Here is a 144,179-nt window from a genome sequence, read left to right as displayed (position 1 = left end):
TTATCAAAAGAGACAAGAAGATCACTATTCATCATGAAAAACTCCGAGAAGGAGAAATGGCAGTCATGAATATTTATGCAGCAAACACAGGCTCACCCAACTACATAAAACAAATATCAACTGATAAGAAAAATCAAATAAAAACTTACACAGTTGTACTGAGGGATATTAATATTCCACTCTCACAAATGGATACATCAACTAGACAACAAATCTACAAAGAAATATTAGAATTAAACCAAGTCTTTGAATAAATATATCTGGTAGATGTCTACAGAGTGTTTCACCCCAAAACATCAGAATGCACATACTTCTGAGCTGCACATGCAATGCTCTCCAAATGAATCAAATATTATCAGACAAAACATGTTCAAGTAAATTCAAAGGAAATGAAATCATCCCATGCATACTGTCTGATCATAACACAATTAAACTGGAAATCAATGATAAAGGAAACCACAAAAACTACAAGTGGAAATTAAACAATACCACTCTGAACAGTGAGTCACAGAGGAAATTAAATATGAAATTTGAAAGTATATAGGAGTAAGTGATGATGCCAACACAACATACAGAAAATTATGAGATGCAATCAAGGCAGTCCTACAAAGGAAATTTATAGAGACGATGAACTTACAGATCAGGTAAACAGAATGAATTCAAATAAACAACCTAACATTGAAACTCAGACATCTAGAAAAGAAAAACAAATCAAAACTAAAGTTAGCACAAGGGTAAATTATGAATAGAAAAGCAGAAATTAATGCAATACAGAAAACAATGCAAAGAATCAATGAATCAGTAAGTTTGTGCTCTGAAGGAATAAATAAAATTAATAAACCATTAGAGAACCTCATCAAAAAGAAGAAAGAAAAAACACAAATTTGAGAAATTACGAATGAAAGTGGAAAAATCACAACTGATCCTACAGGAATCCAGGAAAGCAACACGTACCATGAAAAACTGTATTCTAATATGATGGAAAACACAGAAGAAATGGACAGATGTCATAGATACATTAGAATTGCTAAAACTAAAAATCAAGAAGATACAAAAATTCTAGATGTGCCAATATCAGTCATTGAAGTTGAAAATGTAATTATACATTTATCAACAAAGAAAAGCCCAGGTCCCTAATGAATTCTACAACCCCTGAAAGGAGAAAAAAAATTGTACCTATTTAATTCTAGGGATGAAAGAATAAACCCTTATGTAGCCTGGAGGACCTATTTGCGGTAAACACCTTATGATTAAAAATAACAAAGTCTACCCTAAAGGTCAAATTATACTGGAAAAGATATAAAAATCAGATTTAAAAATCTCCAAGAATTGCCCAGCATTTATGCATAGTTTAGGAGATGGGGAGAAAGCTACCAGATAGCATTCTTACATGCATATTAAATCTTGCATAGTTTTGCCTTGACAAACAGAAAGCTCAGGGAGAGGAAAGGAATCATCTCCAGGGAGTGAATTTCTGCAAGAAGGACCACACATTAAAGGAAAAACTCAAGAGATATTTCCCCTAAGACCTTCACTCTCCTGGAACAAGGGGTGAGGAAGAATATTTCCTCTCTTCATATGTATCAGAGGTCTCCCAGTGAAAATATCATGGCTCTTCCTTCAGGCACTTTTACTGTTTCTTCAAGGATAAAGAATCTATTCTTACTCATAATTTCAGAAAACGTTTGTCATATTGTGGAGCTGAGAGAGTTGAGAATAAAGATCCACTATAATATCCCATATGAAGAAAAGAAGGTAAAACCCCATGAAGATTTTATTGTGAAAACAATAAAGATGTTTAGAGACAGATTTAAAACCAAACTGTAGGTTACATGATTCCAAAGAGGCATTCTGTCATTTTTTTTCTGGCTCCAACTCAAAAAAAATCATTAGAAACAAAACCTCCACCACCCATGTCTCATTGGCAGGTGTCTGAACTTCATTCAGTAGCCAATGACATTCACTGGCATCCTCATCTTCAACCATCCCATCCTCATCACCTTCACTCTGATGGGCATACCTGGCTTAGTATCACAGCCCTGTGGCTGTCAGTTCCTTTCTCCTTTACCTTTTGGCTACCCTCATTGGCAGTGGTGCTGTGCTCTTCCTGGTAATCACAGAGCTCAGACTCCACACACCCATGTGCCTGCTCTTTCGCTCTGCTGATGGGGGCTGACCTTATATCCACTCTAGCTCTGATATCCAAGCTCCTGTGCCCTCTTGGTTCAATGATTGAGACATGACTACCAAAGCCTGTTGCACAGAGATGTTTTCACCCATGGAGCATCTGTGATATGATCAGCTCTACTTGTTGTGATGGCCTTTGATCACTTTGTGGCTGTGTGTGAGCTACAACACAATACTGAACCATTCTCCAGTTGAGTGTCTGGGGCTGATGCCTGTAAACAAGGCTGTGATTCTTATGCTGCCCATGCCTCTTTTTGCTTCAACAGTTGACTTTCTGCCACATGGTCATTCCTCACACACACTTGTACCACACAATTGTGGTGAAAATAACCTGTAACCACACCAGTCCCAATCATATGTATGGACTCTTTGTGATTTGCTTGGGGTGTGCTCACTGGGTTCTCTTACGCCCTCATCCTTCAGGCTGTAATGAGTCTTAAATCTAAAGATGCCACCTTCAAGGCTTTCGGCACCTGCTCAGCCTACCTCTTTGTCACCCTCATCACTTATGTGCTTACACTCTTTTCTTCTGTTACACACCACGTTGGTCACATATTCTACCTCATACTTACATCCTCCTTGCCAATCTCTACTTTATCCTACTCTCAGTGTTCTTCCTGTCATCTATGGTTTAAAGATGAAGGAAATATGAGGCAAGGTAATAAAATGCCTGTGCAGAGGAAATGTATAGACTATGAGTCCCAGCAATAATCCTGGGATAGAATGAACACTGAGGACAACTGACAGTGCACTGACCCAACAACCCAGCTAGCTGGATTGCAGAAATAGTGGGCCACAGAAAGTGGTTTCCTGACTCTGTCTCCCTTCCTTTATTCATTCCTTTCTGGCTTTCTCCTTTCTGCATATAGGATTGTACTTTGAACTATGAATTACATTAGAGCACTCTTAAAATGTCCCTTTCTGTGTGTGTCTAACAGGGATGTGCTGATGCCACAGAGACCCTGGTACCTTCCCAGCTGTGTTCATATTCATCAAACACACAAAATTGCAGTGTAAATAACAAGTACTCTCAATGATTTGACTTCATCTGAGTCTTCTGCAAAGCTGAAGCCAAGATGGAAAAAAACATGTAGATTTGTTTCAGAAAAATATTTGGATGAAAGAAAATCAAGATGCATTGTAGGTTAGGGCATCCTACATGCCAGTCACTCATCTTCATCAACAGTATACTATTGACAGTGTAATTCATAGGTGGAATTTTAAGCACTCTGATTCTCTGTGGAATATACTAATATACAGAACAGAGCTTCAAAACAACTGTGAATAAATATTTGTTCCATGTGAATGTTATTGGTGATTCAATATTCTAGTTGAAATAGAAATAAATGCATTTGAAAAGTCAGTGACCACATACCAGGTGCACAGAGCTTTACATCTACTGATCTACTTGTGAAATCATATGTGGCATATCAGAGAAAATCAGAATCTATATTTTAAGTCTGAAATGATCCAAGGGCATTCTTAAAGATTCATATAGCTCCTGCATGGACTAAGTTTAAGCAGACATGCAGTAGGAACAACACCATTAACAATAACTGCATTGTTTTAAACTACTTAATTTTGGGGGATTTGATGCATCAACTCTGCATTATAATGCACATGCACAACATTATAGTCATTTGATGATATGTTGACAATCTACACATTATATTTTAATGGGTACTTTTAATGTTGTGCATTTTAATAACCAGGCAAAACTGCTGCATGCAATAGAAAAGTAAAGGCTAAGCTGGTAACTCAGTGGAAGAGTTCTTGACTACATGTGTGGGAACCCTGTATTTCAAACCCAGCAACACAGAAGAAAAAAGAAAAAGAAACATAAAAATTGCAAATACTTGGCAGGCATTGTAGTGTACCCCTGTAGTCCCAGCACTTGGGAGCAGAAGCAAGAGCATCACTGCGATTTTGAGGTCAGCCTGGGCTACAGACTGAGCTCAAGAACAACCTGAACTGCATAGTAAGACCTTGTCTCAAATGTCAAAACAGACAGAAAACAAACAAACAAATGATTACGTATGCTTTTTTGTTTAATAACTATTTGGGCATATTTATTCTTCAGGAATAGTTTGCCCAAAATAACAAAATGAGCATGCAGTTTTCTTAAACAACAAAAACTGGACCTGCCATATAGCTCAGTGGCACAAACTCCTGTCTGGCAATAACAAGGTCCTAAGTTCAATTCCTGATTTAAAAAAAAAAAAAGCTACAACAAATCTCTGTCCATCAAAAGGTGATTGCTTAAATATCTGTTAACAAACTTACCATGAAAAACTATAAAGCTTTTCAAAAATAAGATCCTCATGCTGCTATAGAACCGTCACTAAGAGACATTATTAAACAAACAAAAAATTAAAATAATGGATTTCCATGTATATAAATTGAAAACTGTTTTTCTACCAATGTTGTTTATTTTCACTATACATCTTGTTCCACAGAATACACATAAAAAATAATGATCTTATGTCAAGGGTGCGTTGTTTTTCTTAAGTTCTCACTTAGCAATTTGCTAAAAATTAATATAGTCAATCTTCAATTTTTAGTGATCCCCAAGCTATAATATCGACCAAAAAGTTAATGTCTCAGTTTTTAGAATTTCAGAGTAACTAAAGAAGTTGTATGTTAGTGGACAAGAGGTCACAATGCTTTCTGTTCCTGGAAAATAACATATGACATATAGAATAACAAATGGCATATCATGTACAGACACAAATATATTCAACAAAATTATTTTACTATTAATATATTTAAGCAAATGGAAGACAATTCAAATTAAATAAGACAGAGGAAACTCAATTCAGATTCAAATACTTGTTCATTTGTCATTCTCCAAATATTGCTTAAACTTTCTATGATCAAACTTTGTGTATTCAAAAAAGAGTTTAGTTGAAATGAGATTGCTTATGAGATAGGTCTGCTGCGTTATGACTGATATTGACATTGCACAGTTAACATCAAAACCCTCCAAATTTTGATGAGGTTTTCTTCCACTGCAGGTAGTGGTACTTGCAGGACCTCCGGGACTCCTCCCCATTCTCATGATAGCAACCATTTAAATGAACTTTACTACATTCAATATCTACCCTCCGCCTGGTCATATTTTTTTAAAACAACAAATTTTAGCTAAAACTATAAAATACTGGATAGCTTTGCAGAAACGAAAGGAAGATCTTTATGTTCCATTACTTGCTTTACCACACTTGCCAGCTCTATAAAATATACAGTTCTTCAATAACAGCAACAACAAATGAATAACAAATTAATAATAAGGATAGCCTTGTTTTGTTCTGTGTGAAAAATAAGACTCTGAAAAGTAAAGGATGAGAACGCTATACATCTGTAGATCATCTGTTTGTAAGAGATTTTTTTAGTTATCTTTAGTTATGTAGAATAGTGGGTTTCATTCAGAAATACTGGTACAATACAGGTGCATAGCATACTATAATCATCCTGTCTCCCATTGCTCTCCCGACTAGTGACCATAACCTTACATAACACTCTTCTATTAATCTTTAAAATACCTTTTGGGGCCAGGGATACAGTTCAGTATCACAAGCCTCTGCTTCTGGTTGTGAGTTCAGTTCCCTGTACATCTCCCAAAATAAAAATAAAATAAAATATGTTTTAAAGAATATCTTTTGAACCAAAAGTTGTGGCACATGCCTGTAATCCCAGCACTTGGGAGGATGAGGTAAGAGGATCATTGCAAGTTTCAGGCCAGCCTGAGCTACAAAGTGAGCTCAATGCCAGCCTGCACTGCAAAGCAAAATCCTGTCTCAAAAAAAGAAAAAACAAAAACAAAAACAATATTCTCTGAGATTATCTGAACTAGCTGTAATTGTGGAAATTAATTTTTCTTAATAAATATTAGTGTTGATTTGGTGTTAAAAGTTGGAAATTTTAAGAAAAATAATCCTGTGTAATGAGTCAAAGGGATAGATCTTTTATTAATCCCAAAAGAAGTCCTGGTCTTGTGTTCAGTCACATAGGATGTTACATTAACAATCTTTTTTTTTTTTTTTTTGAAACAAGGTTTTGCTATGCAGCCCAGGCTGGTTTTAAACTTGTGGAAATTCTCCTGTCTTAGCCTTCTGAGTGCTAGGATTACAGGGGTGTACCACCACAACCCTACACTAACAATCTTTACATAAACTATTTCATGATCACTTATGGTAAAAAAAATAATAATAATATGTAGCTGTGACCCTGAACAAAAACATTCTTATACTTACTTCTTGACAAGAGAGTCTTATGTGGTCCAAAGGAACAGGACAAGTGGTAAGGAGAAAGAGAAGGGGAAATAAAAATGAAGATGTGCCATGTATAGGAACCTAGTAACCCCAGTTAATGTAAACTGTAGACGCCATAGCATGAGTTGTGACAATATCAACAAATATGAAAAAGGGAATAGGGGACCTGAAGGAGGAAGGGTGAGGGGAAGAGAATAAAAATAAACATGCTGTAATATGTGCATGAAAACATTCCCCAAGATGACTGTAAACTACATGAACTGCAAACATGTACAAATAAAATAAAAATTTTTCAAAACAAACTCAAACCGGAAAGCCTTGTCAGATGCTAGAATTAAGACCAGCACAAGTGATGACTCCAGTTTTTATAAGTACGAATATAGTTGATATGCATGTGAGATTTCTAAACCTAAAAGCTTACCAGTTTTCTCTCTTCCCTCTGAAGCTTCTCTGGAAAATGGAGATGCTTTCCCATACATAGTCTTTGGGCTTATAAGGAAACAGGGAATCCTGATTTCCATTGATAACGCTTCAGCAGTGGAGGTAATAAGTAACTCCAAATTAAATTTTTAAATTTCCCTGTATTATCTCAGCCTCCACAACAATCTTCTCCACCTTTCATCTTAACCCTTGAATGCACAAATACAAATAGAAATACAGTACAAATACAAATACAAATGCACACCCATAACCACATGCACCTAGGCCTTGCCTCAGCAAAATCAGTAGTATTCTACCACTTCCTGGTGGTATTTTTTTGCTCTTACATTCTTCCTTCTTTCCATATGGGAATATTCTACCCCATCTTACATAAGGTCACTGTGTGATATTCAAGATACTTTTTGGTATCTTATCATGTATAATTTGCCTAACCAGATGTAGTGAACAGGTACCATTATTTTATTTCACAGAAGATAACTACCTTGTTTTGAAATTATTGAGCCCAAAAAGTTCTTATGTGTTAGCTTTTCTGTCCAAAAAATAAACATAGTTGGTATCTAACCTATCAGCATCACATACTTCTAGTGTGAGACAAATTTCCCCCAAACTGTACACACTCAACATTTCTTCATCATATTCACAGTTGCTGGATTATCAAACAAGTTTCTGACCATGGGAAACAGTTATGAGTGTCTTCACCCAGAAACTGTATTTGGTCACTTTCTCCCGAAATTCCTTGGTTTTTACTCCATAAATAATAGGATTGAGCATTGGAGGTACAAGAAAGTAGAGGTTTCCAAGAATCGTGTGGACATGGGGTGGAATTGTTCTGCCAAAGCGATGAGTAAGAAAAGAAAAAAGTGAGGGCGTGTAAGAGATCAACATGACACAGATATGTGTGGTGCAGGTATTGACTGCTTTGTGGTGAGCTTCTTTGGAAGAGAGGCGCATTATAGCCTGGATGATTAGCACATAGGATGAAGCAATAGCTGAGATGTCTAGCACAACAACCAGCAAAGCCACCACCAGGCCATACATGCGGTTGACAGTGGTGTCCACACACACCACCTTCACCACTGCCATGTGTTCACAATAGGTGGTCTGAATGGCACGATTGGCATGAAAGGGCTTGTGCTGGAGGAGGATGGGCATGGGGAGAATAAAAAGCATGGCTCTCACCAAACTCCCCAGGCCAATGAGCCCAATGCGGCTATTGGAAAGGATGGTGGTGTAGTGCAAGGGCTTGCATATGGCCACATAGCGGTCAAAGGCCATGGTGGTCAGGACAGATGACTGCATAGCAGAAATGGAATGAATGAAGAACAACTGGGTCAGGCAACCTTCATAGGTAATCTTACTCTGACCAAACCAGAAGAGGCACAGCACCTTAGGAATGGTGGTTGTGGACATGCCCAGGTCTGTGAGGGCCAGCAAGCAAAGCAGCAGGAACATGGGCTTATGCAGGGAGCGCTCTGTGGAGATGGTGAAGAGGATGGTGCAGTTTCCCAGCACAGTGATGAAGTAAATGGAGGAGAAGGGGATCGAGATCCATCTGTGTTTGTCTTCCATTCCTGGGATTCCTTGGAGGATGAAGAATGATGGATGGCCAGTGGCATTGCAAGTGGTCATGGTGGTACCTAGTGAAGTACCTGAGGGGAGCAGAAAAAAGTATCTGAGCTTCAATTTAAAATGTCAAGAGTTTCAAGCTGGAAAACAGGGGTTGGAACATTAATATAAACAAAAATGATTCTGAAGTCGTAACTGTGTTATATAGTACAGCAATATGATGCAACATGAATTGTAATAATGCAGTATAACACCATCAGTATCTATGAGCATATATTTGATAATAAAATGATATCCTACATTTGTGTGTAAAGTACCCTCCACTATAAAACCTAACTTGAAGTATGCAAAATGAAAATGGTCAGAAATACAAAGGGATATTGATTAAGATAGCTTCAAAGTGTATAATAAAATCTTACATCCAAAAGTTGCACATTTTTAGCAGATATAGTATCTGAGAGAGAGCAAATATTTCCTGATGAGAGCTTTGCCATGGTGATGAAGAGTGAAGTAAGCAGTTTGGTCCTTCAAAGCTGCAGCTCAGAGAACAGCCTGCTAGAATGTGAATCTGAAACCCACCCTCACAGAGAACACTCACCTGAAAGTTGGGCGTGGAGAGGACACTTGGCCCACACACCTGCTTTGGATGTGGTCAGGTGAGTGGATACATATGTGTGCAGGTGTATTTCAGCAAGCATCTGTATGCATGAGCACACTCATGGTCCTGCATCTTTTTGCTCCTCACTGTCAGGCACTCAGGATCCATCAAGTGGCAATTTAAGAAACGAAAGAAATGTCTCTCAGGGTTTCGACATTTTGCTTCTCTGTACCACATACATGAGTTACTGCTAACATTATGTGTACAATTGACCCTGGAGGTTGCCTAGACTCCCAGGAGATGAGGCTAAGCAATCTTAGAGATTCTGAGACTGTTCAGTCTTTGCTAATTTTGGAGGATCTTGGGGAAAGGCAGGGTAAATTTAAAGCTGATTCAGGGATTCAGTACAAATAAAGAAACTGTACATAGGAGATAGAGATAGAGAGAGAGAGCGACAGATAGAGACAGAAGAGAGAGAGAGAAAGACAGAGAGAGAGAGAGGGAAAGAGATAGATAGAGAGAGAGAGAGAGAGAGAGAGAGAGAGAGAGAGAGAGAGAGAGAGAAACAGCAGAGATGGAAAAAGACAGTGAAAAAAAGACTGAAGAGTATGTCACCCTTAAAATAGGAGGCGATCCTGACATTTGGGACAACACAATGGATTTGCCAGAAACTCTACTAAGTAAAATAAGCAGGCACAGAAAGAAAACCCTGTGGTATTACCTATATATGGAATCTAAAATAAAAATACCACAGTGCAGACCAAAGGTTAATAATAGTGTACAGCACCCAACATTTTTTTAGACTGGGTAAATTGGACCTTCTGTTGACCCAGAAGTGGAACAATGGGTAGACTCTGTGAGACGATAGAAATGTGGGCTTGTTTCACAAGCATCATCATCAGACTATGTGTGAATCTTATCACACTCTTACTTCTGGGGTGATCATGCCCAAGACAGAATCAGAGTTCCTACTGCTGTTCATGAGCATCCTAAAAATAATAATGATAATGGCAATGATGATGATGATGATTCATTATGATAATGATAATGATAATGATAATGATAATGATAATGATAATGATAATGATAATGATAGCTGTCCCTAGCCTCAATCTATCTTTCCCTTCCCAACCTTCATTCCCAGGTCCATAGCTTTGTCTTTCAGTGCTCTCTGAGGTCTCATCTGCAGTCCTTCACTCTTCTCACAGTCTCTTTCATTCCAGGTGCCCCACACCCCTCTCTATTTCCATTTGTGGGCAGATAGTTTTTTACATAAGTTTATAGGAAGCAAATGTATTCAAAAATTGTGAAGCACTTTACCAAGGCCACTGCAAAATGCAGAAGAGCAACTGAAATCATAAACAACAAAAAGCTAAATAGAAATAAGACTTCTGAGAGTCAGATTTGATCTAATTCCTGATGTATGAATTCTTCCTATAGCCAGGCACAGTAGAAAGACATTAGTGAGTGTTTGGTCAGAGGGAAGCAAGAGCAGAGGAGAGTGAATGGCAAATTAGATGGCTTATGAAAATAATACATTCATGAAAATGTTCATAAGCAGAAAGCGCAGACACTATTGAGTATAGGCACAACTTACAACACTTATGTAGCTTTCCTCTGCAGAAAGTCATGAATCTAACAATGATCAGAACACTTGAATTCTTTCATGTCTTTCTTCTTGGTTTCCAGACGGTCCTGACAATAATCCTTCCTCCTAGTCCTCCTCTCTCACTGAATCTGCAATTACCCCAAATCTTACATTACAATGACTTCTATCATGTTTGAAATGGAGTGGGCATATAATAAGTGATAAATAAAACAAAACAAATATTTACATTAGTAAACAAATAAATACATTTAAAAATAAGCTAAAAATGTATCTGACTTCATCAGCTTTTACTGTTTTTTTTTTCTGTATATATACAAGTCCAAAACCCAGCTATGTGCATAGGCTATTTCTACTTAAATGAATTTATAAAATTCTGTGCAAATAAAAATAAATATCAATGACTCACGTTGGCAGACTCTAGATAACATTATAATTAAATGCAATAGGAGGATAGTCCCTAAAGATAAACCTATGACAAAGGAATATTTTTTTTCTTTTATAGAAAAAAGGTAAAACAAAATTTCATGACAAGATTATAGGAGAATAATAATATTTAATACATGGCACATTGTCTTTAAAGTAGTTATTCAGAGTACAAGATATGGGCATAAAAATCCTCTAATTAATGTTAATGAAAATTTGAAAAAAGAGTATTTTACCTTCCAAAAATGATAAATTACAAAACTATTAAACATTAAACAATGAAGCTATGGTTCATGATTAGGCAGATTATTTAAAAGACATTGCATGAATACAAATGCCCAAACAAGACATTATAATAGCCAGTGCTGATTTAATTTCATCTTGTTTTGAAGTCCTGCCATACTTTTGTTCTTTGGTTCTATCATGTAATATCTTATTGGATTTTATTAGATGTGGTAGTATAAACAAATTTTTATGGACAATGAGATAATATAGTAACAACTGTTCATTTTCTGTTATTTGGTTCTGAATGCCCTGTAATATTTTCATTCTCTTCAATGGTTTTATATTATTTTGTTATGTTTGATTCTATTGTACACGAAGATATGCTCAAGGAAAGAGACATCACGGTAGCTACTGTTATATCAGGTTGTCTTGTGATGAAATACTGTGTTCCTTAAATTGTTCTGTTCTTATCTGCTTTGTTATGTCCTCTTTTATCTTAATCTCTTTAAAATAAAACTTTAAAAAATAAAAATGCTCATTTATATCTGCATATGTTATATTAAAAACATAATATTACAAAATTCAAAAATTGTATAGATAATATTATGTAAAATAAATGCATATATATTTCTCATAGCAAATATATTTTCATATCAAATCTAACTAATTTGTATTTAATCTATTTTGCTGAAACAAAATTTATAAAATTAGAGCATACTCCAGTACAATAGAATTAACATTTAGAAGTAACATATTAACAAAACCATAAAGTCTTTTATTTTCAGATATATTCAGAGTAATTTAATCTACTCTATTTTTGTTTGCAAAATATAAAAAATTTAAACAAGAAAATTATTGCCCAATAAGGACTGAATTAAAAATTATTTGTTATCTTAATATCTAAAGATTTTAAGTGCGTATAGATGGCTAACTGTAAAAAAGCACTCATTAAGAAAAATTCTAGGGGCTCCTGCACCTCACCATAGGTGTGCACAGGAAGGGCTGGGCAGATCTGGGGCACCTGCATCCACCTCTCCGTGTGTCTAGAGGACTGTGGAATATCTCATCAAGCAGGCGAGCATCACAGGTACCAGAGGCCCCGCGGCCTGTGGTAAGTCCTCAGTGCACTCTGCCCAAAGCCCAGACTGTTCGGGAACCTCCAGGCTTCCGGGTGCAGTGAGGTGGATACGTGGGTTTGAGGTATCTACATCCGCCTCCCCATTCCAGCTGCGCTTGGAGAACTGTGGAGCTTCCAGCAAGTAGGCGGGCGCACACTATCGCCGGAGCCCAGCCTATTTGGGACTCCTGCACCTCACCATCTGTGTGCAGAGGAATTGATGGGCGGATCTAGGGCACCTGCATCCGCCTCCACGTGTGTCTGGAGGACTGTGGCTATCTCAGCAAGCAGGGGAGCATCACAGCTTCCAGAGGCCCCGTGGCCTGTGGTAAGTCCTCAGTGCACGCTGCACAAAGCCCAGACTGTTAGGGACCCTCCAGGCTTCTGGGTGCAGTGAAGTGGATAAGTGGATTTGAGGCATCTACATCCACCTCCGCATTCCATCTGCGCTTGGAGAACTGTGGAGCAGTTCCAATAAGCAGGTGGGCGCACAGTGTCCCTGAAGCCCAGCTTATCTGGAAATACAGAGTTCTAAACAGGCAGAAGAGGGCCACTGGTCCTACAGACACAGTGGCTTGGGGTAACTGGGTGCCAGAGTCTCAGAAGCTGCAAACATAGAAGCGGATTTCCAACAGACCCTGAGGAAGCTTTCAAATAGCACTTGAAACACAGAAATATAGGAATATGACAAAACAAAAGACCAAATTACAACCTCAAACCTCCAACCCATCTCAAAAAACCCTAGGAGCCATTCACCTCAAACATTCACTTCAAACATTGGACATAATAGCTACTGAAATTAACAAGCAACTCCAGGAAGCTTTAAAGGAATTCAAACTCAAAATAATCTCCCAGGTAAAAGCAGAAATGATGAAAGAAATGAAAGAGATTCTGAATATATCTAAAGAAAACACAGTGAAAAAATTGGAGGAACTAAATAAAAAGATAGGATCCCTAGATGAGTGATATAAGAAACAAACAGAATACATAATGCAGATGCACAGAGATATACAGGAAAAAAAAAAACTCCACTGAAAGTTGTAAAAACCACCTCAATGAAAGTGAAGATAGAATTTCAGACATTGAAGACAGGATTGCAGCTAGTGAACAGGTAAGGAAAGATCTTTTAAAAATAACAAGGAATCAGACAATAACAATTCAAAAACTGCAATATGATGCAAAGAAAAATAACATAAGAATGATAGGGATTAATGAAAAAGAAGGAGACAACATAAAGGATGTCAAGAGGATATTTAGAGAAGTCATAGCTGAAAATTTCCCAAGCATGAGATCACAAACTGACATCAGGATCAGTGAAGCATATAGAACTCCAAATAGTCATAACCAAAATAAAACTACACCAGACACATAATAATCACCATCCCAGAAATCCAACACAAGAATAGATTATTAAAAGCTATCAGAGAGAAAAGACAGATCACTTATAAAGGAAAACCTATCAGCATCACAGCAGACTTCTCAGCACAAACAACAAAGTCAAGGATAGCATGGAGTGAAGTATTCCAGTTCCTAAAGCAAAATGATTTCCAACCTAGACTGATGTATCCTGGAAAACTATCATTCAAAATTGATAGTGAAATATGATACTTCCATGACAAACAACAGCTGAAGAACTTCATGACCACCAAACAATCCCTGCAAAAAATATTGAAAGTTTAGATACACAAAGGAAAAAAAAAAACCACTAAGCAAAGCAGATAATTAAACAGAACAGAAAGATAAAGATGCAACAGCAGAGAGATAACATGTCAACAATAAACCAGCATTTAACATTAATAACCATTAATGTAAATGGTCTCAATGCACCAATCAAAAGAAACAGACTAGCACAATGGATCAAGAAACAAAATCCAACCATATGCTGTTTACGGGAAACCCATCTAACCCAGAAGGAAACTCACAGACTGCAAGTCAAAGGATGGAAAACAATACTTCATGCAGGAGGAATCAAAAAAAAAAAAAAGCAGGAGGGGCCATTCTTTTTGCAGACAACGTGAACTTTAAACCAACAATGACCATAAAGGACAAAGAAGGTCACTACATACTCATTAGGGGAAAACTCCAAGAGGAAGAGATAAATATCTTAAATATACATGCAACAAACTCTAGAGCACCCAGTTATATAAAACAACTATTAACAGAAATGAAAACTCAAATTATCAGTAACACAATTGTAACAGGAGATGTTAATACGCCATTGAAACGAAGGAACAGATCAACCAGACAGAAAATGAGCAAAGAAATAACAGAACTGAATCACACCTGCGAACAAAAGCATTTGATAGACATATACAGAATGTTCCACGCAACAACATCAGAATACACATTCTTCTCAGCAGTACATGGGTCATTCTCTAAAATATACCATATATTAGCTCACAGAACATATTTAAACAAATGCAAAAGAGTTGAAATCATCCCTTGCATGTTCTCGGATCATAGCACTATGAAATTAGAAATTAATGATAAAAGATACTGCAAAAAGCCCACAAACACATGGAAACTGATTAACACACTCTTGAGTAATCAGTGGGTCACAGAATAAATTAAAGAAGAAATTAAACAATACCTACAAGAAAATGAAAATGCAGATACAACTTACCGAAATTTTTGGGATGCAATGAAAGCCAGCCTCAGAGGAAAATTTATTGCACTGAGTTCCCACATCAGGAAAACAGAATGAATACAAATAAATAACTTGATGCTACACCTCAAACAGCTAGAAAAAGAAGAGCAAGTCAAGCCCAAAGCCAAAAGAAGAGAGCAAATTATAAAAATCAGACCAGAAATCAATGCAATAGAGACTAAGAAAAGAATCCAAAAAATCAACCAGTCAAAGAGTTGGTTCTTTGAAAGAATAAATAAAATCGATAAGCCCTTAGCCAACCTTATTTTAAAAAGGGAAGAAAAAGCTCAAATTCATGCAATAAGAAATGAAAAAGTTGAAATCACTACAGACCCAATAGAAATACAGAAGATTATCAACACCTATTTCAAAAACCTCTACTCTCAAAAGTTTGATAACACAGAAGAAATAGACAGATTCTTAGAAACATATGAAGTACCAAAGCTAGATCAAGAGGATGTAAAACTGTTGAATAACCCAATCTCTGTTAATGAAATTGAAAATGTAATTAAGTCCTTACCTACAAAGAAGAGCCCAGGCCCAGATAGATTCACTACAGAACTATACAAGAAATACAAAGAAGACCTAATGCTGACACTCCTCAAACTATTCAATGAAATTGAAAGGGAAGCAATCCTTCTTAATTCATTCCTGGAAGCAAATATTACTCTAGTACCAAAACCTGAGAGAGACCCAACTAAAAAAGAGAACTATAGACCGATATCCCTAATGAACACAAATGCAAAAATCCTCAATAAAATATTGGCAAATAGGATGCAGCAAGTCATCAAGAATATTATACTCCATGACCAAGTGGGATTCATCCCAGGAATGCAGGGATGGTTCAACATATGTAAATCAATAAATATAATCCACCATATCAATAAAGCCAAAAGTAAGAATCACATGATCATTTCTATAGATGCAGAAAAAGCCTTCGATAAGGTCCAACATTCATTCATGATAAGAACTTTACAGAAAATTGGAATAGATTATCTTTACCTCAATACAATAAAGGCCATTTATGACAAACCAACACCCAGCATCATACTAAATAGCCAAAAATAGAAAGCCTTTACTTAAAAATCAGCCACAAGACAAGGATGTACTTTATCATCACTCCTATTTAATATATTACTGGAAGTACTAGCCAGAGCAATTAGACAAGAGAGAGAAATAAAAGGGGTACAGATAGGAAAAGAAGAAGTTAAAGTATCATTTGCAGATGACATAATACTCTACATAGAAGACCCCATAAACTCCATTAAAAGACTCTTAGATATAACAAATAAATTCAGTAATGTAGCTGGATACAAAATCAATACTCAGAAATCAATAGCATTCCTATACACTAACAACAAAATCACAGAGAGGAAAATAAGTGAAACCACACTCTTCACATTAGCAAGAAAAAACATGAAATATTTAGGAATTACTCTTATGAAAGAAGTGAAAGACCTATACAGGAAAAATTATAATACACTGAAAAAAGAAATTGAAGATGATCTCAGAAAATGGAAAGACATCCCTTGCTCATGGATAGGAAGAACAAACATTGTGAAAATGGCCAGTCTCCCAAAATTGTTATGCAGACTCAATGCAATCCCAATAAAAATATCATCAACATACCTTATAAATCTAGAGAAATCACTCCTAAAATTCATCTGGAACCAGAAGCGACCTAGAATAGCAAAGGAAATTCTAAGCAGCAAAGGCAAGGCAGGAGGCATCACAATCCCTGACTTCAAGTTATACTTCAAAGCAACAGTAGTAAAATCAACACGGTATTGGAATCAAAACAGAGCCAAAGATATATGAAATAGATTAGAAGATATAACCACAACTACAAACACACTCAACCACCTTATCTTTGATAAAGGAGCCAAGCAGGTTCACTCAAAGAACGACAGTCTCTTTAATAAATGGTGCTGGAAAAACTGGCTCTCCATTCACCGAAAACTAAAGCTAGACCCATGTCTATGACCATGTACGAAATTAAAATCTAAATGGGTCAAAGATATGAATATTAAAACATAAACACTAAATCTATTGGATGACAAATTGGGTAGAAACATTGAAGACATAGGAGTAGGTAGAGAATTCATGAGCAGGACTCAAACCGCATGGGAAATACTTCCAAGAGTCAATAACTGGGACCACTTCTTATTAAAAAGTTTCTGCGTGTCAAAAGAAATCTGTAGCATAGTGAAAAGAAAACCCACAAACGGGGAAAAGATTTTACTGAACTCTCTCAGACAAGGGACTCTTGTCTAAAACTTAAAGAATTAAAAAAAAACTTAGACCCCCAAAATTCAAATATCCAATCCAAAAATGGGCATCTGAGATAAATACGCACTTCTCAGATGAAGAAATACAAATGGCAAATAAATACATGAAAAAATGTTCATCATCATTGGTCATTAGAGAAATGCAAATTAAAACCACACTGAGACACCATCTCACTCCTGAAAGAATGGCCAGGATCAAGAAAACCAACAACAACGAATGCTGGAGAGGCTTTGGGGAAAAAGGAACTCTCCTACACTGTTGGTGGGAGTGTAGACTGGTTCAACCTTTGTGGAGGTCAGTCTGGAGATTTTTCAAAAAGTGGGATTGGAAGTCCCATTTATTCCAGCTATTGCACTTCTAGGCATATTCTCAGAAGAACTGAAAGCATCATACCACAGTGATATATGTGCACCTATGTTTATAGCAGCACAATTTGTAATTGCCAGATCTTGGAAACAACCCAGGTGTCCATCAACTGAGGAATGGATAAAAAAGTTGTGATATTTCTATACAATGGAGTATAACTCAGCTATAAAAAAATATCACATTGAGATATTTATTAATAAATGGGTGCAGCTTGAGACCAGACTCATAAGTGAAATAAATAAATCTCGCATGTATGAATATCAAATAGTTTCCCGAATGTAAGTAATGATTCAAATATATAAAAGTATGTGGTAATCATGATTCCCCATTATGTGGCCTTGAAGTCTAATAAAGTTTTCACTTATTAATTGGAAAGGCTTTTTTGGGGCTGCTTGATATGGAAATATTTGAAGCTATTGTTTATGAAGTGATATTCAAATATTTCAAGGAAAAAGACAGACACTATGGTAACTACTATTAAATCTGGTTATTTGGTGGTGAAGCACTAGGTTGCTGAAACAGTCATGCTTTTACCTGTATTGTTATGTTGTTATTTCCTCTTTTATCTCAATCTCTCCCTTATTCAGTAAAAAAAAAAAAGAAACTTTAGTTATTTTTTATGGTTTTTTAATTAAGGGAAAAATTAACAGGATACATAATAGTAACATTTTTTGATTTCCTATTAACTTGTTTTGAAGTCCTGTAATACTCCCACTATCTTGTTTTGACTGATTAGACTCTGTTCCATTCTGTATGATAGTATCAAGTTTGGGGTTATAGGCAACTACTTTGAAGGCAATAAGATTCACTAAGATGCCCATTCTGGTTTGACTATTGTCTCCTTTGGAAGTCCTGTAATGTTTACAAGGTTTAAGTTTTATTGGTCTTGTTCTCTACTGTTTTGTTCAACTTTATAATACCTAATGAGATAGACAATTATTTTTAAGGAAACAAGAGACATTATGGTAACCATCGTTGATAACCTTGTACTCTGTTGTTACATTGACTGAAGGCTTTGTTTTGCCATATTTGACTTTATTCTCTTCCAAAAAAATTAATAAGAACTAAAGTGTAGTAAAACCCAAAACGTGTAAATTGTTGTAAAAAGGAGAGTGAAAGAAAGTGCTGTAAGGGATACAACTGCTAGTGTGTTTAGGGGTGTTAAATAGATGACCATATTAATGTTTTTGGTTGGATCATTGAACACAACTGTTTGCAGTCTCTCTGTTTGAATGTTCACTTTGTATGCTTTGATACTGTGACTTGAGCAACTATCTCTAAGATGATAATGTGTAATCTATTAACTGGTGATTTCTTACTTTTTTTTTTTTTTGTAGTTCTGTATTACTTGTACCCTTACACTGCTTTGTTTTGTTTTGTTTTTTACTCTTTTTCCTTTTAAATAAAATTTTTTAAAAATCCAAAAAAAAAAAAAGAAAAAGAAAAATTCTAATAGCCATTTCTCAGAGGGGGTGAAATGATTACTTTAAAATTAGTAACATTATTTAACTTTAGATCTTCAGTAGTAGATTGTAAAGCAATTGTGAAAATATTCTATTCCACAAGTAGAGTATACAGATTTCTTTCAAATATACAGAATTAATTTTTTTTTATTTTTGTATTTGCATCTTGGCCTGAGTCTTACAAGAGGCAAAAAATGTTTTATTATAAGGAAACACATTTCTTGACCACAATGTGACTTTTTAATAATTATAAAAAAAGAAAAGCATAAAAACAATGATGTAGAAATTCAAAACAAGATAATACAAAAATTAACAATGGTTAATATATTGTATATGGCTATCTTCAAAGTAATAGTTCCTCAGATTATGAGATAGAGGTATGTAAAATGAACAATACAAGCAGAAACTGTTCTTTTCAATGAGCTAATACAAATTAGCAGTGTAACTGTCTTAGTTATCTTTGATAGATAGACAAATAGACATATATATTGTGTTTTCCTTTTCTTCTCTCCTGCCTCCCATCCTTGCTCTTCTTTCCTTTTGAACCATTTGTTTCCCTTTTACAATATCTATTGCACATTTTGTATCTTATTTACTCTTTCAGTTTCTCACAGTAAGGAGCCAATATAATGTTTCAACATGCAAACCTGTTTCTATCACCTGTTTGCTCTAATACTGCGTGATGAACTAAGTCAACTTTACTAGGATGAATCTCAGAATTTAGAAAAAGAAAGAAACATAGATACTGCAGTGAAAAGGTGAAATAAATGCTCCAGAAGATCTAGAATACAATAAATATTATATAATAAAAAATTGCCTCTGGGGAATTTTATTGAAGTATATAAGAGAATAGACCAACTATTTGCATTTACTACTTCTAAAAATGGAGAGGGGGCAAAACAAAACACACAAACACTGCCAGCATTGTATTCAAAGTACATAGGTGCTAAAGCAGGAAGGCCAGCTGTTTGAGGATTGTTGACACCTACAAACTTGAATGAAATTTACAGAAACTATATCCTGGAAATTCTTGAGCACTCAAAATCTTGTCAACTAACTGAGGTAAGCAAACTTTAGAATAATGCCAGAGTAGTCCTCAGCATAATTTGTGTGTTACACTCATCACTCTGAGAAAGACAGGAAGAATGCAAAGGCCATCAATCATAAGTTCTGTTAGCTATACATTGCATCTTTGAAGCAATTCCTTGAGAAATATGTATGGTGGCTGTGCCATGTGACAATGTGCTTCCAGACTTCTCACGATAAACCACCATGGACTCATTCACATCCATTCCAAACCTATGCCCAGTGCCAGAGGGCCTGGGCTCTCACAGCCATATATGTCTGGGGCTGACACTCTCACTGAAAGTACTATTGGTCTAAGACATTACTGACAATTATTAATTAGTCAATTAATAAATGTGGCTGCCCTCAATTCCTTGAAGAGGTAAGTAAACAGCTCTTCTATAATAACTTTCCTAACTCTAACAAATGGCATTTCTGTAAATGGAGTTAACTCTCTCTAGCTCTCTCTTTTAACATTGAGTCCTAATATTTCCTTAGGAAAATTCAAGATGTACAGGCCCACTAACAGGCTCTATCATAACTTTATGGGAAATTAGTAGGTTTAGCAAATAAAGATGGATGAGCTGTTTTAAATACTCCAGAATATCAGATAATATGTGATACTTGTTTGCTAGGATTAGAAGAGACAGCAGTGACTAGTCTGGGGACAACAGGTGCTGAAGAAGATAAAAAAGTAATTATGGCTTTTCCTATTCGCTTCTTAGGCATGTAAATATTGTAGTTCCTTCCTTTCCATACAAAAGTCACAGATTCTTTGGCGAATCTGTTTGGTATTAATGCCAGGACCAGAGGGTTGAGAACAGAGGGCCCAAGTAGATAGAGATTTGCAAGTACAATGTGCACTTGTGGAGGTACTTGGTGGCCAAAATGATGGGTAAAAAAAGAAAAAAAGGCAGGAATATAGAAGACAAGAATCACACAAATGTGAGCCCTACAAGTGCTAAATGCTCAGAACTGGGCATCTTTGGAGGGCAGTCGCAGCACAGCTTGCAGAATCATAATGTCGGAGATGGTAATGAGGACCACATCCATCCCAGTGACTGAAAGTGCTATGGTAAGACCATAAACAATGTTGGGGTTGATGCTGGCACAGGCCGCTTGGCTATACCCATGTGCTCACAGTAAGTGTGGGGTATCACATGGTGTCCACAGAAAGGTAGGCGCTCAATGAGGATAACAAAGGGGAAAACGAAGAGAAGGCTGCGAATCACACATGCCAGACCAATTTTCTAGATCATGGTGGTACTAAGGATGGATGTATAATGAAGCAGACGACAGATGGCCACATAGTGGTCAAAAGCCATGGCCAGCAGAACAGCTGACTCGGTGGCAAAAACTGCATGAACAAAGAACATCTGGGTGAGGCAACCATGGTAGGAAATGATGTGGGACCTAAACCAGAAGATTGCTAGCATTTTGGGCAATGTTGTTGAACAGAGCACCAGCTCAGTAAAGGAAAGCAGGCACAGGAAGAGGTATATTGGCTTGTGCAGAGCTTTGTCTGTCACAATGATGTATAGGATGGTACTATGGCTAACTAGAGCAAGGATGTACATGGCGCAGAAGGGAATGGCAATCCAAATATGCTGTCCTTGCATCCCAGGAATTCCAAGTAAAATAAATATGGAAGGGTGGAAGGTGGTATCATTGGAGACAGATGCAGAGAGCATACTGAAGCAGAAAACAGGCTTTATCTTCCTAAAAGTGGTTAGAAAATGAAATGATGTCATCCTAAATGCCATGTGTTTCTCTTAAACATCCATTTGATTTCTTGCCTCTTTTAAATCAACTCTCCTCAAATTTTTTCCCTTTTTCATCTGATTAGGTTACTAAGTGATTTTTGTGACTAATAGTATTTATCCCACTTCTAGGATATCCATCTCCCTGTGACGCATCTGCATCTCTGCCCAAATATTCTAACAGAAATATCACCAATCAACTGTAATGGAAATACTGACTTTTCTTTGAATATACTCTACACCTATCCTGCATTCATGAGCTCTAGTCTACCCTCTACTGCTTTGTGTTATGTTCTGGATCCTGGGACAAAGGTCCCTTCGCCTTCTTGATTCTAGCATTAGGAAACACCGACAAGATATTGGAGGGAGGAAGAGAAGTGAGATCAGGAGTTGTTTCCACAACAGTTTTTCAGCAGGGTTTTGCAACACCCTCCTCCCCATGATATCCTGCCTGATCAGTCTTTCTGATACTATTTTCCTCTGGTAACTGTATCATCTTTTTGTCCCTGTACTTACATAGGGAACTTCACAAACAGTTGTGATTTCCCTATGTATAACATCTTTTTGTTTCTCTTCAAATTACCTACCTTGGATCTGTAATCTGTTCTCGGTGGGGTCTAGAAGAAAGGTCAGGATGCAATGCTCTTCTTACCTATCTAACACTGCTTATCCACACTTGAACCATGTACTTCATGTTTCAACCAGATGTATTGTCTTGAAAGGTCAGAAAGCACACTTTTTTACACCAGTATGCTTTTTCACAGGAAGATTTTTCTGCATAAAATTGTTGTTTCCATTGAGTTGCCTGACAATCAGCTAGTCAGGTGAAGACATACTTGGCTATAAAGTACTACTATAATGACTTTTCCTAAGGAAAGAGAACCATACATCTTTAACATGCCTCCCTTTAAAAATGGAAACACTGTTCAATAATTGTGTGTATATATTATATATCTCAATTTTTACTCTGTGAAATTTCTGTCTTATTTTTCTCTATTGCTACCATCTATGACCCATATTCATTAAGTTGACAAATAATATTTAATCAGTTATTAATGGAAGATTGAACCAAAAAAATAATTTTTAAGATTTAGATGAATGACTCTAGCAAAAAAAATATGAATTTTCCCCTTGGTAGCTGCCCTTATTAACTAGACAAAGTCTTCCCTTAACAGATCTATGATTTCTACCATGTTCTTTTTAGTGCAAATAATACAGCAGGTGCTTCTCATGACCTCGTGTTTAATACAATATAATGTATATAATATTAATAAATATAATAATATAACATACATAACACATATCTGTATGCTATCTTGATTAAACATATGCATTAGTTTGATTATAAAGTATCTCTGCCTTATATTGATTTATAGCTTTATAAAATGATATTTCAGACATTTATAAAATGACACTTCATTCTTTACAGTCAGTCAGTCCAGAAGCCACATAAGTGTGAGCTGCCTAAAGTCTCCAAGAAGATGAAGTATGTCCTGGGAAGGGAAGCAATAGGCAGAGTCATTGAGCTTACAGGTGAATTAAATTAGGATTTCTCAGCGTGCCTGCCACTGGTTTGAGATTTTGCCAATGGGAAAATAGAAAGAATTCTGGAGCCATCTTGCCTTTAGAGATCATAAGCAGAGTTAGATTTAACATTTTATCTTGTCGAAGTCCAGGCTTTGCTCATCTAAGATCCTTGTCTTTTAGAAGAGACATTGACATTTGGCTCATCCAGTCATTCTTCCCTAGAAAGAATTTTAGAATGTAGAAGAAACAAAGATAGGATCAAAGCACTGCACAAAGAATATCCTCCCTTTAAATCTCTACTCTGCTGAGACTGCATCATTAAAAGAATAACCGATGGTGCATTATGGATTTTGTTTGTTTTAGTAAGTCCCTATTGCATGCATCTCATTTACTATTATAATTTTATAGTGAGTTACTGTGAAATGTTTAGGTAATATCAGTTTATTACAAATTTTAATTACTAAAGAAGTCATTTAGAGGCTTTAAATCCACAAGAAAGTTTACTAAGAATTTTGCTGTGATTGTGTATATCCTTCAAAATTCGAGTTACAACTCTCAAAATGAAAGTGATTGTAAACATGCAGGGCCCATCTTGGAAAAATGTAAATGTTTTGCCTTCTATTCCAGTAAGACCTGCTCTTCCAAAACAAGAGATAAATATAAAATTAATATTATGTGATTTTGTATGGAGTTGTAAAATAAGCTACTAAGCATTTGTGATTCAATAATTTTATGTTTCATGGCTCCAAAATAAATACTATCCTGAACAACAGATCATCTGGCAGTTGCTTGTGCATCACTGCCGCCAGCAAGCATATGTTTTATCTGTGCAACCATTCTCAACCTCAGATCCCAAGTTGGAGAATGTTTCCCTTTTCACTGAGCCAAGGTCTATAAGGTCACAACCTGTGATAAATGTTATTTTCTTCAATATCTTAGGTTTCCAAACTTATAAATGCATATTTTTCCTAGGCTTTTTTATTTAATTTCTTTATAATGTTTTTTACTTTGTTTCTCACGTACCAATTAGTCTAGTTGTCTCACACACATTGATGAGTAAGAACACACATGTTCAATGATATGTTAAGCTTGCTACTTGATAAGAATACAAAATTAGGTAATCTCCATCATATGCATTAAGTACTACACTGATTATGCTACGAATGAAACTTACATAAGCCAATTTCCATTCAGAGAAGTCTTCCTGGGAAAAATGAAATTTAGAATCAAAATCTGGGTCAAATGTTTCAAACATCTCTTGAGGAAATTTACTACCACTATTGTCAGCCTTCTGAAGCTCCCCTTCTAGGGTCCAGCTTGAAATAGAAGATATCAGAATCTAAATTTAGACTCCCAGGGATCAAAGTGTGGTTTATTGCTGTTACATGCTAACTTTATTACTTTTTGTGTCCCTTCAGTCCTCAGTTTCAGATAATACTTTACAATGTTTCATGTGTTGCTGAGAAAAGTTATACAGTCTTATAACTTAATGTATATCAGCTATAATACTCTTACCTATCAAGATTTTGAAATCTCTGAGTCTATTAAACTGTGTATTCATCTCTAAAAAGGAGGGAATTTCATTTGAAGACCTCTAATTGGAAGACACACTTGCTTTCTTAAATCTGTATGGTGAGGCAACATAATTTCACTCTTTTCTAAATCAAAGACCTCTTTAGAGATAGCCAAGACTAGTCCTTAGCTAATTGATTAGGACTCTCAGAAATAGAACTCTCAGACAATAAAGTGGGATGGCTACCTAAAGTTCCCAGCATCACAAGACTGCCAGTGTCATTGAAGTCTCTTCAGTGATTTCCCTTAGGGCCAAGGAACTAGTATGGTATTTGAGGTCCTTTGATTCAAAGATAAAATGTGTGTTCAATATTGCTAGAGGAAGAGAGTAAGTAAGAGATGATTACCTTTATTTTTGGTAATTTGGAAGTTTTATTAGAGTATTTAATGAAGCAATGATCTGATTTTGCCATGGGGGAGAAAAACCAACACTTGGGGATTTCTAGCAAGGAATTTGTAGCTTGGTGGGTTTGTAAAGTTTATGCACATGAAATTCTAGGATAATCTACATGAAGAAAATTAAATTTGGAAGTTATCTACCATGTGTAGACACTGGGGGGGGCAGAAAATCAAATGAGCTTTCTGATCTCTAGACCTTTAAGGGATACTGAAGGTCCTAGATATTTAGCAACAAAGTTACCCTCTAATATCTCTCTAGCATGAGAAACTGAAAGTGTAAATAGGAACCAAAATGAAGGATAGATACTGTGAAATAGGGAGAAATTGTTCAAGAGGAAAGGGGAACTTGGGAGGATCAAGGAAGAAAGGAGAGAAGGGAACAGAAAGCAAATGAGAAAAGAAGGATACACTGGAAACAAATCTTTGTACATAAGGAGGAAAGTGGGACTGGAGTGGAGGACAGTGGGGAAAAATGACAAATCAAGATTTATCATGTACAGGTATAGATTCCCTATGATGAATGTGATTGTTATGTGTAAATAAATTATACCAATAAATTTAATTTTTAATAAGTTACTCAGTAACAAATGCATATAGCTTTACCCATACCTGGCTAATATAAGTGAGAAAAAAAGAGAGCTATTCTGTGCTATTATAGTAACCATTTACTCCCTACAGGTATCTCATGTCAACATGCGGTATACCTCAAACATACAAAATGGGATCTATTTTAAAGAGAGAAAATAAATGCTGACCTCATTATTTTAATAAAGGATCCTGCTAGAGATCTTTCTAATTTATCTCAATCTACAAGGGCAACGGGAAAAACTAAAAGCTAGAATTGCAGCAGGATAGATTCAGGTGCAAAGCAAGGAGGATTTACTATGATAAATGTTAACAAGCATAAGAACCATACAAATATCTGAGGGTTGAGGAATCAGGGAGTCAACAAGATGAACTCTGTAGCATCTCAAAGCACTGGAAGCTCTATGTGATTGTAGTTTCTCCAAGTCTTCCCCTAGCTCTCTTCCTGGCTTAACAAAACTGTCCTCAACCAAATTTCCTATTCATTTCATCAATTTGGCACTTACTCCATCCTAGGATGTCAGCAGCACAGAAGGAGACTTATTCCAGCACAAGTAGCATAGCTTCTGGATCTGAGGTCTGGACCTATTTATCCCTATCATGTAAAGACTTTTTAATCCAGAGAGACTGTGCTTGGCTCAGAATACCCAGGGTACCAGCTGCTGCATGGAAATGACCTTTCAGATATAGTCTCTGGGGAGAAATGCCAGTCGTCAAAAGATCTTTCAAAGGGTGGACTTTTGTTATTGCTCTTGCTATTGCTGTTTTGTTGTTGTTGTCATTGAAGACCAAAAGTAAGTTACCAGAGGCCAACCCCAAGGGACTAATCACTGTTCAATATTTGACAAAAAATGCAAGCAAGTTTTGATAGACTGTTAGGAAAAGCCATTCAAGTAAGGAGTATGTGTGTAGGGTAGAATTAGAAGGGTTGTCCAGCTTCCTTTTGTTGCCCTACTAGTACCACAAATCAGTTGTTTCTCAGAAAATAATCACTGTTATTATTTCTCAGAAAATAATCACTCTGAATTCTTCTAGGTTGACATTGAGCTTGATTCTTTATTTCTCCCTCACAGTTGTGTATGTTTATGAAGCCAATTCCTTGTCTTGCTTTCTTCACCTGATTATACCAGAAGGCCAACTACTTAATCAACATTATTGCTAGTTATAGGTCACCCCAAATCTATGAAAGAATATGATCTATTTTCAGTTGTTAATATGCAAATCAGGAGTTATGAGGAAAGGCCCACACTGCATTTATACAATTGTTAGTCATCATCATGAGAGTATTTTAGAGCTATGAGATTAAATGAGATCAAAGAGTGAATATACAGAAAGAGCAAAAGATCTAAGTGAGATGAGACATTGTAATACTAGCTACTTGGGAGTCTGAGGCAGAAAGATCACAAGTCTGAGGCCAGTCAATCAAAGATTTACACTGTAATATAGCATTTACATGCTGAGGAAAGAAAGAAAGAGGGAAATAAGCTAGGAGTAAATACATCAAGGCCAAGTGAAGATCATAATTTAAAATGATGAAAATGTACATAAACCTATATGAAATATTAATTGATTAAAGAATAAGAGGATTACTGTTTTTACAATTGTAATGATCATTGTCCTTGATTAAAACAGAATAATACAATAATAATATAAAATTTGGGCAGAAGTGATTCAGAGAGAAATGAAACAGAAGTATGAGAAATACTACACAGAGACGCCTCTTTCCAGGAGTTATATCGCAAAAGAAAACACAGAATTATTGGTAATACATGGAGTGGAACTGGAGTCAAGAAAGGATTTTCACTTGAAAGAAATAAAGTTTTCATTTTGATTTTAAAAAAAAGTACAGCAGAGAGGGAAAGTTAGCCATTCAAATCCGAATAAAGAATTATTGGGGAGCTATGACTACACAAAGTAGTGCAGAATTAGATTCGGACATGATTGCTATGTTGCTATTTTTTTTAAATGCATATTGGCACAATGTTTTTAATTTTTCTGGGAAGATGCCCTGAAGGGGAATAGTTGGGTCAAATTTGACCTCTAATCCTAGTTTTTGAGGAATCTCCACACTGATTTCCACAGTGGTTGTACCAGTCCACAATTCCACCAACAATGGAGGTTTTTTTTTCCTCACAGCCCATCCAACATTTATTATGGGTTGATTTTTTTGTACCTGGGACTGAACTCATGACTTCACGTTTGTCAGGCAGGAACCGTGCCAAGAAGCGCTATCCAAGGCCTTTGATCTCTTCATAATAGCCATTCTTTTCTTAGTAGGAGGAGTCGCGGCATTGTTTTAATTTAGAACTCTCATAACCAGTGGTGTTTAGAGTCACACAATTTGTAGTAGCTAGATCTTGAAAATAACCCGAATGTCCATCAACCGAGGAATGAATAAAAAAGATATAGTATTTATATACCATGAAGTACTACTCGGCCATAAGAAGGATAAACTGGATACTTTTTTTCTTTTTTTTTTTTTATTTAAAGAGAAAGAAACAAAAAATACATGGATATAAAAAAGGGTAGAAATAACACAGAATTACAGAAAAATAAATGGTAAGAAATCGCCAGTTGATAAGTTACATATTATCATCTTAGAAATAGCTGTTCAGGTTACAAAATTAAAGTATGTAAATGACATAAAGTATGTAAAATGACACTGTCAACAGTTTTGCTCAATGATCTAACAAACCTTAGTACTATGGTTATCAGTCCTACACACTTGTTTTATATCTTAAAGAAGGTAAGATTAATCATATCAAAACAGAACAAAACAGTTTAAAAAAAAACAATTTAAAGAAATACAGATTTCAAAGCAAGTTCACTAGAGATCTTCACTGTCTATCTAATTGTCTCTAGTTTCTTCCAAACAGTTGTCCCCATCTTCACACATGTTAAATACATACTGCATATTATAGAACTAATCAAATCATTACAGGATGATGAAGGCTTTTTAGGTCTTCACGATCTGACATTGAGGAAGACAATAATAACTACCATCACATTTCTCATTCTCTTTGTAGTAGCTGTCCTTATCTTTACATATACTGATATTGAACTTAAGAGACTAGACTAATATCACTCTGATCAATGAATAATAGTATTGCTAGATTTTATATCATAATGCTACAAAATTAGCATTGGGTTTCTTAGTGTCTCTTCTTCTTTATAGTATCTGTTGATTACATATTGCATTATATAATCTGTTCTCATAAATAGTTTTTTTTAAAAAATCTTCTCATGCGTGAATTCTACATGTATATCTATCCTCTCTGTATTATAGGGGAGAACAAATCATAACAAGACAGCAAAACAACTTCCTAGAAAAACACTCAGTGAAAAACACACATAAGACCACAATATTAGGTGATCTACCATAGTTACTATGCATTCTCTTGTTATTTTCCATAGTCTTGTCCACATCATCAGGCTTAATATAGTTGAACATAATATTACCTAGCTATTTTTATAATAACACAACTTTAAAACATTGTAGGACTTGAGAGCTGTTAATAATTAATACTGGTATGGATATCTATTACATCATGTCATGTTCAGAGTAGTTGCCTCTACTTTTAGGGTTGATACTATCAAGATATAAAATTCAAATAAAATCAGTCAACGCAAAACTGCGGTCTTATGAATCAGATTCAAATAAGATCAGTCGTAGTAAGACAATATAAGTAGTACAGGATTTCAGCTCAAATTAATAGGAAATTAAGGATAGTTACCATGGTATAACCAGCTATTTTTGGGTCAGATGTCTGTGACCTCAAATCCAATATGAGTGGACAGACCAGAAAAAATTAAATTCAAACTAAACAGGGTGATAAGACTACTGTGACTTTTAAATCCTAATATGCTATTAAGAATGACCTATGCCTTTTTTTGTAGTGTATCAAAGCTATCTATACTAAAGCCTATAGCTTACCGAATCTGCCTCATGTCTGCTACTCCACTTTACTGCTATAATTTGGCCACCTTACTCCCTCTTTCCACTGTCTGCCCCGTTCATTGAGGCCTCTCTGCCACTGTTGCTGGAATGCTGGTATCCCTTCTTCTCTTTCTGTGGAATGTCCTTCAGCACTCTCTGTAGGGCTGGGTTGGTGGCCACAAACTCCCACAGTTCCTCCTTGTCTTGGAAGCATCTTATTTCTCCATTAATTTTGAGAGAGAGTTTTGATGGGTAGTGAGTCTTGGTTGCATATTATTTTCTTTCAGGACTTGGAATATTTCTCCCCATTCCCTTCTTGATTTAAGAGTTTGTGTTGATAAGTCTGTTGTTATTGTGATAATTTTCCCATTGTAGGTAATCTGCTTTTTTTCTCTGGCTGCTTTTAATATTCTGTTCTTTTGGTGTATTTCTGGAATGTTGATTATTATATGTCTGGGTGTCAATCTGTTTTGGTTGTAGGTAGCTTGTGTTCTGTATGCCACTTTTATCTGGATATCATTTCTTTTTGCTATACATGGTAAATTTTGCTTCAATATATCTGTAAATATTTTTTGTATTTCATTTTTGGTTGCTCCTGCTTCCTCACTCACATTCTTTATTCTTAAGTTATGTATCCTTTTGTCATCTTCTAGCCTTTGAATTGTTTCTTTCTTGTTATTGTTTCTTGTTATTTTTAAGAGGTCTTTTATTCATGATCACATATGTTATATCTCTCTTCAAGTTTCAAAAGGCTTTAGTTTCTATCAAGGCATTTTGCCAGTGTTCAATGGAGTTTTTAGTTTCCTGGTAATCTCTTTGGATCTGTTTCATGTTTAAACTCTTCTTCAGAAGTAACTCTTTCTTTTCTGATTTCCTCAGTTCTTCCATCTGTGTTCTCTTGGGCAGGGCTTGTCATTTCTTTAATTAATCTCTTTATATTATGCCTCACTTGGATCAGGAGTACCATTTTAAATTCATCTATGAGGTCATGGAGGTTTTTTTTTTTTTTTTTTTTTTTTTTTTTTACTTCGGCTGTTGCTCTGTCCAATATTGGATGGTAGCTGTGCTTGTTCTCTTCAGCATTTACTTCTCCTGGACTTATTTTATCATGTTGGGCAGCTAGAGATATTTTTTATTTCTATCTCTTGTCATGTTTCTGGTTTCTTTCAGACTGGAGTGTTCTGGGGGTCTGTGGCCCTCTCCGTATTGCTTACGGCCTTTAAGAAGTGTGTTGACTTGAGTTTTTGCTGTCCTCCTCAATTTGCTGTTATCTGGTGTAGGCAGAGATGCAGGGATGGTGCAGGCTAGCCTCTAGCCTCTGTGACAGTCAATCTGCAAATTAGGCTGTACTTTGTGGGTGTCACAGAATCGTGACTATTTTGTATCTGCTTATTGGATCCCAACCAGAGGCTTGGTTCTGCCTCAGCAGGTCCTGCCAATTCTCTCTGTGCCAGAAGCAGCTGGCTAATGTCACCGTGGCACAGGGATCAGCCCAAATCCTAGCTGTCCTCTTCTAGACCTCTCTGTGCCAGGAGCGACTATGTAATGTCACCGCAGCGGGTCTGCCCAATTGCAAGATGTCTTCCACTAGTTTTCTCTATGTCACTGACACTGATACAGCACCAGGCTCTGACCGCTTTCAAGATGTGGTCCAACAGACCTCTCTATACCAGGGGTGACTGTCTGATGTCACTGAGCCACGTGCTCTGCCCAACTCCAACATGTCTTCCACCAGACTCTCCTTATTGATGTCGTTCTGGTGGCGGGCTCTGCCCAATTTCAAGATGTATTCCAGCCAGCCACAGCAGCCACGGGACCCAGTCCCCAGTACTCACCAGCACTCAGTGTAGGTCTTCCTCTTGAGTCTACTGCACACTATGCCGCTTGCCTTCACTGTGTTCCTGACACAGCGTGGAACAGTCAGAAAACTGCACGGTGCCTGGCTTCGGAACTCTGGAGCTTCTCACAATCTCCTCTTGCACAGCCAGGCAGCCCTAGCTGCTTTGTGGGATCCTGGGTCTCAATTTCCAGCAGTCACCAAAAGCCAATACAGCTTTTCCTCTTGGGTCCACTGGTCAGTTTGCCACATTAAAGGCACGGGATATGCAGGCTCCAGTTATCAGCCATTGCAGTCTCAGCATGACCATAAATCCTCCAGCTGTGCTGTCTTGGTTAAAAAGAATCATTATCCATTTGTCTGGCCCTCTCCATGTTGTCATATTCTAGCATCTAATATGATTTCTCTGGATAGACTCTCCGCCCAATCCCCTAGCAAGCTGCCATTTTTGATAACCTAAACTGGATACTTTTATAGGCAAATATATTCAACTCAAGACCATACTCATAAGTGAAATAAATCAGACTCTCATGTGTAAACAATATTTTCTCCCTAGTGTGAAAAGCTCAAAGAGAAAGTAAGATCCAAAATGTACAATAGATAGTGAAATGGGAAGCAACTGTTCAAAAGGAAAAAGAAACTGGGATGAGGAAAGGAGAAAAGAAGGAAGAGAAGAGTAAAAGTGAATAAATATATATATATATATATATATATATATATATATACACACACACATATATATATATATATATATATATATATATATATATATATATACATATATACACAGAGGGGTCAGAGGTTTAGCTCAGCAGCACAGCACAAGTGCCTGCTTGGCAAGTGCAAGGTCCTGAGTTGGATCCCCAGTACCAATAGTTAAGATAATATGCTACTAATTTTTATTAACTCATTGAAAAGAAAGTTTTGTGCTAATATTGAACCAGGTTCTGGGTAAGGAAGATGAAAATAAAAGGAGGGGAGAGAGATTTTGTATTAAATATTAACTCTAAGAATGGGTCATAGCACTGATGTTTCCATGGGGAGGAATGAATAAAATGAATTTATATGAAAAGGCAGTAAAATAAATTTATTATTGATGCCTTACAGTTCAAAGACAGTTGACTTGGGATTTGAGAGACATAGAGCTTGGAGTGATGAGCCAGGGAGTAAATACAGAGTCCTAGGGTCTGTCTAAGGTATCTGAGGTAGGGTGGTCAAGACATATGAAGGAAAGATCAAGGTGCTGATAATCAAATTATCCCAGTTTTCTATTGTTACATATAATTACCCCAAAGCATAATGGTTTCCAAACAATTTATTATCATTTCTTATGATTGTGTAGGGTATACTGAAATACTTGAATATTTCTCCGTTGGGTTGTCAGGTGGCTACAGTGAGATTTTGATGAAATAGTAGTCATCTCTAAGCTAACCAGAGCTGATGCAATTGGTGTTGGTTGTTAAATAAAAAGTTAGCCAGGACTGCTGATCACATGACCGCTCTGTCACTTCACAGTATAGTACCTGTGTACCATAAAGTATCAAAGAAGGAAATATGTAAACACAGCTATGAGAAAGCTGTAAAGTTTCTTATAACCATGCCACGAATATCACCAAATTCCATTTCTATTTTTCCAGGCTCGTCACTTCAAGATTATTTTTCTATTATTCTCAGGGATACAGGGGATCAAAATCATAACTGCGTGCTTGCCAGAATAAAAAGAGGAGAATTAGATCAGATTTTTTGGAGCGGCAGGTATTGTTTCAGAAAAGTTAATGGGATGCAAGATATTGTTCTGGCCACTCCTGGAAAGTAAAACTTGCAACATTACATTCTCTGGCCATAATATTATGGATCTTTTCCTATAACCAAAAACATTTACCAACTCTGAGTTCTTGTGTCCATTATGGGATTAATTCAAAGTATGGATCTCATAAGTTGGGAGCAGGGTGGTTATTAACAGTGACTGAGAGAGTTAAGGGAAGTGAGCAGAGGGAAATGTTGGTTGGCGAGTACTGTGTAACAGTTATGTCAGAAGACTAAATTCTGCTATTCTATGGCACATTGTGGTGAATATAGTTAGCAATAATGCATTGCATATCATGAAATAGATGTGAGCAGATTTTTATGTAGTCAACAAAAAAATGATAAAAGTTTAGGGTGACGAGTACACCCCCAATGTGATCTTGCTTCATTTTATACAATGTAACACTGTGCCTCACTGTGCCTCATAAACACATACAATTATTGAGAATTAATCAAAAATACATTTTAGGGACTCGGGATTTAGCTCAGGAGCATAAGCGCCTGCCTTGCAAGCAGGCAGTCATGAGTTCGATCCCCGGTACCCAAAAAAATAAAATGTAAATATGGCTTCTTGAGTTTAGTTCTTTGTACAGAGTTTAGTTTTTGTGGTTAGTATCAATTTTAAGAACAACAAAGTAAATAAATAGCTTATTTGCAACTTACACAATCAACATGATGGCAATACTAACCTATAGATAGGTTAACTGTGAACATTCTTACAATCTCACTCTCACAGTGTTGTATTATGCTGAGCCATTTTTTTAACTTGAGAAGCTTTTTACCATTTGGAGATCCTGGAGTGGAAGGGGTCTATTTATATTTTAACTTAATTCTTGTTTGTATTACTCTAAATTCTTCTTAAACACTGATTTTGTTTGTATCTCCTTTTCTGTCTCATTGTATGTGGTATAAAAATATTAGTACTTTTAGTACTCTACCTCAGAATCTCCTTGGCCAGATTCACTAGCACATTAGCTATAGAAAAAATTCCATATTTCTGCTACAAGTCTTGGAAATTTTAACTTGACTGGATGTAACTGATGGCTTACTGACATAATTGGCAGTTACTGACTGTGATCTGAATTGGGAACATTCATTTGAATTTTTAGAAAATAGTTTCGCCACACTGCTTTGAATGCTCACAACACAGTAGCTAGAGTCTAAAGGGAGTTACAGTAATCAAACATTTTCAGAGACCCAGGTAGAAACTGAAAAGATTTCTATGACTTACTCTCAGAAGCCATAGAATGTCACTTCTACTGGATATTTTTGTCAAGGAATTTCTACTCTATGTCAAAATTCAAGAAAATGATGTTTCACCTCTATTAATGCAGAAATAAAGAGCAGGTTATAGCACAGAGACATCTTTGTAAAATGCAGTGCTATATCAAGTTATAAAAGAGCCTTTAATATACACATGAAAATCACTAAGAATTATAGCAAGAATTGAGTTTTTTGCTTTGTTGTCTTCTGTTCTGGGGGAAACAATAGTATGTCAAAAGCCAAATCTCTTCAAAAAAGAAAGAGTGACCCTGGCTCAAAAGATACATACAAGTAGAGAGGAAATGAATAATATATTTTGATAATATGAGATTTAAAAGTGAAAAGTTTTAGTGTGAATGAATAATGTTGGTCAAAAAAGCAATGAAGGAGACATACATCACTTTTAGATCTGAAAAATTACTAAAAGAGCCAAGTTTATGAATTTTGCAAAGAACCATAACTTTTCTGATCTGAAAGCAGTCACAATTTCACAGTCACTTGAAAGATCATTAAAGAATTCAAAGGTCCACTGATGGATGACAGTGACTGGAGCTCTGAAATTTAAATTCTCCAGTTGATTCTGATACCCACTGTAAGCTTGAGAACTACTATCTTGGAAAAATTAATTTCCTGCAAAGAATTCTTAAAAAGCATAAATATTCACTGTTATTTCTACTGAGTTTTTATGTGGAAAGTTCTATAGACTTTTTGCCAAATTGTGAGGTTTTTACTCACCTCTTTTATTTCATTTATAAGAATCATCTACTTATATGATGTTCTACAGATCTTATCTGAAAATGAAATGTAAACTACTATCTGATCTTTCTCTCTCTCTCTCTCTCTCTCTCTCTCTATATATATATATATATATATATATATATATATATATATATATATATATATCTCGATTTGTACCGAGCATCAAACTCACTAACTCATACTTACCAGGCACGTGTTTGAGCCACTGAGCTAAATGCCTGGCCCTGCCTCTGATCTCTTTTCAAACAAGTCTTCAACTTTTTATTGCTTCCCTTGAAATCTACCTGCTCATCTTTTCTCACTGCTTTCAACAAACTATAATAAATTTCCAGGATTTTATGCAATTTTACACCAAGATGTTGGAAATTTTTATTCTAAAAAACAGAACTACTCCAAAACTAATATCATTACATATTTTTTTTTAATTTTTATTTAAGGAGAAAAGAAAAGAAAGGAAAAAAAACATTGAAGGGGTACAAGTTATACAGATTTACAGAATAAAAAAATGCGCAGTAGGAAATCACTAGTTAATGGATTACATATTGCCATCTTAGAAATAATTGTTCAAGTCACAAAATTAAAGCTTGTAAAGTGGACATTCCATCAATGATACTGCAAACAGTTCCGTTCAATGATCCAACAAAACCCTGTGATATCATTTTCTATCTTATACTTTTAAATATACATGCAGTTATATAGTTTAGAGCACTTTCTTTTCCTCTCTTTTGTACAATGACTATTACACATTTTGGGTTTCATTGCTCCCACGGTTCTTATTGCTTTTTTGGAAGAGAGTAAAACCAAATGTGACATAACAGAACAGAATCGGTCAAGTCAAAAGGGTGGACATAATAGATAATATAAAAACATAATACAAGGTGATCAACAATGGTTACCATAATGCCTCCCGCTATTTCTAATAGAATTGCCTATATCATTAGTTGTAATACAATTGAACAAAACCGTAAAGAATAAAACCGACAAAACCAAAATATTGGAGACATTGTAGGTCCTCAGAAGTAGATAAAAGTCAACGAGAATGGGCGTTATAATGAATCTCATGATCTTCTCAGCTGATGCCTAAACTTTCGAACCTGATACTATCCAGCAAAACAGAATATAGGAACCTCAGTCAAAAACAAGATGGTGAGAGTAATACAGGGCTTCAAATCGAGATAATAGAAAGTCAAAGTGGGTTACTATATTATATCCTGCTATATTTTTCCCTGTAATTAAATGGATAAAAATAAAAAAGTAAATAATGGAGTGGAGATTGAAAAAAAAAAAAAAAAAGAGGGCATAACAGCGAAACAGGGCAGATCAAAACATAACTATTTAAGCAGAATAGTGTTTCACCACCAGCTAATCCTGACCCAAAAATAGTTACCATATTGACTCCCTCCCTGAAGTCCTTGAGTATAACTTCATATACTGTAGCATTAAGTATATCAAAACCATGTAAATCCATTTAAGAGAATGACAGCATTATAGAGTATTTAGAATCGACTAACAGAAAATGAACAATGGTCTCTGTATAATCTCCTTGTCTCTAAAAGGTTTTTCCTTATACTATCGTACATAGTAAAATCCAATAAGATATAACCTGTTTAGACCATTGGAGACAGAAGAATAAAAGCTAGATGAGACTTCAAAACAAGATGGTACTAGATCAGCATTACCTCCTCGACCCCCAATCCTGAGAATCAGGCAATAGTGGACACTGTACCAATATACATTAAGCGCCATTTAGAGAGCCTCATAGACCAATTCAGGAATGAAGTTATCAATGACCTGAAGCTAGAAGTATGCAGAATAGTTAGAGAAATGCTAAGCACCACCCAGGAAAAAGCAGATGGTGGAGTGGAAGAACAGAAAAAGAGGGGAGAATTGCTTGATGGAGAAAACAGAGAAAGCATTGAGTATGTGAAGCAGGTGCAAAGGGACTATCAAGAAATCAAGAGGTCTACCCAAGACTGGCATAACAGCTTGAAAGAAACTAAGGACAGACTATCTGAATTGGAGGGCAGACTTGAAACATGGGAGAATGAAATGAAAAACGTCTTAAAAATAACAAAGAAACACACAGCAATAATACAAAGACAAGAAGATGATAAGAGGAGCCATAACTTAAGGATTAAGAACATAAAAGAAGAAGTAGGGACACAAACAAGTGAACTACAAAAGCTACTCACAGAAATAATCCAGGAGAATTTTCCTAATTTAGCAAAAGGTAAAGATACTCAAATGTATGAGGCATACAGGACCCCAGCTACCTACAACCCTAGCAGAGAAACACCCAGGCATATAATAATAAAAATTCCAGAAATTCAATACAAGAACAGAATATTAAAAGCTGTAAGAGACAAGAAACAGATCACTTACAAGGGAAGACCCATCAAAATTACAGCAGATTTCTCTTCACAAACCATCAAATCACGAAGAGCATGGGGAGAAATAATTCAAGCTTTGAAAGATAATAATCTACAACCAAGATTGAGATATCCTGCACAACTGTCCCTGGAAATTGATGGAAAAACGAGGTGCTTCCAAGATAAAGAGGAACTGGGGGAATTTGCAACCACCAATTCAACCCTACAGAAAGTATTGCAGGATATTCTAAAAAAAGAAAAATGCAAAGAACCCAGAAATAGGGGCGGGGAGGCCACAACGATTAGAGCAGAGAACAAAACGAAGAAGACAAACTGACAGCTACTGACAGAAAAAGAGCTCAACAGAAATGAGACAGAGAAGATTGGATGATAGGAACAGCTTTTTTTGGAGAAAATGACATCTTAATAGGTAATGCTGATCTAATATCATTACATATTCTTCTTTCCTAATCCATCAGCCTCTTGTCATCCCCTTAGGGAAAATCAGTAGTTTGACTTTATCCCGAATCTGCTTGGTCTTTACTCCATAAATGACTGGATTGATCGCCGGAGGGATGGACACATAAAGGTTAGCATAAAGGATGTGGAAAGAGTGAGGAATATTATGACCAAAACAAAGTGTAAGAACTGAAAATATGGCAGGTGTATAGAATATAAGAATGACACAAACATGGCAACCACATGTGCTGAGGGCTTTCTGTCGAGCAGCCCAAGATGGAAGATTAAACACAGCACGAAGGACGAGAACATATGAGATTCCAGTGAGGATCAGATCTGAAGTGACAGTCAGTATAGACACAGCAAAGCCATACCAGATATTGATGGAAATATCTGCTCAGGCCAGCCTGGCAATACCTATGTGCTCACAGTATGTGTGGGGAATGATAAGTGTTCTGCAGAATGGTAGCCACTTTAATAGGAACACACATGGGAAGATGATACAAAAGCTCCTGAAGATTATACCCATCATAATCTTCATGATAATTTGATATGTGGGAATAGAGGTGTATCTTAGCGGAAAGCAAATAGCAACATAGCGATCAAATGCCATGGCTAGCAGTATAGCAGAATACATGGCAAAGCTGGAGTGCAGAAAAAAACATCTGAGTAAGACATCCGGGAAATGTGATCTCCTGAGGACCCATCCAGAAGATACTACATGTTTTTGGTACACATGTGTTAGACAGGATGAGATCTGTAGCAGCCAGCATGGAGAGGAAAAAGAACATGGGCTCGTGAAGGCTCCGATTCTTGAAAATAAGGCAGAGAAGAACACTATTCCCTGTGAGGGCCGCAAGGTAGATAATAAAGAAGGGAATCCTGTCCCACGTGTGAAACTGCTCCAGCCCTGGGATTCCCATTAGGATGAAGGGGCCAGGATTGAAGCTGATCAAGTTGAAAGTGGCAATGATGGTCCTGGCTGGGTGAATCTCATAAACTGAAAGCAAAAACTTTGTGACTGATTGTTAGTCATTCACAGGCATCCACATCTGAACCTTCTTCAATATGATTCTCTTTCTTTCAGTTTGTAGGAAATGATCAATCATCTCCCAACTCTTTTCTTTCCTAAGCAACAGCTGCCAAATTTTCAGTCATAATTTTAAAACCTAATAACAGTATTATTGTAATATTTTCCCAGAGACAATGAAATAACTCAATCCCAGTCCTGCTTACCTAACAACAATCCATGAAGCTTTCTAAGATAATGTGTGCATGAAATGATATTAAAGAAAGATCTACTTAGCTAGAAGTTAAGAATTTGGGCCAAAATTCAATGTGAAACACCAACCCAGGGCAAATTGTAGTAAGTACTGTGTAGAATCACAAGGAACTTCACAAATGAGGCTCAACTAACACCTGAGCTCATCCTGCGGTCACTTTTCTTTCTTTCTCCACCCTTCATATTAATGGTCTGCTTATTTCTCAGTACCATTATGGAAAAGTTTACCAAAACCAGAAAAAGGGGGAAATTAGCCCCTTGTCTACCCACCTTTGAAATTTTAAACACAATAAAATGTTTAATCTTCCATCTTGGGCTGCTCGATAGAAAGCCCTCAGCACATGTGGTTTCCATTCTTCATGGGATCACCCTATCCATCTCAAACAGTACATTTTCTTTAATCTGTTAGTAGTATTTTTATGTGTGATCACACTACTTTTGACCACAAAGTCCTGATTTTTTACATTAGAATATATTTAACTCTCCTTTATTTACTGAACTATTTGATTGCTGGGGACTATTCTCCTCTCCTAAGACTGGTTATAGTGTTATGAAATTATCCTACACCTGTACATGCTCAGTGCCCCTCAGTGCTTAGCTAAACACAAGAAATGTCTTTCAGTAATGCCTTGATCATGAAATAGAATAATTCATTGCCTATCCTTTTCTGTGTTTTTACGCTGAGTATAACAATATGAATATGAATATATCCTCTGCATCCTTAAATGAATGAGTGTGCATTGCCAAAAATTAGCCATGGAATAATATCCTAAGACCTATTCCAGAATGCAATGCAACTGTTCTCCATCAATTTCTCTGTGGATTAAAGCAAGTTAAAACAGAGGACCTCTGAGCCAGGGAGACCAGGTCCCAGTGCACTAACATATTGTAGGCTAGGAGGAAAGATTCAACAAAATGAATAGTTTGTAACTTAACAAAATAGTGTTCAGCTCCAATTAATAGTGGCAGGTATTTTAGCATCTAAGAAAGCAGCATAAAGACAAAAATGTGGATTACATCTCCCCTTTACTTTCCAACATTCATAGCAAACATTCCTATAATGAAGGACAAATTGACCAGAGAAAAGCATAAGAAGTTTATTTACTCAAAGTTTTAGTTCACTCAGTAGATTTAAGAATGAAGACCCAAATGCTCAGGGAAAACTATATTTTGTACTTAGGTTTAGTGAAGAATGGACAATGATGTATAAACGTGATTGGACAAAAAAGGTATGATCTAATAATATTAAGTAGAGGGAGTGGCTATGTTCTCACATGTTCTTTGGACCCTTGGTTTAGCATTTCTTTACGTCTTGCTATTAAGTAGGTCCCTTTCCAAATGAAGACTCTATGGCTTATTTCAAATGACCTCACTATGTTTCATGGCCTTCACTGGCAGAGTGTCCTAGTCCCTATGACCTGCCCTGAGGAAGAATTCTAGTTTCTATGCCATCATTGTGATAATAAACAGGGCAAGGAGAAACAGACAAAGAGATAGAGCTGTATATGTTTCAAAGTACACAACTTGCTAAGGGTTGTACTTTTCAATGTCAGTTATGCTTCAGTTTCTAAGGGCCTTCTTCTAGACTGACCAGCAACTTGTCAAAGAAACTCCATAAGAGTTAGAGCTATTGTGTTCTGTGGCCTGGTCTAGAACTCCTAAAATTCCTTGTATAGGAACCTTTTATCTTCTGAATCTTTGGCTGTATCATAGTGGATGACTATTAGTGCTTGTTGAATAGAAATAAATTTTTTCTATCTTTAGGTGACAAAGCTCTGGAGACATTTTCACTATAACTGGCACATATGCAGTTATGAAGAGACTGTCCTTTTCAATTAATTTTTTCATGACCGGGCTTGATTGCTAATTCTTATGATCTTCCCATAGAGGTCCATTATTGAGAGTACATTATATAGAGTACTACTAGTTTATTTGTGTAGGGTAGTCTCTAAAATAACACACATGTGTATATAAAAATCACAGATAACCTACCTGGATATTTTATCTAATTCTGTCAACAGTAAAATGTTCCATAAAACCAGCCAGTCATGGAGGTGCATGCATATAATCCCAGCACTCAGGAAGCTCAGGCAGGAAGATCATTGAGAGTTCAAGACCAGGCTTAGCTATAAAGTGAGCTCATGGTTAACCTGAATGGCATAGTGAGACCGTGTCTGAAAAAGACAAAAAAAAAAATCCACAAGATCTTCCATTCACCCAATGATGAAGTCTGCTTTCTGAGGCTAGTGGCCAAAAATCAGAATTTACTCATTGCTCATCTCACTTCTTCCTTCATACTGAAACAAAGCACTTAAGTCTTTTAGGAATCAAATCACATGCTTATTAAAGAGGAGTAACAATTTGAAAATACGTGTCTTAAGCACATATTGCAAAGAACTGGTGGTGAAACAATTATCACCTGATCTATAGAGAAAATAAGTCTTCATGATTTCTTCCAATTCCTCTATTTAGGCTAAACTACAAATCCAGGTAGATTCTCACCAGGCATAATAAAAATTCATTTTTAAATAAAATTCTTTCCAGTTTTTCAGTAATGTTTACAAAGGGCCAGGGATATGGCTCAGTGACACAGTGGTTGCTTGGCAAGGCAGAGGTTCTAAATTCAATTCAAGACACAAAAGAAAAAAATTGTTTATCCTGTTGTGATTCCCAGCACCAAAAATATTTATTGAGTGTGTATTACGTTGCGACTGAATGGTAGGCTCCTTGCCAGAAATGGGAGCAAAGATAAAACAAAATAGACACTAACCCAGTGCCTTAATAGAGAGAAGACAAAGATACTTTAAAAATTAAATATGTAAGTAATCATACCCTCAAAGATATGATGAATCTTGAAATTACAAGTACTTATACTATTAAAAGATATGAGACAATAATTTAGAATACAAGATTAAAGAAGGAATATCTCAGGAAAGAGATTTGAGGCCTAAATAGGAGTTGCCTAGCAAAGAATAGTGAAAGATAAAATGTGACATTTCATGTACTGAGGAAGCTGAATCAAGGCATGTAGAGTGGCTGTATGATATTAACTCATTAACAGTTGTAGGGACTGGGAATATAATTCAGCAGCTTAATCAACTGCCTGGCAAGCACAAGATCCTGAGTTCAATTCCTCACTAAAAATAGTAATTATATATATATATATATATATATATATATCTTCCTGCCCTGTGAAGTCATTTTTACCAATTCTCTAGAATACTGAGCGAATTTAGTACAATTCTGGAAATATATTTTTTAATTGAGCATATAAGAAAGAAAGGTGTTTAGGACATAAACAAAATGTGGCTAAAATGATGTACAATGGACTCTTAGCTGGTTAGAGAAGGAGGAAAAGTGAATTTGAGAGTAGCGTCTCAGTGGAAAAGATTTTTGATGAGGTATCAATATGCATGACACATTTTTTGAGGCTACATTGCATGCCAGGTATTTTCATTGGACAGACTGTAGGAAGACGAAAATGATAAGTTTTAGCCTTCAAAGAACACATAAAGTAGTTGTTGGAAAAATAAACATAAATAAATGTGATCATTTTTAGCATTAGCATAAAGAAAGCAGCCACTGTGTAAGTCTCTTCTGAGCTTCTAAAGTGCAGTGCTACAGAAAACAAAGACAATATCAACACAGAAGCACACAGACACACATAGGATCTCATATCAGAATGCTAAGTTCAGTTTTTACTTTCTTATTCAAAGATGCTTGGTCTTTTGCCTAAAATAATCAAGGCTAGCATGGCCAATTCAGTTAGACCTGAGATCAAATGTAGTATCAAATGTAGTATCAAAGCTGCTTTAATGCGATCTTCATGGTTGAATGTATGACATTATTTCCTGTGGAGATTTTAAACAGAATGTATTGTTATCCCAGGACAATTGTCAAAGAGGAGTGTGGGCAGTTTCCATTCAGCTCCATTGCACACACCACATCTATGCCAAATCTTATTTTGTGTAAAATAACATAACTTTGAGTGTGACAATGTGAAAGAAAACCTTTACTACTGAAATTACTTCAAAGAGCCAAAGAGTCAGGGAAGTGAAAGGCAGACAAAGTGTAAATAAAGATAAATACATACATTTAATATTTTTTATACCAAGAATCAAACTCAGGGCCTCGTGCTTAATAGGCAGGCGTTGTGCCACTGAGCCATATTCCCAGAACCCATAAATTTAGTGATGTAAGTAACAGGCAAGAATGGAAATTTCAAAAAACTACTTTTTTATTTAGTCTTTCAATGATCTGAAAGAAGTACAATATGCGTAATTCTGAGAACAATGGAATCACTGAAGAGCTTCAAGTTGCAAAGTGACACATTTTTTTTCTAAACTGTAAAATTCTCACTCTAAGAATAAGTTGGATGAGACTAGGAGGAAAGTTCTTCAAAAAACATTTTGAAACATTATCAGAAACATAATGGATTGGGGACTAATCAAGCTCAATGTTATGCATTGAGAATGTGATGCATATAGCTACCAGAATGACACATAAGCACCTCAAACTCAAATACTCAGTTCAACTATTGAGCTAATTGTGCTGGTGAGTCTTGAAGGAGAAATGAAATACTACCCACAGGCTTCAGGCTTGGCATTCATGGTTTTTTTTTTTTTTTAAGATACCATTTACCAGAAAGGAAGATACAAGACAAAGAGAACATTAGTGGAATAGGAAGGTCCAACTGGGATTGAACACAGGGGCAGTCCACTACTAATCTAACTTCCAGCCCTTTACATTTTTTAAATTTTGAGACAGGGTCTAACTGAATTGGCCATGCTAGCCTTGAACTTGCAGTCCTCTTGCCTCAGCCTCTCAGACTGCTGGAATTACAGGTTTGCACCACCATATCTAGTTAAAAAGAAAAAATTTTCACAGTAAAGGAAGTGACTTTTCAGATCTACTATGAAGAAATTCATTTTGAGGCATATATAAGCCAGTTGTGTTAGTAGATTCCCAGGAAATATGTGTTTGAAGAGTTTGGAATTCAAAATTATTCAGAACTGGGTTTAGATACTTGCATCTATAAATTATCTTTCTGCAATTTTGTAGGTCTCTGTCTCTTCATCTTTAAACTAATTTAACATTACTCCTACAAAATGGTTTTAGTTAGTTGTATTAATGTTCCTACAACACCATCTAAGGGTTGTAAAAAATAAATTATATTTTCTCTATAGTATGCAATTGAAAAAATAGTTCCAAAAGTAGTTTATCAAACAGAATAGTTTGTGATGTCATTGTTTGCTTGTCTGTTCATTTTTTACAATGTCATTTTGTAACTTGAACAACTACTTCTAAGATAACAATATGTAATTTATCAACTAGTGATTTCTTACTGTCTTTTTTAAATTCTGTATTATTTCTACCCTTTTTTCTGTTTTGCTTTTTTCTCTAAATAAAAAAAATAACTCCATGAAATTTGAGGTGAGAAAAGAGAAACAGTACAGCAAGTAAAAGGCATAGAGGAGAAGATATCAATGCCTGGAACCTAGACTGAAGAAACAAGAAGCTCCTCATCTGATAATTTTAGTAAAGACAATTGATAGCCAGTTGACAAGGGAAGGCAGGGGTGATGCTTTTAATTCCAAAGCTGTGAAAATAATAATGATAATAAGGATGAGCTGCACATCAGGAAGTATCATCTATCCTTAAAATATCCTCAAATTTAGCAAGAGTTAGTCCTCTTAGCTTTGGTGCTCTTCGGAATTCATCATCACCTTTTCACATAAAGGATAAACTAAAGAAAACCCTTGATTTTCCACAAACATAAAAAATTTTCTTTCCACTGTTTCTCTCTGGCCTATACTTCATGCATGGTTAGAAAGTTTGGATTTCATGTACATAGAATTTACAGATTTACAATTGTATCTTCATGTCTAATACAAAATTTCATGACATTGATTTCATCTCAGTTTCTCCCTTAGGGAATACTCATTGTGTCTTCCTCAAAGAGAAGCGAAGAAAAAATTTGTCTTGGATCTGCTTGGTCTTCACGCCATAAATGATAGGATTCAGAGCGGGAGGGATGGCTACATAGAAGTTGGCAAACAGGATGAGCACATTGCGAGGAACTCCATGCCCAAAGCGATGAGCGAGGATGGAGAAGAAGGCGGGTGTGTAAAACATGAGGATAACACAGACGTGGGAGCCACAGGTGCTCAGGGCCTTTTGCCGGGCACCCTGGGATGGGAGCTGAAAGACAGCATGGAGGATGAAGATATAGGAAACAGCGATGAAGATGACATCTGAGGTGACAGTCATGAGCAGTGCAGAAAATCCATACCAAATGTTGATGGAAATGTCAGCAGAGGAAAGTCGAGCAACACCTATGTGCTCACAGTATGTGTGTGGGATGATGCGTGTGCTGCAAAATGGTAACCGTTTTAGCAGGAAAACAGCTGGTAGGATGACCCCGAAGCTCCTTGTGACAATGCTCACCATCAGCTTGATGGTTACCTGTGGAGTCAGGATGGTGCTGTATCTCAGGGGGAAGCAGATGGCCACATAGCGATCAAACGCCATTGCCAGCAGGATAGCTGAGTCCACGACAAAGCTGAAATGCAGGAAAAACATCTGAGTCAGGCAACCAGAGAAGGTTATTTCTTGGGAGCCAAACCAGAGGATACTGAGTAATTTGGGCACCGTGGTAGTGGACAAGATGAGGTCTGTGCTGGCCAGCATAGAGAGAAAGAAAAACATGGGCTCGTGGAGGCTCTGCTCAACTGCAATGAGGTGGAGGAGGATGCAATTGCCCACAGCTGCCACGATATAGATGACACAGAAGGGAATCCCAATCCAGATGTGCAACTTTTCCAGACCAGGTATTCCAACCAGGACGAAGGAACTGGGGTTGTAACAGCTCAAGTTATACATGCTCTCTGCAGTGTGGGATCCACTGGTTCTTGAGCACTGCAGAAAAATCAATTGTCACGATGAGCAATGAAAGCTACATTTTCCGCCCACTGCTGGAAACTGTTGGGTCCGCAGTTGCCCCATTCTGTGCCTTTATTGACCTTCTACCTAACCTGCTGGATACATGCAGATTATAGAGAACAAACACAAGTCCAATAGGAGAAAAAAACAATAATAAAGGAGAGTGGAGAGAAGCAGGAGAGGAAAAGAGAATAATAAACATGCTGAAAATATACGGGATGAAGAAAAGAGATTAAGACTTTTGAACAGTACATATTTTGTTTCAGACAATGAATTTGATAGCATATGGAGGAAATTTAAAAAAGAAGAAAGAAACAGAAAGGGCAGATTCTAGTACTGGAGGTGGTGTGGGAAGCTTTGTTTCATAGGGGAAGAAAAATGGTTCAAATTAGGACATAGCTTGTAGGAGTGTGAACATAGGAGGACTATATTAAAAAACCCAGGGTGACAAGTGAACAACATCACTCAGATCTAAGCAGAGGACAGTGAGCTCAGAGGGATATACAGACTTCAGAAGCAACATTCTAAACCCTGATTATCCCAGCTCCCTATTGTCAGTGGGAGAGACAACCTATCAGTGAGTCTAACAGTACCTACCTCAGAGAAAAGAATATGTGTTTTCTCCTAAGCAAAGATGAACAGAGAAAGCTGTCAAGATAAAACAGTTTTTGATCCAAAAGGTTTCCTCTTTGGCCTTCCAGTGCTTTGACCCTATGTGACAAATCTAAAGAAGATTGTATTAAACAGAGTCTGCCTTTAAAGGGGCTTTTGCATTGAAATGCATTTTGAGGGGCTAGGGGTTTAGTTCAGCAGCATAAGTGCCTGCTTTGCAAGTGTGCGGTCATGAGTTCGATCCCCAGTACCTATAAAAAAAAAAAAAGAAAGAAAATGCATTTTGAATATTAACTCCAGTTTGAGATTCAGTTTACAGATTGCTTTGAAAAGGGAAGCCAAATCAGGAAGGCTGACAGAAACAGTGATACCAGGAAGCAAGCAGAGTATTGGAGAAGCCTCACAGAGTATGAGCCACTGTGAGCTCACTTTTGAAGGGGTTTGGCTCTTACTCTTCCCAATAAACTTATAAAGTTATTTGAAAAGCTTGTAAGGAAGGAAAGTATATTTTGCAAGAAAATCATAACAAATCTGTATTGGGGTGCTTGCAGGGATCAGTACACTTGTCTACAGGAAGAATGAGTGAATCCTTAAAGGATTTTGTAGTATCTCTTCAGATCAAATTTGTACATAAGTGAGCTTCTCTCTTAGGTTTGTCATTGAATGAACTCTCAATTAAGCAAGATGAACACATCACCTCTATCTATGAGAAACTTAACATTTCCATATCCAAAGGCAGACCCTGTATGAGTAATCTAAGTTATATCTCCTGGCTGAGGCTGGCTGAAGTCCTATAGGTGCTGAGCTCATATAATGTGTAGCAAGCAGGGTATCCAGAAAATATTCCCTAAAATGATGGCTAAGTGATCTTCTGTAGCCAGAAGAGTAAGTAGACTTTCTTTTAGGCTATACTGCAATTCAGCTTCTTGGCACAGGTTCACTGCCCCATAATAGAAAATGCTTTTCCTCAGTTACAAGTGATACATTAAAGAGGGGGAGAATAAATAACAAATCATTACAACTACAATGGAGAGTCAAAAGAAAACATCCTACCCAAATTGCTATAATCAAATCTATTCTGATTTCCCTTCTTTTGCCCAAAGAGCTCCTTTCTTCGGAGTTTCTGCTTGTGACTCTGGTTGTTCATTTTCTGGTCTCCACAAGAAATTGAGAGTCTCTCGCCAGACTCTGTCTGCTTATAACACAATCACAGGTATTTACAAAGGCCATGCCCTTCAGGGTACAGGCAATAGTTGGATGCAGAGTAAATTACCGGTTATCATTTTGCTTGATATAAGCAGACCTGTTAAACATTCTGTCATGAATTGACTGTGGTTTTAAACTCACCACATCTCTTTTGTCTCCTGGTTACCAAGCTTGTTGGAAAGAATCTATTTAGAAGGAAAGAATAAAAATTTTTGAATGGCAAAGACTCTTGTAAGAGCTAAATGAGCTAAATGAACATTTATACATCTCTTTTTATTCCCAAAACATTATTCAGGTTAGATGGGGGCCCTTTATTCCCATGTCCTCCAGAGGGCTGGCACCAATCATAGTAAGTTATTTCTGTCGAGAGGGAATGTACCTGACAGTTTTAATGGCCTGTGGATATTGAATCTTTGGGAGACACAGCCCTTGATATATTCAAACAGAATCAACTGAGACAATATTTGCAGAAGCCTAAGAATGTTCTTGTTCTTTCAATATTTTTAATGTTTATTTGTATAAATGAACCAATATTATATACATATAGTGAAAAATATTTGCATTCTTCATGTTGCAGCGTGAGTCCTTCAACTTTGTCTTCTATTTTTTCTTATCCATTCTCAGCACTCTGCACTGGCATGAAAGCTGATTAGTTTTTCAGTGCATAAACACAAACATGATATGTTAATAACGTTGGACATATATACTGCAAATGTTATAAATGTATCTATGCTTCATTTAGCTTCTTTTAATTTTCCCAGTAATAGATTAAAATATCACAATGAATTTACAAGAATCAACATATTATTTGAATTCACAGTATACTGGTATCCAATAGCCAGTGTAATAAAACAATTGCTATAAACTACATTGCCTAAGATAACAGAAATCTTAGCGTTCTGCCATTCAGAAGTACACCACATGCCCAAAGGGCTAAACACAATGTGTTGAGGTTACATTGTCGGTGTCGCTCCCGGCCGGCAGGAAGAACACACGACAAGATCTGGCAGTGGCTAGGCTCTCTTTATTTTCCTTCTCTGCACAGTCTGCCCTGGGATTCTTCCCGGCCGAAGCCTCTACCTGTCCGCTCCCCGCGGCTCCTTTCGTGCTTCTCCCTCTACAGTCTGTCCCGAAGCCTCTACCAGTCCGCTCTCCGCGGCTCCTTCCATGCTTCTTCTCTCGTGGCGGGAGAGGCACTCACTTTTATAGGGTTACAGTGGCCAATCAGTTCAAAGCACGCGATGCGGGCTGATTGGCTAACATCAGTTGTTGCTAGGCAGACTATCTTACAGAGCGGGTTGTTTACCAAGCAGGAAGCAGGAGATAAGCGCCATCTTAGCACACTCGATGGGAGGGGTAATCTAGCTCAGGCTTTGCTCTTTCCTACAGGCCTCACGTCCGCCAAGTAAGGTGACCAGGCTCGGCCGCGGCTCCCAACATCTCCCCCTATTTTATTTTACAAGAACGAGCGCATCGCAGCCCATCCTGGATCGAGCATAGAGGCCTACGCCCTGTATCTGAGGCCCACCGCAGGCCTTTGGGTTGGAACCCGGGCGGCCGTCCCAGGGTCCACCAAGGCCTTGAGGCCCTCGTCCTTTTTTCCAGGGCCAGGGATAGGTCAGACGGAACCTGGGTGCACATAGGCATACGCTCACGTCTCTCCTTATGATCCCCTTTGGAGAGGCATCTAGATTCGGGGCGGAATCTAGTGATCCAGCGGCTTTCGTGCGCCATGGGGTAGGGCCTGGCTTAGGTTGAGTCGTGCTGGGGAGGCACGCTCTTACCCGTCATTGACTCACCTACCCTGCTGTGTGGTGTCATTAGGGAAGGAATGCGGGAGACCCGCCACATCTAGACCTGGTCGTAGGCCAGTCGAGCGAGCCATGCGTAAGCCTGGGGGTCATTGTGCCCATCACGGGCTGCTGCCAGGGCCGCATGGGCAACCAGGCGTACTTGATGCAGGGCCGCCGCAAGGCGCCCATTAATAAATGATGTAACCCATCGGAGCAAGAATGGCCCTACAAGCAAAAGCAGCAGCAAGGAGCACAGGGGACCTAACAATGGTAAAACATAGGGGAGCAAGCCATTCCAGGCTCCCCAAAAGGGATTGTCTTGTAGTTCTTTTCTCCTCTTTTCTAGGTCTTCTTGCAGTTTCTTTAATCGGTCTCGAACGATTCCGGACTTGTTGGCATAAAAGCAGCATCTTTCCTGTAAGGCAATACAGATACCTCCCCTTTCTACAGTGAGTAGATCTAGGCCCCTTCTATTTTGCAGAACAACCTCTGCAAGGGAATCAATTTGATCTTGTATCTCTTGAAGGGTGGCCCCGACAAGAGACATGTCTTTCACCAATTGCTGAGATAATTGGGTATATTTAGTTAGTGAAACTCCCACACCTGCAGTCCCAGCCGCTAGGGCTCCCGAGACCCCCAGGCCAACCAAGAGAGGCATAATCACTGCATCTCTTTTATGTCTTTTTATAAAGGTGTCCACAGCCGGGATGGGCATAGGCTGGTCCCCAGAGATAACATCTATGTCTGGTAACAAATAAGCCAGGCCGCACTGGCCAGTCCAATTACTGGGCAGGCTGGTATAAGCAAGACCATTACCACAAACGAATACTCTGTCAGTGGGCGCACATAGCAGCAATGAGGCTTCACTTATATTATGTAAGGGGTCACAGTCGGCCGTCAGTACCCCGACATTGACGTCATAACTATTATTTTGTGGTATCCTTAAGAGACAGGTTGCATTAGATTGTGGTATATATTGGACTTGAAAGGGAGGCCCACGTGAGCAGTTGTAGGGTAGACTGTAATTAGAAGGTTCACTAGTATTGTGGACAGCTGGTATGGCCAGCGGCCAAGATTCTCCCATCATCATACACAGCCAGCAATCAGAGGCCAGATTCGGGTCAGTAAAATTAAGTGCCTTGTGGGTGGCTTCTAGGATGGTCTCGGTAGCGGTGTCCAGGCTAATACCTCTGGACTTGGGGCATAAGTGCGGGTGGTAGTTTATCTCAGGGTATGGATTTAATTGCTTCCTCGAAGGACTCGCATGGACATGGTATGGGGGTGCTAGGACGTGGGGGAATGTTTCCCATTTTTAATATATCTTCTGTTATTTTTACTTCTATGTTTATGTTTTACACTCTTTTATTACCTTAAGTTCTGGTGTTATGTTTCATACTCACCGCGTGAGGCCCAAGAAACCTGCCACTTACGCGTGAGGTTGAGAGGAGTCTAAAAACCCTGTAGGTGCGTGCCACCCAGGGCCCAGGTTTATCCTCTACTCACCTGTCCTGCAGCACTGTATTGGAGAATGCAGTCCACCGCCGCATCTCGGGGTTGATCAATCCCCGTACGGGCCACCAGATGTCGGTGTCGCTCCCGGCCGGCAGGAAGAACACACGACAAGATCTGGCAGTGGCTAGGCTCTCTTTATTTTCCTTCTCCGCACAGTCTGCCCTGGGATTCTTCCCGGCCGAAGCCTCTACCGGTCCGCTCCCCGCGGCTCCTTTCGTGCTTCTCCCTCTACAGTCTGTCCCGAAGCCTCTACCAGTCCGCTCTCCGCGGCTCCTTCCATGCTTCTTCTCTCGTGGCGGGAGAGGCACTCACTTTTATAGGGTTACAGTGGCCAATCAGTTCAAAGCGGGTAATGCGGGCTGATTGGCTAACATCAGTTGTTGCTAGGCAGACTATCTTACAGAGCGGGTTGTTTACCAAGCAGGAAGCAGGAGATAAGCGCCATCTTAGCACACTCGATGGGAGGGGTAATCTAGCTCAGGCTTTGCTCTTTCCTACAGGCCTCACGTCTGCCAAGTAAGGCAACCAGGCTCGGCCGCGGCTCCCAACATTACATATCCACCTAACAGAAGCCTCTTGTTGTCTTCCAAACTTGCAATGCTCTTTCTTTTTGGCATAGTCACATTATCCTCTTCCACTTTTAAGAAGCCTTATTTGTGCATTTGCACATACTGGATAACCCAGCATAATCATCCTAATTTAAGGTACACTGATAACTTTTATCTGAATTCCAACATGCATCACTGTATTCAATGTGATGTTGGCAATAATGTTTAATATGACACATCGGGAGATATATATCCCATTGTTTATGGGTATACAGCTTCCAGGATTTAGCTACTAGGAAATTGTGTCACTGTAATCACTGGTGTGCATCTATCGTTACAGTATGATATCTTAAGTTCTTCAAAGAAGATAACTAGAAGGGGAATAGCTAAGTCATGGAATTTCTAATTTTAGTTTATTGAAAACTATCCACAATGGTTTCCATATGGTTGGATTGTATCATACTAGGAAGCTGCCATACAGCAAAAGAATCAATTAGTATAGCTCAGTGGCAAAAGTGCTTGCCTAGTAAGCATGAAGTTGTGAGTTAAATCCCTGGTACCACTGAGAGAGAGAGAGAGAGAGAGAGAGAGAGAGAGAGAGAGAGAGAGACAGAGAGAGACAGAGACAGACAGAGAGAGACAGAGAGAGACAGAGACACAGAGAGAACCTACAGAATGGGAAAAAATTTTTGTCACCTACTTCTCAGACAAATGACTAATATCTAGAATATACAAAGAATTCAAAAAAGTTAGACCATCTAAACTTAATTAGCCACTCAAGAAATGGGCAAGAGAAATGAACAGATACTTCACATAGGAGGAAATACAAATGGTCAATGATCCAAGATGTTGAATATTTTTTCATGCATTTATTGACCATATATATATCAAACATATAGGAGAGTTCTAAGTCAAGATACATTTTTGGGCACATTATCTATGCTGGATTAAAATAATTTTTTCTCTTTTTTCCTATTATGTGCCTTTTATTTTCACTTTGTATATATTATATACAGCATATTCTATATGTATAATTTATTGTTTTCATATAAGAGAAATCATATGGTAATTAAACTTGTGTATCTTTGTTATTTCTCTTAACTTAATGGTCTCAGTGTGCATCCACTTGCCTACAAATGATTCAAGTTTATCCTCCTTTACAGCACATTAGTACAGTACCACATTTTCCTTATCCATTGATCCATTCGTGGACTTATAGGCTGTTTCCAAGACTGCAATATTATGAATTTTGCTGCTACTAATATGGGTATACATGCATCACCAAGGTACGATGTCTTCAACACTTTTGGGGACATACTTAGAAGGGAAATAGCTAGGTTAAATGGAATTTGTATTTTTAGTTTTTCTCAGGACTCTTCATACTAATTCTCATCATGAATGTAGCAGTTTACATTTCCACCAACAATGAATAAGGATTTCTGTCTCCCCACAGCTCACCAGCGTTTAGTATTGATTGATTTCTTAATGGTAGCCATTCTTTCTGGAGTAAAACAGAATCTCAGTGTTGCTTTAATTAGCATTTTTTGAACGGGCAGTGATGTTGAACATTTTATCATGTGTTTATTGGTCATTTGTGTTTCTTCATCTGAAAAGTATGTTTGGCACAGCATCCAGTTCTTTAAGAATGAGCCACAGTATTGTTAATGACTCCAAGATGACTTAATTACTCGCATCCCAAGAAAATGAATTAATAGCACAACTATGTCACCTTGGCTATAGTAACAAAATCAGCATCAATTATAATGTCCAAGGCAAACTGAATATTGACATTCTCTAAGAACTAGTAAAGTACCTCTCTCAACCTAGATGCAAGATATATAATTATAGTACGAGTACTAAGAAAAACCAAATACTAACCTATAGTAAACATCCACTAAATTTTACCTCTACTACCAATGGCATAGTATTCAACAGCAATATCACAAAGTTAACTCTCTGGAAATTCATAAAGTTTAGTATTTATATTAGTAAAATTAGAGGGAGAAAGAAACTGGGGAGTGAAGAAAGCAAAATTTGAAAATCAATCAATGTACAATTTAATCCATTTGAAATATTGATTGAATGCAGTATCAGAAGAAGTATCAAAGAAATGTAAATACGTAATTGGTTTTTGATTGTGATGCTAGATGGGGAACACCTCAGGCTATTAAAAAATATTCCAGTGAGCTGAGAAAAAGAGACAGGATTTATAGGCAGAACATGGTTGAAGAAAGCAGAAACAAAAACATTGGTTGTTTCAAAGTTTTCTCTTTTTTTTTAAGATAAAGCAATGTTAATACTAGGTGCACACCATGCCTTTATTACAATCTGCTTTTCTTGGCAAATTAGGAAGTAGTTCAAGGAAGTATGGGTAAGGCTGTATTACAAAATGGTGCTGGTAAATACCACATAATTAATTTTGTCATGCTGCAACCTTTGTTTCCAATTTAGTGAATGCTGCTATGGAATCAGAGAGCAACAAGGACAACATTATTAGATCTGTTTTTCAGCTATGATTTAGTAGCAATTGAAGTTCCTTGATTTTAGCCCCTTGGCAACAAGATCCAAGTTCCCTCATTTGCACATTATCACCTGAGGGCCAAGGGGTTAAATAACCAGCACAAAAGGTACTGCACCTCTGATTGGCAGAACTGAAAGGAAAGAAGTTGTGCTACATGTAGAAGGGATTGAGGGCCACAGACAGAAGTCTCCAGAAGATAAAATGCCCCATGAAGTCTTCATGGTCTTGTGCATATCCTTCATGATAACCTCCATAATCTGCCAGACTGTCTTTCATGGTAGCCTTTAATGTCCCTCCAGGAACCACACCTTTCTTCTCCTTTTTGGTTTTGCTTTGCTTTGCTTACTTCTGTTTCCAACAGCAAAGCACAGACAATGAATTCGTAATCTTTTTCAAGTCATCAGTTTTCAATCAAATACACACATCTCATAGCTTCCCTCCAAAAAGCTGGCATAATACAGTGACTTTTTATACTGCCTAATTTTATTTTTTAGTAACTTGACAAACTGTGAAATCATGTCTTGAAGATGGATTCGTAGTATCTATTTCATGTGTTATTAATATCAAAAGTTTCTTTTGCTAATTCAAGATCTGATTCTTCCTTTAATTTCTTTAGGCGCAGTTTATCTGCTACTTGTTCTTCTGGTGTTAGCACTTTAGGTTCCTCGGGTTCTTCTGACCTCTTTTTAATTTCTTCTTGCCTTTTCTCCTGTTGTCCTTCTTTCTCTTTTAGATTCTCTGCTATATTTTTCTTTTATAAAATGTTTACCTTTGGTTTTCCTTCTGATTCCTGTTTTTTGGAGCTTTTTCATCATCATCATCATCCATTATCCTTAATGCTCTAGCCCCACCCCACCCCCCAGCCCCCACCCCTGAGGCGCCCCTGCCCCCATCTTCCCTCCAGGACCTCCACAGCCTCTGCGCCCCAGGAATCAGATTCCCTAGCCCCTCTATCACCGCAGCCTCAGCAGGGCGGGAGGGCTTGAGTGGCAGGGGTGACTCACTGAGCAGAATTTCCATAGCCAGCACAGGGCCTCTTCTTAAAGAGTGAAACAGAAGGCTCAAGGGAAATAACATGGTTTGATCAATTCTGTATGCCTGTATCTGGCAGCTTGAGTAACAGTTTTGCAGATCACACTATGCAGTGTAACAACTACGGTTAAATTCCTATCATCTTGTTTTGAAATCCCTTATCACTGTTGTTGATGCTGTTGATTGTTGCTGTTTGTTTGTTTGATCGCCTTTTGATTTTTCTGTGCTTCTTTACCCTTTAAAATAAAAAAAAAAGTTAAACAGAAAGGATTTCCTTACTTCACTGACTCAAGTTGACCATAATCTTTTTTTAAGGCACTAGCCAGTAGAGAAGTTCAGTTTGATCACATGGTACTCAGCACAAGTGACCCCATTCTGGTTTCTTAGGTCTGCTGGGGATTAATGCAGAGCTTAGTTCAAAACAATGATCTGGAATAGACTCTTTAACACAGAAAGTTGCCCAAACTGAAATTTAACTACATAGAACTACATAAATGGTACCCATGCACATATCCCTAACATCTTAGTTTATTTTATGACCTCCGATATTTTAAAAATAAATGAATCTAGCAGGCTGAATATTTGAAAGAGCTAAGACTAAAATGTAAAACACCAAGTGAAAAATAGGTCTATCGTGTATATAAGTCCAGTATAAAGCTAGCCACACTCCAATTGCAGCACGCTTATAGAAAAATGGAACAGAATAGTCCATTATATATAAGAACTAAATGCATAAAAATAGCAGCTCAGTAATCAATATTAAAAGACCCAAAATTATTCTTTACTTACTTTGAAAAAAATCAATAAATGCTTATTATTACAAATCAAAATCTGCTTAATATTAATTAGTTATATTTTTGTAATCAAATACTAGAAACAATAAAAAATAAGGAAAATGAATACTATCAAAAAACCGAATTGAAAGCTGAATATGGTGGAACATGCCAGTAATCCCAAAACTCCCAGGCTGAGGCAGGAGGATCACTGTTTGAGGCCAGTCTGGGCTGCAAAATGAGTTCCAGGCCAGCCTGAACTGCATAGCATAGTGAAACCTTGTCTGAAAAAGATTTTAAAAAAATCTTTGCAAGTCATTCAACGAATATTTCCATTTTCTCTTTCTGAGAAATGACCTGAAAACATTTTATTACCATGCATGATTTGAATCAAAATAGAGACAGTCTAGTTTGTAAATCATCCATATTGTTCTACCAAGTCTTCCCTTGTATCCTATAAGCCAGCATGTTCCAGTTTAGCCTTGACAGCTTTGGTCAACTTCAACCCCAAAGGGAAAACAGTGTCTTTTTCAATTTACCTAACCTATTTTTTTTTCTCATTTGTTCACTGGGCAGTTACAATTTCCCAATATGACTAGGACATTAAGAAAAGCAAATGGAAATGGTAAAGAAGGTGTCTTGGATGTACCATCTATATGGTAGTAATTAAAATTGATTTGCAATTCAAAGCTTGGAAAAATACTTCAGGCATCCTTTTAAGTGTTGCTACTCAATTTTTTGTTTTTATCTCTTTAGTGAATTCATGGACAAAAATGTTGAGTCCAGAATTCTACAACCCACAGCAATGAAACAAATTGTGTGTGAATGATTGAGACATTCAGAGAACAGTGGAAGCACAGGTGAGTACCATCTTTTCCAATGTGTATGTGGATACACATTGTGGATCACGGACTGAGGGAAATTTATGGATAAATCCAACCTTGAGGATCAGATCCCTGGGCGACAAAATCTAGACTAAAGCAACAAGAGGAACCAGAAGGTCATAAAGACTAGGTGGTTTAGTGCCGAGCAGCATAGGGAGCTCCAAACTCTGAGTAGAGCTAGATATCAACTGCCCTTACTCTAGAACAGGTGAACATGAGAGCTGTGTTCAGAGATCCTGTAAGCAGAAAGAAGCTGCGACTTACTCCAGGACAGACCATTTCATTCATCAGTGTCTGCAATGTAAAACTTCAAAGAATGGGTAAGGGAGGAGGGTTTAACTAGAAGATAACTTATGAGTAGCAGTATTGTCCTCCAGAGAGCTCTTAGCAGCTTAAATTACCCCAAATAAAGCTCATTTACTCCTTATAAAATTGTATTAATGAAATATGCTTCCTGTAATCCCAGCACTTGGGAGGCTGAGGCAGGAGGATCATTGTGAGTTCAAGACCAGCCTGGGCTACAAAGTCAGCTTAAGACCGGCCTGAACTGTATAATGAGACCCTGTCTCAAAACAGACAAAAAATATTAAATGTGATTATTATTATTTAAAAGTTTTGAGAGCCAGAAAAATTCAATGTATAAGTAAGAAAATAACTTCAAAGTTTCAGTTGTTTAACACAGCAAAACATTGTTATTCACACAGATAAGAAAAAATGAGACTATTGTTGGTTGAATGATTTTTCTGATGGCTCCCTCCAAGGATGGACTTAAGAGTTATAAACCCCTGTAATTTTAAACGCTACTGTCTCCAGTATGTGCCTCCTGGGAACTAAACTAGATATCTAAGTACTTCAGGATGGAAGTGATACACACACACACACACACACACACACACACACACACACACACACACACACAATCCCTTCTGCCTAGTTCTTCAGTTGTAGCTAGTTGTGTGACCCCATCTAGTAGTAAGAGTATGAAAAGAAGCAGCCCCCAGCTTCTGAAGAAAAGCTGTCCTATGGAAGTGACAGAACTGCCCATGTGTTTGTTCCTGCATCCTGACCAAACTGACTGCAAGCAGTCCAGTGCTGATTTTACCTGAAAGGAATGTGAAGGATGGTGGTCTCACTTGTGTTGCACTGTGTGATCGTGGCAATGAAGAGGATGGAAAATCACTTGAGAGTCGAAGATCAGTTTAAACTGCAAGGCACTCAGAGAGACTATTCTGTGATCTCTATGTCACAGCAAAAGTGCGAGAAGAAGGTATTGCTGATCAGCTGATTTACCTCCAGGATGCTAAACTGTGTCAGTGAGATCTGGCTTATTAATCACTGGTTTTGAGGGCTAATTAATTTAGCAGCCATTCCAGTGTGTTATAGAGGTGTGTGGTCTGGGTTTATGAAAGTAACTTTACTGATTTATTTTTCAAATGTGTATTGTGGGCCAGGCATTTTTAATATATTATGGGTACAAATATGAATCATACACACTCCATTTCAAAGTGTTTACAGTCCAAGGTATAAACTACAAGATCATTACAATTCACTGTGCATATTTGGACATATACACAGGGTAAACCAAACCTCCAAAATAAGGATCTTGGCTTACCTGGAGAAGTTAGGTAAGACTTCACAAGGAAAGTAGTTATTGAAATAAAAAGTGAAGAATGATGTGGAATTATCTGGATAGCTCAAAGGCATGGATGTCTGTTTTTTAAGACATGTGCCATTATAGAAGTAAACTTGACTCTCTAAAAAGCAAATACACATTGCGGGATTTAAAAAATGGAATTGTTTTGTATGTTAAATGCAAGATTATTTCTCTTCATTTGTTTATAACCTTACTTCACATGACACTCGGTTCCCTGTGCTTCTGGAGTACGTCTAGCCTACTGAGACACAAACACTCATATCAGAGCATTATACACTTGGTTATTCCTGCACTGTAAATAGGAATGTGTGAAACAAGTAAAGGAGACACAGAAAGCACATAGGAGAGAGGCAAAAAAAGAAGAGTAGGGGGAGACAAAAGACAACGTTGGAGAAAGTTGGAGAAAGTTTGTAGAAAGAAAAACTAAGTCCCAGAAATCTCTGTATTTCCTATGTAGCTTCCTAGATGCCGCTGCGCATGAAGCTCCATGAGACCCCATCAGCCCAGAGGGGCGCGCACCACCGAGTCTTCACAGCAAAGAGCCAGTGGGCCACACCCTCCAGGATTTGCTTCATCCTCACACCATAGACAATGGGGTTGAGCATTGGAGGCACCACTACATAAAGACTGGCCAGCAGCATATGCACATGATGGGGAATGTTATGCCCAAATCGGTGGGTTAGTAAGGTAAAGAAAGATGGAACCTAAAACATGAGGATGACACAGAAGAGGGACCCACAGGTGCTGAGGGCCTTATGCCGGGCATCCTGAGAGGGTAAACCAAACACCGCTTGGAGAATCAGTGAGTAAGACACAGAGATGAGGATCACATCCAAGATGACCGTGACAATGGGCACTGAGAAGCCATACCAGATGTTAACAGTGATGTCAGCACAGGCTAAGCAGGCCACTCCAATATGCTCACAGTAGGACTGGGGGATAATGTTGGTCCAACAGAAGGGCAACCACTTCAGCAAAAAGATCACTGGGAAGATGATGCAAAAGCTTCTGATGACGATGGCCAGAGCAATTCTTTCTGCAGTAAGCCAGGTTAGCACTGTGGTGTGTGTCAGGTGGGCACAGATGGCCACAAAATGGTCAAAGGCCATGGCTAACAGGATTGCTGAATCCCAGACAAACACAGTGTGAACAAAGAAGACTTGAGTGACACAGGCATCAAAGACAATGTGATGGGAATAAAACCAAAAGATGGCCAGGGCCTTGGGCACAGTAGTGGTAGACAGAAGTATGTCTGTGATTGCCAACTCGGAGAGGAAAAACTATATGGGCTTGTGAAGGCTACGCTCTGTGATGATAACCGCTATCAAGACGGTGTTCCCCAGGACTGCAGTAACATACATGAGACAGAGGGGAACTGACAACCAAGTATGATAAGCCTCCAGTCCAGGGATGCCAAGTAGGACAAAAACTGTGGGGTGGAAGATGGTAAGGTTGGTGTGAGTCATGCTGCATATTACGGTCCTCTGTAGAATGGCTTAGAAGCTGCTGCATCTGCTGAAAGTAATAGGAACCGAAACACAGCTGAGTATGTGCGGAGATCACAAAAGACAGTATGGCTTTATACACTCCTGGGCTTTCCAGGGTAAACTCTCCTAGAGCATGATCACTGGGTGTGGGACATACTTCTGGCCATTGGTGCTTTCTTGCAACACAGAGTATCTCAGGCAATGTTTCAAGATCCAGTGGAGCTACACACGCCTGCACTCACTGTGTCCCCTGAGTTTGCCCCCACACTGATTTCTGTCATCATTCTACCATTTCCACGTGAATCTTATTTGCCCTATACTCATATTGCACTTTTCCCTTCCCCCAAGATTCTCCATCATTGTTTACCTGAATTTCCCTCCCCTTCCACTTCTGTCTACCCAAATTTTAAACTTAAAATACCTCCTTAAACCAGGCATGGCAGAGGACATGTAAAATCTAGCCGTTAGGAGTCAAAGGCAGGAAGATCACCTCAAACACAAAGCCTGAAACATTCCACAGGACACTTGCACTTGGTTTCCTGTGCATGGAAGTAGATTCCCATGTGGAACTTCAGAAGGAGCCTAAGGGTTGTGTTTACCATTCCAACCCAGATTCACATCTTCTCTAAAGCCAGTGAGCACTAGGGCAGCAAATGAAATCTGAAGGGATGATTATCAAAAGCTTTCTATGCTCTTTCCCAATTTCATACAAGTGGTTCTGGATTGTGTTCAGAACGTCTTTGTTGTTAGTATGTGTCCGTGATGCATAATAATTACATTCATCTGGAGGAATTGGTAATAAGCACATTGCCCCTGGATCATTGTCACCCTCCTTCTCTCACCATGCTGCTCATCCATGGAAGCCCTGAGGCCTCCAGAGAAACTGTTCTGAGTAAAGGAAATCAATAGATTCTGGCTGCCTGTTCTCTCGTGGCTCCACTAACACAGCACACACACACACACACACACACACACACACACACACACACACCCTATGTCCCACACACTCACAATCCTAACCCTTATGCACCACTTGTTCCCCAAGCCTCAAAAAGAAGCAGTTTCCTTTGCTGCAAAAAAAAATGTTAAACATGACTTCCTTTATCTTAGCTTTCCTACTGCTCACCTAATAATTGTTTGCTTGGAAGTTAAGAATCTGTCTGTTTATTAGAAATAGAGAAAGGATTATTAATTAAGAATCTAGAAGGATATATGAGGAAAAGAGACCATGGAAAGCTGAGTATGGTGGTGGCACACCTATATTTCTGGTACTTGGGAGACTGAGGCAGTAAAGGTTTTCTCAAGTTCCAGAGCAACCTGGATTACTTAGTAAGGTCAAGGTCAGCCTAGAATACCTAGTGAGATCCTGTCTCAAAATAAATGATGTGGGGTTGGGGGGAAAGCATAGGGAGGGAATCAGGAGTAGAAAGGCAACCAACAAATAGAAGTTTGGTCTTCTGTTAAAGGTATTCAGAGAGCACCAAGGAAGAAGCCATGCAAAGGAATCAAACCCTCAACTTCTCTAGCCTCTAGATGAATGCGGTTTCTCAGAGCCTGATGGGGGGTAGAGAGAGAACAATGGGACCCCGAGTGGTACAAGAGTGGGAAAGGGGCCAGATTCCAACAAGACCCCAAGCAAGCTAATCACTGACATCTTCCAAGCCAGTGTTATCCCTGGATTACATGTTAAATATGGACTCAAGTTTTACTTAGGAGAAGCTAAACTGTGCTGGGAGAATCACAGAGAAGAAGAGCACTGGAAACATCCTGCGCCTGTTGTTTAAAGCACTGACTGCAAATTGTGCATAAGCAAAATCCCTGCCAGAACACAAATTATTTTTTCTTTGAGAGAAATCTATTGGACACTTTTTTTCTCACTGCATCTCTCAATCTTACTAGTTATTAACATATCTCCTCTCAGTAAGACAGTAAGAAACCTGATGTAAGTCCTTATGAAAACAATTTCAGCTCTTTTCTTACAATTTTGATGATGTCAGAGCACCCCAACAAAGAGATACCGAAGGCCAGCATGGGGATGAGGCATGGACCCTGTGCAGCTGTAAATGGAGGTCCATTCAGGTTCGTCCATCTCACTCAGCCCGTTCATGCTGACGCCCCTCTCTCAGCCTTGCTGCTTCTCTGCCAGACACCTTCTGAAGGTTCTAGGCTCTTGAAGGAAAAAGTCAGGGTGACAAGAAAGGAAATACAGTACAAAGAGGTATCCAAAGTCTCACAAAAATTACCTTCCGGGGCTACAAGAGAATTGTGTAGAGTGACAGAAGGAAAACCAGCATGGTGGAGAAGGGACAGGAGCCACAGTGAATGGGAGAGAACGTCTTGAGTCTTGTGCTCATTGCCCTGTTCATTCCTGACTGACCCAGTGATCTTGGGCAAGTCACTGTACACCTGCACACCTCTGTTTCTTCATTTTAAGACATTAAATTTCAGGAGGCAACTGTGAAGAGTAAGTGAGTTGATCCATATAAAATGCTCAGAAAATATAACGTTATTTTATTATTGTTTAACTGTTTGGCTGTCTTTTAATTACATTTCCTGCAGTAAACAAAATAGCGTACTTAATGTTTAGCTATAAGCTATAAACTTTGGCTACATAGACTGAAGATACTGTCTATCACAATTCCAGCCTAGGTTCAAGGATCTTTGTTGCTACATCTCAATCTTCCTGCCCCTCATTTCCAGTGCCTCACCACAGGAGCAACATCACCTGACTTGGGATCCCTCTTAGAATCAGTTTACTGTAGCATCTCCCTTTTTGACTTCATTCCAGTTTTCGTCCCACAAAAGGAAGTTTATATTTCTGCTGCAGCATGATACCTACTTCCAGCTGATGCCCCACGGGTCCATTATACTTGAAGTTTAAAAATATTTTCTTCCTGAACAGATGAAACGCCAAAGAGAGGAGAGTAACAGCTGAATGGACTACATGGATCCAGGAGAAAGAGACATGAAAATAGGTGGCAGAGGAGCAATGAACATGGAAGATCCATATGGTTCCAGAGACCAGAAATTTCCACCTCTAGGTGGTGGTGGTGGCATAGGTTATGAAGCTAATCCCAGAGTTCCAACAGCAACCCTGGTGGTTCCATGATGGGAAATGACATGCACATTGAGCGCTTTGGGCAGAGAGGTGCGGGGCCTGTGTCCTAGAGAAATGGACCCTGGAACTCCAGCAGGATATGATGGAAGGGGAGAAGAGTATAAAGGTCCAAACAAAAAACCCCAATTTTAGATGTGATATCTAGGCTTTCATTCCAATTTGTTTTTGTCTTTTGCTTAGATACCACTTTTAAATTCTTGCATTTTAGTAAGAAAGCTATCTTTTTATGGAAGTTAGCAGTTTACTGACTTAATTATTTGTAAATGGTCTGATTAGCCAGGTAAGAGTACCTTTGCAGTGTTCAAAACACGATAACAAAATTTTCCTTTTTCTTTCCTTTAAAAAAAAAAAACCAACTGTATAATATCCTTAAGTTAATGGCAGTGTACCTTGTGTCACTGAATTCCCGTGTACTAATTTTTTACTGTGCTTCAAATAAATAGAAGAAATATCTATAAAAAGGAATATGTTCTTCCTGACTTAAAAGTTAATTCACCTATGACTGCATTTCTGAACCATGAGGTCTGTGATGCCCACCTTTCATTACCATTCTCTACTCTGATCATCCCCAGAGACCTACTACTAAGATTAACTTTAACTCACTTACCAGCATTAAACCATTAAAATGTTTTGGTTTACTTACAATTACAAAAGGAAGATAATATAATTGGAACTCTGTGAGATACCCTGGAGAAATAGTGAATACAAAAATAATAGTAAAGCTGTGGCATGGAAAGTGGTATAGATAGCTATGAGCAGGAGGGTCCCAACGCCTTCTTATAGAGTCCTATTATGGTTTAGATATAGAAAAATCATTAGTACACCCAAAATTTGCAACCATGTTAACTAGTGAAACTTTCAGAGATTGGAAAAGTAAAACGTGTTCAGGCCCCGGTCTGAATGTTAACTTTCTGGAATCATATAGAAAGATTTTTTTCCTTCCCTCGGTATCCAGAAGCCATGTGACTGAAATAAGCACCCTTTTTCTCCTATGTCAGAATTCAGGGTTCAAGAATTTTTTCTCATGGTGTCTGAGTTCCAGGTATTGTTTAGTTCGGACCGGCATACATTAGTTTACCAAGGTCTAGGATGTACCACAAATAAGCAGGTTAAACCTAACCAAGCACAAGAGTTATTGGAGTAAGAAGGCTAGAAATTCTTCCATATACAAACAGGTGTAGGTTAATAAATGCCGTATAGAAAGGTCAGAAGTCAGAGACAAATGAAAGAAAAAAGAGCAGGAAGAAATAGGAGGGGGCTAAGTCATTTACAGTTAGAGGTGGCATGACAAACAGCATGATCTATTCTCTCAATATTCTTGCAGCATCGATTGAATTTATGGCTCATCTGTAACCAGAATTCATGATGTTCTCTGAAGTCCATCTGTCTTTCTGGATGGACAACCTGCTGAGGACCTGAGAGCTTAACTTTAAATTATTAAACACATATCCCAAAGATCAAACTCAATTTGTCACACTAAGTCTATCAGCAAGCATGCCATAAAAATCCTAAGATTGAAAATCTGGTCACTGACATTGATGAAGGTTACAGTTATGTGTAGATGATGGACTATTGACCATAACCATCATGCATTCAATAAAAATAGCATTATTATTATTATCATTTGGTGGAAATTAGTTTTTCACTATTTAGTTCAAGCTGGACATGGACTCACTATGTAATCCAGGCTGGTCTTGAACTTGCAGCTGTCCTCCTCCCTCAGCCTTCCAAGTGTTTGGGACTACAAGTATGTACCATCGAATCCAATTTAAAAGTGGCATTATTTAGGATGGGTACATCTGAAGGCAAATGGTTCACTGAATCATTCAGTGTAATCAGACACTGGGTGAATACAATTATTTGTCTTTGTATCAGCCTTTCCAGTGGTTTCTTGTTTCCAGAATCTATAGAAAATGTAATGCACCATTCCACAAGTCTGAATGTTATAGTGATAAAGTATTATCCACCTAATATATTAATTGGTGTTCAATAGAGTATGCAATTGAAATTCATTATCTCTTATTAGGAATCCAATTCATCAGATAACTTCAGAATCCCAGCAAAACTTTGGTGCATGGTTCTCTTAATATTATACCTGTAGAATGATTGTTTAACCATCTTACTCTGACAGGAATTGAATGCAACTTTATAATCTTCATTCTTCTCATCTTCTAGGTGCTTCTCCTTTAATATTCTGTGTGCTACTTAGTAACAGATGACTACATAAACACCGATCTCTTTGGGGAGGGTCTCAAATACTAATTGAGCATTTTTATTGTTTTTGTATAAAGCGAGGTTAGAAATAAAATAAATGTCATATTAGTGCCTTTGATCAGGAAAGGCTACCTGTTAGTTCAGTAAGTACATTAGGCTCCCCTTACATGTCCAATATTATGATGGATAGAAGATTAGTAAGTAACAGTAAAGTGGTTACAATTACTGTACACTTTAAGCTTGCTCTCATTTAATGAGGATAAATAGCCACCTAGTAATATTATGTTAAAAATCACCCTACCATCCTCAGAATGAGAGAGAATCACTCTTTTCACCTGCTATGGAATAGAGACGTAAGGTCACTTTGTTTATCCATGCATTTGAATTTATAAATTGTATTTTCTGTACACAACAGAATCTACCTTTCAACATTTAGATGGTAGTGTAGTTTGTTTTTCAGTAGACAAACTAAATCAATTCTCTAAGAAGCTATTAAAATTATCATAGAATAATCTTCCTCTCTAAGTGTAAAATTCCATAATCATATGTATAACCATAGAATAATATAATGTGAGGGAGGTCCACACAATTTGAAGAACAAATTGTGATAAACCTTTTTGTCCTTGAATTTGGACACCCTGCCACTTCCAGCAAGATTTTATTACCTCTAAAGTGGGTTTTTGATCTCTAATAATGTGATTTACTTTTAGAAAGAACACACTTGACTTATATGCACAGCTCTCTTAACCAAGAATATCAGACAGCACACTTACCAGGCTGTAGAAAGAATGTTTAATGGAAGACCCTTATTGTGCATGAAGCGTAATATCAGAAGCATAGATTTACCCCTGTTCATTGTATTTTTTATTTGTAATTTTTATTTTAAAGAGAATAAGACCAAACAAAATAAAACAGAATAAAGCCAATCACAGCAAAACAGGGTGATACAGAACTTCCAAACAAGATGATAGGAAATTAGCAATGGTTATCATAATGCCTCTTGTTGTCTTCAAAACAGCTGTAGATACTTTCAGACATACTAAAAATCAAACAAAACAGAATAGAATACAACCAATAAAAACAAAACAATGAAAGCAAGAAAGGACTTCAAAACAAGACAATAGTAAATATAAAATGGCTACCAAAATATATCTTGCTATCCTTGAAATAGCTAACCAAACCAGCAGATATAACAAAATCAAACCAAGTAAAACACAGTAAAATCCAATCCCCCCAAAGTGATACAGGACTTCAAAACAAGATAGTAGGCAATTAACAATGCTTACCACCTTCAGAAGGAGATCCCTCATAGATGCCACACTGTGTACTGTGATCCTCTGAATAAATGATCAGATCACTGGCCCTAGACCAGCAAAGTCAGTAAAGCACCAAACAGCACAAGCATCAAATTGTGTTACACCTCAATAGCTATAGTCTAGCCTGTGTTTCTCCAGGTCAGCCAGTTGCTTATGCAGGGTGGGTGGGCTGGGCACACCAGAAGGGGCTGCGGTCTGGCTGTCCCCCAGGTGGCGACAGCCTGCACATGGTGTTGGTTCACAGGGAGGGCTTGCACTTTGTGACTTTTTGTGTTCTTACTCTGCAGTCTGCAATGGTGCTGATTGATGGGAAAAGGCTAGGATCTGGCTGTTTGCCTCCCTGGTGGTAGCAGCTCATGTCTGGGGCTGGTTCACTGGAAGAGCTTGGTTTGACTTTTTTATCTTCCATTTTTAGTATCTCAATGTTGTTATACACATATTTCTATGACATTCTCTTTCATTGTGACTAAAATGTAAACTCAACATCTTTGAAGTAGTTAATTCTAAAGCCTATGTTTGAAACTAATCAGCAGTGTTGAGGAAAGAAGAGAGAAGAGATTGATAATGAAAAATAGTAGCTCCTTGATCCAGAAAGGCAATAGTAGTCAAATGTATTCACCATCTGTGTTTTCAGCATCAGTGACTTTCTAGAGTGTGAGGACTCAGGGTCCACACTGGTCATTTTCGTAAAAAATAATTGGAAAGTCAATCATACAACAGGCAGAAATTATCCTTTCTGTTATACTCTGTTAGAAGAATTTGGCAGCATTAGGCAGAAGAGAATTTGGCAGCCTTTTGATCCTGGAACAAGTGATGAGTTATGATTCATGGAGAGAGCTGAAATGAGGCAGCTGGACCAAGGGAACCAAGCACTAAACTGTCTTCCTGCTCTTTCTAAAGTAAACTGGAACTTCTGAGGCAGTAATAAAGGAAGTCAGTTCATGTCATAAAACCACAACAATAGCTGACATACGAATTTTTCTGTGAGTTGAAAAACCTTCTGTGTTGAGACATAAGATTTTTCTTTAGATGAAGGGTATAACTGCTAGGGAATAGTCTAGTTATGAGTGCAGTGTATTTTTCCCTAGTTAGTAATTAAGCCCATAATGAACTTTCTTCTTTCTTAATGAGGCAGGTAGATTAAGCACCACTGTTCCTTTGTCTACTTATAATTTCACCCACTATGTGGAGCAGAAGCACTGCTGAAGGTGTTCCAAAATTCATTCCCGCTGCCATTATATCTGGGAGCCTCTTGGCAAAATACAAGGGAGCTTTGGTGTTTAAGAAACTCCAGCCTCACTTTATTATCCCATAAATTTAAGAAGCAAGTTGCATTAACAGGAAGAAGCAGTTAAGCAAAACAAGTTTAGCCATAACTGCTCACCAAAAGCTACCCCTTTTCCCTAAGTCTCATACTTCTATTGTCTCCTATTTTTATTTTTGATTCACTATGTCTTTTCCAAGGAAGTGGAAGAGAATGTATTCAACAGAACAAATGACTGGAAGCTTCCAGCTCAGAGGGACTGAGAGTTACTGGGGAGTTTACAGAGAGGACCGGCTGATGGTATGCTAAAGAATTCAGAATAAAAGTCACAAAATTATAATGGACTCATTCATTTTGCCCTCACATGAAGCGCTAATGCATTAATTCCAGTTGAAAGATGGGATTTGGAACAAAGGAGGAAACATTAAAAAACAAAACTCTAGAGCTGGAGCAAGATGGTGGTAAGATCCTCCAGCAATTCTCTCCTTGTAGACATACCATTTTGAATGGCTATTTACACAGCAAACTGCCTCTTCCAGAACTAAGAAAGCATGTGAGAGGACAAAGTTCCTGGTTTTAGTAGAATTAAAGGGAAATATATTGAAAAAGAAAGAAGGGAAAAATCTGCCAGTATCACCATTCCTCTAAATTCAAGCAGCTTGGAGGAAGATACGTCCTGCTTGGGGAAGGAGAACAAAATTTAAAGCCTTAGACTTAAAACCTATTATCAGTCATGAAAAAAGCAAGTGTCAAAATAAGCCTCAGAAACTCTGTTTCAAGACTGAGCTTCTGGAACTGCATTATCCAGGAAGCTGACATCGTTCATCTTTCCTCCAAACTCATGCAGCAGATAGCAGAGCAGAGTTCCACAAACTGGGGAGCAGAGCCCAGGACTAATGCAGCACTTTGTTTTGGAGCTCATTGCTGGGCCACTATAGTGAGACCCAAGTCAGACAGAAGCCAAAGACTCATATCCAGGCCAGAATACATGGGCAAATGTCCTACAATGTGGGATGACTCTCTTCTCCCCAGCCAGACTGACTGCAGTGCAAGTATGGAGGTTCAAGAGTACATTTTCTCTCTTTTTCTTTTTTCTTGTTTTCTTTTGTTACTTTTCATGGTCATGTTCAATTGCTATCATTTCAAAATAGCTTTTTTTTTATAATCAAGACTAAACTTTGTCAAAGTATAGTCATATATTTGACAGTAGTAAAATAAAATTTTTCTGATAGAAATGTAGAGACTGCCAAATGAAAGTAAAATCACCTAGTAGGTCACTACCTCGATACAGCAATGATTACTATTTTCATATTTCATATACTAGATATTCTATCAATGAGAATGTATTTTTGTAAGTTCTTTTTCATTTAACAATAGATAGTAAGTGGTAAAAATAAATGTGTTTTGTAAGACTCGTGGAAAACAAAAAGCAAAAAATTGCAAAGACAAACCAAAATATTAAGTAAGAAAGCAAAGTACGCTATTAGCATAAGTCAGTTAGGCACAAAGGGAGATGAGGAAGAAAGAAATTACATTAAAACTAGAAAATAAGGACTTAATTGCATTAAATGTAAATTAGAATGTTAATTCTTTTCAGTAACATAGTGACCAGATATAATTTATGACCCCAAAATTTTATTTACAGATATATTTTTAAAGGAAATGATTAATTGTGCAAAAACTAGAGACATAAGCGTGCATGGACACACACATGTGTGCACATACACACTCCTTATTAAATGTCATATCTTTGTGACTTCCTTATTCTCTCAGGATGAGTGCTTGAACTTTTGTGATATTTTCACATTTGTGAAATACCCTATGGTTGCATTTATATGGCTGGCTTGATGCTCTGGATCAATTTAAAACAACTACCTTTCATGGTCTGGCTTTAGGGAAGAGCCATAATTCACACATTTCCAGATGTGCTGAGTAAAAGTGGCTGAGGACAAACTATACTGTCTCTAAGAGCTTGCCTTCCACTGGTTACCAATAGCATTCACTGAATCTTTTATCATACCTAATAAAGACACAAAAGATGGTTTCCAGAAGTACTTCAGAAAGCATCAGGCATGATAAGAATATTCAAAGTGAGGGACATATTTTGTGGGGGTTAATGAAAATATATTTTTCACTGTAATGAATCTTTAAAAATTTGAAAATTTATCATAATATTTGATTACCCCTTATATTCATACATTTTTACTTCAGAATAAATTTTACTTAACTCTTTTACTTCCTACTAAGATGTTCCAGGAAACATAATTGGCCTTTTCCTTTCAATTTGAATTTACTTGACTCTGATACGCTGCCTGTCAGTGGCAAGGGATATAGCTCAGTGGCACAAGCTTCTGCCTGGCAAATGCAAGGTCCTGAGTTTGATTTCCAGTACAAACAAAACAAAAAATAAGAACACAATTTAATATATTTTTGTTGGTATTTTACTTCCCATAAAAAGTAGAAACTTTTAGGGTGGGGATTTAGCTCAGTGGTATAAGCACTTGCCTGGCAAGTGTGAGGTAGTGAGTGCAATCATTGGTACCAAAAAAAGGTAAAAACTTTTTTCTGCCAGAAGAATGTTCATATTTTTTCTGTCCACCATAGAGCTTCAAAATGTAGATTTACTTGGTTAGCCACTTAAAGTACATTTATTTTACCTGGTGACTTGCATTATGCCAGAGATTGAAATGCAAAGGTAAATATAAATACCCAGTGTCTTAAAAAACAGTATGCTTTAGCAGTAAACAAAGAGGAAGTATGCCAATAAATGAGCCTATTATAAACATCTTATGATAAAATAGTACATACAGCAACTAAGAAGGGAGGATAGGATTCATTTTAGATATATTTTGAGCTTATAAAACACTCATCAATTAATTGATATTTAACTGTGAAAAACCACACCATATACCAACAACATCTTATAACTTATAGCTTCTTCGTTGAACTATCTAAGTTTTCAGGTAAAATACATCTCATCTAGGAGTAGTGGTGACAATGGGCATCTATTTTCAGAATTGAATGTACAGAGAAATTTCTTAATTAATTTCTTATTTTAATATTTCATAATTTAATTCATAAACTGAATTTTATTCATAAACTTAATTTACTCCATAAACTGAATTTTAGCATCAAAGACTACCCAGGCTGAAAAGTCTTGAAAAACCACTTTTTTTCTTATCTAAAGAGAAGATTATCATGTCATAAACAAGACATTTTCAAAAGGTAAAGAAATATCTTAAATGGTTATATTAGAGAACAATTGTGATCCCATACCAATGCCTTGATCACAACTTGTACTAGAAACTTGCACTCTGCTCTTTTCTTCTGTGAGATCAATTATATTTTTGTACTCCCTAACATCATGTTACACATGATAAATACAGTTTTATCACTCAACTAAAAATAAAGTTTTAAAAGACCATTAAAGAAGAAAAAGAAAGGAAAATAATTTAGATACAAATCCAGAGACAGCTATAAATCTCCTTAATATAATTTTGAAAACAAACTCTGGAAGAGATAATGGGAAATTATTGGTATCACACATATGTTTCCTCTTTGTTTTCTTTTCATTCATCTTTCTTCTACCTAACTTCAGTTGCCTTAGATTAACTGCTGCCTTTCTCACTCTGGAAGAACTTTATGACACTGTCTTGGATCTGTTTTGTCTTCACCCCATAAACAATAGGGTTAAGGGTTGGTGGAAGAAGAAGGTAAAGATTAGCCACAATGATATGAAGAGAAGCAGGAATAGTGTGACCCCCAAAATGGTGGGTAAAAAGTAAACAATGCTGGGACCTAGGTGATGATAATGGCAAAGATATGAGCAGTGCAGGTGCTGAATGCCTTCTGCTGAGCATCTGATGATGAGAAGCTGATCACTGCACAGAGGATTATATAAGACAAAGATATACAACAAATTCCAAACACTCCAATCAAGAGTGCAACCATCAGGCCATAGATGACACTGACCTTGATGCTGGCACAGGACAACTTCCCCACAGACATGTGGTCACAATATGTATCTGTGATGATATTGCTTTGGCAGAAGAACGAGCGCTTGACCTAGAATGGAAAAGGAATCATCAGCAAAACACAGCTCAGGAAGGTGGCAAGCCCACCTTTGGCAATGATAAGGTTAATGAGTATGGTAGCATAATGTAGTGGGTAGCAAATGGCTACATAGCGTTCCAGGGCCATGAGCATGAGCATGCCAGACTCCACACCTGTGAATCCATAGACAAAGAACATCTGGGCTAAGCAGGCATTAAATTTAATTTTCTTGAAATTGAGCCAGAAGATGCAAAGCACATAGGGTAGAGTGGTTGTGCCATAATAGAGCAACAAGAGACAACATGGCCAGAAAACAATGCATTGGGGATGTAAAGATGCCTCACAATAAATGAGGTACACAAGACCAAGGTTGCCTACAAAGGAGATGATATACATTGTGCTGAGCGGAAGTGAGATCCACACGTGACTGCTTCCAGGCCAGGAATTGCATTAAGGATGAAATACTGAGGAGGTGCATATGAGTTGTTGGAAATCAGCATAACTAACTCAGTAAAGTAGTGATATGCTTCCAAAAGTCTTTAACCTGAGGAAAAAGAAATAATAAAAATTTGATTCAGATTGTTGCAAATATGAACAAATTTGTACTAAAGTTATATTTATAAATATTATCAATTATTTTGGGTAATATTAATTTTAAAACACATAATTTATTGAACAATATCCTAGGTGACTTTTTTTTTTTTTTTGTCTTTTTCATTTTTATCGGTACCAGGGATCGAACTCACGACTGCCTGCTTGCAAGGCAGGCGCTTATGCCACTGAGCTAAATCCCCAGCCCCCTCTAGGTGACATTTTAAAAGTTCTGTAAAAGGCCTAAATTTAATTTTAAACCAGAACTAGTAAGCTCTAATTCTTTTCTCACAAATAGAAGTAGAAATGCGGGTCACAGAGTTTCAATAATGTTGGCTGAGACAAAGACATATTTATAAGTGAAAATGCTGTTAATACATGACTTCAGCACTCATGTAGTCTCATTTTTATGTATCCTGGCTTGTAAAATTGATTACATATCCTATGAGAGAAACTTAAGATTGCATGTGAAGAATAGCCTGAAATTTGTTTATTGAATTAATTTTGTGTCATCATGTGTAATGAGAAGATTGTGGATATTCCTGTTGAATTTCAACTGTTTTTATAGCAAAGTGTGATTTAGGGAGATTTACTTTACTCTTTGATCCAAGTACTAACCACGCTGGAGCCTGTACTTAGCTTCTGATTTTCAAATGAGATTGGGAGCATTGAAGGTCGTAGGGAGGTAGACAGGCTTACTTATTCTCAAAGCCTCAGTGTTTCTTCTATAATTCAAGACTGGTATTTAAAGACTTCTACAATAATCAGAAGTTTATTTTACTTCTAATTTAGTATTCTAGTGGACCGGATATAGTAATATTGAAATAGAAGTGCAGATCTTGTGTGGACATCAAATATAAGAATGATGACTATGAAAGTTAATCTAATTTGATTGTCTCAAAAAAGAATAAGAAACCTTCCTTTGTCAAATGCTCTGTATCTCAAGCTCATTGAGATAATCCATTTCTTTTCCATGTCTTTGTTTTGATGCAATTTTTAAAAACCATATAAGAAAGATTTTCACTCTAATTGTCTCAAATATAACCTATAGAGAATTAATATTTAGATAATTAAATTTATAAATAAACATATTTGATATGTCCTTTCATGCTGGATATTTCCACTGTAAATTCTCATGAAGACTAAATTTGGCCTGTCCAACACTAAAGTCATTCACTTGAAATCCACTCATCCCCAAAACGGACTTTGCATCTGTTTTGCCGCTAGATAATGGTGTCTTCATCCACCACAGTATAAAAACTAGTATGTTTATGATCTTCTTTGGTATTTCTTCTCTCTCGTCCTTATTATTTTCTTTTAAACTCAGGAAGAAAAATTATTAACACATTAATAATTAGTGATGAATTTAAATCAGTAATAAAAGAACTCCCATCAAAGAAAAACACAAGACCTGATGGATTTATTACAGAGTTCTACAGTTTCCTTATTTTTGCTTATTTCGAGACACTAAAAAGGAGACCATATAATTAGGTGTCATGAAAATAAAAGAGTGTATCACATCAACATTGCAACACCACACCGTTTCATGCCCATCACAATTTCTCCTTGATGACAATAGGTCCATTACCTGGTCTGGATGTCCAAATCTCTAGGATGTGATAGAAAGCAGGAGTGATGCAATCACTGCTTTTGCTTATGCTTCTTCCTCATCCCACACTGGGCAACCATTTGACACAAAGTGTATGGAGCACCCATGGATGTAAAAAGAAAACATTCTTTTAGACTATCACTTGGTCTCACTCTGCAGAAAAATAGGCAGAGTCATCTTGTGTCCAAAAAGTTTGGAAAGCCAAGGAGACTTGCTTTTCACATTGTTTTCTCTTCTTTCCTGTGCTACTCTGGGGATGGACTACATCTGGGGTTTTTTTTTCCTTATTTGAGAAATTTAGGTACCAGAACAAATAATGAAATCCTATCAGGCATCTGAACATACCTTTTCCCAATTCCTGGAGATAATAGCAAGAACAAGCTATGTCCAGGAAACAAACTTGAATATTCCTTGCTACTGTTTCTTCTTTGTTGTGGTTTTTGTATAGAAATGCTTTTCTTGTGGTATCAAATATATCTTTTTAGTGGCACAAGATACTATTCTTGAACCTGAAAATCTGAAGTGTGTGGTCCTCTGTTTCAAATCCAGCAAATTTTACTTGCAAATGTCTCAAAATCCCCTTAATCACCCACCATATATGTGCCAGACATTGTATTTTTGGTATTTATCAATAGGCTTTTCTGTGTCTTCAATCCGGTGCCTTTATGGTAATCTGGCAAGTAAATAGCAAATTTGCATAATAGCTCAAACATTTATCTATCTGCTTATGGAAAAATTATCAAAAATTATATTAGATTATCTCTATGTTTAGCATTATATATTATTTTGTAATTATCTATAATTACATCTGTAATTATAGATATTTGTAATTATCTATAATCACAACATAATGTATATTATCTATTTAATTATTATTTAAATTTACTTCTGTTTTCCATCACATTTTTGCATCTACCAATTCAATATTATCATAGTTCTTTTACTTAAGATCATATACTTTGTAATTTACTGAAAGACACAGAATTTTGTGCTTTTTGCTCAGAATACTGGTGAAGCTAACATACTCCAATCACTCTTACACCAAAGGAGATTCACTATATGAAATTACCCTTCCTTTCTGTAACCTTCATAATTTTTCCATGTTTCATGATGATGATAAATTGGAGACCTGTGCTGGGACAGTTTACTTTGTGTTGCTCATTTTTATACTACCCATCAGCTGTTTTAGTGTGTAGATTAAATCCATCATCTATTTCACCTTGTGCCTAAGGATGGTACCTAGATTTAAAAAGAACACTGAATAAATTGGAGTTGTACTGATTGAATTGAATGAAAGGAAGGGGATGTGGGTAAGGTGGGCTAGTGATTTACAAGAACTATATGGACCCATTTAATTTTTCTTCATTAAATGGTTTTGGAGTTTTTATGTAATCTTCTGTCTCTGGCATTGAAGAACGTATTTTTAAAAGGTGAATGAATATATAACCAAGTGTTCTCTAAGCTCTAGAAGAGGTTAAGAATATCTTACCAATTCCTTTAGCCACCAAAACACACATCTAATACAAATATGCTCTTTCTTGAATGTGGAATGAACCCACTCTTCCTAAATTTTCAGGCTAACAAATCATCAACAGAATCTTCTATAGACTAGCACCTTTGACTCAACCAGTGGCACAGACAGACTAAAGGAGTACAAGTCTTCCTCCCACATTAAACCTAGGATTGGAGCACCTAGAAGGCAGAAATCATCTCTTATCCACAGATTAGCAGAAGACAAGAAGGAACACAAAAGTTGATCATGCCAAGCAGTGGGCCAGCATTGTGTGTGAGGATTTCACATTATAGACTGTGGAACACAAAAGCTTTTCTAGGTGGATCCCACAGGAAGTGCACATGATCTCTTATACTCTCAGAAGTCCAAAAACTTAATAAGAAATAGCTAAAGAGACCACAGAGCTCTAAGGAAAACCATGAAATAAAGTTAGACAAATTTGGGTCACTAAAAAACCCCTTCTTTACCCCAAAAGACAATAGTCCAGAAAGTAACTCCCATGATGATATTCCACTATCATGATTAAAGTTCGTAAATTCTTCTCTAAAACAATTAAAAATAAAACAAAGATAAATATTCATACATGGTTTCATGAATGTTTGTTTATTGCTGTGAATGCAGAATGAACATGTTAATCAAGGCCATTAACTAAAATAAATAGCAAAGATTTATCTAAAATAAATAGCAAAGAACAGAAATACCTGCTCATAGGATTAAATATGTATTTCTACTTTTACCTGTGTAACTTTTTCCTTGAAAATCATAAGCATAATTCACAAGATGTATCAACACTGATTCCTTACACTTCAAAATATATCATGAGCTGGATATTGTGACATATGACAGTAATCCCAGCAATCTAGGAGGCTAAGGCAGGAAGATTGAAAGTTCAAGCTGAGCCTGGGTAACTTGGGAGACCCTGTCTCAAAATAAACATAAGAAAGGACTAGGGATGTAATTCAAGGCAGACACTGGATTCAGTACCCAGTATGGCAAAAATCAAACACTCAGTCACCAAACACTTTATCTCTCAAATTAGCCCAGTGGCTTACTTTAATGGCTTTAAACTTTTCTTTGAATATTCCTCTAACAATACATTGTGTTTATTTTCAATATATCATAACTTCATAAGGACCATAAGTGTATCATGACTAATATCACTGAGTAAATGAGTAATTCATAGGTAAATAAATGTTGAATCAAATATAAACTAATTTTAAATTAGTTACATTGTCAGATGTCCCTCCAGAATGCTCCACTAAAATCCTGTAGTCTATGCCTTTAAAAAAAATAGCAATCCATGCCAGCTCTTTTTCTGATATTCTACACCATTTATTTAGTTCCTTTAAGCCTGAGCCCTAGGTTGGTAGAATGGCTATCTATAAAATATGATCAAAATATTTTGTGAATGTTTAAATTTTTTCATGTTTAAACTTTTAACAAATATATTACAATGAAAGATGCATTGACATTAATCCCCCTCAAAATATTTCTCCTCACTTTGAACATACTTACTCCATTGTTCTTGCCACTTTCTGAAGCAGTTCTGAAAGTTTTTTGTGTGTGTCATACAAAACAGCTCAAAATTATGGTGAATGCTACTGCAGAATTCCATCCAGTGAAAATGCAGGCTCTTAACAAACATTACAAACTGCTTAATCATCCTGTTCACCAGATCTGGCACTGTGCTGGCTCTTTCCTTAAAGGCCACGAAAAGCAAATGTTTTGAAATGATTCAGAATTTGAAGGCATCCAAGACAGAACAACTGAAGACCTCAAGAAAAAAGATTTCCATGACTGCTTCAGAAACAGGCTGGAATGATACTCAAAATGTGTTCAAAATGATTGTAAGTATGTTGAGGAATGTTAATGGCAATGTATCTTTCATTGTAAAAATTTTTAATGAAAATATTCATTATACTTTTTGATTGTACTTCATTTAGGTAATCTAATAAAGTGGGCCATTAATGTGTACAGTTACAGCCAACTTTGCTATAATCACAATTGAAGGACCTAAGTGTATTTATTGGTTGTCTTGGTATAGTGAACTTACTATTTAATTTTGCAGTGAAATATTTTTCTGAGCTTGAAAATCTTCAGTTTGAGTTTTGACAGTTTCTTGCAAATCTTATTTGAGTTTTCACAATTTCTTTGAGATAATTGGTCTCCAGTTTTCTGAACAAATGGACTCTCAGCTATATTTTAATTTCAGTGAATCATTTCAATTAATTAAAATCACTTTGTTTATTATTTACCAAAGAAAACTCTCAATATAAAACTAAAAAATGTTGTGTTAAAAGGCTAAAATAAAAGAAAATCTACCTTCATTCTGTCAATATATGAATGGAGAGAGAAAATGGATAAGAACATTATCACATCTTTATATTATTTATGTCCTTTCAGCCTTCCAAAAGAAAGATTGCTCACAGATAATAACTTTGCTGTTAATAGGAGAAATAAGTGCTGATGTTCAAATGGAGACTAGGGTGACTATAGGTAATGATTATGAACTGCAAATTTCTAAAATTTAGAAGAGAAAATTACGCTTTCACCATAAAGAAGTGGTTTTTGAGGAAACAGGCTTACCCTAATTTGAGCAATATATGATATATGAATTGAAACATCACAAGGTAAACTATAACTCTTTACAATTTTTATATATGAACAAAATGCATTTAAACAGAAGAAACCCTATTATTTATGACAACAAGGATGAAACTCGAACATGTTATGCCAAATCACACCAAAGAAAGACAATTACTGCATGGTATCACTTACATGTGTAATCCAAAAAGACAAATCATAGAAACTAGAAGGGAGTCAGGAGAGTGACGGAAAAGAGAGGTTTTCAAAGGATTGAAGAGTTCAATAATCAGATAGATTCTCAAAACCCAACGAACTGCATAATGACTTAATAATAATGTGGTTGATATGCAAATGAATATTCTTCTAGTGGTATGGGCAAATTTGAGTCTTCTGTAATTACTTTTTATAAATACTTTGATATTTGATTTGTGCTTTATGTTCTATATTTCTTAAAATATGTATTTTGAAATTTTTATTTTATAGAAAAACAGTAAAACAAAATTTCATAACAAAATAATAAAATAATAACAATAGTTATTATATTTCATGTTGTTATCTTCAAAGTAGTTACTCAGAGTGCAACATATGGCCATGAAAAATTTCCCAGCTGATATGAGTGCAAACCTTTGTTTTCAATGAAACACACACTAATAGTATAACTAACTTGATTTTTTTTCCTTTTCTCTTCTTTCCTTTGCTTTTTTCCTTAAACTAGTTCCATTTTCCTTTTGAACATTTCTTTTTACCATTTCACAATATCTATTGCACATTTTAAACTTTATTTATTATTTCAGTTTCTCACACCACTGACAAAATATGATGATTACACACATGAGTATGATGTATTTCACTTATGAGTGTGGTCTCAAGCTCCATCCATTTACCATAAAAGACTCAAGTTTACTTTATTTATGCTGAGAAGTATAAAAATACCATTGTTTTATTCATTCTTCAGTTGATGGGCATTTGAGTTTTTGGGAGGTTTAGTTATAAAAAATTGTGATGCCATAAACATGGGTGCACATGTATTGCTGTGGAATGGTTTTATTATTATTATTATTATTATTATTATTATTATTATTATTTTGGGGAAATACCTAGAAGGGAAATAGCTAGGTCAAATGGGAATTCTAATACCAACTTTTTGAGAAATCTCCATAATGATTTTCCAGTGGTTCCACCAGTCTGCATTCCCACCAACAACGGGGAAGTGTGTTTTTTCTCATCGCATCTCCAGCATTTGTTGCTGGTTGATTTCTTGGTGATAGCTTTTCTTTCTAGAGTAATATGAAAGCTCAGCATTGTTTTAATTTGAGTTTCTTGAGTAATCAATGATGTTGAACATTCATCTATATATTTATTTGTCATTTGTATTTCTTCATCTGAGAAGTATGTGTTTATCTCTGAAGCACATTTTAGATTGGGTCTTTGAATTTGGAAGTTATGATTTGTAAAATTCTGTATATATGATAAAGATACAAGTTCTAGATACAAGTCTTTTGTCTGAGGGACAATCTTCTAAAATATTTTCCCACTCTGTGAGTTGCCTTTTCACTCTGTTCATATTTTTTTGATATTCTAGCATTTTTAATACATTAAAATGCTGGTTCTTTATCCTTTGAAGTGTTTCTCTTACAGTCAGGTTTTTATTCATGAAGTCTCTGCCTACACCTTTGTCTTCAAGATAGCTATCTACTTTCTCTTCCAGGAGATTTAGTGTTTCTATTTTCATATTTAGAGCTTTAATTCATTTTGGCACTAGCATAGTGCATAGTGATAGACATGGGTCTAATTTTAGTCTTCAGCATGTAGAGAGCCAGATTTTCCACCACCATTCATTAAAGATGCCAAGAAGCAAGTCCTCCCTGAAAATCTGTGCCATGTTCAGGTCTCTGAGGGGAGAACCAGATGCCAGCCTTTTCCTGTGAATCAGTGCTATTTGTGTACTGCAGGGGAAGAGAACAAGAAGTCATCAAGAAGCAAGACCTCCCCATGAATTGGCACCATGGGTGGGCCACTGAAGGGAGAGCCAGATGCCAGCCCCTTCTAGGGCATGAGCTAGGAAACAAGAAGAGCCAACCAACCTTCACTCTGTAAATGAGTAGCTGTCCCAGAGGAACACAGGCTGAGGTGACAGCTGCTGAGATAGAATACAATGTAATGATTGTAGTGTTTAGTGTTTCACTGACTTTGCTGGTCTAAAGCTGGTGGTCTGATCATCTGTTCAGAGGATGGCAATACGCAGTGTAGCATCTATGGAGAATCTCCTTTTGAGGGTGGTAGCCATTGCTGATTCCTTACTGTCTTGTTTTGAAGTCCTGTATTATTTTCATTGTTTTGCTTGGTTAGGTTTTGTTCTGTTTTGTTTTCTTTGGTTTTATCTGATGGCATGGTCAGTTATTTCAAAGGTAGCAAGATATAGTAGCTATTTTGGATTTAATATTACTTGTTTTGGTGGGTTTTTTTGTTCTGTTCTGTTTTGTTTGATTTTTACTATGTCTAAAGATAGCTGCATATATTTTGAAGACAGGATGAGGCATTATGGTAACCATTGTTGATTTCCCATTACTTTGCTTTGAAGTCCTGTGTCACTTAAAATAGTTTGTTTTGATTGGCTTTGTTCTGTTTTGTTTTTGCTTTATTCTCTTTAAAATAAAAATAAATAATAGAAAAAAGAGTCCATCTCTCCTCCAATGAAAATCTGTTCCCCTTTTGTCAAAGACATGGTGGCTGAGTGTGTTTGTAGTTGTGTCTGCATATTCTAATCTGTTCCACTGATCATTACATATGGTATTTTTTGCTAGTATCATGCTGTTTTTAATACAGTAGCTTTGTAGTATAATTTCATTTCTGGTATTCTGATGGCTTCTGCCTTTCATTTGTTGCCCAGAATTGCTTTTGCTATTCTAGGTCTCCTATGCTTCCAAAAGAATTTTTATAAAGTTTTCTCTTACTCTGTGTAGTATGCTAATGGTATTTTGATTAGAGTTGCATTAACTCTGTATGACAATTTTCAGACTATGGGCATTTTCACTATGTTGGTTCTTCCTATCCATGAGTAATGGTTATCTTTCTATTTTCTGATATCCTCTTCAATCTTCTTATTCAGAGTACTCTAAATTTCCATATAGAGATCTTTTACTTCTTTTGTAAAATTGATGGCTAAGTATTTCATATCTTGGAGGCTATGCTGCAGAGTGTGGTTGCTCAAATTTCTCTCTCAGTTAATTTGTTTGAGTGTAGGAATGCTTTTCATCTTTGATTGTTAACTTTATCCAGCTACACAATTGAATTTGGTTATTAAATCTAGAAGATTTTTGGTGGAGTTTTGGTGGTTTTCTGTGTAGTGTAACATCATAGTAGTATGTCATCTGCAAATAATGATAATTAAGTTCTTACTTTTCTATTCTTATTGCTTTTACTTCTCTGCTTTGTCTATTTTCTCTGGCTGATATTTCCAGAACTATACTGAATAGGAGTGTTCATAGCGAACATCTTTGTCTTATTTCTGATTTTAGAGTGGTGCGTTTCAGTTTTTGTCCATTTAGCATGATGTTGGCTGTCGGTTTGTCTGATGACTTTTATCATACTGAGATTAAGACCATCTATTCTGATTTTTGTTGGTTTATTATCATGAATTGGGTTTTTCAAAAGCTTCTGCATCTATTAAGATGATAATTTGATTTTTGTCTTTGGTTTTATAAATGCAGAATATTATATTTATTGATTATTTCAAATCATCCTTAAATTCCTGAGATGAATCCCACTTGGTCATGGTATATGACCTTCTTGATGATTTCCTGAAGTCTGTGTGTATTACTTTGAGGATTTTTGAATCTAGGTTCAATAGGGATATTGGCCTGTACTTCTCTTTTTTTGATTGGGTCTTTCTCTGGTTGTAGCATCTAGGTAATCCTTCCCCCCAGGAAAGAATTAGAGAGTATTGATTCCATTTTTATTTCATTAAAGAGTTTGAGATATATTGGCATTAAACCTTTTCTAAATTTCTTGTAGAATTCATCAGGGCCTGGAAATTTCTCTGTTGGTAAGTGTTAAATTACATTTTAAATCTCATTAACTGATATCAAATTACTCAGAATTTTTATATTTTGGTTCAACCATGGTAATTCTTGTATATCTACTAATTTTTCTATTTCTTCTGTTTTCCATCCTATTGGAGTAAATATTTTTGAAGTATTGAGGTCTGAATTGCCAAAGGATCTGTAGTGAGTTCACCCTTTTCATTCCTCTTTGCATGAGGAATGAAATTTGAGTCTTCTGTTTATTATTTTTTTAACACAGTTGGCTAAGGGTTTGTCAATTTTATTTATTCTTTGAAAGAACCAGCTCTTTGATTCATTAATTCTTTATACTTTTTCTTAGCCTCAATTTTATTAATTTCTGCTGTGATTTTTATGATTTCCTTACTTTTATGGGCTTTGGACTTGAATTGCTCTTCCTTTTCTAGAAGTTTGAGGCATAGCACTGGGTTATTGTGCTCATTCATTTTTCCTGATGTGAAAATTCATCATTATAAATTTTCATCCTAGAAATGCTTTCACTATGTCCTCCAGGTTCCAGTATGTTGTATCTAATTTTTTGTTTAATTGTAGATACTGTTTAATTTCTTCTACTTCTTCTGTGACCCATTGGTTGCACAGGAGGATGTTATTCCATTTCCAGTGTTTATTGAGATTTTGTGATTTCTTTTTGGCATTAATTTCCACTTGCATAGCACTATGTTCAGATAATATGCATGGAGTAATTTTGATTCTTTTCCATTTACTTAAGTATGTCCTATGGTTTAATATATGGTGTTTTTTAGAAAATGTCTCATGTGTATCTGAGAATAATGTTTACTCTGATATTGTTCAGTGGAACACTCTGAAAACATCAACTAAGCCCACTTATTTGCAAGTTTGGTTTAGTTCTGATATATCTTGGTTGATGTTTTTTCTGGTTGATCTATCCATTTGTGACAGTTACATATTAAGATCTCCCATGACAACTGTATTATTGCTTATTTGATTTTTCATATCTACTAATATTTGTGACATTTGGGTGTTCCTATATTTGGTACATACATATTTATGATTGTTATCTCTTCCTCTTGAATTTTTCTCCTACAATATATGCAATGATGTTCTTTATTTCTTTTCATAATTTTTAGTTTTAAGTTTACATTGCCTCCAAACAGAATAGCTACCCCTACATTTTTCTGGTTCCTGTCACATGATATATTATTTGCCGTCCTTCAACTGTCAATATATGCATTTCTTTTTGAATTAAGTGCATTTATTATATGTATCATATTGTTGATCTTATTTCTTGATCAATTCTGTCTGTCTCTTTTGATTGGTGAATTGTGGCCATTTATATCGATGCTTATAACATGTATTAGCTTATCTCTATCGTGCTATTTTCCCTCTTCTGGTACCCTGACTTTCTCCTCTGTTTAATTGTTTGCCCTGCCTTGTGGTTTCTTTGTGTTGTTGTTCTTGGAACTGTAGTCATTTTCATCTTTGTCTAGAATATCTTTCAGTGCCCTTTGTGGGGTTGGTTTGGTGGTCAATAATTTCTTTAATAGTTGTTTATCATGAAAGTATATTATTTCTCCATTAATTTTGAAAGGTATTTTTGCAAGGTACTTCAATCTGGGTTGGAAGTTGTTCTTTCAGAATTTGAAATACTTCACTCCAAGCTCTTCTTTACTTCAGGATTTATTTGAGAATTCTGTCATGAATCTGATGGGTGCCTGCCATGAATCTGATGGGCTTTCCTTTATAAGTGATCTGCTTCTTTTCTCTACCAGCTTTTAGTATTCTGTTCTTGTGCTGAATTTCTAGGATCTTGAGTATTATATGCTTGGATGTAGACTTATTTTTGGGCATCGTTATTTGGAGCTCTGTATGCATTATTTATCTGTGTGTGAGATTCTTTTCCCATGTTTTGGAATTTTTCTGCTTTTACTTCTGCAAATATTCTTTTTATATCATTTGTTTTGATTCCTGATTTTTCCATTGATACCTATAAGATTTACGTTGTTTTTATTTGCATCATCTTGTAGCTGTCATATTGTTTTTTCTTTTCCCTTTTTATATTTAAGATATCATTCCTTTCATGATGCATAACATGGTTCTGTCTTTAAGATCTGAAAGTCTGTCTTCGGTTTCATTCAAACAATTTTGCCAGTAGTCAGTGGAATTTTTAATTTCCTGGATATCTGTTTGAATCTATTTCTTGCATTCTATTTCTCCCCTATGTGTCATTCATAGCTGTCATTATTTTACTATGTTGTTCTATTTTTTTAACAGATGTCTACTACATATTTGTTGAACAATTCCTTCATTATGGTTGTCATTTCTTTTTTTTCACTTGAGAGATTACTTCTTATCTGATTTCCTCTATTATATCAAGTATTTATTTCACTACCTCAACTGATATATTTCAGAAATGTCAGATGTATACTTTCCTCTATCTCATTGTCTCCTGGATTTGTTCTAGGTAGGCTGGAGGCCTTAGGTTGTATTTTGCTTGTGCATCTTATCATTTCTTATTTTAATTTTTTTTCCTGTGTTGATACTTTAAAATTTTTATAATAGGTACTTTTAACACTAATATCAAGACCTCTTAGTTAAATATCTATCCTTCAGAGTTGTCTTCTGAGTATAGAAGGTTCTTAGCTTGTGTCTGTTCCAAGAACCTGCCTTCTCAGTTAATTAAGAATCAGATATTGATATATGTTTGATGCCAGGGTGTGGTGAGGTTATTACCCCAGAAATTCCAAGTATTGTTACATAAGGGAGAACAACTGATTACAGTAGATATGACACCCTAGCTAAAGTAGTGTAATTTCCAAAAACAGTATCATCAATAACAGTTTAGAAACTGACAAAGTGGAGTAGCTGTTAATTTTGTACATTAAATCATAGGAGTATATAAGAGAACACATCACAAATTGGGAAAGTGCATGCAAAGCATTTCTTCTTGCTAGAGTGGTTTTGCTCCATGGGAAATTTTATAAAGAATACAGGATAAAACAGAGATTACTGAAAAGAAACATAGTGTAAGCAAGGCTGTAGGACAAAGGGTGATAATGCAAGCTTTGGGAAAATATAGAAGAGAGCAGAAGAGAAAGAATGAAGGAGTAATCCAGGGATCATCAAAATATTTAACTACTCATATTGTCTTTTCCTGGGATAAAATAATAACTTAGATATTCCCAAACAAGTTATTATTTACCTCATATTATATAGGGCTGACTTTTCAATAGGTCAAAGTTATTGATAATTACTGCATCTTTTTTTATCTGTACAGCTATTTTTTAATTTTTGTAATTAAAAAATTTTAAAAAGGAGATTAAGATAAAATAAGACATAACAGCATAGTAACACGGGTCAAAACAGAACAATTTAAGCAATATAGTGTTTCACCACAAGATAACGCGACATAACAGTAGCTACTATAGTGTCTCTTTCCTTGAAATATTTGAGTATAACTTCATGTGTTATAGCATCAAACACAACATGACAGTGTAAAACCATTCAAGACAATGGAAGTATTACAGGATATTTAGGACCAACTAACAGAAAATGAACAATGGTTTCTATATATCTCCTTGTCTATAAAAGATATTATTTATACTATCACATATAATAAAACCCAGTAAGATATAACATGATAAACTGATGGAGACAGAACAAAAGCTTGGTGGGACTTCAAAACAAGATGATACTAAATCTGGACTAGCTATTATATTGTCTTGTTTTCTTCAAAATAACTATTCATACCATCACAGACGATAAAATCAAACAACTCAGAATAAAACCATTCTAATTAATGAATGAAAACATAAGGATTCAAAAAATATAGTGGGGAATCATGTTTACCATGTATTTTATGTATTCTTAGCATTTCTTACGCTAGGGGAACTATACCTGTGAGTTTGACTTATTTCACTTATTAGTATTGTCTCAGGCTGCACTCATTTATTTATAAATACCTCAATGTGATCATTCTTTATAGATGAGTAGTATTCCGTTGTATAAAAATACCACAACTTTTTTTATCCATTCCTCAGTTGATGGACACTTAGGTTGCTTCCAAGATGTGCTATTACAAATTGTGCTGCTATAGACATGGTTGCACAAATATCATTGTGGTATGATGTTTTCAGTTTTTTTAGGAATATGGCTACAAGTGGAATAGCTGGGAAAAAATGGAATTTCTAATCCCAGCTTTTTGAGAAATCTCCAGATGGATCTCCACAGTGATTGCAGCAGTCTACATTCCCACCAACAGTTCAGGAGAGTTCCTTTCTCCCCACAATCTCTCCAGCATTTGTTGTTGATAGTTTTCTTGATCCTGGCCATTCTTTCAGGAGTGAGATGGAATCTCAGTGTGGTTTTAATGTGCATTTGTCTAATGAGTAATTATGATGAACATTTTTTTCATGTATTTATTTGCCATTTGTGTTTCTTCATCTGAGAATTTTGTATTCATCTCAATCACCCATTTTTGGATTGAATCTTTGAATTTTGGGGGTCTGATTTTTTTAAAATTCTTTATATGTTTTAGACAGAAGTCCTTTGTCTGAGGGACAGCTCACTAAGATTTTTTTCCCAGTTTCTGGTTTTTCCTTTCACTATGCTGGAAATTTCTTTTGACATGCAGAAACTTTTTAATAAGAAGTGATCCCAGTTATTGATTCTGGGAAGTATTTCCCATGTGGTTTGATTCTTGTTCATGAATTATCTATCTACCGCTACATCTTCAAGTTTTTACCCAACTTGTCTTCCAATTGATTTAGTGTTTCTGTTTTAATATTCAGATCTTTGATCCATTTAGATTTTAATTTAGTATATTGTGATAGGCAAACGTCTCATTTTAGTTATCAGCATGTGGAGAGTCAATTTTTCCAACACCATTTATTAAAGAGACTGTCAGTCTTCCAGTGAACCTGTTTGGCCTCTTTATCAAAGATAAAGTGATTGAATGTTTTTGTAGTTGTGGTTGTATCTTCTAATCTATTCCATTGATCTTCAGCTCTGTTTTGATTCCAGTACCATGTTAATTTTACTACAGTTGCTTTGTAGTATAACATCAAGTCATGTATTTTGATGCCTCCTGCCTTGCCTTTGCTGTTTTGAACTGTCTTTGCTATTCTGGATCTCTTCTGGTTCCAGATTACTTTTAGCAGTGATTTCTCTATATCTATGTGGTACGTTGATGGGTTTTCTTAAATTGGAATTGCATTGAATCTGTATAACAGTTTTGGGAGAATGGCCATTTTCTCAGTATTTATTCTTCCTATCCATGAGCAATGATGTCTTTCCATTTTCTGAGATCCTCTTCAATTTCTTTTTTCAGTGTATCATAATTTCCCTAAATAGGTCTTTCACTTTTTTCATCAGAATAATTTCTAAATATTTCCTTTTTTTGTTGCTAGTGTGAAGGGTGTGGCTTCTCTTATTTCTCTGTCAGTGATTTTTTTTTATTTAAGAGGAAAAAGAGAAAAACACAAAACAAACCAAAGCGGTGTAAGGGTACACGTAATACAGAACTACAAAAACAAAACAAAACAACAACAACAAAAAAAAAAAAACATAACAGTAAGAAATCACCTGTTAGTAGATTACATATTATCATCTTGAAAATAGTTCCTCAAATCACAGTATCAAAGAATACAAGGTGGACATTCAAATAGGGAGACTGCAAACAGCTGTGTTCAATGATCCAAAAACATTCATATAGTCAGCTATTTAATACCCCTAAACACACTTGCTGTTATATCCGTTAGAGCTCTTTTTCTTTTTTTTTTCCCCTCTCTTTTTTACAACAAAATTTACACATTTTGGATTTTATTACTCCTTAGTGCTTATTACTTTTTTGGGGGGGAGAGAATACAGTCAAATATGGCAAAACAAAGCTGTCAGTCAATACCAAGGATAGACATAGCACATGGTGTAGAACAGAGTACAAGTTTATCAACAATGGTTATCAACGTTGTCCCTTGTTTCCTTAAAAAGAATTGTCTATCTCATTAGATATCATAAAGTTGGACAAAACAGTAGAGAACAAGACCAATAAAACTTAGGCATTGTAAACATTACAGGACTTCCAGAGAAGACAATAGTCAAACCAGAATGGGTATCATAGTGAATCTTATTGTCTTCAAAGTAGTTGCTTATGTCTTCAAACTTGATACTATCATATTGAATGGAACAGAGTCTAATCAGTCAAAACAAGATCATGGGAGTACTACAGGACTTCAAAACAAGTTAATAGGAAATCAAAAAAGTTACTATTTATATATCCTAATTTTTTAAATTTTTTCTTTAATTAAGACAAACATAAGAAATGACTAAATATTTTTTTAAAACAATAAGGGGGGGATTGAGATAAAACAGGACATAACAATATAACAATAGAGGTCACAGCATGACTGTTTCAACAACTAGTACTTCACCACCATATAATCTGACGTAATAGTAGTTACCATAGTGTCTTTTTCCTTGAAATATTTGGACAAAATTTCATATACTCTAGCTTCAAATATTTTCATATCAAGAAGGCCAGAATAAAGCCTTTCTAATTAATGAGTGAAAACTTTATAAGGCTTCAAGGCCACCTAATGGGGAATCATGATTACCACATATTTTTATATATTTGAATCATTACTTACATTAGGGAAACTATTCGGTATTCACACATGTGAGATTGATTTATTTCACTTATGAGTATGGTCTCAAGCTGTGCCCATTTATTGATAAATATCTCAATGTGATCCTTCTTTATAGCTGAATAATACTCCATTGTATAGAAATACCACAACTTTTTTATCCATTCCTCAGTTGATGGACACTTGGTTTGTTTCCAAGATCTGGCGATTACAAATTGTGCTGCTATAAACATAGGTGCACATATATCACTGTGATATGATGCTTTCAGTTCTTCTGGGAATATGCCTAGAAGTGGAATAGCTGGAATAAATGGGATTTCCAGTCCCAACTTTTTGAGAAATCTCCAGACAGATCTCCACAAAGGCTGTACCAGTCTACACTCCCACCAGCAGTGCAGGAGAGTTCCTTTTTCCCCACAGCCTCTCCAGCATTTGTTGTCAGTTTTCTTGATCTTGGCCATTCTTTCAGGAGTGAGATGGTATCTCAGTGTGGTTTTAATTTGCATTTCTCTGATGACCAATGATGATGAGCATTTTTTCATGTATTTATTTGCCATTTGCATTTCTTCATCTGAGAATTGCGTATTCATCTCAGATGCCCATTTTTGGATTGGATCTTTGAATTTTGGAGGTCTGAGTTTTTTAATTCTTTATATGTTTTAGACAAGAGTCCCTTGTCTGAGAGAGAGTTCACTAAAATCTTTTCCCAGTTTGTGGGTTTTCTTTTCACTATGCTGGAGATTTCTTTTGACGTGCAGAAACTTTTTAATAAGAAGTGGTCCCAGTTATTGATTCTGGGAAGTATTTCCCTTGCGGTTTGAGTCCTGTTCATGAATTCTCTACCTACTCCTATGTCTCCAAGGTTTCTACCTAATTTGTCTTCCAATAGATTTAGTGTTTCTGTTTTAATATTCAGATCTTTGACCCATTTAGATTTTAATTTAGTACATGGTGATAGACATGGGTCTAGCTTTAGTTTTCGGCAAATGGAGAGCCAGTTTTTCCAGCACCATTTATTAAAAGAGACTGTCGTTCTTCCAGTGAACCTTCTTGGCTCCTTTATCAAAAATAAGGTGGTTGAGTGTGTTTGTAGTTGTGGTTGTATCTTCTAATCTATTCCACTGATCTTCGGCTCTGTTTTGATTCCAATACCATGTTGATTTTACTACTGTTGCTTTGTAGTATAACTTCAAGTCAGGGATTGTGATGCCTCCTGCTTTGTCTTTGCTGCTTAGAATTGCCTTTGCGATTCTAGGTCTTTTCTGGTTCCAGATGAAATTTAGGAGTGATTTCTCTAGATCTATAAGGTATGTTGATGGTATTTCTATTGGGATTGCATTGAATCTGTATAACAGTTTTGGGAGAATGGCCATTTTCACAATGTTTGTTCTTCGTATCCATGAGCAAGGGATGTCTTTCCATTTTCTGAGATCATCTTCAATTTCCTTTTTCAGTGTATTATAATTTTCACTGTATAAGTCTTTGACTTCTTTCGTAAGAGTAATTCCTAAATATTTCATTTTTTTGCTTGCTAATGTGAATAGTCCAGTTTCTCTTATTTCCCTCTCTGTGATTTTGTTGTTCGTGTATAGGAATGCTGTTGATTTCTGAGTATTGATTTTGTATCCAGCCATATTACTGAATTTATTTATTGTATCTAAGAGTATTTCAATGGAGTTTAGGGGGTCTTCTATGTAGAGTATCATGTCATCTGCAAACAATGATAATTTAACTTCTTCTTTTCTGATCTTTACCCCTTTTATTTTTCTCTCTTGTCTAATTGCTCTGGCTAGTACTTCCAGTACTATATTAAATAGGAGTGGTGATAGAGGACATCCTTGTCTTGTGCCCGATTTTAAAGTAAAGGATTTCAATTTTTGGCCATTTAGTATGATGCTGGCTGTTGGTTTGTCATAAATGGCCTTTATTATATTGAGGTAAAGACCATTTATTCCAATTTTCTGTAAAGTTCTTATCATGAATAAGTGTTGGACCTTATCGAAGGCTTTTTCTGCATCTATAGAAATGATCATGTGATTCTTATTTTTGGCTTTATTGATATGGTGGATTACATTTATTGATTTGCGTATGTTGAACCATCCTTGCATTCCTGGGATGAATCCCACTTGGTCATGGTGTATAATCTTCTTGATGATTTGCTGGATCCTACTTGCCAATATTTTATTGAGGATTTTTGCATCTGTGTTCATTAGGGAGATCGGTCTATAGTTCTCTTTTATAGTTGGGTCTTTCTCAGGTTTTGGTACTAGAGCAATATTTGCTTCCAGGAATGACTTAGGAAGGATTGCTTCCCTTTCAATTTCATTGAATAGTTTGAGGAGTGTCGGCATTAGGTCTTCTTTATATTTCTTGTAGAATTCTGCAGTGAATCCATCTGGGCCTGGGCTCTTCTTGGTGGGTAAGGACTTAATTACATTTTCAATTTCATTAGCAGAGATTGGGTTATTCAACAGCTTTATATCCTCTTGATCTAGCTTTGGTACTTCATATGCTTCTAAGAATCTGTCTATTTCTTCTGTGTTATCAAACTTTTGAGAGTAGAGGTTTTCGAAATAGGTGTTGATGATCCTCTGTATTTCTATTGGGTCTGTAGTGATTTCTCCTTTTTCATTTCTTATTGCATGAATTTGAGCTTTTTCTTCCCTTTTTAAAATAAGGTTGGCTAGGGGCTTATCGATTTTATTTATTCTTTCAAAGAACCAACTCTTTGATTCGTTGATTCTTTGGATTGTTTTCTTAGTCTCTATTGCATTGATTTCTGCTCTGATTTTTATAATTTCCTCTCTTCTTTTCGCTTTGGGCTTGACTTGCTCTTCTTTTTCTAGCTGTTTGAGGTGTAGCTTCAAGTTATTTACTTGTATTCGTTCTGTTTTCCTGATGTGGGAACTCAGTGCAATAAACTTTCCTCTCAGAACGGCTTTTATTGCATCCCACAGATTCCGGTAAGTTGTATCTGCATTTTCATTTTCTTTTAGGTATTGTTTAATTTCTTCTTTAATTTCTTCTGTGACCCACTGATTACTCAAGAGTGTGTTATTTAGTTTCCATGTGTTTGCGGAATTTTTGCAGTATCCTTTGTCATTAATTTCTAATTTCAGAGCGCTATGATCCTATAATATGCAAGGGATGATTTCAACTCTTTTGCATTTGCTTAAATATGTTCTGTGAGCTAATATATGGTCTATTTTAGAAAATGATCCATGTACTGCTGAGAAGAATGTGTATTCTGATGTTGTTGGGTGGAACATTCTGTATATGTCTATCAAACCCATTTGTTCACAGGTGTGATTCAGTTCTGTTATTTCTTTGCTCATTTTCTGTCTGGTTGATCTGTCCCTTGATGTCAGTGGTGTATTAAGGTCTCCTGTTACAATTGTGTTACTGAGAATTTGAGTTTTCATTTCTGTTAATAATTGTTTTATAGAGCTGGGTGCTCTGGAGTTTGGTGCGTATATATTTAAGATAGTTATCTCTTCCTCTTGGAGTTTTCCCCTTACGAGTATGTAGTGACCTTCTTTGTCCTTTATGGTCATTGTTGGTTTAAAGTTCACGTTGTCTGCAAACAGAATGGCTACTCCTGCCTTTTTTTGGATTCCTGCTGCATGAAGAATTGTTTTCCATCCTTTGACTTTCAGTCTGTGAGTATCCTTCTGGGTTAGGTGGGTTTCCTGTAAACAGCATATGGTTGGATTTTGTTTCTTGATCCATTCTGCTAGTCTGTTTCTTTTGTTTGGTGCATTGAGACCATTTACATTAATGGTTATTACTGTTAAATGCTGGTTAATTGTAGGAATGTTATCTCTCTGCTGTTGCATCTTTATCTTTCTGTTCTATTTAATTATTTGCTTTGCTTAGTGGTTTTTTCCTTTGTGTATCTAAACTGTCTTTCAATATTTTTTGCAGGGTTGGTTTGGTGTCCATGAAGTTCTTCAGCTGTTCTTTGTCATGGAAGTATCGTATTGCACCATCTATTTTGAATGATAGTGTTGCAGGATATATCAGTCTTGGTTGGAAATCATTTTGCTTTAGGATCTGGAATACTTCACTCCATGCTCTTCTTGACTTTATCATTTGTGCTGAGAAGTCTGCTGTGATTCTGATAGGTTTTCCTTTATAAGTGATCTGTCTTTTCTCTCTGACAGCTTTTAATAATCTATTCTTGTGTTGGATTTCTGGGATGGTGACTATTATATGTCTGGGTGTAGTTTTATTTTGGTTATGACTGTTTGGAGTTCTATATGCTTCACTGATCCTGATGTCAGTTTCTGATCTCATGCTTGGGAAATTTTCAGCTATTACTTCTCTAAATATCCTCCTGACATCCTTGATGTTGTCTCCCTCTCTTTCATTAATCCCTATCATTCTTATGTTATTCTTCTTTGCATCGTCTTGCAGTTGTTGAATTGTTGTTTCCTGATTCCTTGTTATTTTCAAAAGATCTTTCCTTTCCTGTTCACTAGCTGCAATCCTGTCTTCAAGGTCTGAAATTCTATCTTCACTTTCATTAAGGCGGTTTTTACAACTTTCAGTGGAGTTTTTTATTTCCTGTATATCTCTGTGCATCTGCATTATGTATTCTGTTTGTTTCTTATATTGCTCGTCTAGGGATTCGATCTTTTTGTTTAGTTCCTCCAATATTTTATCTGTGTTTTCTTTAGATATATTTAGAATCTCTTTCATTTCTTTTATCATTTCTTCTTTTATCTGGGAGATTATTTCGAGTTTGAGTTTCTTTAAAGCTTCCTGGAGTTGCTTGTCAACTTCAGTGGCTATTGTGTCCGATATATGAGGTTGATGGGATATATTTTCTTCTATATACATCACTCCTAGGGTTTCTTGAGATGGGCTAGAGGTTTGAGGTTGTAATTTGGTCTTTCGTTTTGTCATTTTCCTATATTTCTGTGTTTCAAGTGTTATTTGAAAGCTTCCTCAGGATCTGTTGAAAATCCCCTTCTATGTTTGGAGCTACTGAGACTCTGGCACTGCGCTACCCCAAGCCATTGGGCCTACAGAACCAGTGGCCCTCCTCTGCCTGCTCAGAGCTCCGCAGTTCCAGACAAGCTGGGCCTCAGGGACACTGTGCGCCCACCTGCCCCTTGAAAGCTCCACAGTTCTTCAATCGCAGCCAGGTTAGGGTACTCACCACAGGCCGTGGTGCCTCAGGAACCTGTGGACCCTCCCTGGTTGCAGAGATATCCACAGTCCTCCAGACAGGCAGAGAGGCCGATGCAGGCACTCCAAATCTACCCAGCTCCTCCTCTGCAGACCAATGGCCAGGCGCGGCAGCTAAACAGGCTGGGCTAGGCTGATAGTGTGGGCTCGCCCACCCGTCGGTAGCTCAGCAATTCTCCAAGTGTTACCGGAATGGGGAGGCTGATGTGGAAGCCTCAAACCCACCTCTCCCCTTCACTGCACCTGGAAGCCTGGGGGAACTCCAGCAGTCTGGGCGGAGATATCCAGAGTCCTCCAGACATGCAGAGAGGCTGGTGAGGGCACCCCAGATCTGCCCAGCTCCTCCTCTGCAGACCTATGGCCAGGCGCGGCAGCTAAGCAGGCTGGGCTAGGCTGGTAGTGTGGGCCAGCCCACCTATTGGGAGCTCAGCAGGTCTCCAATTGAAGCCGGAATGGGGAGGCTGGTGTGGCAGCCTCAAACCCACCTCTCCCCTTCACTGCACCTGGAAGCCTTGGGGAACTCCAGCAGTCTGGGTGGAGATATCCAGAGTCCTCCAGACACGCAGGGAGGCCGGTGGGGGCACCCCAGATCTGCCCAACTCCTCCTCTGCAGACCTATGGCCAGGCGCGGCCGTCAGTGATTTTTTTTGTTAGTGTATAGAAATTCTATTGATTTTTGAGTATTGATTTTATGTCCAGCTACATTGCTGAATTTTTTTGTATTATATCTAGGAGTCTTTCAATGGAGTTTTGGGGGTCTTCTATGTAGAGTATTATGTCATCCACAAGTAATGATAATTTAACTTCTCCTCCTATCTTTACCCCTTTTATTTTTCTCTCTTGTCTAATTGCTTTGGCTAATTATTTCCAGTACTATATTAAATAGGAGCGGTTAGAAGGCACATCCTTGTCTTGTCCCTGATTTTAAAGTAAAGGCCTTCAATTTTTGGCCATTTAGTATGATACTGGCTGTTGGTTTGTCTTAGATGGCCTTTATTATATTGAGGTAAAGACCATCTATTCCAACTTTCTGTAAGGTTCTTATCATAAATGAACTTTGGAACTTATCAAAAGCTTTTTCTGTTTCTATAGACGTGATCATGTGATTCTTACTTTTGACTTTATTGATATGGTAGATTACATTTATTGATTTACATATGTTCAAAAATTCCTGCATGCCTAGGACGAATCCCATTTGGTGTTGGTGTATAATGTCCTTGATGATTCGCTGCATCCTATTTGCCAATATTTTTAATGAGGATTTTTGCAACTTGGTTCATTATAGAGATTGGCCTGTAGTTCTCTTTTTAGTTGGGTCTTTATCAGGTTTTGGTACTGGAGTGATATTTGCTTCCAAGAATGACTTAGGAAGGATTGCTTCCCTTTCAAGTTCATTGAAGTGTTTGAGGATTGTTGGCATTAAGTCTTCTTTGTATTTCTTGTAAAATTCTGCAGTGACTCTCTCTGGGCCAGGGCTCTTCTTTTAGGTAAGGACTTAATTATATTTTCAGTTTCATTAATAGAGATTGGGTTATTCAGTAGTTTTACATCTTCTTGACCTATCTTTGGTACTTCATATGTTTCTAGGAATCTGTTTATTTCTTCCGTGTTACTAAACCTTTGAGAACAGAGCTTTTCAAAATAGGTATTGATAAACTTCTGTATTTCTATAGAGTCTGTAGTGATTTCACCTTTTTCATTCCTTATTGCATGAATTTGAGCTTTATCATCCCTTTTTAAAATAAAGTTGGCTAGGGGCTTATCGATTTTATTTATTCTTTCAAAGAACCAACACTTTGATTCATTAATTCTTTGGATTGTTTTCTTCATCCCTCTGTTGCATTAATTTCTGCTCTAATTTTTATAATTTCCTCTCTTCTTTTGGATTATGCTTGACTTGCTCATCTTTTTCTAGATGTTTGAGGTGTAGCATCAAGTTATTTATTTGTATTCGTTCTCTTTTCCTGATATGGGAACTCAGTGCAATAAATTTTCTTCTCTCTGAGGACAGCTGTCATTGCATCCCACAGATTCTAGTAAGTTGTATTTGTATTTTTGTTTGCTTGTAGGTATTAATTTCTTTAATTTTCCCTATGACCCAATGATTACCCAAGAGTGTGTTATTTAGTTTCCACATGTTTGTGGGATTGTTTCAGTATCTTTTATCATTAATTTCTAATTTCATGGCACTATGATAAGATAACATGTATGAGATAATTTCAACTCTTTTGCACTTATTTAAATATGTTCTTTGGGGTAAACAAAGTTTATTTTTATTTAAGTTGTCCTTTCAAATGGTCATCTTGAGTTTATATACTCATTTTGTAATATAGCCAATTCTAAAAGACAAAGAAAGGAACAATGCAAATAATATATTAATTATGTTAGTGTTCACAAAACCAACTTCTGGGAATATTGAAGATTTTATTTGTATTTCACTGCATGTGAATTTAATAGAATATGAAACATGAATTTTTTGGGATGGTGCAATTTGTCTTAAAATAATGATTTAAGTATAGAAAAATTGTCTTATAGATTTTTAACAACCTGAATATAATGTTAAATAATAAAATTTATTTTCAACATAACATAAATTTTAACAATAATACTTTGGAAAAATGCTTGCTAACTATGACAAAAATGGGATTGTATTTTAGTGTTGAATGGGACTACCATCAATAAATAAATGCTGACTTCACTGATGAGAGATGAATAATCATATATGAAAAAACGATTTACCAAACATAAAATGTGATGAACATGAATTGCTCATAATGACTCCTACTAAAGACAATTTACTTAAAATAACAGTGTAAATGTATTCCTATTAGTTGAACTTGGGAAAGGAAAATATACACTAGTACTCAAAGAGTTACAAAGCACTCATTTATGCAGTCAAATGCTCTACTACTGAGCTAAATGCTAGTTTATGCAGTCAAATGTTCTACTTCTGAGCTATACCCCCTATTTCACTTTATGGAGGTTAAAATACATTCAAATTTTATCAAGAGAATTTTTCCAGAATTTACAATTATAATTACATTTCACTTCATAAATTTCAATATTGTTTTTAGCTATGTGTAGAAAAAAAAATTTGTAATGTATAGTAGATTAGGCCAGTCATATAACAATTATGTTTTATAGAAAAATATAAATAAATATTCAAGAGTAATGAAATTTGTGGGACTATTAAATGAAAAAGTTTAGGTTTACATATTAAAAGTTTGCTTTCAAAGCTTACATAGTAAGTGGAAAATATGTCCACAAGATAATATTAAAAAATAATCTGACACCATATCACATGAATGACACCATATCAAATGAAATTTATTTTCCTAATAAAGCTCAGAATATTACACACAAATTAGAAAATTATGAAATGAATTAAAGAAAACAGTTTAGAGTGTTATGTCTGTATATAGGGTTTTTTTGCTTCTTTTTAAAATTTTATTTTTATTAGTAAATATTTGTAGTACAACACTGATTACATTTATCAGGGGAAGGTGGTCATGTATATAATACATGTTAATGATCTGATTACAAGTGACTTTTTAACTTTTCATTATACTATTCTTTAGTTTCTAAATTTTCTGCCTCAGGATACATGAGGAACAACATTCTTAAAAACTGGCATATGAATGTCAACCAGGATTTCATTGATGGCTATAGTTCACATTTGAGAAAAGATGTTTTATTTTTTTCTACTCAAAACTATAAAATCTCTTACTTTAGGACACAAATTTCATTCTCCCTCAAACTGTGCCCACCAAGACACTTAATTATGGAGACTCAGTAAGCTTTAGGATGCCTTGCTAAGAAAGAGTCCCCAGGGAAATTAAAAATCCTATGTGAGAAGATGTCCTTCTGGTATTCAACAAACTCAGAAGGATTTTTTAGCCATGCATAAGCATGTGGCTGTGTGTAGCACCCTGGTGAGTTTGGAAATTTTCAGGAGTATTTATTTTGGGAAAATGCAAATGGAACATTTAACAAAAAGCAATAACAGGCAATGTATTTCTCTATCCTTTTCATTTCTTATGGGGTAATGAATCTTTTACTCTGAATTTACACTTATTTGCTTTTCATAATATCAAGTTCATACATATAAACATACTATCTGATTTTATGTTTGTTTATATTTTATTTATGTATCATACTTACATAAAAGGGAAAATTGTCAAAGCTTCAACCTTTTTTTAAAATTTTATACTTTAGATTCTTCTGGTATAGGATCATGAAATGATGATTTCTCCATATGGTAATATTTCTGAAGCAGCATTATAAGAATTCCTCTATTAGAAAGAATATTTTATACGAGACCTCATCAGTTAAGAATGAGAACCCATGGATCCCTGAAACTTATTTTACACTTCCACTTTAGGAAGTTTTGTGTACTTAACCAGCAAGAAAGGTTATAGCAGTGACTTCCAGAAAACTCAGATTCCTGCAATCTTTGCCTTGTGGCTTCACAGCCTTGTAGTCCACCTTCAAAGCTACAAGTGTCTATTTAATTTTCTGCATGCCACGATGCATTTGACTGTGCTTTAATGGCTTTGCTTTGTAATGTCAACTACAGAATTTAAACATTGTTCTTCTGTTTTTAAGTAAAAGAAACATTGTAATCATTAAGAAACTTTAAATTTCCTCAAACACCCTAGAATTTCTAAGCTGTTTAGATACCAGTCAATTCATCCTACTAGTCTTAAGAGGAATAGAAATTCAAAGGTATGACAGTAATTTTGTACTGAGTGTCTGGTCAGCGCAATCAATAATCTGTAGATTTTCCTGACAATAAATCTAATATTGAGAATAGATATGTAATAAAGCTTTCTAAAAGTGAAAAAGCACAGAAACAATGCTGTATTCAGATGAATGTCTTTAATAAAATAATTATAGAAATTAGATAAAGCTTTTTAATGGTTTAGAACTTCAAACATTTTCCTGTTTTTTGTTTGCTTTTGAAATAGGGTCTTTCTGTGGAGTTCAGGCTGCTCTTCAGCTCACTTTGTAGCCCAGGTTGGCCCTGGCAGTTATTCTCCTGGCTCAGCTTCCTCAATGCTGTGATTAAAGGCATGCACCACCACATCTGGCTAAATATTTTCTTGTCTCCTACCAAGAACTTCCTTTGACAATATAACTGAGCTTTTGTTGGATCATTGAACAGAACTGTCTCCAATTCCACTGTATGAATGTCCATGTTATATGCTTTTAGTGATATGGACAACTATTTCTGGGAAAATAACATGTAACCTATTAACTGGTGATTTTGTACTGTATATATTTTTTTCTCAAAAATGTTAAAGAATGCGTTAATGACATCAGATAGAGTTTGAATACTAGATATAAAAGTCCTTATAAATCAAATATTTATTTGATCCCAAACAGTATGTTTTATTAAGAATTTATTTTATATTATTTGCTCAACTTATGAGGGACACTATTGAGGGATTTTAAATGAAAGCACAATCTTCATATTCTTCAAGATGGGACAAAATAGCCAATTTTTTAGGAACTATTAAAATAGGAAAGTTAAATTGCTTATAGACCTAAAAAGATTAGAGTTCTCCTGCAAGTAAACTCGTGTAATTTTAGTGCAAGGTCTTAGGTACAAGAAAGCAGAGAAGAATTTGAAAGGAGAGAATAGAAATGACTTGCATGAAGGACACATCCACCTCATGGTTTATAATGTAGAGTGTGAGATGCATGCTAAGGGAGAAACATGGAAAATATGTAGCATGTTGGCCTCAGTTTGCAGTAGGGCATTGAAGAGCATGTGGTTGTCTTGTGGAAGGACTTTTAGATACTGGAGTTTGAAAACTCTCAAAAGTTCAAAAAAATCCTTGTTAACATAAGGTCAATGTTCATGGTATTTGTGGGTCATACTGTCCACCCTAGCCTCTCTTATCTAGGCTCCAACCATATTTCTCCTTCTTTTATGCAGAAACTCATTTGTGAGAAACAGTATAAAATGTTCTCCTGTCGCCCAGTATTTCTGGAGCCAACAGCTCCAGTCTGACCCTGGGATTCTTCATCTTGAATGGTATTCCTGGCCTGGAAGCTGAACGCATCTGGATTTCCCTCCCATTCTGCCTCATGTACATTGTTGCTGTCCTGGGAAACTGGGGGCTCATCTACCTCAGTGGCCATGAGAGGGGCTGCACTGGCCTATGTACTACTTCCTGGCTCTGCTGTCCTTCACTGATGTCACCTTGTGCTCCACAACTGTTCCCAACATGCTGTGCATATACTGGTTTGACCTCAAGGAGATTGACTTTAATGCTTGTCTGGTCCAGATATATTTTGTCCACACATTGACAGGGATGGAGCCTGGAGTGCTCATGGTCATGGCCCTGGACCACTATGTGGCCATTCACTATCCCTTACACTATGCTGCCATCCTCACCAACTCTGTCATTGCCAAGACTGGGCTTGCCACCTTCTTGAGGAGTGTGATGCTCATTATCCCATTTACTTTCCTCACCAAACGCCTGCCCTATTGCCAGGGGAACCTCATCCCCCATACTTACTGTGACCACATGTCAGTGGCCAAGGTCTCCTGTGGCAGTGTTAAGATAAATGCTGTCTATGGACTCTTGGCAGCACTTTTGATTGGGGAGTTTGATATGTTTTGTATCTCCATGTCTTAAACCATGATATTGTGTGCAGTGGTGAGTTTGTCATCTGTAGAAGCTCGGCAGAAGGACTTTGGCACCTGTACCTCCCACCTGTGTGCTATTGTTATCACTTATGTTCCAGCCTTATTCAGCATTTTTACTCATCGGTTTGGGGAACAAAACATTCCCCACCATGTCCACATTATTATTGCCAATCCCTATCTGATGTGCCTTCCAACTCTGAATCCCATTGTTTATGGAGTCAAGACCAAGCAGATCCAGGAAGGAGTGCTAAAGCTATTTTATAAGGAAAAAAAATACATAGATACAGAATAGTTTTAGTAATTAATATCAAAAATGAAGAATAATATTATTTTATAAGAGACAAGAGTAAAATTTTAAAGGTACAGCTGTCATTGTAGAAATCAATATTCATTGGGTATCTGATATAGTATTGATTGAATTCTATTTTTGTGAAACTTGTAAGTCATAAAAACAATTTTTTTTTAAGAAAAGAGTCTTTCTAAATTTGAGCTGTCTGTTAGAAACATTCTATCAGTGAATTTTGAGGTTTTTTTGGTACAATAAAAGTACATATATTCCTAATATAGTTTGCATGATGGACAAGTCTCAAATGCACACCAGGAAGATGTACATATTTTCTTCTCCTGTGAACATTTGTTCTTGAAGGAAATTTGTTAAAAGACAATTCTTCCAGTTATTGAAAAAAAAAAAACCTTTGAAACTTGCCTTAGTGATTTCCTTTACTCCTACTATTCTTTTCTCTATATATCTTTTCATAGCTTTGTTAGGTTATGAGAAATATTTTTGTGTGTGCGTGTGTTTTTCTTTTTTATTGGTACTGGGGATCGAACTCACGACCGACCACCTGCTTGCAAGGCAGGTGCTTATGCCACTGAGCTAAATCCCCAGCCCCATGAGAAATACCTTGAATCTTTCAGATACTATTATTCTCTGTTATCAGAGAGGACAACATTCATATGTTGACATTAATATGACCTAAGTGATACAGGTTGATAATCAAAAGAACAGAAGCATAAAATCTGACATCTCTGCATTCACATGGTCCCTATTGTACTATTTACAATAGCCAAGAAATGGACACAAATGGAGTGTTCATTAACTTATGAATGAATAAGTAAAATGTGGAAAGGGGAGTCAAGATGGCTGAGTAGACTGTTCAACATTTGCCTCTGTCTCTACTATAAGACTCAAAGTAACATGTGTATAGGTGCACTTGTGGTGAGATACCATGGAAAAACAAAGGAACCATCAATAGAAAAATTAAAGCTTCTAAGCTTCAGATTGGGACATTAATGTGGTAAGATAAACAAAACACCCTGATACACCCAGTTCCACAACTAATTTGGTGTGAGGAAGATCTCCCCTTTGCATGCAAGGAAAAGTGCCAACACTGGCAGTCCTAGCTGCTGGAAATTTCCAGTCCCTCTGAGTTTGTGGCCCGCTTCAACAAGGCCCTAAACTCTGCACAGTAGCCTTGCTTTGGTAAAGGATTTTATACATTCTGCCAGTAAACTCACAGGTACTTAGAATTTATTAGCCATCTTGAAAAGTATTCTAACATCTTAATTTGAAAGTTTGTGGATCTGAAATCCCTAAATATTCTTGTTGAAAGAGAATCTATAGAGATTGCACTGAACTGACTTGGGAGATACCTACCACCTGAAACTACGTGCCTATGATTCTCAATTGTGTGAGAGACAGGTTTTATAAGACAGAGGGAAAGAAAGAGTGCTACTTTAAGTACCAGTAGATTGAGGTGAATGTCCTCTAAAAACAAAGGTGCTACCCATGTGTGGACTCCCACTGGTGACAGAGTTGAAGTTTTGTACTTATGGAGTTCTAAAAGTCTCTCCCCCTGCACTATGTTCAAACCCCAGTTACAAAAGACAAAAACAGAAACAAAACAAAACAACCAGTGGAAACATAGGTTCCCACCACTTCCCTGTCCACATTCAATGCTGCTGGAGCTTGAGTAATTCTATGATAGGGCTTCATCCCACATCCCATCCCCAGGTATCTGTAATGGAGGTTTCAAGGACATCTTTTTGCACCACTGGCCAAGGTCCCATTCGAAAGTATACAGTACCACCTTACTAGAAGAGAGCAATACCTCATCTGCTGCTGCCATCCCATCTATGCCACCACAGCACTTTGCTAACAACATGCTGTTGCCAGAACTGAGGGCACACAGCACAGAGAGATTGCTGCAAGTCCTGCCACTGGCCTTTCTGCGCAGCACCTGGTCCTGGACTGCTTCAGGCCACTCACCATTGTCAGCACTGCTAGTGTCCAAAGCACCAAAATTGCGAACTAGCATCAGAGGTGTCGGAAGAAATCACCATTTTTAATTATTTATGCTCAGTCGTTACCGTTTTTTGCCTGATTTCATTATATGGAACCAATGCTAAATAAAAGTGATTATTGTTTGATCTTTATATTTGATCCAATCTTAGAAAAATGCCTTTAAGATTTCATTAATATAATGTTTATCACATATACTTCTATAGTTCAATCATATCAATAGTTTGTAGGATTTTTTTCTAGCAAAGTATATTATACACAATAAAGCATTCAGCTCTTAAGCCTTCAATTAATCAGTTTCAGAACTAGTGCACATTTATAGAATGCCACATAAGACAAGAAAATGGACATTCTTATGCCCTAGAAATCCCTCTTGCTCCTTTAAATTTTTACCATTTTTGAGAGGATATCATTTTTTATTTCTATCAACTGATGTTTTCTTCATCTGTACTGGAATGCACAGAACTGAATTATAGAGTACGGCTGTGTGTCTGGATTATTTTTAATGAAATGTTTTTTTGGATTAATGTATATTTAGAACTTTCTCCTTAATACTTTTGAGATATAAGCCATTGCATAAATATACCATATATTCTGGGTCAATTTATTAATATGTGGGTTGCATGAAAATTTTTATATCTTTTGGTGAAAAATACTCTCATTTATTTTCATTAAAAACCTAACAATAGAATTGCCAAGTTTTAGAGTTAGTACATGTTTAACTTGGTCAGAAATCAAATTGTTCTGCAAAATGGTTGTACTATTCTACAGTTCCTACTTTCAGGCATTCAGTTTGCAATTATAAGGAGAGTGGGATGTGTGACATAATTTTAATGAAGTTTTAAAAGATTATTTTAAACATTTCTTCGGGGGGTGGCAGAAAGCCTCATACATTCACCATCTAAAATGATGAAAATCATTTTAATCCATCCTTCAGTGTCTTCAGAATTAGTCTTCTTCACAATAACATAACAAGGGGAATTCAGGTAGTAATATGTGTGTATCAGTGTTTGAGTTCAACTCTTGAAAACAAACATATATTTGTATGTTTTCACATCTGCAATGAATTTATATATCCATTAATTTATACAACAAACTAGAGCCAAATCATACACTGGATATAGGAAATTTATATACTATTTAAGTATGATTAGTCATGAGTTCGATCCCGGGTACCAATGAAAAGGAAAAAGACAAAAAAAAAGTATGATTATTTTTTCATAAAATACATAAAACATTGGTATTTTATATATATATATATATATATATATATATATATATATACATATTTGTTTATGTACATACACAAGTGGTGGGTGATGAGGTGAGTTGAGAGTGATATTGTGATCAAGTTCAATGAAAATCAACTAATTTTAGGACTCCTGAGTGTTGATACTACAAGTATATACCACCATGTCTGACTTCACTGCATAGTATTCAATCAGGCTAAATATATGTATCTCAAACATTTATTATTTCTTAATAGTGAATATATATAAAATATTTTTACACATTTTTGAGACTTTCAATGAAATACTGAAATGTATAGTCACCTTACAGTGCACCAGAAACGCCTATTGCCAATAGACCACAATGCAATAACCATTGATCAACCTTTTTGGTTCCTCTCTCCTTACTTTTCTTGTTTGCTGGTAACAGCCATTCTGCTCTCAACTTCTACATCACCTGTTATTTATATTCCATGTTAGAATAATATGGTGACATTAATTTTCTTGTTATGGTCAGCTTTTTTCTTATAACATAATGGTCTCCAATTCCATTTGTGTTGTTATAAATAACAAGATTTCATTTTTTGTTGAATATTGCCCTATTGTGCAAACAGGCTATACTGTGTTTCTCCATTCATTATCTGGAGGACATTTTGGTTGTTTCTATCTCTCTTTCACTATTGTGAATAATGTTGAAATAAACATGGGAATGCAGATATCTCTTTGGCATGCTTTTGGGACTTGACAAAATAATCTTGGCCCATGCAGTTGTTCCGAAGCATTTTCCAGTATGAAAACAGAAATGTAGACCAATGCAATAGAATAGAGAGCTAGAAAAAAAAATCCAGCTATGTCCTAGTCAATTGATCATCAACAGAAGTGTTAAAAATGCACATTGAAAATAGAACAGTCTTTTCATGATACAGTACTAGAAAAATTAGCTATCCACAAGCAGAACGATGAAACTAGACCTTTATCTTTCACCAGTTAAAAAGTCAACTGAAAATACAATAGAAATTTAAATTGACTGAAATTGCCAGAAGAAAATAGGTGAAAAAAGCTTCAAGACTTTAAAATGTGCAGGGATATTTTGGATAAGACTCTCAAAATACAGGAAATCAAGTGAAAAATAGACAAGTGGGATTATATAAAACTAAAATTGTCTGAATATTCAAGAAAGCACTCAGTGGATTTAGAGACAACCTAGAGAATAAAATAAAGTTTTCACACTAGATATGTGACTGGAAAGTGATGTTCAGAATACAGAAGAACTCCAAAATTTCAATAGCACAATGTCAAATAATCAAGTTAAAAATGGGCCTCAGATCTTAAAAGAGATATTTCTCAAAAGCATATGCATAACTGGGTAGTGTTACAAGGGAAAATCCTCAACATCACTAATCCTCAAGAAAAGCAGTTCAAAACTGTGAGAACACAGTACCACATCCCAGTAAGAGTGAAAAGTGTTAAAAGGACTAAAGGTAATAAGAACCAGAGCAGATGTTAACAAAGGGAATTCTGCACACTATTAATGGGAATGTAATTTAGTACAGCTATCATGGAAATTCCTCAAAAAAGGTTTTTTAAAAGAATTACCATATGATCTAACAATTCTACAACTGACTATATGTACAAATGACATTAAATCAGTATACAGAAGGACCATCTTTGCTCCTCTGTTTATTGCTATATTATACACAAAAGCTGAGACAGGGAATCAGTTTGTTTCCATCAGTTGATGAATGCATAAAGAATGTTCAAAGTTACAATGCAATAATATTCAACCATTAAAAATTAAAATCCTGCTATCTGGAACAATGTGGATTGAAATGGAGATAGTTATGATAGGCAAATAAGCCAGGCACAGAAAAAAAAATCTAATTGCATAATGTCAGTCATATGTGAAATCTAAAAATATTTGTTCTCAGAAAAGTTGATAGTAGAATGTTGGTTAATGAAGGCTCAAAAGAATGGCCACATAAAGAAAATTAGATATATAGGTAGTAAATTAGGATTGGACAGTAGTAAACTATAGTGTGCCAATGCACGACAGAATATCCTCAAAAAGATAATTTACTACACATATCTAAGAGGTACATAAAAAATATTTTGAAATGTTTAACTGCAAATAAATGATAAATGTTTTGAAAAAATATGTTTAAGCTAATTATAAAATGACACAATATATATACATATCAAACCTTTGTATGGTATACCTATATTATGACACAATGAATGTACAGTATATTAAAGTAACTTTATATGCTAAAGCTATTTATGTTGTAACCATGTATCATAATGATATAAAAACTTTACATTATAGTCCTATTATTATGTATAATTTTTATGTACCAGTTAAAAGAAAGCTTTTTTAAAAAGCCTTAGGAAATGAAGGAAAAAATACAGTGTAATTATTTTTAGACTAATGGATAATGCTGGATAGAATCTATTTACCTTTTAAACTAAATTACCAACATAGACACTAAATGAAAGAAAAAAGATATATAGACAGAGCAGGAAAAACATACATTTGACAAAACATCTCCCCATCTGTAAATATGCATGTTTGCTATCTTAGAATTTTACCTAGGTAAAAATCTCCTACTAGTAACAAACTGCTTCTCTTAAATGATTATGACTTCTTATTTCAGATATATGTATGAAATTTAAAATTCTAATTTCCAATCCATTCCCAAAGTGGTTGAATCCTCTAAATCAACTTTCTTCATTTATCAGGTTTTCTACAAAATTACTTTCAGAACAATTTAAATTTTATTTGAAAGACAAGCTTCATCTATGTCATTTTTCATACAAAGGAAAATAAATTTGCTATTCACTACAATAAGAGCTAGAACTAAGGTAAAGACTGAGTTAATATTCCAGTTAAGTTTTGGGCTAGGTTATAAATGTGCTGAAAACTCACAGCACAGGTAACAGTACGAACTTGTAGGAGGAAGCTAGTCATGTTTCGTTGTTGTATTCTTTCTTTTTTTTGTCTCATTTTCCATTGTCCCATTTTCTTTATCTCTGTACATCCACATATGGGCTATTCTGAAATGGTTGGCTAAATGGTCCTGAGATTCCATATGAGCAAGACATTTCTCGTTAGCTTTGTAGCTCCTTACAATTTCCTCCATCTTCTTTTCTTAGGGACACTAATATCTGTCAAGGTTTGAAAGAAAATGTATATTAAATCAGTTGAAATATTAATGCGAGTTCCTTGAATCTAGTACTTTGATTATAGACCTAATGAAAATGTATAAGGTTGACGTTAGGTCTTTTTTAATAGGTTCACTGATCTCTGCTTTCCAGCCGTGGGTATCTGGAGTGCAGTATGGGATTTGAAGCAAGGCATCTGCCATAGCTTCTCTAGTTTACTCTCTTGTCAGAGCAATTCTCTCTCTCTCTCTCTCTTTCTCTCTCTCTCTCTCAGTACTAAGTAGAATTGTCCTCCATCACTATCTATATTACAAATATTTTTAAATTTCTCAAAATTCTGATATGCTTATTCAAATTAAATTGTGCATCTTAGTTTTCATAGTTAATGGGTTTTGTTACCCTGAAAACTATTTTTTTAGTTTTTACTGGAGAAAATGGGGAAATTGCTACTGACATATTTCAAGTAAATTCCATTAACTTTTATTTATCCAAATTTTAAACATTGTGTTATAGTTTTTCACTACTGAAATTCTTATCATTATCCCTTTCTCTTTTCTATAGAATGGTTTACATGTGGCTTACTCGTGAAATGCAAGAAGGTATACCAGCCTTATAATTTTCAAGTAAATGCTTAATGAAATAATGCATGTGAAACACTAGCACAGTACTTAAAAGTGAATATTAAAAAATGATAAAATAGGAAAATAATTCGATTTAATTGAACATGTTTTCATGTGGTTCTATTGAAATCCACTCATAAACAACTTTTAACTACAATTATTTAAATTGTAAATAATTATTTAAATTGTATATAAACAAAATTTAAATACAAACAAAAATACAATTCAAAGTAAAGCAACTTCAATGATAATAAGCTTAAAATTTATATTGTATAACAGCACTTTTATAATTTTAAATAGTTTTAAGTTCTTTTTTATAAAGAACCCACAAGTTTTCCTTCCAAACATGTGAATGCATATTGCAAAAATAAATGATATATTTCATAGCTGTCTGATCATATACAGCATATTAAAACATATTCTTCACATTAGCACATAAGAATATAGTCTTCATCAATGTAAATATCAACTTTACCCACTTTTACTGACACCTATTTCCTGAGAACCTTCCATCTTTTACTTCAATTTCCCCTCAGGTTTTGTTCTTCCTCTTTCCCACTGTTGATTCAGTCTCACTCTTTCTGGAATGCACCCTTATCACTTGGGGCTCATTTCTTCTTCTCCTGTTGTTCAGGACTCTGAATGCAGTGCTTCTCTCTACTGTTCCTGTCACTCCACTCTTTCTCCCTTTAACTTATAGTCATGTTTCTGCAAGCTCCCTGCCTTCTACTTAAAATTTTTTCTAAGAGACATCAAATCCTATTCATTTTGTCTTTCAAAATCCTCCTGACTTTAATTACAAGGAGTTCTTCCCAGACTGTGATAATATTAACTGTACATTTTCTTCCAGGTATATTTCTATATAGTGCACTGGTACATTGATACAGAGTCAAATAATCACCCAGCCAGCAGTATACTGAAGATAAAAAGTAGCAAAAGTTTTATTCTTCTAAATTCCTGTAATTGTCCCATAATTATGGATAGAAGAGACAACAGGTTCCTAAGAATTCAGCACAAACATTTAGAGAAAGCATTTCCTATTTCCCTGTGCCACTTGGAAAGTGTAATACCAGCCTTCCCAGTTTCCTGGCAGCTGTTTTCCAAGTTTCCTGATGACTCTCATCATACACAAGGATATTCATTTAGATTTACTGGAAGTTGGATGTTCTAACCATCACACACTCTATGTACATTCCATGAAGTCTCACTAAAGGTAAATTGTGTGAAAAATATAATTAGTGCACACAAATTGTTTCCATCAGTTTTTGAGTGAAATGTGTTGCAACTGGCTTATGAATTTTGTGTCAGAAAATTCAACAGTGTCCTCTCATGAGCTCAGATATTTCAATTTTGCTCTTCATCCTCCCTTGATAAATTTCTTAATCTTTATAATAAATGCAGAACTCTAGTCCTGGATTTATCACATCAAGGAATGTTTTTCTCCCTGAAAAACACTCTGGTCACTATTTCATGGATCTGCTTGGTCTTCACTCCATACACAATTGGATTCAAAGTAGGAAGTAAGAATAGGCAGATTGTTGGCTATAAAAATGTGAATATGATGAGATATGGCTTGTCCTCCAAAACAGTGAGTAAAGTTGAAGAAGGCTGGGATGTAAGTGATGACAGTAGCACATAATGTAGGCTATACAGGTGCTAAAGGCTTTCTGGTGAGCATCTTCATATGACAGATGCAGTACAACTTGGATAATCATGGTGTAAGACATGGCAATGCAAAACATATCAAAGCCTCCAATCAACCCAGCAGCTATGAGACCATATATAGCATTAATCTTGACATTGCCACAGGATAATTTGGCCACAGACATATGGTCACAGTAGGTGTGGTGAAGGAGGTTGCCCCTACAGTAGGGAAGGTGCTTGATGAGGAAGGTAAATGGCACCATGAGCAATGCACTTTGAATGAAAGTGTCCCCCCCGCCTTGGTAATTAAAGTGTTGAGGAGGATTGTGGAATAGCGTAGAGGGTAGCAGATGGCTACATAGTGGTCCAGAGCCATGAGCATGAGCACTCCAGACTCCATGCCTGTCAACCTGTGGACGAAAAACATCTACATAAGGCAGGCTCTGAGATCAATCTCTTTGTGACTGAACCAAATTACACATAACATATTTGGAACAAATCAAGTACACCCAGGATCATCTATACGAGACAACAAAGCTAGGAAGTAACACATAGGCGAGTGTCAGACCTTTTCACGACTAATGATATAGATAAGACCACAGTTCCCTACAACAGCAATGACGTACAATGAAGCAAAATGGCAAGGAGATCCAGCTATATGCAGCTTCCAGCCCAGGAATCCCAGAGGATAAAGCACTTTTGTGTCAGGCTGGAGCTGTTGGCTCATGTATGGTTATCAACTAGGAGACATGCTACTTTCTGTCCCAATGAAGGAATACTGTATAGGAGAGAGTTGGGAAATTATTTTTCCCCCAAGACAGCATGGGCATATATATTAAATGCTAAAAAAAAAACCTTTAATTTAAATGAAAAACTCATTTTTTTGGTACTCATACTATGTTCTTTGAGCCTGAGTGTTCTTACGTCTTTTAAGAATGCATGGGAGATGCACAATGTTGTGGTCCTTGCATGGCTTTTCATTGTTCAAACTGTTTGTGCCTATTCCTTGGGACAGGCCAGTCACCACTACTTCTCCCCTCCTAACATATTCTAAATTATGAACTCTGCTTAAACAACATGTTGAAAAGTAAATAAATCAGTAAAACAAACAAGAATAACTTGATTCATTGTAAATATTCTCATAGTTGATCTGCTTCCTAGAAATACTTCAAATGTGTTCATTGTGCTATAATCCATGAAATTACTTAAGCATCTGCCTACTGCGCAAAACCTGATGTTTCTGCATCTTCCAAATTAGAATAATCAGACATAAAAAATGAAATGAAAGTTTTACAATTTAAAAAACATATGTTGGGGGAGGAGCAAAGATGGTGGATAGATAACAGCAGGCTACAGAGCCTCCCTGAGATAGTCAACTTAGAATTCAACATAATACAGCATGGGGAGCCCCAAACAGAGGTAGATGAATTCTCTTGTTCAAAGAAGAAATGGAGGGGAGAAGAACCAATCAAACATGCAGTCCCGGTGCTACTACTGTAATAGCTGAAGGTTCAGTGCTCCTGCTGCAGTGCCTGAATCCCAGCAGTGGCAACTTACTGAACCAGCTGAAATCCCATTGCTTCCACTCACTGCAAACACAGTCATACTGAGGTTGGGGGATGGTGAGTCAAAAAGAGAGTTGAGCTAGTGGGGAACCTTCATTGAACCTTCAGTGAGTGATGGGAATAAAACCATTCCACAGAGAAGGGGGCTCCAACAGACAAGATTCTGGGACAGGCAGGACTGGCAAAATCAAGGGGCAGCAGTGACTTCAGTCAGTTGTTCCCTTCCTGAACAGGCCTGGTGGAGTGAGCTGGGCCTGGATCACATGACCTGGCTGAGACCCAATAGGTTATCCAAAATCAATTCCCTATGGCAGCGGCACACACTAACGCAGTGAAGGCCTCAGTAGTTTGATTGACCTGGAGGGTAGGCAGTGCACACTAATACAGTAAAGGCCTCTAAAGGTTGACTGATCTGGAGGGGAGGTGCCAGCATATGCTGCCCTGTTTGTAACACACTAGCACACTACAGTGGGAAGGGTCACCTATCCAGCATGCTTCAGAAGAATTTTAACCAGTAAAGAAAGAAACTGGGTCTTCTTTCTTCTGGAAGTCTTCTGGAAGAAATGAAAGAGATGAGAAGAGGGAGCAACAGAAAAAGTCCCCAGGTCCCAACCCTGAGAACGTTGAACAAGGACAGGTAAATACAAAGGAGAATGATGACAGCAAACATGCAATATCAGACATGGCACCAGTGGACATAAAGAGATATTTTTGGGACCTCATAAAGAGTTCAAAAGTGAAATATTTAGCCAAATAAAGCAAGACATAAGAAGATTAATAAAAGAGATGCTAAGTAACCCTCAAGGAGACACAGATGGAAGAATGGAGGAATTCAAACAAAGGAGAGAACCATTTGATGAAGAATATAAAGAAAATATAGAATACATGAAGCAGATTCAAAGAGACTACCAGGAAATTAAAAACTCTATGGAAAGATGGCAAAACTGCTTGAAAGAAACCGAGGATAGATTATCCAAACTGGAGGACAGGTTTGCAATGTGTGATTATGAAAGGAAAAATTTTAAAAATAACAAGGAAACAAGCAGTAACAATACAAAGCCTAGAAGATGACAAGAGGATGTACAACTTGAGAATAAAGAATGTGAATGATGAAGCAGGTGTACAAAAAATGAACTATAAAGGTATTCCCAGAAATAATTAAGGAAAGCTTCCCAAACACAGGAAAAGGAGAGGATATGCAGATGTATGAGGCCTACAGAACTCCATCCACCTACAACCAAAGCAGGACTACACCCAGGCATATAATAATCAAGATCCTAGAAATTCAATATAAGAACAGAATGTTAAAAGCAGTTAGAGACAAGAAACAGATCGCCTATAAAGGAAGGCCCATCAGAATCACAGCAGACTTCTTGACACAAACCATCAAGTCAAGAAGAGCCTGGAGCAAAATATTTCAAGCCCTGAAAGAAAATAACCTCCAGCCCAGATTGTCATACCCTGAAAATCTGTCTCTAGAAATTAATGGAGGAACAAGATGCTTCCAAGACAAAGAATTTCGTAAATTTGCGACTACCAATCTAACTCTACAGAGAATACTGAAGGGCATTCTAGAGAGAGAGAAAAGTACTAGGATTCCAGGAACAGTGGCAGAAAAGCCTCAATGAATGTAGCAGAAAACAGAATGAAGAAGACAAGCAGAAAACTGACAGCAAAAAAAGAGCATAACAGAATGAGGCAGAGAAGGTTGATTATAATCTGTAATATAGATGGCTTTGATATACTAAATGTAAAAAAAAAAAAGAACCACATATGGATTAGATCAGGAGGCACGGTCCAACGAGATGCTATTTATAGGAAATATAATTAACATGAAAAAGAGTATGTGGACTGAAAATCAAATATGAGAAAACAATGCTCTATGTGACAGAGAACCAGAGAGTAATAGGGGAAACTAGACCATTATTTGTGGTTATATTTGAAAGACAGGCTTTAATAGGTAAAGGAATACAATTAGAGATCAAGTCCAGGAGAGAGAAGGTTTGGAACCACTTAGGTCAATAGCAGGTTGCCACCCACCCCAATTTAAAACCAAGGGTCTGGGTGAGACCTAAAAATACAGTGTACCCTGGGGAAGTGAAAGGGGAGGGAGAGTCTTTAAAAAGATGGCAGAAGATATTGTTAATAGTGGATCAGATTTAAAACACAAATTACCCCCACCACTTTGCTTAGATATATTTTATTCTGTCCCAGTTTGTCTACTTGCATTAGATTTGAGATAACAGACAGCTGTCCCAAACACATCGGGATATAGCACAGTAATCATCTTTATTTCCTATTCACTTAATATGGAGCCCTGTATGACTTATACTGTTTTATCATGACTGATCTTAGTTAAATCTGGTTTGTTTTATTACTGTTTTCTATCAAAATATTTTATTCAAAACTGATATGATTGATGGTATCAAATCTGAGAGTATAGGACACTACACTGAAGATGACAAGACTCACTACGATACCTATTCTGGTTTGATTACTTCCTGCTTTTGAAGTTTTATATTACATACAAAGTTGTGCTTTTATTAATACTGTTATGTACTGATATATTCAGTTATACTATGTATAATGATATAGCCAATTCTATTGGACATAACAAGAGGCAGCACAGGAACTATGGTAGAACCCTTTCTATAATGGTTTTATGTGTCTTATTCTTTTCATGTGTTTATAGGAATATGTTTTGTTTTGTCTTGCTTTGTTTTGTTTCTCCCTCTAATATAGAAAGGGTAGAAATACATGTTAAGACTCATGCATGTGTAAGAACTATAAACAGTTTATTAGAACTGATCTTATGATAGCTGGCGAAATGAACAAATACTTTCAAGAAAATGAGACACTAAAGTACCCAGTGCTGATTCTGGAATGTCATAATGTGACACCCAGCAATAGTATTATTCTTTGTTCAGAGTGATATTTGCCTGCTTGGTTTCTTTTCAGTCTCAACCTAATTAAAGATATGGATAACTTCATGTATGTTTAAGTGTATAGGATTGATAACCATATTTCTAAGTCTTTGTTGGATAGTTGAACAGAACTTGTTGCAGTCTCACTATTTGAATCCCCACTTTATGTTTTTTATTTTTATTTTTTTTGTGTGTGTGTGTTTTGAGATGGGTTCTCACCATGCAGTTCAGGCTGGCCTCGAGCTCACTTTGTAGCCCAGACTGGTCTCGAACTTGCAATGATAGTCCCATCTCAGCTTCCCGGGAGCTGGGATTACAGGTATGAGCCGGCACACCCGGCTTGAATCCCCACTTATGTGCTCCACTTTAGTATCTTGAATAACTATTTGTAAGAGGACAATCTGTAATCATCAACTAGTGATTTCTTAGTTTATTTTTTCTTTGAAAGTGTGTATTATTTCTACACATTTTCTGTTTTGTTTAGTCTTTCTTTAACTGAAATTTAAAAAAAAAAAATACACTACAGTACCCAGTGCTGATCCTGGAGTTTCATAATGTGAAATCCAGCAATACTATTATTCTTTGTTCAGAATGATTTTAGCCTGCTTTAGTTGTTTCATCTCAGCATAAGTGAAGATATGGATAACTGCATCTATGTTTAAGTGTATAGGATTGATAACCATATTACTAAGTTCCTGTTGGATAACTGAACAGAATTGTTTGCAGTCTCGCTGCTTGAATTTCCACTTTTTAATGTTCCACTTTTGTATCTTGAGCAACTATTTGTAAGAGGACAGTATGTAAATGTCAACTAGTGATTTCTTACTGTTTTTTTCTTTGAATGTGTGTAATATTTGTACCCATTTTCTGTTTTGTTTAGTCTTTCTTTAAATAAAAAAGTAAGAAAAAATTAAAAAAGGTTGTATATTTTGTGCATCAGTTTCTGGCCAATCAATGTGAAAGATTTTTGTAATATTTATATTTAGCCAGTAACATTGTTAAGCTTTAATTTACTTCCTGCCTCCTAATTCTTTTCAAATCTGTATGTAGTCATAAGCAATTTAAAGAAACATCATGCTGTATGTCTTTGTATTACATAGTCCATCATAATTTCCTTTCTTTTTTGGTGTATTATTTTTATTCTCCAAATACTTATAAAGAATTTTATTCAGAAGGTGGAATCCTTTTTCACTTATTAACATTTAAAATCAGTATGTGTGTCTAGTACTATTAGATTTAAGATTGACTATTAGATTTAAGATTGTTCATAATGATTTTAGCCTGCTTTAGTTGTTTATCTTAAATCTTTTCTGTTTAAAATCATAAAAGTCTATAATTCAGTTATTTGCAGAGATGAAAGATGCATTATTACTCACTGCAATTGCAGTAGCCAGAGTGACAGTATTTATGTCATTTCTCTGAGCCATAATTTCCAGAGTCACACAAGAAGAAGCTTGTGACACTTTACAAATATTAGTTTCCATTACAGAAGAGGAAACCCCAAGATATCATTTGATTTTTTATGAAAATTCTTCTTTGACTAATATTTTTTAAAACTTGATTTTGTTATTTTTGTTTTATACTATTGAACTGAGGTACATATTTTCATATAAATGCATACTGGATTGCAATTTCACAGGCTATTTTATGTTATCTACTTTAGTATTTTAATATCCTAATGTAACAGTTTTTTTCCTTTTTTTTGCTTTTCATTCTTTCTAGAGAATTTTACCATGGGGTTCAGGTACCATTTTTTTCTCTGTATGTAAGCCATAGCCATTGAGGCAACTTTCAAAAAGATAACATTAAATAACTTGAAATGCTAAGGAGATAATATAAAATCTATTATTATTATTATTATTATTATTATTATTATTATACTAGGGAGGCAATACAATATTTATAAATGTGAGTCTGACTTATTTCACTTATCAATATGGTCTTGAAATAGATAACTATACTACTAATCTCTGTTAGTTCATCCAAGAGAATAGTTTGTGCTGTCATTTTTCGATTGATCACTCATGTGTCTAGATTTTGTACCCTAACAACTAGTCATGAGATAACAATAGATGATATATTAACTAGTGTTAGTTATGAACCTTTATCTTTTTTGAAATTCTGTATCATTTCTATCCTTTATTCTGTTTTGCTTTTTAAAATAAAAAATCTTTTAAAATATCAATGCATAAAAAATGAAAAAAATTTAGAAACAGGAAGATGAGAATGAATTGTATTTAAAGCTTGCACAAAAATATTGATTAAATTATAGAAAATTTCAGAACAACCTGGAATATAATGATCATGGTATATATGCCTAACCTTAGTATTGTTAATAAAGTTAGCATGATTTTGCTCTAGAAAATGTGTGTATAATAAAACCATGTGCAGCCAAACCCTACTTCTTCATGCCTCACTCACAGCAAAAATAAACCATGTTTTCTATTCTTAGAAATCCTAAATAATTAAGATACTTTTAAGTATTATAATGTTTCCTCCACTCTTGTAACTCTGGCTTTTCCTGGCCTGACTAGAGGTTTCTTAAACATTACAAATTTGTGTGTTTCCAAACATTTCCATTTGCTGTTTTTACAAAATGCTTTGTTCTTTCTTCAGTGATCCCAGCATATACTTTGAACAGTTACAGGTCTCTGCTCATCTATCTTGAAGCTAACACTTCCTTACTATGCAATTTGATATTATATTGGCATAATCTATCCCTTTCCAGTTTCTCTGTATTCCACAATGATTAAATAATTTGTGTTAGCTGTGATCAGAATGCAAAAACGGCACAGGATTTCAGACTATTTTCTTCACAGACATATATCAGCACAAGATGTAACAATGTATAATAAGCAAACTCCAAAGCATTTGATTTGGTTTATCACCATACTCACACACCAAATCCTTAAACTACACACATAGAAGTAAGAAAGCATCTCAAAGGAAGAAAGCAGGATGTCCGGATGTTTTTATCTTGAAAGATAGTTTAAGACATAATACTTATGCGATTAAGTGCTGGGAAGTGCATGGCGTAGATGCATATAATTACCTTTGTGTTCATTTGCATATCCTCAAGGCAAACATAATGAGCAACAAATGTTGCAGGGCAATAGCTTTGGGTTAAGCAATGTTGTTAATTCACATAGATAAAATCTCCTAAGAAATAGTTAAATCATCATCATCAGAAATTCTTCTGCTAAGAAAACAGGAGATATGTAGTGAGTTTATGAAGAAGTTGTATGTAAAAACAAATTCATTGCTACTCCTGCACTAATTCATTTGCATTATATATAGTAATGCAAATGAATGCAGATATAATGCGTGATATACTTCCACCTCCCTAGAGCAAGGAAATTTTTCTACTATTACATAGAAAAATAAGAAATATGCTTGCTTGCATCATTATCTCTTTGATTCTTGTCATATCAGCATCAAGGAATCCCCTTTATCTACCACCTGAAGTGCTCCCCCACCATCTCTTTCCCTCTTCAAGGAAATCTGCATATCTCTTTGCTTCCACAAGTCTAAAGAGAGAGATAAATTATTGCCTTTCAATTTAGTCACCCTCTGACTCAAATTCTTTGTACTTAGTAACATTTTTGAGCACCTTATGTTTTTCTTACATGAATGAAAATCACTGTGATAGCAAATATTTTTATATTGACACTCATTACAAATAACATTCACAAGATGATGTGATATCATAATTAAGAACCCTAAGTAACAAACTTAGTATTTCCTCTGGAAATTTTCCATACAAAATAACAAATTTTCATTGGGGATCCACAGGTGAAAATTCCATAACTGTCCAACAAAGAGGAGACAAATTTAGCTTCCTGAAAACTAGATCTATATTTAGAGTACATTTGCACATAGGGAAAACAAATTATCAGATTTTCACAGCTTTAACCTGATGAGTCTTTCAAATGATTTCTGCCACCCCTGAATTGTAAACATGTGTGATTCCCCAGGGTTCCTCAATTCCAGTTTCAAACTTTTTGTCTTAGCCTTATTCTTGTGGCACATATATGGTTCAAACCTGTCTCAAAAATACAATAAATAACTTCAGTTACTCCTGTGCTCGAGACTCATTACCATATATCTTCTGCAATTATGTCAGTTTACATGAGCCCTGAATTGCTCACATGTACGGCTTCTCACCTGTGATCTCTCTACCATGGCAGAGAGGTACTATTCATTACAGTGGTGGCTTCACTCAGTAACTCTTGGTTACCCTTAGGGAAACATGAAATGCTGGTTTGAAATTCTCCCAAAGTGAATATACACTTTGATATTGCCCATTGTATCTATAGAAATGAGTGGCAGTTACAAGAAATTGAAAACAGTGAAGAGAAATCTAGTTTCATGGTACACATTTCTTCTAGACTAGGCAGCCACAATGGCAGAAATACAGAAAATATGGATTTCTTTTCTCTTTGTTAGGGAACCAATGCATTTACAAATGCAAATAACACACACACACACACACACACACACACACACACACACACACATGCACCACAATTTCTATATTATGGAATATCATCACAAAGTAAGGGGCCTTAATTATTAGAAAAGCTGTTTTGAGTTGCTACTTAGCTTCATTTGTTGAGTAGAAAATAAAGGAACATTTATATGCAAATTTTCCTCTTGAAATTTACTGAGTTACAATTTTGTAGAGTTTAGTAAACTAGTTCTTAAACAGTAAGCTAGAACATGGTAATGTTTCAAATTCTGGGAATTAGGAGAACATTTCTCAGGTTGAAAGCTCTCTATTTTTGCTGCTGTTGGCAACTCTTTAATGGACCGTATGTTTAATTTCTTTCTTTGTTTTTTTTTTTTTTTTGTTTTAATGTGTTCTCTAATGAAGATCAAGGAAAAAATGTACCATTTATTACAAATATTAGCACATATTACACTATGTACTGATGGTAGAATAATGCATAAATGTGAATGGTAAATACAAATTCAGTTATCCATACATAATTTCTAGTACGTGCCTTGGAGTGGAAAGTGAGTATCTGCCAATACGTTTAGTAGAACCTTCATTACTACTGAGATAGCATTTCATTGAACCCTTAAAGATTACTTAATAACATTTGTTCTGAGTATAGCAGAAAGTCTCACACATTCATCATCAGGAATGACAAAAATCTTTTTATCTGTACTAATACCTTCTGAATCAGTCTCCTTCAAATAACATAATGAGGTACAGTTTCCAGGAAGACAGGAGCCAATCCACCCCTCCAGTGAGTCAGCAGAAGCCACGCTGGGTCTGGGAGGGGTAAAACAAAAGGCCAATTTGCCCTTCCTGTCAGGCCTACAAACCATGCAGGACAATTCAGTTCAACCTTGCCAACTGGCATGGAGGCTGAGAATCAAGAACCCCTGCCACCCATCTGAGCAATCAGCTGGTTGGGAGGAGAACTGAGTTGATAGCATTTGAGGTACAAAAGCAACCAAGTGCTTTTATTATTTGGTAGACTTTGCAAATAGTCTGAGCGTGTATTAGGGAGGATAACAATACGCAATGTACAAATATGAGGGATTTCCTTTAGTCTTCTTTTTGAAATCCAGTATTCTCATTGTTTAGCTTTGTTCTGATTTATTGTTTTGTTTTATTTAATTTTCTGTTCTAATTGGTTTTACTCTGTTTTGTTTTATTTGATTTTGCTACATCTGATGGTATGGACAACTATTGTGAAGATAACACGATACGTTATACTAGTTACTGTCAACTTCCTATTGTCCTATTTTGAGTTCTGTACCACTTTCACTGTTTTATTTGATTGTCTTTGTTCTATTTTATTTTGTTAGGTTTTATTTTCCTTAAAATACAAAAAATCAGGCAGGGGATTTAGCTGAGCAGTGTAAGCACCTACCTAGCAAGCACCAGGCCATGAGTTAAATCCCCAGTATCAAAATAAATAAATAAATAAATAAATAAATAAATAAATAAAGCACAAAAAATAATGTCATGAGGAAAATTAGGATAACATAACGTATGTAAATATATGTGACACTGCTTTACTACAAACTCATACACATGTAAACATGTATATGTATGCATGCCCATCTGAATTTACATACCCATCAATTTATCCAATAAACTGAGGCCAAATTATAAGTTAAATATAGAACATTTATAGATTACTCTTATGTAATGTATGTAATTCTTTTCACTTTCTCTTTTTTAATATGTGTAATTATGGTATGTTGCTCGGATGTGGCTGTATTAGTTTGTGTATATACATATTTGGGTGTTACCTATACACACAGTGGGTGGTAAGAGTGATATTGTGCTAAAGTAAATTAAAAAAATATGATTCTCATAACTAGCAGAATTTTTGGTCAGAATTCACACCTGGGAGAATATGTACAAAACTGACGCTATCTTTTTATTGTACTTCCTCTCTTGCTCAAAAGCCATTAACTATATAAATGATTTCAAAGGTCCCAAAGGATGTTTCCTTTTTTCTCAGAGCCTTCAGAGACACTGAACTGTGGAGATCCAATCAGGCTCTCACACTGGATTCTGAAGCACACTCAAAAGGCACCACGTTGCCACTAGAGGTTCAACCTGATGGTTGCAGAAAGCTTGGTGCTCAACACCCTCAGTCATGCACACTGCTCTGGTCTCCTTTAACTCTCTGTGAGTTGGTAAATCCCCAAAGCCTTACATTTTCAGGATAGTAAAAGCTTTAAAAATATAAACAGTAGTTTATGGAAAGTAGTTAGTAGTTAATGGAAAGTTCAGAATTTCTTTTTGACTCCAACTAAAATAGATTGTTGATTATTTTGGGAACAAGAAGGGAAAAAGTGTCTCTGTGATTGTGAAATAAATGTAAAGCTACTTCCCAATTCACTGGAGATAGTGAAGTCCAGGCAGTAGTGAAGTTAATTTTTGCATTAAGTGATGAGTGACTATATTACTTCCAATGAGAGCAATCTCTGTTTGTAAGAGGAAACTAACCAAGACTAGACTAGAGTATTTGAGGGATTTGAAAGGACTTACTGGAAGAAGCTTCTGTATAAAAATCCTCTCCTGCCACTCACGTCACCATATTATCTCTGTGTGAACAAGTCTAGGGATCTGAGCTTCGCTGTGTCACAGCCAGACATTCATGATTAGAGAGCTCCATTAGCTAGGAATTTTTGTGACATTTGCCATACATGTTCTGCCTGATTCCTAAAAGATGATTATCAATAAACTTTTCTCTCTCTCACTTGAAAGTTTGCTTCTTCATGTGTCATCGTGACTTGAGTTAGGCATGCTTACCTTGTGAAACTGTTCCTCTGTGTTACAATCAGTAAACTGGGCTGATTAACCACAAGTCTTGGATCAAAATTTGATTTGAACATTAGCTCTATCAGTTTTAAGTTTTGTGAGCTTATATATGTTGAGTCACCTTGTTGCTATTTGTTCTTCATCTCTATGAGTAAAGACAACAGCATATACACATAACAACTAGGTTTGAGTAGAATTAATCTATATGGAAATAATTAACACACTGTGTGGAGAGGACTTTGTATCTCTCTTTAAACTAAAAATATCCAACACAGGTATGTGAAATAAATCATGTGTCTTAAGATATAAACTCTTTTGACAAGTATTATGATAATTGATGTGTGCTAATTACTATATACCACATACTACTGAAGAATAAGTGGCATTTAGTAATTCTTTTTTTTATTTAAAGAAAAGGAAACAAAAAATACATGGAGATAAAAAAGGGTAGAAATAATACAAAATTACAGAAAAACAAACGGTAAGAAATCGCTGGTTGATAAGTTACACATTGTCATCTTAGAAATAGCTGTTCAGGTTACAAAATTAAAGTATTTAGAATGACATTCAAAAAGTGAAACTACAAACAGTTCTGCTCAATGATCGAATAAAATCTCAGTAATACGGTTATCAGTCCTACACATTTGTTTTATATCTCAGAGAGGGTAATTCTAACAAGTATAGGGTAGTATGTAGTACCATTGCTCCCCTTAAAAAAGCTATTGAAATTGTTCAAAAAAAGTTTAGCTCTTGCTCAAGCCTAACTAGTTCTTGTTAGAAATAAAAATTATCACTTACTCTGTGATAATTGAGTACTCCTGTTTCTATAGCATGAATACCTTAAAAGCTGTCTATCATTACACTTAGCTAGAACACGCACTTGGACATCTGATTATCATTCTTTCAGATATGCCTTACTTTAGTGAATAGCTTACCTAATAACAGTAACCATAAATATTATTAGCTCTTGAGAGGATATGAAAGGGAATTTGTAGACAGAAATTTATATTCTGTGAAGGAAGAAAATGAATATAATATTATATGTCATAAACATGAGATAAGAGTAATGATATGAACAAGAACAAAATTGGTGAAAGGAGATCTAGAGGAGGAAAGAGGGAGATGAGAGGAGAGGGGATTATAAAAAAGAATCAAGCTGAAGTATACACATGAACATATTTTTCAATATAATTTAAACCATGTGTTCTGCAAACATGTACTAATAAAATAGAAAAAACAGAAAGCTGAGTTTTTGTGCTTTAATGAGTGAGGTTTAATTGTTTAATTCTTAGAATATCATGAGAGTCTTTGAGATGGCTCATCAACTTTAATTCACAAGCCAGATACTCAGATCTAAAAGTTCTTATTTCTACAATATTCTGTGTTATGATTTTTCCTGCCAGTCTTGTGACTTGTGCTGTTTTATTACTGTAGAAGGAGCAGTGATATTCAAAGTATCATTCCACATTTATTAGTTTTCTTGGCAGATGGCCACAGCCTTGGTCATTTTAGAGTTAGCAAGAGCTGTTCAGAGATTTAACTGTGTAAGAGTCTTCTGGACTTCATTCCAGATTTAAGGGGTATTTACAAATATTTTCTACATGAAATGCAGGACTATATCTTAGTCACATGAAGCTGAGAGCAAAAGCAGCTGCTTTCCACAGTGGATATTCCTACAATGAGCTTCTGAGTTTTTCTTCCGCTTTTCCTACACTAAATTTCACTACGGTGTTCGAGTTAGAGCAGACTAAGCAGCTCCATTTATAATTTATGAACATTAATTAAGATAAGCTTGGTGTCATGAAATGACCAAAATTGTTGTAAAAGCTAAGTTACTAGTAAAACAACAGCCGTGATTACTGTTAACATTTCTTAAGTTTTCATTATGTCCCATTTGGGAACATTACATAAAGTTAGGTTACTAAATAATCCTGAAAACTTTCTGGTGTGGTATAATTATTTTCATCTTTTAAATTCAGAGAATGGAAATATAAAGTGATTAAACAACTTGAAAATGTCATATGTGCTATTAAGTATTAAACACAGATGGGCTAATAACATATTAATCCCAAAGAAATCACTTCTCATTTCAAAGTTATTTCAGAAAACAACTGTTTCTCTTCTTTCTTCCTTCTTTTTTGTACTTTCTTGTTTTTATTTATTTATTTGTTTGTTTATTTAGTATCTTGTTTCAAACCCTATAAATAACTTCTGTTCTTTTTGAACCTATAGTTGTTCCCTAAACATTTCCTTGTTCAAATCAATGCTTCATTGTGGACACTGTAATATTCAAAATAGTTTTATTATCTTCATATTAAAATAGCTTAATTTTTGATAATTTTCTTCCTAAAATAATATTCAAATATATCTCACCTTGGATCAATTTTTATTCATTAAAAATTCAACTCTTTTATCTCCACATATCTATGAATTTAACTAGGAAATATAACATTTCATTCATTTATTTATTAGTCTTTGTATCTTTTTGGAACTTTTTATTTTAGTTAAATTTATTTTAAATTAACTTGAAAACATGAACATGTGCATAATAATGTGATAACGTGGTATTTTGTTACACGAATACATTGTATAACATTTAACATATAACATTTAATTAGTGTAACTGTATGTTTCAAACATTTATTATTTCTTGATGGTAAAAAAAATTAAAAATCTTACTTCTACATTTTCAAGATACACAATGAAGTACTACAATGTATAATCACACTACATTTTAGTGCTATACCAGAAATTCTTGCAGGTAATAGACAGCAATATAGTACCCACTGATCAAACTTTCCCAACCTTCTCTCATTCCTACTGTTCTTATTCTCTGGTAACCACGTTTCTGATCTCAACTTCTATAGCACCTTTTCTCTTATATTCCATGTATGAATAAGTAGATGCCACAGTTTTCTTATTATTATCAGTTTATTTCTTGTAACATAATGGTCTCCAAATCCATTTATGCTATAATGAATGACAGAATTTCATTCTCTTTGGAGGGGGTGAATATTCAGCTTTCATAATCTGATGGACATTTTGGTTGTTTCTGTCTCTCATCCACTATTTGAATAATGCTACAATAAACATGGAAATAGAGATATCTTTTTATCATGGTTTTGGATCTTGACCAAATAATCCTGGCCCACACCACTGTTGTGAAACATTAACTAGTATGAAACTATAGACCAATGAAATAAAACGGAGAGCCAGAAGTAAAAATTCACACTGAAAATAGAGCAATCTTTTTAAGATATGGTGGTAGGTGCAGCCACTCTGGAAATCAATATGGAGACTCCTCAACTAACTATAGTTAGAAATTCCATTCAAACTAGCTATTCCCTTTCTTGGTATTTCCACCCCAAAATTGAAAAGATCATGCCACAGTGATTTATGTGCACCCCTGTTCATAGAAGCACAATTTGTAATAGCTAAATATTGGAAACAACCAAAATGCCCATCAACTTCAGAGTGGATGAAAAAGATGTGTTTTTTATACAGTAGAATATTACTCAGCTATAAAAAGGATGGTCTTGAGGCCTTCATTGGTAAATGGAGGTAATTTCAGACTATCCTCATAAGTGAAATAAATGAGGCTCACATTTTTAAATAACACATTGTCTCTCTAGTGTAAATAAATAATAAAAACTGAGAAAGCAATAAGATCCAAAATACGTAGTAGTTATTGTAAATCTGAAAGAGAAGGAAAGGATATAACTGTATGTATGTTTAAGTATATAAGATAGATGACCATATTACTAAGTTTACATTAGATCACTGAACAGAATGGTTTGCATTGTCAATATATGAATGTCTTTCCACTTTTTAGGCATTGATTTTTTAATTTGAAGAACTATTTCTAAAAGAACAATATTTAATTTATCAGCTAGTAATTTCTTAGCGTTAATGTTTTTCCGTCAAATTCTATATTACGTCTAACTTTTTTCTGTTTTGTATTTTCTGTCTTTTTTCTTTAAATAAAAAAGGGAAAAAAGACATGATGGTAGGAAAATTAGATACCCACAAGCAGAAGAATGAAACTAGGCACTTACTTTTACCAGTTAAAAACAAAATGAAAATGTAGTAGAAATGTAAACTCAAAACTAAAACTTCCAGAAGAAAATACATGAAAAATGTTTCAGGACTTTGGAATGGGGAGAAAATTTTTTTAAGAAAACCCCAAAAGCACAGCAAATCAAAGTAAAAATAGGCAAAAGTTATTATATGAAACTAAAATTTTCTGTGCATTCAAGAAAACACTCAATGAAATGTAAGACAACTTAGAGAAGGGAATACAATTTTCATAATGAATAATTGTCTAGGGTTTGACATCCAGATTATAGAGGAAGTACAAAAATTCAGTAGCACAATGTAAAATAACGCAGTTAAAAATGGGCTACAGATCTCAAAACAGGTATTTCCTAAAAACATATGAACAGGGGCAGTGAGTACAAGGAAAAATGCTCAACATCACTAATCTCAAGGAAATGCAATTCAAAACCAGTAGGACACTAAAGACACCTCAGTAAGAAAGACAACTAATAATAAACCTAAACTTAATAAGTTCTGAAGAGGATGTCAAAAAAAGGAATTCTTGCACATCTTTGGTAGGAATAAAAATTAGTACAGCTATTATGGAAGTGTCTCAAAAATATTTTTTAAAAAAATTCACCATATGATCTAAAACTTCTTTAATGGGTATATATATAAAAGATATAAAATCATTATATAGAATAGCTACTTTGACTCTTGTGTTTATTGCCACACTATTCACATAATCTGAGAAAGGAAATCGACTTAAGTTTCTGTCAATTGGTGAATGCATAAAGAAATGTAATCATATTCACAATGAAATTGTATTCAGATGGAAAAAGTGAAAATGTTACCACTCGGCACAGCATGTATTGATATATAGATTGTTATGATAAGTAAATAAGCCAGGCACAAAGTAACAACCACTGTACAATCTTAGTCATATGTTAAGTCTAATAAAAGTTGATCTCAGAGTAATTGATAATACAATAGTAGTTAAATTTTAAAACTGAAAACGCTTAATAGTTTTATCTTGTGCTGAATTTCTGGGTTATGCTTTACCTTGTAGATTTATGTGGGGAATGGCTAATTGGAGTTTTATATATCAAACATCTGTATGTCAAATTCTGTTTCTGTCATTGGAAAGTTTTCTGGCATTCCTTCTGTGAATGTGATTTTTTGTGTTGTTTGAACTGTTGCCTATTTTTCATAGACTCCAATCAATCTTCTTCTGCTCTTCTTTGCATCATCTTACAGCTTTTAGTTTATTTCTTCACGATTCTTTCCTTTTTTTTTTTTTTTTTTTTTTTTTTTTTTTTTTTTTTGTGATACTAGGGATCCAACTCATGACCTCATAGTTGCCAAGTAGGCTGCTGCGCTAAATCCCTGGCCCTTCTTTTATATTTTTTGACATCTTTCTTTTCATACTCACTAGCCACTATCCTGTTTTTAGGTTTGATATTCTGTCTGCACCTTGATTCACTCAACTTCATATACTGTCAGTGGAATGTTTATATCGGTTTGAATCTGTTTCATGGATTGTATTTATTTTCTATATTGGACATTCATTGTTTCTGTCATTTTCCTAAGCTCTTCTATTTTTTCTCTCTGTGTGCTTTAGATTCATTGAGCAAGTCCTCCATTATAATCATCTGTGGGTTTTTTTGTTTGTTTTTTTGTTTTTTGTTTTTTGTTTTTTGTCTTTTTCGTTTTTATTGGTACCAGGGATCGAACTCACGACTGCCTGCTTGCAAGGCAGGCGCTTATGCCGCTGAGCTAAATCCCCAACTCCATTCATCTGTTTTTTTTTTTTTTAATGTGAGATACTTTCTGATTTTCTCAATAGCCTCGTTCATATTTTTGTTTTTCATCTGCTGCCACAATTTCAGAAAATTTGGGTGGATGGCTTCCATTTTTTACTATTTGTTCCTGCACTTGTCCTGTGTAGGTTAGAGGTCTGAGTTTGTGTTTTACTTCTGTCTTGTTGCCTTCTATTTTTTAATTTTAAATTTGTTTCTGTGTTGATGCTTTTAAATTGCTTATAGTAGGTAGATTTATCATTACTATGGAGGCATCCATAAGAAACATGTATTTCTCATACATGTCTTCTAGGTGTTGCTGACTCCTGGTCTTTGTACCCCTAATAATGCTCTACTTTCTCAATTTATTAGGGATGAGAAATTTCCATTTAGCTTAGAACCAATTCCTTTGATACTGTACTTTGGTGATGATTATGACACTGGGCCATCATAATACTCTCATACAAGAGAAAATAACCTGATTCTAACAGGTATGACACCCTGCCTAAAGTAGTACAATTAGCAATAATAATGCCTTCAATACAATCTGGAAACTGACCAACTATGGTAACTATTAAGTTGATATTGTTGGCCATAGGAACAAGATTCACAAAAACCTGGAACTTGTATGCAGTAAATTTACCCCATAATAGAGAGATTTTGCTGTGCGGTTTGCTAAAAGGGATAGAGGAGAAATAGAGAGATAAATGAAGAAAATATAGTAGGAGCAAAATTAAATGACTAAGGATGATCATCCAAGCTTTGGGAAACTAGAGAAGAGTACAGAAGAGAAAGAATGAAGGATAAAACAAGAGAATATTGAAGCAAAAAGCAGGATATGAAAAAATGTTCATGGACATGAAAACACCCAAAAAGGCAAGAAATACAGGAGAGAAAAAAAGAAACTAAACAAATAAAAATGAAAACAAAACAAAATACATGCACTCATGTTTATAGCAGTACAGCTTGTAATAACTAAATCTTGGAAATAGCCCAAATATCCATCAACTGATGAGTAGATAAAGAAGATTTGGATTTTTGTTCAATGGAATAATACCAAGACATCAAGAAGGGTAAACAATGTATTTCTAGGTCAGTGGATGCACTTTGAGAACCTAGTTCTAAGTGAGATGAATGAGACACACATGTGTAAATATTGCATTGGTATGAATAACCAAAAGTGTAAATAAGGAACAAAACCTGTAATCTATATTGTGAAATAGGAAGAAAATATTCAAATGGGAAGGGGAATTAGGGAGAAGAAAGGAGGAATGGAAGAAAGGAAAAAGGAAAAAATGAGAAGAGAATAAAACACTGGAAACAAAGCATTTGAAAATAAGAAAAGGAAGAGGCTTTGAAGGGAGACTACAGAAATGGAAAAATTAAGAATAAAAATACATCATGTACAGGTACAAATTCCATCTGAAGACTATGATCATCATGCATATCTGAAATGTACCAATACACTTAATTTTTAAAAAATGAAAATTCTTAAGGACTAAATAAAAAGATAAATAACATAATTATTTTAGGCTAATGGATAATACTGGTTTGAATTTGTTATTCTTGTAAACTAAAGTACCACCATAGACACCAAATGGAAAAACCAAATTTAGAAAGATAGGCAGACATCTATCCTAAACTCTCCACATACATATATATTTGTGCCCAACATTCTAATTTCTATATATCTTAATTGCTCTAAAACAATCCAAAAAATCAAGGGAAGTGCTCATAACAAAAACAAATCTCTTTCCTTAAATTGTTATAGCTTATCATGGAGAGAAATGTGAGATTCAAAGTTCTAATGTCCCCAAAGTGGTTAAATCCTCTTGTTCTTGCGTGAAATCTTGTTCATTTATCAGCTCTTCTCCAAAAAATGCTTTGAAATGTTTCTAAAGTTTATTTGAAAGACAAAGCTCATCTGTGTCATTTTCACTCAAGGGAATATAAATCTATTATTTATTGATAATATGAGACAGAACTTAAGTAAAGATTGAGGTAATATAATATTCCATTTTTGCTCTGGGCTAGATTTTGCCTAGGCTGAAAACTCACAGAACAGATAATAGTAGAAATTGGTAGGAGTAAGTCATCCATGTATTTTTTCATGTCCTCTTGATTGTTTCTGCTATTGTCCATTTTATTTATCCCTGTAAATCCACCTATGGGCTAGTCTGCAATGGTTGGATAAATGCCTCTGACATTCCCGTAGGAGCAAGACAGTTTTCACTTTACATGACAGCACCTTGATATTTCCTCCCTCTTCTTTTCCTAGGGAATATTAATACATCTTATTGTTTGAAAGGAAATGAATATTCAATAAATTAAAATCTTGGTATGAATTCTTTGGATCTAGAGCTTTTGTTATAGATCTAATCAACAAGTCTGATATTTTATCAGGTTTTTTCACTAAAGTCACTGACTCTCTAAAGTGAAATTTGAAACTAGGCATTTCTTGCAATTCTCCAATTTACTCTCTTGCCAGTTTTCCTTCAGTTTACTTCTCTCTCAGTCCATGTTTCTTTCTTTGTCTCTGTCTCTCACTCTTTCCCTATGAATATTAAGAAAACATTGTAAGTATTTTTAAAGTTCTTAAAGATTTACCCTGGCTTTTCAAATTAAGTTGTGAACTTCAAATTTCAAGGTTAATTTACTTTGTTACTGGGAAAACTATTTTTGATTTTTTTAGTGAAAAAATGTCAAAATCAATTTAAAATTGTTTCTCACAGACTTCAAGCAGATTTTATTCTTGCTTTTTATTTATTCACATTTTAAACCATATGTTTTAATTTTACACAGTTGTATATTTGTTGTTCTTCCATTCTGTATCCCATGGCATGGGCCTATTAACATTACTGCTATTAATATTCTAAGATTCATCAAATCTTGATTTTTGTGTCATTCATATATCTTACTCATGAAATTTAGAAAATTATACTGGTCTTATCACTTTTAAATGAACGTTCAATGAAATAATGCATATGAAACACTACTCTAGTATTTAATGAAGAGTGGCTATTGAAAAGTGGCAGAGAAAACACAGCATTTCTTATTTTGAGCACGTTTTCATGTAGCTTTATGGAAATTCTATGATAAGTACAACTTGCCAAATCCAAAAATACAATTTAAAGTTATAGCAACTTTAATGATGATAAGCTTGTAATTTATATTGCATAAAGACGCATTTAAAATTTCAATAAGTTTTAAGCTCTTTTTCATAAAGAAAGTTCAGGTTTTGCTTCCAGACATGTAAAATTATATTGAAAAAATACACTATGTATTTAATATACTTCATAACTGTCTGAGCACATACAGCATGTTAAAATGTATTCTTCATATTAGCATATAAGAATATAACTTTCACCAATCTACTAACTTTACTCACTTCATTTATATCAGTTTTCTGAGAACTTTCTTTCATTTCAGTTTTCCTCAGGTTGTGCTCCTCCTCTTTCCCACTGTTGATTCAGTCTCACTCTTTCTTGAACTCACCCTTCTCACGTGGCACTCATTTCTTTCCATCCTGTTGTCCAGGAATCTGAATGTGATGCTCCTCTCTACTGTCCCCAGCCACTCTGCTCTTTCACCTTGCACCTTATACTCAGGTAAGGCAGTTGATTTCTGGTTTCCTAATTTGGTGAAATATTTAGATTTTCTTCAAGTTCCTTTTCTCTACTTAACTTTTCTAACAAATATCAAAACCTACTATTCTTGACATTAATTCTAAGGAGTATTTCTCAAATAGTGATAATGCTAAATAATCATTTTTATTTTAGTTTTATTTCTATCCAGTATACTGTTATTTTAATAGAAAGCTAAATAATTGCTCAGGCAGCATAATATCAATAATAGCAAGTAGCAAAGATCTTATTCCCCTAAAGCAATATGTTTCATATAGATGTAGACTAAAAAAATGACAGAACCCTGAGAATTCACCCAGTCATTTTGGGGAAGTACTTCTTGTTTCCTTGTGACACTAGTAAAATTTGCTTTGTGCCTTCCTAATTCCCTTCTGTGTCTCTCAGTTCTCTGGTATCTCTGACAGTATCCACAGCAAAGACATTCATTGACAAGACTTTATTTGAATATTATAACCATCACATTCCCCATGTACATTCCATGAGGTATTACTAAAGGTAAATTGAAAAGGAGAAGATACTGATCAGAAGGAAACAATTAGAATGAAGGAAAAGAGAAAAGAAAAAAAAATGGAAAAAATATATATAGCAGCTAAGAAAATTGTACTACTACTTGCTATTATTTCATTGAAAAGAAAATCTTGGGGATTCTGATAAAGATGGCATATAGATAACAGCAAGCTACTGACACTCCCTGAGACAGTCAACTTAGGTTGCAAAACTAATACAACATGGGGAGTCCCGAACCAAGGGAGATGGATCCTCCCAACCCAGGAACAAACTAAGCTGAGACAAACCAATTAAATATACAGTCCCAGTGCTATATTGGAACAGCTAAAGGCTTGGTGCTCCTGCTGCAGTGTTTGAGCTCATGCAGCTGAGACTTACTGATCTACCTGAAAGCCTGCTGTATCAACTCACTGGAGATGCACTCACACTGAAGTTGGGGATCAGCACACCAAACAGAAAGCTGAGCTGGTGGGGAACCTGTATCGACCCGCAGTGAGTGACAGGAATAAAACCAATCCACAGAAAAGGGGCTCTGACAGATGACATTCTGGTGCGGGGCAGGCTTGGCAAGAACAAGGAACAGCCGTGACTTCAGTCAGTTGCTCCTTTCTCAAGCAGGATTGGTGGGGTGTGTTTAGCCTGGGTCATGTTCTGGGCTGCGACCCAATAGGGTAGCCCAAACCAAGTCCCTACACCTGGCAGCACACCCTAATTCAGTGAAGCCCTCAGCAGCTTGACTAAGCCAGAAGGGAGAGCCCAGCATATGTTGCTCCTGTTTGTAACTCCATAGTACACTGTAGTGGGCAGGAGCACCTAATAAGCATGCTTCAGGCGAACTATAACCAAAAAAGAAAGAAATTGAGGCCTCCTATATACACCTGAATGGAAGGGACAAAAATATGAGAAGAGGAAGCAACAAGAAAGGATCCCCAGCCCTCAACCCTGACAACATTGATCCAGGAATGGTAAATGCAAAGTAGATTGAGGATGGCAAACATGCAATATCAGACACATCAACAGTGGACGTAAAGAGATATCTTCAGAACCTCATAGACAAGTTCAAAAGTGAAATACTTAACCAAGTGAAGCAAGTTCTAAATATATTAATAAAAGAAATTCTAAGCACCTCTCAAGAAGACACAGACAGCAGAATGGAGGAGCACAACAAAAGAGCTAAAGAGTATAAAGAAAACATGGAATACATGAAGCATGTTCAAGGAGATTACCAGGAAATTAAAAACTCCATTGAAAGTTGGCAAAACTGCTTGAAAGAAACTAAAGATAGATTATCCAAACTGGAGGACAGGATTACAATGTGGGATCATGAAAGGAAATATTTCTTAAAAATTACAAGGAAATAAGCAGTAACAATACAAAGGCCAGAAGATGACAAGAGGATCTATAACTTAAGAATAAAAAATGTGAATAAAAAAGCAGGGGGACAAACAAAGGAACGACAAATGCTTTTCACAGAAATAATTAAGGAAAACTTCCCAAACATATGAAATGGAAAGGTTATTCAGATGTATGAGGCACACAGAACTCTAGCCGCCTACAACCAAAATAGGACCATACCCAGACGTATAATAATCAAGATCCAAGAAATGCAATATAAGAACAGAATATTAAAAGCTGTCAGAGACAAGAAACAGATTACTTACAAGGGAAAGCCCATCAGAATAATGGCAGACTTCTTGGCACAAGCGAAGTATTCCAAGCCATGAAAGAAAATAACCTCCATCCCAGATTGATGTACCCTGAAAAATTGTCTCTAGAAATTAATAGAGAGACAAGATGCTTCCAAGATAAAGAGGAAATGGGGGAAATTCACAACCACCAATCATACTCTACATAGAATATTGCAGGACATTCTAAAGAGAGATGAAATTACCAGGATTTCAGGAACAGTGGCAGAGAGGCCTGAATGAATGGGGAAGAAAGTGAAATGAAGAAGACAAACAGACAACTAATGGCAGAAAAAGAGCACAACAGAAATGAGGCAGAGAAGGTTGGATATAATTTCTAAGATAAATGGCCTATATACACTAACTTAAGGAAAAAAAGAATAACAGGCAGAGTGGATCAAGAGGTAGAGTCCACAGAGATGCACTTTATAAGAAATATAATTAACCTGAAGAAGGGAATATGGACTGAAAATGAAATATTAGAAAACAGTACACTATGTGACAGGGAACCAGAGAGTAATAGAAAACCAGTATTTATGGATAGGTTGGAAATACAGGCTTTAATAGTAAAGAAGTACAACTAGAGGTCAAGTGCAAGAGTGAGAAGGTATGGAAACACTTAGGTTAATATCAGGTTGCCCCCCAATATAAAACTGAGGGTGTGGGGGAGACCCAAAAATGCACAGTATACCCTGAGGGAGTGAAATGGGAGGAATAGTCTTTTAAAAGGCAGCAGAAGATATTGTTAATAGTGTATCAGGAATTAAAACTCATATTACTCTCACCACTCTGCTTAGGTAGAACTAATTCTGTTCTAGTTTGTATGCAAGCACTAGATCTGAGGGCACATCCAGCTATCCAAAAAATATCAGGATATAGTACAGTAATCATGTTTAATTTCCTACTAACTTAATCTGGATCCCTATATAACTTATACTATTATATCATGACTGATCTTAGTTAAAGCTGATTTGTTTGATTGCTGTTTGTTATTGACAGATTTTATTCAAAACTGTTAAGGTTGATAGTATCAAGTCTGAGAGTATAGACAACTATACTGAAAATGACAGTGATTCACTATGATACCCATTCTGGTCTGGTTATTACCTCTTTTTGTAGTTCTACACTATCTACAAAGTTGTATTTCTATTAATACTGTCATGTACTGATATATTCAATTATACTATATCTGATGATATAGCCATTCTATTGAAGATAACAAGAGACAACACAGTAACCATGGTATAACTCCTTATACAGCACTTTTATATGTCTTTTTAGCTTCATGTTTCTATAGGAATACGTCCTGCTTTGTTCTGCTTCCCCCTGTAATATAGAAAGAATAGAAATGCATATTAAGACTCATGCCTGTGTAAAACCTATAAATAGTTTACGAGAACTGATTTTATGACACATGATAAAATGAACAAATACTCTAAAGGAAAAAGACTCTACAGTACCCAGTGCTGATTCCAGAGTGTCATGATGTGAAATCCAGAAATACTATTATTCTTTGTTCAGAGTGATTTTAGTCTGCTTTGATTTGTTTAATCTCAACATAAACGAAGATATGAATAAAACCATGTATATTTTAGTGTACAGGATTGATAACCATATTACTAAGTTTTTATTAGATAGTTGAACAGAGCTATTTGCAGTCTCGCTATTTGAATTCCCATTTATATGTTCCACTTTTGTATCTTGAACAATTATGTGTAAGAGGACAACATGTAAACATCAACTAGTGATTTGTTACTGTTTATTTTTTCTTTGAAAGTATGTATTATTTCTACCTGTTTTCTGTTTTATTTTGTCTTTCTTTAAATAATTTTTTTAAAAAGAATGGTTTGTACCTATGTTGTTTGATGAATCATTCGTGCTTATGTTTTATAATATGAGCAACTACTTTGAATTTAACACTATACAATACATTAACAATTAGCCTGTTTTAAATTCTGTATCATTGCTTTTATATTTAAAAATAAAAAATAACATAAGAAAAGGTAAATTGTGTGAAGAGAGCAATTATGTTGTCTTATAATTCCATCATTTTTGACATTTTGGGTGAAATATGCCATAACTGATTTATCAATTTTATGCCAAGATATTCACTGATAGTGTTTTCTCACGAGCTCAGGTATTTCAGTTTTGCTATTCTTCTCTCCCTTGATAAGTTTCTTGATCTTTTCTAACAAATGGAGAACTCAAATGATGGATTTATCTTTTATGCAAAATATCTTTCTCTATGAAAAACACTCTGGTCACTACTTCACGAATCTGCTTAGTCTTCACTGCATACACAATTGGATTGAAAGAAAGAGGTAGCAACAGATAGAGGTTGGCTATAAAAATGTGAATATGATGAGGTATGGTTTGTCCTCCAAAGTGACGAGTGAAGAAACTGATGGAGGCTGGGACGTAGGTGATGACAATAGCACATATATGAGCTGGACAAGTGCAAAAGGCTTTCTGGCAAGTATCTTCAGATGACAGATGCAGTACAGCATGGCGATGCAAAACGTATCAAAGCCTCCAATCAACCAAGCAGCTACGAGACCATATATAGCATTAATCTTGACATTGCCATAGGATAATTTGGCCACAGACATATGGTCACAGTAGGTGTGGTGAAGGAGCTTGCCCCTAGAGTAGGGAAGGTGCTTGATGAAGAAGGTAAATGGTACCATGAGCAATGCACTTTAAATGAAAGTGGCCACCCCTGCTTTGGTAATTACAATGTTGGGGAGGATGGTAGAGTAGTGCACGGGGTAGCAGATGGCTACATAATGATCCAGAGCTATGAGCATGAGCACTCCAGACTCCATGCCTGTCAGCATATGGACCAAAAACATCTACACATGGCAGGCACTGAAATCAATCTCTTTGAGATTGAACCAAAAATATATAACATATTGACGACAAATGAAGTACACCCAGAAACATCTGTAAGAGACAACAACGCTACGAAGTAATACAAGGCCCTGTACAGGACCTTCTCACTACTAATGATATAGATGAGGCCACAGTTCCCTATGACAACAACGATGTAGATGAAACAAAATGGCAAAGAGATCTAGATATGTGCAGTTTCCAGCACAGGAATCCCACTGAGGATAAAGCGCTTTGGTCTCAGGCTGGAGCTGTTGGCCTCATGCATGGTGATTAATTAGGAGACACATTACTTTCTGTCCCAATGCAGGAATCATGTAGGAGAGAGTTGGGAAATTATTTTTCTTCAGAAACAATGCATGCAAGTTTTACAACTTAAAAAGCATGTTTATGCATTCTGAGTGGTATTTGTTTATAGCTGATCAATGTAAATGAATTTTGCAATATTCATATTTAGCCAGTGACACTGTTAAGCTTTAATTTACTTCCTGTCTACTAATTCTTTTTAAGTCTCTATGTGAATAAGTATGATGTGCATATACCTATAATAGTTGTAAGCAATTTAAATACATCATGATACTTTTCCATCTATTATATATTCAATTATAATTTCTTTCTTCTTTTGGTGTATTATTTTTATTCCCCATTTACCTATAAACAATGTTACTCAGACAGTGGAATCAATTTTTTAATTTATTAATTTTTAAAATTAGTATATGTGTCTAGCACTAGTAATCTGTATTTGAAAATAAAGAGCTTTCCATTTTTATTCTTTATGCTGAAATTTGGTCAGTCTTAAATCTTTTCTGTTGAAAACTATAAAATACTAGAATTCAGGAACAAAAGATAGATTATTACCCACACCAATAGCATTAGCTGGCATAACATCATTTGTATCAGTTTCCTGATCCACAATTTCCAGAGTCACAAAGGAGGAAGCTTGTGACAATTTCAGATATTGGTTTCCATTACAGGAGAAGAAACCCCAAGATAGCATTTGATTTTTTTAAAAAATATATATTTAAAGGAGAAAAAACAAAACGAAACAATATGAGGGTACAAGTAATACAGAATTTTTTAAAAAAAACAGTAAGAAATCACTAGTTAATAGATTACATGTTGTCATCTTAGAAGTAGTTGTTAAAGTTACCAGATTAAAGCATACAAATTGGACATTCAAACAGTGATACTGCAAACAGTTGTGTTCAATGATCCAACAAAAACTTAATAATATGGTCATCTATCTTAAGCATTTGATTTATATTTGGGAATCCCATGTAACAATTTTTCCCCAGTTTTTAATTGTTTCTCATTCCTTCTGGTCAATTTTAACATAGAGTTTGGGTATTATTTTATTTCTCTGTGTAAGTCATAGCTGTTGAAATAACTTTTAAAATGTTAACATACAGGTAACTTGAAATACTATGGAGACAATGTAAAATCTCCCAAAAACAGGATGAAATGAGAACAGATTATTTTTAAAGCTTTTCCAAAATAATATAGAATACATTTCAGAAAATTTCAATACAACCTGTAATATAATAATCACATGTATTGCTATCCTTCAGTATTGTTAATGAGATTATCATGATTTTACTCTAGAAAATGTATGTAAAGTAAAACCATATGCAGCCATAACTTACTTCATGCCTCACTCAAAGCAAAATAAACAATGTATTATTTTCCCTGGTCGTCTAAAATTTTTTTAAATCTTTCAATTTCCCTCCAGTCTCATAATCCTACCTTTGTCTGCCCACCCATACCTACTGGGGGTTTCTTAAACTTAACAAACTTGTGTGTGTCCAGACATTTCCACTTGCCACTCTTACATCCTGGTGTATTCATGTGATGAACATTGTGCACACTTTCAACAATTGCGGGTCTCTGCTCAGTTCCCCTAGAAGTAACACTTTCCCACTATCCAATAGAAAATCATAATTCCCTTGCTTTCACCCATATTAACGTAGAATATCCCTTTCCAGGTTTTTCCATATCCCACAGTAAAATTTTATGTACCCACCTACTAGATTGCAAAATTTTTAGACACAAAATTTTGTTCTATTTTCTTATTGGCTATATCTCAATGTAAGAAATAATATTGGGTAACAAATGAATTGATAAATTCCAAGCTTCTTTTTAGGTTTTGTCTTTTTTCTAGTGCATAAAACCTCTAAACTACACATTGAAATGTTAGAATGCATCCTGAAAAAAGAAACTATGATTTCCAGATGCCTTCAACTTGAAAGGTATTTAAAAAAAAATGAAATTCAGGCTGTTAAGCACTAAGAAGTATAGGAAATGGATATAATTGCCTTTCTGTTAATTTGAATATTCTCAAAGGCAAACATAATGAACAACAAATGATACAGGATTATATACTTGGGTGAAGCAATGTTGTTCATTCATGCAGATAAAATATCCTAAGAAGATAGTTAAGTGATTGCCATTAGAAATGATTGAGCAAAAGGAACAGTAGATACGAGTTTATGAAGGTATTAGAACTCCTTTTTCATTAGTAGTTGTTAATCTAGAATTCATTTTCATGAGTAGATGCCATTAGTAGATGCCTTACCATTTCCTAAGAAAGACTCCACCTGCCAAGATAGGTAAAATTTTACTGTTATTGAATAGAAAGATGAGAAATATTTTTTTTACAACATTATCTCTTTGGTCCTTGACATATCTTTATCAAGGAAACCCCTTTCTCCTCTGCTTGAACTGCTTTTGATTTCTCTACATTTCTTCTCTCATTTCAGATAAATTTGTACTTCTCTTTGCTTCCACAATTATAAAGAGATAATTCATTACCTTCTACATTCAGCCACTCTGACTCAAGCTCTGACTCAAATTTCTTCTGTTTACTAACATTTTTGACCATCTTATATATTTTGTATTTCCTAAATGATTGAAAATCAATGTAATGCCATTTATTTTATATTCCCACTCATTACTGATTAAAAAAACAGTTGTGAGGAAAAACACAAGTGATGAATTCTAAAAAAAAAAAAAAATACAAAAAAAAACATATTTTCTCCAGGGATTTTCCAGTCAAAAGGACAAAATTTCTTTAGGGGCTTATAGGTAAATATCTCATAAGTGTGAGATAGTACATAAATTTAGTTTTAGTATGTAAATTTAGATTTCTGGAAATTATATTTAGGTCTATATTTTCCTATGTACATTTGCATGAAGGGAAAGCAATCTCTCACTTTTTCACAGCTTTCCCCTGATGAGTCTTTCAAATAGTCTCTTCCAACTACTGAATTATAAACATGAAATTATGTCTGACTCCCCAGGGTTCCTCAATTTCAGTTTCATACTTTTGTCTTAGGTATATTCCTATGGCATGTATATGTTTCAAAGCCATCTCAAAAGTATAGTAAACAATCTCAGTATCTTCTTTGCTAGAGCTTCATTACAGTACACATTCTTCAAGTAGGTCAGTTTACATGAGCCCTGAACTGATCACATGTACAGCTTCTCTGCCTGTGTCCTCTTTACAGTGGCAGAAATGCACCATTCATTACAGTTGTGATTGCATGCAGCAAATCTTGGTTATGCTTAAGGAAACATAGAACACTGGACTGAAATTCTCCCAAAGTGAATATATTTGTGGATGGTAAACAACAGCATGACCTCTCTTCCATATGGTCCATTGTATCTGTAGAAATGAATGGCAGTTATAGGAAAGTGAAAGGAGTAAGAACCAATCTAGTCTCATAGTACACCTTCTTCTTGACTAGGCAGCCACAATGGGAAAAAACACAGAAAACATGAATATTTTTTCCCTTTGGCAGGGAACCAACCCATTTACTCAAGCATGTACACTCTCTCTGTCTCTCTCTGTCTCTCTCTCTCTCTCTCTGTCTCTCTCTCTCTGTCTCTCTCTGTCTCTGTCTCTCTCTGTCTCTCTCTCTCTCTCTCTCACACACACACACACACACACACACACACACACACACACTTATGCACACACATACCATAAATTTTCTATATCAGAAAGCTGACTTCGAGAGCAAGAGTATACACATTTTGCAGTGCCGTTCAGCTATGTATCTTCATTTTTGAGTACAGAGTACCTGAAAAATTTGTAGGCAAACTCTTCCCTTGAAATTAGTTGAGTTATAATATTAGTAGAGTTTAGTAAACAAGTGCTTAAACTAAAAAGTAAGCTAACAAATCATTTGCAATATTCCAAATCCTGGGCTCCAGTAGAAAGTTTCTCAAGCTGAAAACTCTTGGAATGACCATATACATTTTAAAATTATTTTTCATGTTTTCTAATGAAAAGCAGAAAAAAACAAGTAAAACTTCTTATAAATATTAGTACATTTTATACTGTGTACTAATAGATACGAAAGATTTTTTAAAAGTATGTTAAATATAGAATTTATAAGTTGTGCATTGGCTTGGAAAGTATGACAATTTGTGCCCACCTGTCTAGGAAAACCTTTATGTATTTATGATAGTGAGAAATGGATGAGTTTTAATTAATAAGAAAGGAATAGAAAGTTGTGGGGTGTTTCCTAGTAAATAAAAGGCAGAATTTTCAGTGTTAAGTGAGATAAAATGAGTGTGAGAGGGTTCAGACATTTATGTTAGTATTTCTTTGAGAAAGGCTCTCCAATTCTGGCTTGACCTAAACTCCTTCTTGAGCACCATTCCCTGAGATACTCAACTGATCAACAGAATCTCCTAAAAGTGCAAATCTCCCTGACAGAGATGAGACTCCTAAAGTGCTGACTTGTGGGTTTGACACTAGGTTTAATGACTTTTTATAATATGACAGAAGGTAAAAGTCACCTACTGCCTTTAGAATAACAGGTTTAGGTAGATGATAAAAGTGAAGCTGTTTTTTTCTATTGCATTTAAAATGAAATTATGAATTATGTTAAATTTTTTATTTATAACCTGCTGCTGCTGATAAGTTACTTCATTTGATGAATGATCTAGTGGTTGTCTAAAACTCTGCTATAGCTATTAAATGTAGTCATTCATATAAATATGATCACATTAATTTTCATTTCTTATGTTAACAGAAGAGCAAAATTGTCAGTTGGCCAAATAACATTACAAAATTATATTTCAAAGTAAATCACCATTTAATATGTGTTATTATGCATTAAAGGCATTGCTTTATTTACTTAGTAATATGAGTCTTGCTTTGGAGCTAAATTTTTTTTATGTCTTCATAAGAAATTTTATATGAGTTATATAGCTTCATTAATGAGTTTAAGCATGTTTCTCTTTTATTGTCTCTAAAAGAGCTTATTCCTTATTGAAGTACTGGAAAAATTCATCACCAATTTCTGATCATGGCAATGTTTTGATGGACATAGCGCATGTTTTCTCCACCTCATCTCTGCTGTTATTTTTCTGACATTGGTTGTTTACTTTTCCCCTTCCTCCACTGTCTGCCCAGGTCACTGAGGCCTCTGTGAAACCCTGGTGTTTTTTTGCTCTCTCTCTCTCTCTCGAATGTCCTTCAGTATTTTTTGTACGGTTGGATTGGTGGTCATGAACTTTTCCAGTTCTTTTTGTCATGGAAGCATCTTGTTTCTCCATTAATTTTGAGAGATAGTTTTTCAGGGTTCAACAATCTGAGTTACAGTTTATTTTCTTTCAGGGCTTGGAAAACTTTGCTCCAAACTCTTCTTGATTTTATGGTTTGTGTTGAGAAGTCTGTCATAATTTTGATGGGTTTTCCTTTCTAGGTGATTCTTGGGAAGTTTTCCTTAATTATTTCTGTGAATAGCCTTTGTATTTCATTTGTATTTACCCCCAAGTTCTTCACTCACTTTTTTTTATTCTTAAGTTATAGATCCTCTTGTCATCTTCTTGCCTTTGTATTGTTACTTCCTGGTTCCTTGTTATTTTTAAGAGATCTTTCTTTTTGCAATCATACATTGGAAACCTGTCTTCAAGTTTTGATAGTCTATCATTAGTTTCTTTCAAGCAGTTTTGTCATCTTTCAATGGAGTCGTAAAATTCCTGAGTCTCTTTGAATGTTTCGTGTATTCTAGATTTTTAAAAGTTCTTCACCAATTGTTTCCCTCCTTCTCCTGTGTTCCTCCATTCTTCCATCTGTGTCTTCTTTAGAGATTCTTAGCATTTATTTTACTAAACTTCTTATATCTTGCTTTATTCCTGTTAGTATTTCTGTTTTGAGTTCTTCAATAATTTCATAAAGATATTTCTTTATGTCAGCTGATGCTGCAGTTATGCTGCATGAAAGGAAGTAACCCAGTAGTGATTAGCACAGTGCTGTTATGCTTAGGTTGAAACTATATGTCCAAGAACATTCTTCTCCTATATGACTGAGCTGGAGAGGTCCAGAGGAGAAATTTATATGACATGTTGAAGGAAGAAGTGAAGGGGTGACTATCACTCTTGGAAGGTTATGAGAGGTCTATGTGTTTAAGATGCAGAATGGACTGTTTATTTGTGCTCATTTTTGTTTTACCCCCAATGCAGCATGAACATTCACAACAGGCTTATTTGTGATAACTCAACAGGAAACAAGTGAACACCTGTCAGTACAGGTGAAGCAATCAATAAATATGTATGGTATATTCATACAATGGCTTACTATAAAGAATTTAGAAAGAGTAATTCACCTGTACAAAATGGATAGCTATTATAAATATGATGCTGTATAAAAAAAAAGATGTGAGAGAGTAGATCATAATCTTTTTATATTGATCCATTATTAAAACAGTATTCAGTGTTTATTTGGGTCTTAAAATGTGGTTGAGATTGACTGAGTAGGGGTATAGGAAAATTTGGGGGGCGATGACATTTCATATCATATTGGTAAACATATATATGTTAAAATTTTATAAACTTCATTTTTATAATGTCTTACTTCATGTGAATTTCATATAAATAAACATAAAACAATGCTTCCAACAAAACTGAATAATCATATGATCATGTTAGTAGATACAAGAATATATTATAAAATTCAAAGTCCAGTCATAAAAATATTAACAGTCTCTAAGACTGAGAGTAGAACTCAGTAGTAAAGTGTTTGCCTAGCATGGGAAAGATTTGATCACCAGTGTTGTCAACAAAGAAAAGAAAGATATTCATAATAATCTACCCTATACACAATGGATAATCATTTTATATAATCCAGGATTTTCTTGGCAGCAATAAATATTTCAAATGATATTTCAAGGTTATTTATAGGAGTATATTTGAAAATAAAATGATGATTCATTGTCAGTAGGTGCATAGTTTACCAATAAGAATGCTATAGGCATTTAGCCAAACATCCATTCTGAATAAGGAATCTACTATTATTT

General features: G+C 35.7%; 2 protein-coding genes and 8 pseudogenes across 2 annotated transcripts; 1 reads left to right on the top strand and 9 right to left on the bottom strand.

Annotated features, from left to right (window-relative positions):
* Positions 1–7,550: 7,550 nt before the first annotated feature.
* Positions 7,551–8,956, bottom strand: LOC100733018 (olfactory receptor 52K1-like). Its single transcript, XM_013147571.2, has 2 exons — positions 8,882–8,956; positions 7,551–8,573 (listed from the first exon to the last, which is right to left on the bottom strand). The coding sequence occupies exons 1-2, from the start codon at positions 8,954–8,956 to the stop codon at positions 7,551–7,553; spliced, it is 1,098 nt and encodes a 365-aa protein (XP_013003025.2).
* Positions 8,957–20,985: 12,029 nt separating this feature from the next.
* On the bottom strand, positions 20,986–21,955 carry LOC100733301 (olfactory receptor 52D1-like; annotated as a pseudogene).
* Positions 21,956–38,553: 16,598 nt separating this feature from the next.
* On the bottom strand, positions 38,554–40,032 carry LOC100733581 (olfactory receptor 52H1-like; annotated as a pseudogene).
* Positions 40,033–45,759: 5,727 nt separating this feature from the next.
* Positions 45,760–51,030, bottom strand: LOC100716237 (olfactory receptor 52H1-like). Its single transcript, XM_023563114.2, has 2 exons — positions 51,019–51,030; positions 45,760–46,704 (listed from the first exon to the last, which is right to left on the bottom strand). The coding sequence occupies exons 1-2, from the start codon at positions 51,028–51,030 to the stop codon at positions 45,760–45,762; spliced, it is 957 nt and encodes a 318-aa protein (XP_023418882.2).
* Positions 51,031–55,103: 4,073 nt separating this feature from the next.
* On the bottom strand, positions 55,104–59,415 carry LOC100714094 (eukaryotic translation initiation factor 3 subunit J-like; annotated as a pseudogene).
* A 342-nt stretch (positions 59,416–59,757) lies between these two features.
* On the bottom strand, positions 59,758–60,762 carry LOC134477506 (olfactory receptor 52B2-like; annotated as a pseudogene).
* Positions 60,763–72,303: 11,541 nt separating this feature from the next.
* Positions 72,304–73,248, bottom strand: LOC100734137 (olfactory receptor 52N5-like; annotated as a pseudogene).
* Positions 73,249–95,880: 22,632 nt separating this feature from the next.
* On the top strand, positions 95,881–101,871 carry LOC100734420 (olfactory receptor 52N2-like; annotated as a pseudogene).
* An 8,443-nt stretch (positions 101,872–110,314) lies between these two features.
* On the bottom strand, positions 110,315–111,779 carry LOC134477505 (olfactory receptor 52N2-like; annotated as a pseudogene).
* Positions 111,780–136,200: 24,421 nt separating this feature from the next.
* On the bottom strand, positions 136,201–137,140 carry LOC100734698 (olfactory receptor 52N2-like; annotated as a pseudogene).
* Between the last annotated feature and the right edge of the window lie 7,039 nt (positions 137,141–144,179).

Source organism: Cavia porcellus, unplaced genomic scaffold, assembly GCF_034190915.1.
Source record: "Cavia porcellus strain 051 isolate PalLab524CR breed Dunkin Hartley unplaced genomic scaffold, mCavPor4.1 scaffold_9, whole genome shotgun sequence".
In the NCBI taxonomy this organism is placed as follows: Eukaryota; Metazoa; Chordata; class Mammalia; order Rodentia; family Caviidae; genus Cavia; species Cavia porcellus.
The sequence above is the reverse complement of the archived record's forward strand: the minus strand, read 5'-3'. Positions and strand labels throughout refer to the sequence as shown.

Bases quoted from the DNA above. Each gene is read 5' to 3' on its own strand.
- LOC100733018 (XM_013147571.2), bottom strand. From the start codon at position 8,956: ATGGCAAAGCTCTCATCAGGAAATATTTGCTCTCTCTCAGATACTATA. The intron at 8,574-8,881 runs GTAAGATTTTAT...TTTAAATTGAAG, and splicing joins AAAATGTGCAACTTTTGGAT to CTCAGATACTTTTTTCTGCT.